Consider the following 122,506-nt stretch of genomic DNA (forward strand, 5'->3'; position numbering starts at 1 on the left):
AGACCGCTAAAAAAATCAAGAATCAATACATTCTGATGAATAGAAGCGGTAAAATTATAATTTTGTATCCATCTTTATTGATATTTCTGGTCCGAGACCACAATTATTTCGTAGTGCATTTCTGTTAGAACTTAAATGAAAATTAAAAAAATCCCACCTGCGCTTTCTCAATTAAAATTTTACAGTGTGTTGTACTACTTTTGGGACAAATTATATCAAAATTATAGAAAACTTCATCGGCTCTAGAATGTATGGTATTGATTCATTGGCGGATCCAGGGGGGGGGGGGAGGTCTGGGGGTTGGAACCCCCCTTTTTGTTTGGCCGATCAATACATTTGAATGGGGACATATAATTGGAACCCTCCCCCTTTTTAAAATGGCTGGATCTGCACAGGTTTGTGATTTCAAGACTCATGATATTATTTGAAGGTCTAATTTTCCTTAAGAAATTGTCTGCAAAGAGACCTCTCCTGACAGGGAGTTATAAACAAATAAACAATACTCAATAGCTTTATTTATATTCAGTAAAGTCACAAAGATCTAGACATAGAGCTTGAAACGAATACTTATAGTACATAAACACAAATACAACCACAGCATAAATGTACAATCATACAAGTAAAAATAGCCTAATATTTAATAAATTCTTAAAGTTTAAAAAAAAAAGTACTATAAAACATAAATGTTTCATTAAACTATGCTAATCCTGCTTATTTTTCTGTTATTTCAGTTATTTGACAGTAACTTTTGTTACAGAAACAATGGCCATAGCTAATGCAAAAATCAAGATTGGACAGAGGGTTTGTAATTATAAATTTTTAATTGGGTACCATCACACTAAATTGAGTAAGTGCTTTGAACTAACTCTCTCGTGAATTTAAAAATAAAAAGCAACCCAAAAAATAGTTTTAGAAAATGCAGAACTGAATTTGAATATGACATTTTTTTGAAGGTGCTTTTCTAAATAAAAAAAAATAATATTAAGTGAGAATAAACATGGCAAGCCTAATTTTAGGCCTTATTTTAACGGAAAAGCATCCACATACAGCATATTAAAGGGGCACTAGCTGTCAAATTCATGGTCACCGATTTGACTCAAATTCTCATACATGTATTTGATTTATAACAATGTAAAACATTTATCCAAACTATCAAAAGTCTAAAATAAACAGTTTACAGAGCATGGGGTAGATAATATATAGGTTCGTTTCGTGTGTATTTTAGTCCAGACGCCATCTAATTAACTATCGATTTGACCTCATATGACCATATAAGCGATGTAAACATAAATAAAGATATGAATAGATTAAACCAACACATGCAATTAGATTTTTATAGGTGTGTTTGATTTTATTTTATAGATTAAAAATAGATGTTTCTCATTGTTTTTAACCGTATAAGAATGATTTTATGTGCATCGAATTAGTAATCAAATGATTTACCATAGTTTCACTTTCATTGTTGACATTCTTTTTCTTTAAATAACCAGGGGTGTGTTTGGATATACGCCTGAGGCGGCCTATGGTTACCCATAGGTACCTATGGTTTGATATTTTGTGTATAAAATATCAAACCATAGGCCGCCTCAGTCATATATCCAAACACCCTCCAGTACACGTACAATGCATGCGTTGTCAATCTCTAGCTAGGGGTTAAATTGAAGTTCACATGAATACGGATTTAAAGAGGTTGACTCATTCACTTGCAAGTGAATGACTAATTATCAATGTTTCTTAGCGTAATTTGACAAAATTGAACCTTTTTTGGCGGCAAAAAGCGAATTGTTATTTCACTATTTCACTTTCATTATTGATTGAACAGAAAAAAAATCAAACTTTAGATTTTTTATGTATCTCGTAGCTAGTGCCCCTTTAATATGATGGTCTTTTATGTCTTATGATTTTGTTTGACACTGGAATCAGACTATAAATATACATGCAGACAGCATTTAACTGTTAATGTACTTTCATGAGAATTTCATAGTTATTTGTACTGAGATTTTTTTAATCTTTATATTCCACTTTAACAAAAGAACCACAAAAAACTTGAATCAAATTTTGCAAGATTATAAGATGATATTGATACTCTCAGGCACTTCAAGTGTGCTAGAAGAGAAAGAAATTAGGAAAATATATACGAGAAAACAAAAGCTTGCAATCATAATGTACATTTTAAATACAACTATGAAAGAGATAGATAATGACAAAAGATAAAAAAATAAAAACTATATATTTTTATGTTATTCAATAGATAGCAGTAAACATGGTCAATGAATCGTATGAAGATGAAACATCAGAGAAAGAACCACTGCTAGGAAATTCATCCACAGGTAAGAGAGAAAAAACACCACTAGCAAATTCCCCAGCAGGTAAGAGAGAAAAAAACACTTCTGGGAATTCACCTGTAGGTAAGAGAGAAAATAAACACTGCTAGAGAATTCTTCAGCAGGTAAGAAAGAGAAAAAGAATTTATCAGCAGGTAAGGGAGAAATAGCACCTGCTTAAGAATTCACCACAGGTAACAAGGACAAAGCCATTGAAAATAAAAAAATCTGTTGGTAAAAGAAAATCATGGCCTGGTAAAAGCTAAAAATAAATAACCTTGCATAAGACAGGATAATAATATAGTGAATTTTTTTGTGGAAAAAAATAAGTATGTATAGCGACAAACAAAAATGATTGGTCAATCAGCAGAAAACTCCTGACCTTCTGAATATTGAGGCATCCCAATATCGAATAGTAGTCAGGAACTAGTCTCCTTAATCGCAGAAGTAATAAATCCTAACACATTAGATATTAAAAAGCTAGATCTTCAATTTAAAGACCTTACAATATCTTTCAATAAGCAATATAAGAGTTGTTTTTTTTTTATCTTTATTCCAGAGTTCATGTGAGTTCAACTTATTGCACTTGCAGCAAATCTCAACAACATCTTATAAGAATCTATTACAGCTAGTCAAATTAAGTTTCTGTTTTTGATTTGTTTATTTTATCTTTTACAGAAATATTTAACAATTCAGTTAGTGATTTTGAGATTACAGAAAGAGTTGAACTGGTAAGAATTTTAATGATTTAGAATATATAAAAAATGGTGCTGGATAGATATACTGAGTTTAAAAAGAAAAAAAATGATAATCCAAGAATCATACTAAGATCTGCAAAGTAGATAACTCATGTGGTTAAAATATAAAATAAGGAGATGTGGTATGATTGCCAATGAGATAACTATCTAGCAGAGTTTAAATGAATTTAATGTAAGCAATAAAAGGCTACTGTTCAGCCTTCGCCAGTTAAAAAAAAATACTGTATAGTCCTCTGTGATTGGCCCGACATGACAAATGTAAAAAATGAACTAGAAAGTTAACAGCCTGATTTATGTTAAATAACATTAAAGGAAGAACAAATATAATATACAGCAACACATGACAACCACTACACCACAGGTCCTTGACCTGGTACAAGCACATACAGAGGTTGAGAATGTTTGGATGCCTAAGCCTATTATACATTGATGGGTTGCTGTCACTTTTAGAGTTCAACTCTTTATGGTAATAATTTATTTATTTTAGGGTCAAATGGCAGCTTTATTTTTCAACAGAGGTAAGTTTGAGTCTTATTTGCCATGTTTTTTTTGTGTTCTTTATTTACTAAGTTATTTCGAGTGGAGAAATCATGTACTGGGGGTTATAGTTGAATCACAAATTTAAATGTTCAACAAAGTACAAATTTTATATTAGCTAGTATATATGCACTCTTTGACAAAACCACCAAATCAAATCAATTAGAATGCATTTTTTCCCTTACCCACATATTGTTTTACCAACGAAATCTATATTTATTACAATATCTGAATTGTAAGAACAATTTTAGTGCATTCTAAATTTTATACATTTTGCTTGTTTTGATATCTACAAAATTTAAAAGGAAATAAAAAACTTGTCTTAAAAAGAAATGGACCAACTGAAAAACAACAGTACACAAGTCACAATAAAAAAAGTTAAAAAACTGAGCAACACAACCCCCACCAAGCACTGGGGATAATCTCAGGTGATTTGAAAGGTTTAGCAGATCCTGCTCCACATGTGGCTCCATTGTGTTTTTTGCGTATGCAAGTGCAAACCTAGTGGCTTACAGACTAAGGAAAGGTTCTGAAGATATGTGGCTGGGTTTAACACATTAATTGTATGGTGTGATGAGTTATTTTCTGTTTTCATAGCTAATAGTTTAAAGAAAGAAACGCTTTTTTTATTTGACATCCCTGTATACCATTGGTATCCACTAAAGGGAAGTCTACCAGCACGAAATGTGGGAAACATTGGTTCAGCAGTACTTTAATAAAAAGAAAAATAGTCAGATAAAAATATGAAGCAGATCAATAAATGCTATTATAATTCATAAAGCTATTGCATTCATTGTTTGATTTCAGACTGTATTTCAACAAGCAGTTTATGCTGTCTTTCTATGCACACATTTATTATGATATTATTACGTAAGCATTTCTGTATTGGCCTTGTTATTGGGCAGAGGCTTGCTGTATTGGCCTGGGGAGAAGCCGAAGGCCAATACAGCTGGCCAAGGACCAATAACAAGGCCAATACAGCTGGCCGAGGACCAATAACAAGGCCAATACAGAAATACATGTAATAGTATCTTTATTAATTAACCACAGTGTTACAATATGTTTTTAATTTCATTTCAAAAGAGATAAATATTTTTACCTTGAAGTGGAACTATCCAAATCTCAGTTTGTTTCTTTTTATTAGATGCAATACATAATGATCTGGTGCTGTTTCCAGGTGTCTTCTCATCTGATGAATTTTCTACCCTTTTCAGTCACTATAAAGTGATACAACTTAAATTTAGGCGCAACACATAAATAGTAATTGGAAAGGTACTGCAATTGTATGTGTTATGCAGAAGCTAATTGTAAAACGTGAAATTATGAGGTCGTCAAGAAATGAACTTTGTGATAATCTACTCGTTCTCCAAACCTGAAATAATTCCATCGTCTGCTTTCAAAATACTTTTCAAAAGAATGTGACCATCTTTAGCCTGAAATGAATGCCATACTGACATTTTCAGCATGTTTAAGATGACTAATGACACCTGCGTCTTCTAAACAACTGTTTACTTTCAGTTTGTGTTTATCGTGACTTTCGATGTAAAACTAGAGATGTTCCGAAATCCTGCATTTGTGTCAACTCGGCCAGTACAGAAAAAAAAACTATATTGGCCGAGATATTCTGTATTGGCCAAGTTTACACCTTATATTGCATAGGCAGTTTTCATCATATTAAGTCCAATAACAGTGTAGTTAATTAATAATATATATTTCAGTTGGTATATTTCTGTATTTATGTTAGGTGCTGTATTTATATGGAGATCTGGCTATTTTTCCTGTCTGTCTATGTATACATTTATTATTTATTTCAGTTGGTATATTTCTGTTTTATATATGTATGGTGCTGTATTTATATGGAGATCTGTGTTTGATATGTATACATTTATTATTTATTTCAGTTGGTATATTTCTTTTTTATCTATGTATGGTGCTGTATTTATATGGTGATCTGGCTATTTATGCTGCAGCAGTTCCTAAATCTCTCAGGGATGTTATATGGTAAGATTTGTACACAGAGTTTTAGCTAGTCAGTCATATGAGACACAATTAGAATTTCAGTAACCAACTTTAATTCTTTTTTGTAAAATCACTTGTTAGTTAAATCCCTACTCCAGCAAACAAGAAAATAAAGAATAAATTGACAATCTTTAGCAGACTTTTCATTTATAGGATATCAAAACAAATTCTATACATTAGGCAGTTAGGTATACATGCAAGATTATAACTTCCCCTCACCCATTTCTTTGGCCTCAGAAAATAAGTTTATTTGTCTCATATATTGTAGAATGAAAGTAATCTGTAATTAATTAATTATTTGGCCGTACCAGAATCTAAAGAATCGTGGGTTATTTCTTTGTTTTCGTACCCCAAAATGAAAATAATGTCACATCATTGGTTGAATTTCTATTGTTTATGACATTTTTAACCAATCACAAAGCTTTGGTGTACACTTTAGAAATATTACCCAGAATGCAATAGATTCTGAAACAGCAAATTGTTTGGTTAAAATTGGTATTCCAAATTCTGTAAAGTAAAACTAGAGTTATATATATTTTATGCCTCAGCATGCTCTGTAATTCATGATGTTTTTATAAAAGAAAACAATGCCTTAAAATCAGTGCTAGAATGAAAAAAAAAATCCATTTCAATAATCTTTTAGTACAGTCTTGGGCTCTTTTCACAAAAAATCTTACAACTAAAAATGATCATGATTAACAAATGTTTTTTTTGTAAGATATTTTGTGAAAAGAGTTACTGAATTTCAAAATTTTCTGACTTAAAAAAATGCATAAAATATTTTTAATCATGGATATAAAACAACCGACCATCAACCATTGTAGATGATTTATAATTTTTTCAGTACATACACGTTACCATCTAATGTATCCTGTAACCGTACATTAGGAGAACGTGATATATGTTGGAATAGTCATGGTACTTCACGACTACAAGCTTACAGAATTATGGTGGTAAGTTGAATACATTTTAAATGTTGCGTTTGCAGTGACAGAATGATTTTTATACCCCACCTACGATAGTAGAGGGGCATTATGTTTTCTCGTCTGTGCGTCTGTTCATCCATCCGTTCGTCTGTTCGTCCGTCTGCTGTTCATCCTGCTTCAGGTGAAAGTTTTTGGTCAACGTAGTTTGTGATGAAGTTGAAGTCCAATCAATTTTAAACTTAGTACACATGTTCCCCATGATATGATCTTTCCAATTTTAATGCCAAATTAAAGTTTTTACCCCAATTTCACGGTTCACTGAACATAGAAAATGATAGTGCGAAGTTCAGGTTAAATTTTTTTGTCAAGGTAGTTTTTGATGAAGTTGAAGTCCAATTAACCTGAAACTTAGTACACATTTTCCCTTTGATATGATCTTTCTAATTTTAATGCCAAATTAAAGTTTTGACACCAATTACACTGTCCACTGAACATAAGAGTTTTAAACAATATGATTAAAATCATAAGTAGATAACTTCTACAATTAACACTTAAAACAATAGCAATAAAGTCAGGAAGATAAATCATAATATATTTAACAATAAAACTAAAACAATATAAATAAAACCAAGAGAAGATAACTCTAAACAATATAAATAAAATCAGGAGGAGACAACTACTACATTTATCACTAAGGTGGCAGAAACCAGTTATTTTACAATAAATCTTTAGAATTTCATGGATTTATGATTTTATTTTCTTGAAAATTCATTCAAGCTTATATACAAATAAAATGTATGGTTTCAAGGAACTGAGATGTTTGCGTGCTTATGTAAATATATAGAAAACCTTAAAATTTGGGTGTCTGTCCAGCATGGAGATTTTAAAATTTATAAATGCATTGCAAATAAGGCAAAAAATGTGATACTCTGATACCAATATAATTCTCACACGCAGAATCCTTCTATTAAAAAGCTGACAAGAATTCCAGGCAAAATTCAAGAGACAAAGGATATTCAGTGAATTAGAGCCTTGTCCGAACCTATCCTTACCATCAAAATCTCAAGATATTTTTGTTTACATAAAAATGAATTTTTTCCCCACTTTGATTGGATGCCGTCAAGTGACGAGACCACAATTTTGACATCTGATTGTACCCATCTGTAATGGAAATCCCAAACCTGTGTATGCAACTACTTACTTGTGTAGTACAATAGCCTAGAATTTACATTTATTTATTTTTTCAGTCCACATGATGCAATTATATACCCCAATGCTTAACTATAACAAAATTTCTGGGTGGGACACATGTTCTGGTACACCAAAACTGGTACCTGCCACCTTAAACAATATATGTAATACCAAGAGGAGATAACTCTTAACAATATACGTTAAATCAGGAGGAGACAATTACTACATTTATCACTAAAACAATATACGTTAAATCAGGAGGAGACAATTACTACATTTATCACTAAAACAATATAAATAAAACCAAGAGGAGATAATTATAAACAATATAAATAAAATTAGGAGGAGACAACTTCTACATTTATCACTAAAACAATATAAGTAAAACCAAGAGGAGATAACTCTAAACAATATACATAAAATTAGGAGGAGATAATTCTTAACAATATATTAAACAATATAAACATATCAAATTTAATGTAAATTAAAAAAAAAAGGTACATTATATTATAAAAAGAAATAATTAATTACATGGAGGAAAAAATGTATGTTTTAATTTTTTATTTACAGGCTGTGTTTATAGTGTGCTTAGGACCATTTACATTCTTTAATGTACAGAAAACAAAATACTTACAGATATTTACTACCATTACTAGGTGGCTAGGTATGTATTTAGACAGATTTCATTTATCCTAAAAAGATGAATAATGAAAAACAGTTTGATGCATTATTTTACAGAATTGAGAATTCATCGATTTAATTAAACAGCTATTGTTTCTTCATTTACTTTGGAAGTCATTCATCTTATTAATCAGTGTGAACGGTGATCCTATTCTCTGGTGGTATTTAATCTCTTGAAAATATTATGGGAACACGCAAAACTCAGAGTGAAAAGAACAAAGCCATGGTATTTAATAAAAGCTGGTGAAAAACTAACAAGTCCAAAAAAACTCTTGGAAACTGATGAGAGATACACAAAACCCACCAAAGATTACCACAAGTACTCCAGAAGAATTTGCAGATCCTGCTCCCCAAGTAACACTGTCAGAAAGGTCCTCCTAAATTTTCTATTCTTTAAAAATTGAAAATGTCCTGTCATAAATTCGTAAAATAAAAATTAAAGGATGTGGTATGATTGACAATGAGACAACTCTCCACCAGAGACCAAATTATAGGTCACTGTACATCAACAATGAGCAAAACCAATAACCCATAGCAAGCTTTAAAAGGTCCATATATGACTAATGTGAAAACAATGCAAATGAGAAAACTAACAACCTGATTTATGGCTAAAATTGTTTTTGATGTAACAGAGTTAATGTTTTTGCCATGATATGATGTGCTCAGCATAGCTCATTATCTCGTTTTATATGAAGATATTAAAATTACCCAAAAAACCTACAAAATACCTACTTTGAAACACTACTATTGAGATGAAATTTTCTATTATACTGTAAATTGACAGAAATTTTTGCATTTTTTTCATTATAGCGAAAATTGCATTCAAATAGGTTTGACAAAAATAAAAATATAGAAGTTTGATATTATTAATTCATTGTCAACTTCAATAATAAATGCACAAAAAAATTTCATAATTTACAAATCTTGTTGTCTAATTCTTTTGAAAATATTTTTTGCTTGCCAATCAATAATTATTGAGCTATAAGTTTTTTCATATTTTTTTCAGCTTTTATACTTATGATTGTCTTAGCAGCCATCAGATTAGAGAAAGGCCAAGGCACAGGTCATCCAGTAGTTGCAGACTTTTCTGGAATACCAAATCTATTTGGTGTTTGTATTTATTCATTCATGTGTCACCACTCTCTTCCATCTTTAATTACACCAATCAGAAACAAGAAAGGATTATACGGGTTAATATTTAGCGATTTTACCCTCATATTAGGGTTTTATGCGCTTATATCATTTACAGGAATATATTCTTTCAGTCATTTAAAGGACCTATATACATTGAACTTTCTACCAGATGACTGTGATCCTTCAAGGTCAGTGACAAATGTCAAATTCTTTGAGTATTTTTTGGCATTATTTCCAGTTTTCACGCTAAGCACGAATTTTCCAATTATTTCCGTAACTTTAAGAAACAACCTAAAAACAATGTTTTACAATGAGGAGAGACCATATTCTTGGTTTGTGGACAAAATTGTTTTTCCAGTAGCTGCTATTACACCTCCAGTTATAGTTGCAATAATTACCAACGAGGTGGAGTTTTTAGTCGGCATAACAGGATCTTATGCTGGAGCAGGGATCCAGTATGTCATTCCTGCAATTCTTGTATACTGTGCGAGAAAAGAAGTGACAAATTTTTCTCCAGGACATGTTAATCCTCTAAAGTCACCCTTTAAACATGTTGCCTGGGTTATTTTTGTCCTTATATGGGCATGTATATGCATTATATTTGTAACAGTAAATCATATAATTAACAAAAAATGATCAATATTAGTGACTAGTGAATTTAATATATTCTTACACTTATATATATTATACTTTCTGTTCTAGTTTTTCACTCATTATCATTATTTTACATATAAGTTATTTATTACAGAGCATTTCATAGACATTAATTTTTACACATATAGACAATTTACATAAGTCTTTTCCAATAACGTTTTTTTTTTATATAATATTGCAAAATGTTAAGATCTCTTTCATTGGAAAATAAGTATCTAAATTCTGAATTTAGGTCATTTATGCTTTGGAAGGTAGAAAACAAATGTTTTCCTTGTCAAAATTTCACAAAATTGGAAATAAAAAAATTCAAAAGTTTTAAATCATATGTCCATTAAAAATACAGGTAGATTATTTGAAGCAACATGTTAAAAGACCTTTTTCAAAAAAAAAAAGCAGACGTCAACAATTCATTTCTACACTGCCATTTTGAAATTGAGGTAGGTTGGGGTCTTAAAGTAAAATCACTAAAATGTTCAGATGATTTGCCAAAATATAGTTCATATACTGTGGATTCATTATAATTCGTTGGATACCAATTTTCCTGGGTTTCGTGGGTACAAGTGTACCACGAATTCAAATGTTCAACGAATATCATATTTTCAATAGGCTTTGTATACAGAAATTGGCAAAACCACGAAATTAAATATCCACGAATATGCAAGTTTTCAGCAATCCACGAAAATTGATACCCACGAAAATAAATGAATCCACAGTATAATGCTTTTTTTTTCGAAAATAGAATTTAAAGCATGGATCATAGAACTTTTTCAGCTTTAGGTTGGGTAGTATTGTCAGATATTGTATAGATTACTCATGAAAACTAAAACAATTCTGTATGTTATATACATAAAGAAAACAAAAGGACAGATAGCTCTTATAATGTGCTTTCAGAAAAAAAAATATAGTCCCGAAGTGAACTTTAAAAACAGAGATTAAACAAAAAATAGTCTTCATTGAGATGAACTGCATTCTTCTCACAAAATTTGCATATTTCATTAAACATAGATTTCAAAATTTGCATATTTCATTAAACAAAGAACCAAATATGCATATTTCATTAAGCATAGAGAACAAAATTTGCATATTTCATTAAACATAGAGAACAAAATTTGCATGTTTAATTAAGCATGGAGAACAAAATTTGCATATTTCATTAAACAAAGAGAATTAATTTGCATATTTCACTAAGCATAGAGAACAAAATTTGCATATTTCATTAAGGGACGACATCAAAAGATCAATGTAAGATAAAAAACTTAATTCAAATAGTTTGGGGGTGGGGGGGGGGGGGGGGGGGGGGGGGGTTGAACGGCTGCAAGATTTGGTTATCAGACATTGATTTTTACATATATCCATATGGGTCAATCAATTTTTCCCAAATTAAGTTAAAAGGGGGGTGGGGGGGGGGTCAGTGAAAAAACTATGTGAATTAAGTTTTTTATCCTTCATTGAACTTTTGATGTCGTCCCTAAACATAGAGAACAATTGTGATCTGCTAATTTACATTCCAAAAATATTATAGATGCCCAATGTACCTTAATTTTAAACATGAGTGCAATACAGATTTTGCAGATGTGTAGACACAGAGGCATTAGTTTTATTTTATTTCTTGTTGAAATATAAAAAAAATATGGAGATATTTTAAGATTGATAATGAGACAAATATCCATCATAGTTCAATTGAGGTGGATGTTGTCATGCATATTTTTGTTATTTTTGTTATTATTGTCATAATGTTGTTAAGATAATGTAGTTCAAATAGATTATATGAAAACAATTGATGTATTGTGTTTGATTGAAATGAATAATGGAATTTAAATTCATTTTCAAGTTTGAAGGCGGATATTAGCTTATGCTATCTTTATCATCACCTAGCACATGTCATCAGTATAGACCTTCTGTACCCAGAGTTCAGACACGCTTGTATGAAACGTATTGTCCATAGTTATTTCTCATTCGTCTTAAATAATTAAATAGCAATACTGAATGGGCATATATGGGTCTCACAGGTGGCAACCTTACATAAACCTATGTGGAGAAGATAGACATTATTTGATTTTTCTGTAAGCTTCATTATATGTTTTATACTGAGATGCATGTGTTCCATAGCTTATAGTGTTTTTTTGTCTCCACTGCTATGATAGTCACAGTATGCTAGACATAGGTTTTATAACAACCTAGACTATTTGTTTAAACTTTAAAGCTTTACATCTTAGAATGTAGAAGACCTGGATGATTCTTACCTTTTGTGAAGATATCTTATGTTAAGAAATATTGGTCTGGGTTATCTCCATAGTCCTTGACCTTTTCATGGTTCATTGACTTCTTCAAATTTTTTGATTGATGATACAAATACTGATTTGAATTGTATGATAAGTGTTGATGCTATTTGAGTTGGACCCATAATAAGTTTACAATCATGTTAAATTTCTGTGATGCCATGCTTCTTGGAATTCATATACCAGGATTGGGTTAACAGAAAAGAAAGTAACGAGCCTTATGTGTGGAAAAATCAACTCTCTCTCTCAAAAAAAGAAGAGAAATGGGGTTAAATATAGAGAAGGCAGAGTAATCGGGTGCTAAGATAAACAGAATAGAGACGAATTGCCAAAACATAAAGAATAGATGCAATACATAATGATCTGGTGCTGTTTCCAGGTGTCTTCAGTATTTTCTCATCTGATGAATTTTCTACCCTTTTCAGTCACTATAAAGTGATACAACTTAAATTTAGGCGCAACACATAAATAGTAATTGGAAAGGTACTGCAATTGTATGTGTTATGCAGAAGCTAATTGTAAAACGTGAAATTATGAGGTCGTCAAGAAATGAACTTTGTGATAATCTACTCGTTCTCCAAACCTGAAATAATTCCATCGTCTGCTTTCAAAATACTTTTCAAAAGAATGTGACCATCTTTAGCCTGAAATGAATGCCATACTGACATTTTCAGCATGTTTAAGATGACTAATGACACCTGCGTCTTCTAAACAACTGTTTACATTCAGTTTGTGTTTATCGTGACTTTCGATGTAAAACTAGAGATGTTCCGAAATCCTGCATTTGTGTCAACTCGGCCAGTACAGAAAAAAAACCTATATTGGCCGAGATATTCTGTATTGGCCAAGTTTACACCTTATATTGCATAGGCAGTTTTCATCATATTAAGTCCAATAACAGTGTAGTTAATTAATAATATATATTTCAGTTGGTATATTTCTGTATTTATGTTAGGTGCTGTATTTATATGGAGATCTGGCTATTTTTCCTGTCTGTCTATGTATACATTTATTATTTATTTCAGTTGGTATATTTCTGTTTTATATATGTATGGTGCTGTATTTATATGGAGATCTGTGTTTGATATGTATACATTTATTATTTATTTCAGTTGGTATATTTCTTTTTTATCTATGTATGGTGCTGTATTTATATGGTGATCTGGCTATTTATGCTGCAGCAGTTCCTAAATCTCTCAGGGATGTTATATGGTAAGATTTGTACACAGAGTTTTAGCTAGTCAGTCATATGAGACACAATTAGAATTTCAGTAACCAACTTTAATTCTTTTTTGTAAAATCACTTGTTAGTTAAATCCCTACTCCAGCAAACAAGAAAATAAAGAATAAATTGACAATCTTTAGCAGACTTTTCATTTATAGGATATCAAAACAAATTCTATACATTAGGCAGTTAGGTATACATGCAAGATTATAACTTCCCCTCACCCATTTCTTTGGCCTCAGAAAATAAGTTTATTTGTCTCATATATTGTAGAATGAAAGTAATCTGTAATTAATTAATTATTTGGCCGTACCAGAATCTAAAGAATCATGGGTTATTTCTTTGTTTTCCTACACCAAAATGAAAATAATGTCACATCATTGGTTGAATTTCTATTGTTTATGACATTTTTAACCAATCACAAAGCTTTGGTGTACACTTTAGAAATATTACCCAGAATGCAATAGATTCTGAAACAGCAAATTGTTTGGTTAAAATTGGTATTCCAAATTCTGTAAAGTAAAACTAGAGTTATATATATTTTATGCCTCAGCATGCTCTGTAATTCATGATGTTTTTATAAAAGAAAACAATGCCTTAAAATCAGTGCTAGAATGAAAAAAAAAATCCATTTCAATAATCTTTTAGTACAGTCTTGGGCTCTTTTCACAAAAAATCTTACAACTAAAAATGATCATGATTAACAAATGTTTTTTTTGTAAGATATTTTGTGAAAAGAGTTACTGAATTTCAAAATTTTCTGACTTAAAAAAATGCATAAAATATTTTTAATCATGGATATAAAACAACCGACCATCAACCATTGTAGATGATTTATAATTTTTTCAGTACATACACGTTACCATCTAATGTATCCTGTAACCGTACATTAGGAGAACGTGATATATGTTGGAATAGTCATGGTACTTCACGACTACAAGCTTACAGAATTATGGTGGTAAGTTGAATACATTTTAAATGTTGCGTTTGCAGTGACAGAATGATTTTTATACCCCACCTACGATAGTAGAGGGGCATTATGTTTTCTCGTCTGTGCGTCTGTTCATCCATCCGTTCGTCTGTTCGTCCGTCTGCTGTTCATCCTGCTTCAGGTGAAAGTTTTTGGTCAACGTAGTTTGTGATGAAGTTGAAGTCCAATCAATTTTAAACTTAGTACACATGTTCCCCATGATATGATCTTTCCAATTTTAATGCCAAATTAAAGTTTTTACCCCAATTTCACGGTTCACTGAACATAGAAAATGATAGTGCGAAGTTCAGGTTAAATTTTTTTGTCAAGGTAGTTTTTAAAGAAGTTGAAGTCCAATTAACCTGAAACTTAGTACACATTTTCCCTTTGATATGATCTTTCTAATTTTAATGCCAAATTAAAGTTTTGACACCAATTACACTGTCCACTGAACATAAGAGTTTTAAACAATATGATTAAAATCATAAGTAGATAACTTCTACAATTAACACTTAAAACAATAGCAATAAAGTCAGGAAGATAAATCATAATATATTTAACAATAAAACTAAAACAATATAAATAAAACCAAGAGAAGATAACTCTAAACAATATAAATAAAATCAGGAGGAGACAACTACTACATTTATCACTAAGGTGGCAGAAACCAGTTATTTTACAATAAATCTTTAGAATTTCATGGATTTATGATTTTATTTTCTTGAAAATTCATTCAAGCTTATATACAAATAAAATGTATGGTTTCAAGGAACTGAGATGTTTGCGTGCTTATGTAAATATATAGAAAACCTTAAAATTTGGGTGTCTGTCCAGCATGGAGATTTTAAAATTTATAAATGCATTGCAAATAAGGCAAAAAATGTGATACTCTGATACCAATATAATTCTCACACGCAGAATCCTTCTATTAAAAAGCTGACAAGAATTCCAGGCAAAATTCAAGAGACAAAGGATATTCAGTGAATTAGAGCCTTGTCCGAACCTATCCTTACCATCAAAATCTCAAGATATTTTTGTTTACATAAAAATGAATTTTTTCCCCACTTTGATTGGATGCCGTCAAGTGACGAGACCACAATTTTGACATCTGATTGTACCCATCTGTAATGGAAATCCCAAACCTGTGTATGCAACTACTTACTTGTGTAGTACAATAGCCTAGAATTTACATTTATTTATTTTTTCAGTCCACATGATGCAATTATATACCCCAATGCTTAACTATAACAAAATTTCTGGGTGGGACACATGTTCTGGTACACCAAAACTGGTACCTGCCACCTTAAACAATATATGTAATACCAAGAGGAGATAACTCTTAACAATATACGTTAAATCAGGAGGAGACAATTACTACATTTATCACTAAAACAATATACGTTAAATCAGGAGGAGACAATTACTACATTTATCACTAAAACAATATAAATAAAACCAAGAGGAGATAATTATAAACAATATAAATAAAATCAGGAGGAGACAACTTCTACATTTATCACTAAAACAATATAAGTAAAACCAAGAGGAGATAACTCTAAACAATATACATAAAATTAGGAGGAGATAATTCTTAACAATATATTAAACAATATAAACATATCAAATTTAATGTAAATTAAAAAAAAAAGGTACATTATATTATAAAAAGAAATAATTAATTACATGGAGGAAAAAATGTATGTTTTAATTTTTTATTTACAGGCTGTGTTTATAGTGTGCTTAGGACCATTTACATTCTTTAATGTACAGAAAACAAAATACTTACAGATATTTACTACCATTACTAGGTGGCTAGGTATGTATTTAGACAGATTTCATTTATCCTAAAAAGATGAATAATGAAAAACAGTTTGATGCATTATTTTACAGAATTGAGAATTCATCGATTTAATTAAACAGCTATTGTTTCTTCATTTACTTTGGAAGTCATTCATCTTATTAATCAGTGTGAACGGTGATCCTATTCTCTGGTGGTATTTAATCTCTTGAAAATATTATGGGAACACGCAAAACTCAGAGTGAAAATGACAAAGCCATGGTATTTAATAAAAGCTGGTGAAAAACTAACAAGTCCAAAAAAACTCTTGGAAACTGATGAGAGATACACAAAACCCACCAAAGATTACCACAAGTACTCCAGAAGAATTTGCAGATCCTGCTCCCCAAGTAACACTGTCAGAAAGGTCCTCCTAAATTTTCTATTCTTTAAAAATTGAAAATGTCCTGTCATAAATTCGTAAAATAAAAATTAAAGGATGTGGTATGATTGACAATGAGACAACTCTCCACCAGAGACCAAATTATAGGTCACTGTACATCAACAATGAGCAAAACCAATAACCCATAGCAAGCTTTAAAAGGTCCATATATGACTAATGTGAAAACAATGCAAATGAGAAAACTAACAACCTGATTTATGGCTAAAATTGTTTTTGATGTAACAGAGTTAATGTTTTTGCCATGATATGATGTGCTCAGCATAGCTCATTATCTCGTTTTATATGAAGATATTAAAATTACCCAAAAAACCTACAAAATACCTACTTTGAAACACTACTATTGAGATGAAATTTTCTATTATACTGTAAATTGACAGAAATTTTTGCATTTTTTTCATTATAGCGAAAATTGCATTCAAATAGGTTTGACAAAAATAAAAATATAGAAGTTTGATATTATTAATTCATTGTCAACTTCAATAATAAATGCACACAAAAATTTCATAATTTACAAATCTTGTTGTCTAATTCTTTTGAAAATATTTTTTGCTTGCCAATCAATAATTATTGAGCTATAAGTTTTTTCATATTTTTTTCAGCTTTTATACTTATGATTGTCTTAGCAGCCATCAGATTAGAGAAAGGCCAAGGCACAGGTCATCCAGTAGTTGCAGACTTTTCTGGAATACCAAATCTATTTGGTGTTTGTATTTATTCATTCATGTGTCACCACTCTCTTCCATCTTTAATTACACCAATCAGAAACAAGAAAGGATTATACGGGTTAATATTTAGCGATTTTACCCTCATATTAGGGTTTTATGCGCTTATATCATTTACAGGAATATATTCTTTCAGTCATTTAAAGGACCTATATACATTGAACTTTCTACCAGATGACTGTGATCCTTCAAGGTCAGTGACAAATGTCAAATTCTTTGAGTATTTTTTGGCATTATTTCCAGTTTTCACGCTAAGCACGAATTTTCCAATTATTTCCGTAACTTTAAGAAACAACCTAAAAACAATGTTTTACAATGAGGAGAGACCATATTCTTGGTTTGTGGACAAAATTGTTTTTCCAGTAGCTGCTATTACACCTCCAGTTATAGTTGCAATAATTACCAACGAGGTGGAGTTTTTAGTCGGCATAACAGGATCTTATGCTGGAGCAGGGATCCAGTATGTCATTCCTGCAATTCTTGTATACTGTGCGAGAAAAGAAGTGACAAATTTTTCTCCAGGACATGTTAATCCTCTAAAGTCACCCTTTAAACATGTTGCCTGGGTTATTTTTGTCCTTATATGGGCATGTATATGCATTATATTTGTAACAGTAAATCATATAATTAACAAAAAATGATCAATATTAGTGACTAGTGAATTTAATATATTCTTACACTTATATATATTATACTTTCTGTTCTAGTTTTTCACTCATTATCATTATTTTACATATAAGTTATTTATTACAGAGCATTTCATAGACATTAATTTTTACACATATAGACAATTTACATAAGTCTTTTCCAATAACGTTTTTTTTTTATATAATATTGCAAAATGTTAAGATCTCTTTCATTGGAAAATAAGTATCTAAATTCTGAATTTAGGTCATTTATGCTTTGGAAGGTAGAAAACAAATGTTTTCCTTGTCAAAATTTCACAAAATTGGAAATAAAAAAATTCAAAAGTTTTAAATCATATGTCCATTAAAAATACAGGTAGATTATTTGAAGCAACATGTTAAAAGACCTTTTTCAAAAAAAAAAAGCAGACATCAACAATTCATTTCTACACTGCCATTTTGAAATTGAGGTAGGTTGGGGTCTTAAAGTAAAATCACTAAAATGTTCAGATGATTTGCCAAAATATAGTTCATATACTGTGGATTCATTATAATTCGTTGGATACCAATTTTCCTGGGTTTCGTGGGTACAAGTGTACCACGAATTCAAATGTTCAACGAATATCATATTTTCAATAGGCTTTGTATACAGAAATTGGCAAAACCACGAAATTAAATATCCACGAATATGCAAGTTTTCAGCAATCCACGAAAATTGATACCCACGAAAATAAATGAATCCACAGTATAATGCTTTTTTTTTCGAAAATAGAATTTAAAGCATGGATCATAGAACTTTTTCAGCTTTAGGTTGGGTAGTATTGTCAGATATTGTATAGATTACTCATGAAAACTAAAACAATTCTGTATGTTATATACATAAAGAAAACAAAAGGACAGATAGCTCTTATAATGTGCTTTCAGAAAAAAAAATATAGTCCCGAAGTGAACTTTAAAAACAGAGATTAAACAAAAAATAGTCTTCATTGAGATGAACTGCATTCTTCTCACAAAATTTGCATATTTCATTAAACATAGATTTCAAAATTTGCATATTTCATTAAACAAAGAACAAAATTTGCATATTTCATTAAGCATAGAGAACAAAATTTGCATATTTCATTAAACATAGAGAACAAAATTTGCATGTTTAATTAAGCATGGAGAACAAAATTTGCATATTTCATTAAACAAAGAGAATTAATTTGCATATTTCACTAAGCATAGAGAACAAAATTTGCATATTTCATTAAGGGACGACATCAAAAGATCAATGTAAGATAAAAAACTTAATTCAAATAGTTTGGGGGTGGGGGGTTGAACGGCTGCAAGATTTGGTTATCAGACATTGATTTTTACATATATCCATATGGGTCAATCAATTTTTCCCAAATTAAGTTAAAAGGGGGGTGGGGGGGGGGTCAGTGAAAAAACTATGTGAATTAAGTTTTTTATCCTTCATTGAACTTTTGATGTCGTCCCTAAACATAGAGAACAATTGTGATCTGCTAATTTACATTCCAAAAATATTATAGATGCCCAATGTACCTTAATTTTAAACATGAGTGCAATACAGATTTTGCAGATGTGTAGACACAGAGGCATTAGTTTTATTTTATTTCTTGTTGAAATATAAAAAAAATATGGAGATATTTTAAGATTGATAATGAGACAAATATCCATCATAGTTCAATTGAGGTGGATGTTGTCATGCATATTTTTGTTATTTTTGTTATTATTGTCATAATGTTGTTAAGATAATGTAGTTCAAATAGATTATATGAAAACAATTGATGTATTGTGTTTGATTGAAATGAATAATGGAATTTAAATTCATTTTCAAGTTTGAAGGCGGATATTAGCTTATGCTATCTTTATCATCACCTAGCACATGTCATCAGTATAGACCTTCTGTACCCAGAGTTCAGACACGCTTGTATGAAACGTATTGTCCATAGTTATTTCTCATTCGTCTTAAATAATTAAATAGCAATACTGAATGGGCATATATGGGTCTCACAGGTGGCAACCTTACATAAACCTATGTGGAGAAGATAGACATTATTTGATTTTTCTGTAAGCTTCATTATATGTTTTATACTGAGATGCATGTGTTCCATAGCTTATAGTGTTTTTTTGTCTCCACTGCTATGATAGTCACAGTATGCTAGACATAGGTTTTATAACAACCTAGACTATTTGTTTAAACTTTAAAGCTTTACATCTTAGAATGTAGAAGACCTGGATGATTCTTACCTTTTGTGAAGATATCTTATGTTAAGAAATATTGGTCTGGGTTATCTCCATAGTCCTTGACCTTTTCATGGTTCATTGACTTCTTCAAATTTTTTGATTGATGATACAAATACTGATTTGAATTGTATGATAAGTGTTGATGCTATTTGAGTTGGACCCATAATAAGTTTACAATCATGTTAAATTTCTGTGATGCCATGCTTCTTGGAATTCATATACCAGGATTGGGTTAACAGAAAAGAAAGTAACGAGCCTTATGTGTGGAAAAATCAACTCTCTCTCTCAAAAAAAGAAGAGAAATGGGGTTAAATATAGAGAAGGCAGAGTAATCGGGTGCTAAGATAAACAGAATAGAGACGAATTGCCAAAACATAAAGAATAGATGCAATACATAATGATCTGGTGCTGTTTCCAGGTGTCTTCAGTATTTTCTCATCTGATGAATTTTCTACCCTTTTCAGTCACTATAAAGTGATACAACTTAAATTTAGGCGCAACACATAAATAGTAATTGGAAAGGTACTGCAATTGTATGTGTTATGCAGAAGCTAATTGTAAAACGTGAAATTATGAGGTCGTCAAGAAATGAACTTTGTGATAATCTACTCGTTCTCCAAACCTGAAATAATTCCATCGTCTGCTTTCAAAATACTTTTCAAAAGAATGTGACCATCTTTAGCCTGAAATGAATGCCATACTGACATTTTCAGCATGTTTAAGATGACTAATGACACCTGCGTCTTCTAAACAACTGTTTACATTCAGTTTGTGTTTATCGTGACTTTCGATGTAAAACTAGAGATGTTCCGAAATCCTGCATTTGTGTCAACTCGGCCAGTACAGAAAAAAAACCTATATTGGCCGAGATATTCTGTATTGGCCAAGTTTACACCTTATATTGCATAGGCAGTTTTCATCATATTAAGTCCAATAACAGTGTAGTTAATTAATAATATATATTTCAGTTGGTATATTTCTGTATTTATGTTAGGTGCTGTATTTATATGGAGATCTGGCTATTTTTCCTGTCTGTCTATGTATACATTTATTATTTATTTCAGTTGGTATATTTCTGTTTTATATATGTATGGTGCTGTATTTATATGGAGATCTGTGTTTGATATGTATACATTTATTATTTATTTCAGTTGGTATATTTCTTTTTTATCTATGTATGGTGCTGTATTTATATGGTGATCTGGCTATTTATGCTGCAGCAGTTCCTAAATCTCTCAGGGATGTTATATGGTAAGATTTGTACACAGAGTTTTAGCTAGTCAGTCATATGAGACACAATTAGAATTTCAGTAACCAACTTTAATTCTTTTTTGTAAAATCACTTGTTAGTTAAATCCCTACTCCAGCAAACAAGAAAATAAAGAATAAATTGACAATCTTTAGCAGACTTTTCATTTATAGGATATCAAAACAAATTCTATACATTAGGCAGTTAGGTATACATGCAAGATTATAACTTCCCCTCACCCATTTCTTTGGCCTCAGAAAATAAGTTTATTTGTCTCATATATTGTAGAATGAAAGTAATCTGTAATTAATTAATTATTTGGCCGTACCAGAATCTAAAGAATCATGGGTTATTTCTTTGTTTTCCTACACCAAAATGAAAATAATGTCACATCATTGGTTGAATTTCTATTGTTTATGACATTTTTAACCAATCACAAAGCTTTGGTGTACACTTTAGAAATATTACCCAGAATGCAATAGATTCTGAAACAGCAAATTGTTTGGTTAAAATTGGTATTCCAAATTCTGTAAAGTAAAACTAGAGTTATATATATTTTATGCCTCAGCATGCTCTGTAATTCATGATGTTTTTATAAAAGAAAACAATGCCTTAAAATCAGTGCTAGAATGAAAAAAAAAATCCATTTCAATAATCTTTTAGTACAGTCTTGGGCTCTTTTCACAAAAAATCTTACAACTAAAAATGATCATGATTAACAAATGTTTTTTTTGTAAGATATTTTGTGAAAAGAGTTACTGAATTTCAAAATTTTCTGACTTAAAAAAATGCATAAAATATTTTTAATCATGGATATAAAACAACCGACCATCAACCATTGTAGATGATTTATAATTTTTTCAGTACATACACGTTACCATCTAATGTATCCTGTAACCGTACATTAGGAGAACGTGATATATGTTGGAATAGTCATGGTACTTCACGACTACAAGCTTACAGAATTATGGTGGTAAGTTGAATACATTTTAAATGTTGCGTTTGCAGTGACAGAATGATTTTTATACCCCACCTACGATAGTAGAGGGGCATTATGTTTTCTCGTCTGTGCGTCTGTTCATCCATCCGTTCGTCTGTTCGTCCGTCTGCTGTTCATCCTGCTTCAGGTGAAAGTTTTTGGTCAACGTAGTTTGTGATGAAGTTGAAGTCCAATCAATTTTAAACTTAGTACACATGTTCCCCATGATATGATCTTTCCAATTTTAATGCCAAATTAAAGTTTTTACCCCAATTTCACGGTTCACTGAACATAGAAAATGATAGTGCGAAGTTCAGGTTAAATTTTTTTGTCAAGGTAGTTTTTAAAGAAGTTGAAGTCCAATTAACCTGAAACTTAGTACACATTTTCCCTTTGATATGATCTTTCTAATTTTAATGCCAAATTAAAGTTTTGACACCAATTACACTGTCCACTGAACATAAGAGTTTTAAACAATATGATTAAAATCATAAGTAGATAACTTCTACAATTAACACTTAAAACAATAGCAATAAAGTCAGGAAGATAAATCATAATATATTTAACAATAAAACTAAAACAATATAAATAAAACCAAGAGAAGATAACTCTAAACAATATAAATAAAATCAGGAGGAGACAACTACTACATTTATCACTAAGGTGGCAGAAACCAGTTATTTTACAATAAATCTTTAGAATTTCATGGATTTATGATTTTATTTTCTTGAAAATTCATTCAAGCTTATATACAAATAAAATGTATGGTTTCAAGGAACTGAGATGTTTGCGTGCTTATGTAAATATATAGAAAACCTTAAAATTTGGGTGTCTGTCCAGCATGGAGATTTTAAAATTTATAAATGCATTGCAAATAAGGCAAAAAATGTGATACTCTGATACCAATATAATTCTCACACGCAGAATCCTTCTATTAAAAAGCTGACAAGAATTCCAGGCAAAATTCAAGAGACAAAGGATATTCAGTGAATTAGAGCCTTGTCCGAACCTATCCTTACCATCAAAATCTCAAGATATTTTTGTTTACATAAAAATGAATTTTTTCCCCACTTTGATTGGATGCCGTCAAGTGACGAGACCACAATTTTGACATCTGATTGTACCCATCTGTAATGGAAATCCCAAACCTGTGTATGCAACTACTTACTTGTGTAGTACAATAGCCTAGAATTTACATTTATTTATTTTTTCAGTCCACATGATGCAATTATATACCCCAATGCTTAACTATAACAAAATTTCTGGGTGGGACACATGTTCTGGTACACCAAAACTGGTACCTGCCACCTTAAACAATATATGTAATACCAAGAGGAGATAACTCTTAACAATATACGTTAAATCAGGAGGAGACAATTACTACATTTATCACTAAAACAATATACGTTAAATCAGGAGGAGACAATTACTACATTTATCACTAAAACAATATAAATAAAACCAAGAGGAGATAATTATAAACAATATAAATAAAATCAGGAGGAGACAACTTCTACATTTATCACTAAAACAATATAAGTAAAACCAAGAGGAGATAACTCTAAACAATATACATAAAATTAGGAGGAGATAATTCTTAACAATATATTAAACAATATAAACATATCAAATTTAATGTAAATTAAAAAAAAAAGGTACATTATATTATAAAAAGAAATAATTAATTACATGGAGGAAAAAATGTATGTTTTAATTTTTTATTTACAGGCTGTGTTTATAGTGTGCTTAGGACCATTTACATTCTTTAATGTACAGAAAACAAAATACTTACAGATATTTACTACCATTACTAGGTGGCTAGGTATGTATTTAGACAGATTTCATTTATCCTAAAAAGATGAATAATGAAAAACAGTTTGATGCATTATTTTACAGAATTGAGAATTCATCGATTTAATTAAACAGCTATTGTTTCTTCATTTACTTTGGAAGTCATTCATCTTATTAATCAGTGTGAACGGTGATCCTATTCTCTGGTGGTATTTAATCTCTTGAAAATATTATGGGAACACGCAAAACTCAGAGTGAAAATGACAAAGCCATGGTATTTAATAAAAGCTGGTGAAAAACTAACAAGTCCAAAAAAACTCTTGGAAACTGATGAGAGATACACAAAACCCACCAAAGATTACCACAAGTACTCCAGAAGAATTTGCAGATCCTGCTCCCCAAGTAACACTGTCAGAAAGGTCCTCCTAAATTTTCTATTCTTTAAAAATTGAAAATGTCCTGTCATAAATTCGTAAAATAAAAATTAAAGGATGTGGTATGATTGACAATGAGACAACTCTCCACCAGAGACCAAATTATAGGTCACTGTACATCAACAATGAGCAAAACCAATAACCCATAGCAAGCTTTAAAAGGTCCATATATGACTAATGTGAAAACAATGCAAATGAGAAAACTAACAACCTGATTTATGGCTAAAATTGTTTTTGATGTAACAGAGTTAATGTTTTTGCCATGATATGATGTGCTCAGCATAGCTCATTATCTCGTTTTATATGAAGATATTAAAATTACCCAAAAAACCTACAAAATACCTACTTTGAAACACTACTATTGAGATGAAATTTTCTATTATACTGTAAATTGACAGAAATTTTTGCATTTTTTTCATTATAGCGAAAATTGCATTCAAATAGGTTTGACAAAAATAAAAATATAGAAGTTTGATATTATTAATTCATTGTCAACTTCAATAATAAATGCACACAAAAATTTCATAATTTACAAATCTTGTTGTCTAATTCTTTTGAAAATATTTTTTGCTTGCCAATCAATAATTATTGAGCTATAAGTTTTTTCATATTTTTTTCAGCTTTTATACTTATGATTGTCTTAGCAGCCATCAGATTAGAGAAAGGCCAAGGCACAGGTCATCCAGTAGTTGCAGACTTTTCTGGAATACCAAATCTATTTGGTGTTTGTATTTATTCATTCATGTGTCACCACTCTCTTCCATCTTTAATTACACCAATCAGAAACAAGAAAGGATTATACGGGTTAATATTTAGCGATTTTACCCTCATATTAGGGTTTTATGCGCTTATATCATTTACAGGAATATATTCTTTCAGTCATTTAAAGGACCTATATACATTGAACTTTCTACCAGATGACTGTGATCCTTCAAGGTCAGTGACAAATGTCAAATTCTTTGAGTATTTTTTGGCATTATTTCCAGTTTTCACGCTAAGCACGAATTTTCCAATTATTTCCGTAACTTTAAGAAACAACCTAAAAACAATGTTTTACAATGAGGAGAGACCATATTCTTGGTTTGTGGACAAAATTGTTTTTCCAGTAGCTGCTATTACACCTCCAGTTATAGTTGCAATAATTACCAACGAGGTGGAGTTTTTAGTCGGCATAACAGGATCTTATGCTGGAGCAGGGATCCAGTATGTCATTCCTGCAATTCTTGTATACTGTGCGAGAAAAGAAGTGACAAATTTTTCTCCAGGACATGTTAATCCTCTAAAGTCACCCTTTAAACATGTTGCCTGGGTTATTTTTGTCCTTATATGGGCATGTATATGCATTATATTTGTAACAGTAAATCATATAATTAACAAAAAATGATCAATATTAGTGACTAGTGAATTTAATATATTCTTACACTTATATATATTATACTTTCTGTTCTAGTTTTTCACTCATTATCATTATTTTACATATAAGTTATTTATTACAGAGCATTTCATAGACATTAATTTTTACACATATAGACAATTTACATAAGTCTTTTCCAATAACGTTTTTTTTTTATATAATATTGCAAAATGTTAAGATCTCTTTCATTGGAAAATAAGTATCTAAATTCTGAATTTAGGTCATTTATGCTTTGGAAGGTAGAAAACAAATGTTTTCCTTGTCAAAATTTCACAAAATTGGAAATAAAAAAATTCAAAAGTTTTAAATCATATGTCCATTAAAAATACAGGTAGATTATTTGAAGCAACATGTTAAAAGACCTTTTTCAAAAAAAAAAAGCAGACATCAACAATTCATTTCTACACTGCCATTTTGAAATTGAGGTAGGTTGGGGTCTTAAAGTAAAATCACTAAAATGTTCAGATGATTTGCCAAAATATAGTTCATATACTGTGGATTCATTATAATTCGTTGGATACCAATTTTCCTGGGTTTCGTGGGTACAAGTGTACCACGAATTCAAATGTTCAACGAATATCATATTTTCAATAGGCTTTGTATACAGAAATTGGCAAAACCACGAAATTAAATATCCACGAATATGCAAGTTTTCAGCAATCCACGAAAATTGATACCCACGAAAATAAATGAATCCACAGTATAATGCTTTTTTTTTCGAAAATAGAATTTAAAGCATGGATCATAGAACTTTTTCAGCTTTAGGTTGGGTAGTATTGTCAGATATTGTATAGATTACTCATGAAAACTAAAACAATTCTGTATGTTATATACATAAAGAAAACAAAAGGACAGATAGCTCTTATAATGTGCTTTCAGAAAAAAAAATATAGTCCCGAAGTGAACTTTAAAAACAGAGATTAAACAAAAAATAGTCTTCATTGAGATGAACTGCATTCTTCTCACAAAATTTGCATATTTCATTAAACATAGATTTCAAAATTTGCATATTTCATTAAACAAAGAACAAAATTTGCATATTTCATTAAGCATAGAGAACAAAATTTGCATATTTCATTAAACATAGAGAACAAAATTTGCATGTTTAATTAAGCATGGAGAACAAAATTTGCATATTTCATTAAACAAAGAGAATTAATTTGCATATTTCACTAAGCATAGAGAACAAAATTTGCATATTTCATTAAGGGACGACATCAAAAGATCAATGTAAGATAAAAAACTTAATTCAAATAGTTTGGGGGTGGGGGGTTGAACGGCTGCAAGATTTGGTTATCAGACATTGATTTTTACATATATCCATATGGGTCAATCAATTTTTCCCAAATTAAGTTAAAAGGGGGGTGGGGTCAGTGAAAAAACTATGTGAATTAAGTTTTTTATCCTTCATTGAACTTTTGATGTCGTCCCTAAACATAGAGAACAATTGTGATCTGCTAATTTACATTCCAAAAATATTATAGATGCCCAATGTACCTTAATTTTAAACATGAGTGCAATACAGATTTTGCAGATGTGTAGACACAGAGGCATTAGTTTTATTTTATTTCTTGTTGAAATATAAAAAAAATATGGAGATATTTTAAGATTGATAATGAGACAAATATCCATCATAGTTCAATTGAGGTGGATGTTGTCATGCATATTTTTGTTATTTTTGTTATTATTGTCATAATGTTGTTAAGATAATGTAGTTCAAATAGATTATATGAAAACAATTGATGTATTGTGTTTGATTGAAATGAATAATGGAATTTAAATTCATTTTCAAGTTTGAAGGCGGATATTAGCTTATGCTATCTTTATCATCACCTAGCACATGTCATCAGTATAGACCTTCTGTACCCAGAGTTCAGACACGCTTGTATGAAACGTATTGTCCATAGTTATTTCTCATTCGTCTTAAATAATTAAATAGCAATACTGAATGGGCATATATGGGTCTCACAGGTGGCAACCTTACATAAACCTATGTGGAGAAGATAGACATTATTTGATTTTTCTGTAAGCTTCATTATATGTTTTATACTGAGATGCATGTGTTCCATAGCTTATAGTGTTTTTTTGTCTCCACTGCTATGATAGTCACAGTATGCTAGACATAGGTTTTATAACAACCTAGACTATTTGTTTAAACTTTAAAGCTTTACATCTTAGAATGTAGAAGACCTGGATGATTCTTACCTTTTGTGAAGATATCTTATGTTAAGAAATATTGGTCTGGGTTATCTCCATAGTCCTTGACCTTTTCATGGTTCATTGACTTCTTCAAATTTTTTGATTGATGATACAAATACTGATTTGAATTGTATGATAAGTGTTGATGCTATTTGAGTTGGACCCATAATAAGTTTACAATCATGTTAAATTTCTGTGATGCCATGCTTCTTGGAATTCATATACCAGGATTGGGTTAACAGAAAAGAAAGTAACGAGCCTTATGTGTGGAAAAATCAACTCTCTCTCTCAAAAAAAGAAGAGAAATGGGGTTAAATATAGAGAAGGCAGAGTAATCGGGTGCTAAGATAAACAGAATAGAGACGAATTGCCAAAACATAAAGAATAGATAAAAATAACCCAAGACAGGCCAAAGATACCAAGTCGATATTACAAAATCGAAAACTGACACCGCAATGGCAAATTAAATTTAAAAACTATGAAACAAAAAAGTCTATAAAACATTACATAGAAAACTTTAGACTGAGTAACACGGACCGCACCAAAATATTTGGGTTATCTCCGGTGATTATGAATGGTAAAAAGAGACTGCTCCATATTTTGCTGATGGTAAGTGCCCTCTCGGTGGTCATCCTTGACACCTACATTTGATAATGGTCAACCAACTCGTGGTGGTTTCTATACAATTTTCAAAGTTTGGAAGACCAGTTATGCCACGTAGTTTTAACCATTGTTTCAATAGCTTTCTTGTTAACAGCAACCATCTATAATGGAAATCCAATAAGGCAACACCAGCTCTGGCATATCGTATCAGCTTGGAGGTATATACACAATATACACATGATACAGGCCCTGCTCGAAAATATATCTCTCAGTTTGTATCATAATTCCCTTGACAGAGTGTTGCTGATTACTAGGACTAAATTCAAAGAGGTAAAGTTTAAGTCATCTCTTCGAAAGTTATCTGAAACGATCAAGACTTTGTTGACTGTTAATAGATATTGATGTCTGTGGGTTTGTTTTACTAGTATTTCACGCTTCCTTTTTCTCAATTGTGTCATCACCGAATGAGACCCCATAAAAACCTGGAGGTGATCTCCGGCGCCATGGAAGGTTAAGCAGATCCTGCTTCACTAAAGAAGCCATGAAGTTTCTTTTTGTAAATGCACTTTTGGTGATCATCATAGTCAGTTCTATATACCATAATGGTCAACTAACTACGATGGCGTTCGTAACACGTTCGAAGTGTGTATGACTTCATCATTACCATTTGTAACCCTTGTGTCAATAGCTTTCTTAAAAACAGCAATCATTTATAATAGAAATCAGGTTTATATATAGGCAACACAGTATAACGTTATATTCAGACCCTGCATGAAAGATATCTCTCAGATGATACGATATACCAGAAATTGTGTTTATACCGTCATTCCCTTGATTGAGGGTTGCTGATTACAAGGAGACTATTAAAACATAGGTTTCAAGTGTTGAATTATAACCCATCTCTTCGAAAGTTTTTTGGACGTGATTAAAAGTTGGTTGACTAATTGAATATCGATATCACAGATAACCACGGATTTGTTCCAATTCCCTTCATCTTTCCTCAATTGTTACATCATCGTACGAGACTCACACCAAATGTCAAGAGCTTCACGACGGTTGCCACTAGAACAGGATTTTCCTACCCTTAAGTATGTGAGACCACTTAATATGTGCATGGGTCCTGTTGCTCAAAGTTTAACTTAACTTTCCCATGCATTGTATTGTGAACTTATTTCTCTTTTCGTTATCTGTATCTTCTATTTTTGACGATCATCAAAGAAATTGTTGCCCATAATTGAAAAAAAGATAACGTTTTCCCATTGTTAAAAACTTTTTTATGAAAGACAAACAATGTACACAGATAAATTATCAGCAATGCAGCATCTTTGTAAATGTTGATTTCACTGAAGCAATCACTTGATTCCTTAGATATGAGTTATTGCCATTTATTGATGATTTTCATTTACCATTTTTGTCTGCTATCTGTGAAACATGTTACAGAGAATACGCGCGTCTAGTTTCATAATTATAAGCCAGGTATCTTTGGGGATTTTTTTTAACAACGACTGTGCGAAGCCGCTGATGGTAGAGGTTACATCAACTAAAGAATCACCAGTGGCGTAGCTAGGCTATTTTAATGTGTACACCCAAACCTCGGCGAGGGGTTTGATGGCCCCAATCGGGTCCAGGTTAAAACATCCACTGGTAGTGGGTTCGAGGGGGCAAAGCACCCTGAAGCTAACGAGTTATGGAGAATGAGATACCATTTCTGTCATTTAAAACTCATCAATAGCAACATACTTTAGAGTCTAATTTGTTTATCTCTTATGTTTAATTTATTCATTGTGTTGATTTGGAAACTAATGGTGATTGAATTGGTTTAAGAGAAAATGTCCAAACCAATTACTTTAAAATATGTATAAAAGGAGACGCACTCGATCAAAACCCCTTATTTGTGCAAATTTCGTTAATGGACATAAAGTAATTAATTTTCATAGATGTTCAGGTGTAGTATGGAAATTCGTAAAGCGTTCCGTGGAACCCTGGTTCTCGCCTGGGATTACTTCCCGCGAAAAGAAAATCCATTTATCAGTCCATTTCAGGTTTTAAAAAATCAAACATTTTCTTAAGACATTTTTTCTTGATCTGGAATATTACTTCTGCCTAACATACGCGTAGCTACGTTTACGTCAAAACGCCCGGGCGTACACTTCAATTTTGGTAAAATAATATTTTAATCTAAATAAATCAAAAAGAAGTGGTTAAAAGCACATCAGCCTTGTAAATCTTTCTTCAGTTGCTTTTATAATTGCGAATAAAAGTGACGACATTTACTTTTCAATCTACATGTACCGTGTTATATATTTGTTCATTTTCTGTCCAAGTGTGAATCTACTGTGAATTCTCCTTACTTTCCTTCTGTTTAAAGCATTTCATTATCTGATGAGATTCAATATTTGGTTGGCGTCGTCACCATTTAGGTTTAGTATGTGGTTAAAGATTTTTTTAAATATCATTAACTTTATCAAACCTTCATGAAATTTTACGAAAGTTGGACAGAAGCTTTTTGTTATCAAAAGACTTAGAGAATCTAGAGCATAATGATGAAATAATATTTTTAATTTGCCCGTATTTTACTGATAAAAGGAATTTCTATTTGAAGTTAACAAGTAAATACAGTCTGGGGTTAAAGTTTGTTACACATCAATTACTTTGTCAGACCTTCATCGAATTTTATGAATATTTGGCAGAAGCTTTTTTATGATTAAAGTAAAATTTTGAAAGTATTTTTTTTTTCATTTTTCAGTTGACAGACGGACTTATCTTTTCGCAATTAAAAGACGGTCTGGGATTAGTATTTTTTACATGATAAAATTGAAAACCTTCAGAGATTGTCATGAAACTTAGGCAGAAGTAATATTCCAGATCAAGAAAAAATGTCTTAAGAAAATGTTTGATTTTTTAAAACCTGAAATGGACTGATAAATGGATTTTCTTTTCGCGGGAAGTAATCCCAGGCGAGAACCAGGGTTCCACGGAACGCTTTACGAATTTTCATACTACACCTGAACATCTATGAAAATTAATTACTTTATGTCCATTAACGAAATTTGCACAAATAAGGGGTTTTGATCGAGTGCGGCTCCTTTTATACATATTTTAAAGTAATTGGTTTGGACATTTTCTCTTAAACCAATTCAATCACCATTAGTTTCCAAATCAACACAATGAATAAATTAAACATAAGAGATAAACAAATTAGACTCTAAAGTATGTTGCTATTGATGAGTTTTAAATGACAGAAATGGTATCTCATTCTCCATAACTCGTTAGCTTTAGGGTGCTTTGCCCCCTCGAACCCACTACCAGTGGATGTTTTAACCTGGACCCGATTGGGGCCATCAAACCCCTCGCCGAGGTTTGGGCGTACACATGAAAATAGCCTAGCTACGCCACTGATAAGGTCAAAAGCCGTACTGAAAGCTAAACCCACTGTACCAACTATTTCTCCATTATCTAAATAGTTTAACCATTCGTCAATTAGTTTATTTAACGCAGTTTGGCACGAATGACCTTGTCTGGATACTAGATGCCGTAGACGATTGAAAAGGTAGCGTCGTTCTCCGGATTTTCAACGAATATACTGGTGATGTTTTGATGCCGGCTATGTCTTATAGTCTTGACGATGAAGGTTTAGTATAACTGGATTAGCTATTATGATGCCTTTTTCCACGCTTTTCAGATGTAGCCTGTTTGAGAGCTACACCAACACCTTCATTCAAAATCAGGAGAATTAATTGACCTTGCTTGTGTGCTTGCTGATTATCTATGGCAGCTAGTTTCAAAATATTTTCGATGTATTGTATCAATCTATTCCTTCCATGACATATCTAAGTTGTTAAAGGCGTTTACTGTACAATTTAGCGCGATCGTCAAGCTTACAGATTGGCACAATACCTGTTCCAGACCGTGTGCCGTCGATGTATTCCGTCATTTCGACAAGCAGCACAATGCCATTGATCACAGATTCCTTACTTTCTTAGTTTAACATATTTATTTATAGTGGATTGGGAAACAAGTTTTGCAACTTATATTAATCCTTTTCCACTTTGCGGGTGCGAGTGCTGCTTTGTAGCGGCATTAGCCTACTCTTTTTCGAAATCTACAAGGGTGTCTTTAACGTGCAAGAGATATGGCTCTCTCTTAACACGGATGAGCCATTTATCGTCCCCTTCCGACGGACTATCATCGTTTCCTCAAGACCATACTCGCAGATGGTGTCACGGGAGAGCCGAAAATTGAGTTCCTGAAATTTTCATCCCAAACGGGAATCGAACCAGGAACCTTTGTGTTAGTAGTCCGTTGCACTAACCACTACACCACGGCTCTCTAAGTTTCTGTGCCTTTGAATTCTAGCTACTTACCATGTTGTCAAGTCTTATAAAAAACTAAGCATGATACTTGGCCTCCTGTGATATTACATCTCCAACACTTAAGGTAGCACAATACAAAGATTTTTCATCCCCAATCAGACACCTTTAAACTGATGTAATTCCACTCATCTTTCTTAAAATTTTATAAATGAGGACCAAAAGAAAGAAGAAGGATTAATCTTTCAAATTGTAATAATTTCATTATGACATAATTATTACATAATTAATTGTTATGTAATACGTTGTCATATTGTGATGTCCATACTTGAATGAATTTAGCTTCTTCGTTATTCCTTTCATCCCAAAATATTTTATGGGTTCTTGCACAACACAGTTTGACCTCCAAAACTGTGTCTCAGATTTTTCCTATTGCATTTCATTCTCTCATAAATCTTCAATGAAGTTTGCAACATCAATTCATAAGAGACCACTAAATTCAATTGGGTATAAAATTTGTTCTATTGATGTTTTTGGAAATCTGAGACACAGTTTTGGAGGTCAAGCTGTGTTGTACAAGAATCTATAAAATATTTTGGGATGCTATGAAGAAGAAAGACGCTAAATTCATTTAAGTGTGGACATCACAATATAGCAACTAATTACATAATAATTAATTATGTAATAATTATGTCATAATGAAATTATCACAATTTGAAAGATTAATCTTTCTTCTTTCTTTTGGTACCTCATTTATAAAATATAAAGAAGGATGAAATGAATTACATCAGTTTAAAGTTGTCTGATTGGGAGTGAAAAAATCTTTGTATTGTGCTACCTTAATAAGAACAGTGTCTTGTAGTACAAGTGCTTAGTCATGTTTTCTTTTGTCGATCATAAATGTTCATGCATTATTAAGATCGGCAGAAACTTCACCACAGAAAAAAAAAACATTGCAGTCATGTTGCTTGTTTATACAGCTCAACTTTAGTGTGACTGGTTATTGTACTGTTATTTTTTTCAATTTGGGATATGTAAATTTTCAACTTCAGATGGATGTTTTTGTTTTTCCCGAGGAAAAGTTCTAAGATCTGAAAATTTGTTTCGACAAGATTTGTCCTATTTTATCTTTTGATTCTGGAGTGTTTCTGAAGTTCCATAGCCTTTATTCAGCTGTTCCAAATTATGCGATGGGAAGAACCAGTTCAATGTGCAACATTTTTGTATGCATTAAAGGTTTACCAGCTCAAACTTGTACGTCTGTTCTCGTTGGTATCTGCTAGGAATTGTAAATCCTTTCGTGTCCTCTCTTTGCGTATCCTCTCGTATCCTCTCGTGTCCTGTCTTTGCATTTCACATATTCCTATTATTCAGCTCCAGTGTTTTTGATATCGACAATATTGAACCTTTTCAACAACGTGTGGTCATATTGTATATATAAATAATTTCTGTGATTAAAAGTTACTAAGTCAAACCTGTAAGTTAATGAAATTTTGAATCAGATACCTCTATTTTGTTAACATTAAGAGATTTGCCTGCCTTTTTAACTACTTAATGAATAATCTATCCAATATATAATAGGAACAGTCATATAACAATACATTTGCTAACCTATTTGTAAATGCATAAAAAAACATTAGTATAAATGCAAATAGCAAACTACTAAAAATAGTGAATAATGATAATGGGAATACTAGTTTTCACAATGGCCACCAGTACTTCAATATCTGAAGTCATCACGTGATATAGTCCTTGTCATTTGTCATGAATATATCATGTGTTATCAAAATGGGAAGAGCCAGTTATTTAAAACTTTCTTTATCAATTTCCTTGCGGCTATTAAACATGCCGCCAAAAGTAAACCGTTTTTGATTCTCTTAAACGTGTCCATATCTATAAATATTTGCCTTGGCCATTAACTAAAACTCTGTAAAGTTTGATGATATGCTAATACCACCATCTGAATAATTGTTTCATAAAATGACTTGACTATATGCAAACCCTTCTGGACATTGCTTCGGCAAGCATATGAATTCTGCGCTTAATCATAAAATATAAATGTAAAAATTAAAACGGTTGCATTGGACGATGCAGATGTGTAAAGGCAGTATTAAGTTGGTTGTACCATTATGTGTAAATGGGGAGGAAGTTGTGATATGATATCAGAGACATGCATCTATTGTGTGATTTGACAAAACACATATAACTCATACATTGTGTGATATTTTTAACGGCAATTCCGAGTATTTGATCATGTGATATCCTGATGACATTTTTTTTGTATGATAGTATACTCAATATGTCTGCCATGGAGGTTTTATGAAAGTTGTTTTCAAATAAACAATATCAACCGAATGGTTTATTTTCATCGATTTACGAATTTGGAGATCTACCTATTTTGGCTTAACTTTGAATAGCAAAATGTTCCAAGATGGCCGCCATTCAATGTTGGTAACATTTGAACGCATTTTGTTCAACAAGACAATTGGTATATGTACTGTTGTTCTTTTTACTAGGTTTCATGTCAATATCTTTACCAATATAATTTTCATGATTTTTTAAAGTACTTAATAGAGATCAAACGTCCGCCAGCTTAAAAAGGTCGCGTTTCCCGCCAGTTTCCGCTTTCAGAGTGGGTCCATAGCTGAAAATGTCTTCCGAAATCTATACTACTATTTGCCAAATTTTATGCTTTTACCACAATCTGAGCAATTTTGCTTAAAATCTGCACAAAATGGGGTTTAGAATGGGTGAGCTAAAAATGAATAAAAAATAAGTAAATAACAAGAAAGGTCGAGCAACATATATTCATCTTTATTATACCTTTCTGCAGAAGGTGATTTTTTACCTTCAATTATAAAAACATAATGAAACGAAGTTCCCATGCAGGGTTGATATTTTATAGTAAAAGTAACGTTTCCGTAAAATAAACTATTTTTATTCAAATAAAATATTTTCCAGTTTAACCTTTAAATTAACGGAGCAAACAAACATGAACATGAGATGAACAATCATTATAAGATTTCTATAAACGAAAATGGATTGAATGGATTAAGTAAAGAAAAGTAGATAACAACATGTACATTTAAATTTAACAAAGGACTTTTAGAAATTAAAAGTCGGTTACTTGATAAGTTGTATTATATAAATATGTTAAAATGAAATTTAATTGACATATTATGCTAGTTAGGATGAGCAAATAAGTTCGAAATACACCAGTACTTAAATTGTATATGGCAAGGGAAAGAAGGTATGTATTTTTTTGTTATTGTTTATACATTTTTGGTGTGACTGTTTTGCATACGAATACGGGTTAAAACCAGAATATGGCTTGCGTTTTGCAAATATTTACATAATTTATGCTTGAATACATTTTAAACGATCATAGTTTAAATGCTTGTTAAAATGTGGTCCTATAATGAAATATCACGTTAATTTTTATCGGGGTTAAACAACAAATTAGCTTAAAATCGTCATTTCAGGACAATACACACTCAAGGAGTCGCCCAATGGTTTCAATAATAAGATTTGTTTTGCCTTTCATTATTGCCATTTACAATATCAGTTATAGAGAAATATTATTTCAAAATTCTTTGCGTATAATAACCTCGACCATTCCTGCAGGGAGGGAAATGGTTTTGATTGATTGATTGTTACGTCCCGGTAGTGGCAAATATTGTATGCATGTTCAGTTACAACACTTTGTACGGTTGACAAATGTACAAATTAATTGTCGTCGGTCGTCGCATTATTTTGTTTTCATTAAAGATCTTCTTTTCTGACAGTACTGCACTAATTTCGACCAAACTTTTGGTGATGGTCCATATGGTATCTATATAGTAACAATTTTTTTATTATGTGTATGTTCAACTTGGCGTTTGTATTTGTTGCAGTTTAGTAGTGTTATCTGTAAATTGTTCCGTTGTTTACATATTGATGTGTTTCCCTCGGTTTTAGTTTGTAACCCAGTATTTGTTATCTCAAAATCGATTTATGACTTTTAAACAGCGGTATACATGTGTTCTATTTCTTATTTTGCAAATTCGGAATTTCAAAATATATCTATAACAATTTCAAAATATATCTATAACAAGATATATTTTGAAATTCCGAATTTGCAAAATAAGAAATATAACACATGTATCACTGTTGCCTTTAATTTGCAAATAAACCCTTGTGACATTTGTCAACCGTACTAAGTGTTAATGCGACTTTCGCCTTAAACATGCATGCAATATTTGCCACTGGACGTAAAGTAATACATGCAATTTTCTTGTCTGAAGAAATGAAGGAAAGGTCTAGGTTATTACACGCATTCAAAAAATGTCTTACAAAAATAAAACAAATGGTTGAAGCATACATGTATTTGTATTTTTATCCATCTGTTGAGTTAAGCCTTTTTTAACTGATTTGTATAGGTCGTTCTTTCGTTGTACTGTTACGCCATTGTCCAAGGTAAAGGGAGGGGGGGATTGGGATCCGGCGCTAACATGTTTAATCCCGCTTCGTTCTCTATGTATGTGCCTGTCCCAAGTCAGGATCCTGTAATTCAGTGGTTGTTGTTTGTTTATATGTGTTACATATTTGTTTTCGTTCATTTTTTATATAAATAATGCCGTTAGTTTTCTTGTTTGAATTGTTGAATTGTCCATTACAGTCCAAATGACAATGGATGTAAGCAGCTATAAGCCTCGAACTAACAAAATGTAACACAAATGAAAAAAGAAAACCACCGGTCTGATTGATTACAAAATGATGGACGAAAAACAAATATGACGACACCAAAATTTTAAGTCTCGTGTACCAGCTTCAGTGGTATTAGTTGGCATTATATTAACCCAATTTTTAACCCACTTAAAACCTGCCAAAATATATAAAATATATTTGCCGAAACAGGGCTTATTTCTATGATGTTAATGGTCATGAACGAATTAGTTATCCTCTTTTAACAAACCCCGTTATATAGGATAATTATCAAAATAATCTTACCTAAAAAAATTTACCATCAACGCAGAACTTTCATTTTCAGAAGGACCATATCGGTTTTGCTATTTATCATCAAACTCAACAGACTGCTAAAGAGTTGCTTAATAACTCAACAGACTGCTACAGAGTTGCTTAATAACTCAACAGACTGCTACAGAGTTTCCAAAAAACTCAGCAGACTGCTACAGAGTTGCCAAATAACTCAGCAGACTGCTACAGAGTTGCCAAATAACTCAGCAGACTGCTACAGAGTTGCTGAATAACTCAACAGACTGCTACAGAGTTTCCAAATAACTCAGCAGACTGCTACAGAGTTGCCAAATAACTCAGCAGACTGCTACAGAGTTGCTAAATAACTCAACAGACTGCTACAGAAATGCTGAATAACTCAACAGACTGCTACAGAGTTTCCAAATCACTCAGCAGACTGCTACAGAGTTGCCAAATAACTCAGCAGACTGCTACAGAGTTGTCAAATAACTCAACAGACTGCTACAGAGTTGCTAAATAACTCAACAGACTGCTACAGAGTTGCTAAATATCTCAACAGACTGCTACAGAGTTTCCAAATAACTCAGCAGACTGCTACAGAGTTGCCAAATAACTCAACAGACTGCTACAGAGTTACTAAATAACTCAGCAGACTGCTACAGAGTTGCTAAATAACTCAGCAGACTGCCACAGAGTTGCTTAATAACTCAATAGACTACTAAAGAGTTGCCAAATAACTCAACAGACTGCTACAGAGTTGCTAAATAACTCAACAGACTGCTACAGAGTTGCTAAATATCTCAACAGACTGCTACAGAGTTTCCAAATAACTCAGCAGACTGCTACAGAGTTGCCAAATAACTCAGAAGACTGCTATAGAGTTGCTAAATAACTCAACAGACTGCTACATAGTTTTCAAATAACTCAACAGACTGCTACAGAGTTGCTAAATAACTTAACAGACTGCTACATAGTTTCCAAATAACTCAACAGACTCCTAAACAGTTGCTAAAAAACTTAACAGACTGCTACATAGTTTCCAAATAACTCAGCAGACTGCTACATAGTTTCCAAATAACTCAGCAGACTGCTACATAGTTTCCAAATAACTCAGCAGACTGCTACAGAGTTTCCAAATAACTCAGCAGACTGCTACAGAGTTGCCAAATAACTCAGCAGACTGCTACAGAGTTGCCAAATAACTCAGCAGACTGCTACAGAGTTGCTGAATAACTCAACAGACTGCTACAGAGTTGCTGAATAGCTCAACAGACTGCCACAGAGTTGCTAAATATCTCAACAGACTGCTACAGAGTTGCCAAATATCTCAACAGACTGCTACAGAGTTGCTAAATAACTCAACAAACTGCTAAAGAGTTGCTAAATAACTCAATAGACTGCTAAAGAGTTCCCAAATAATTCAGGAGACTGCTACAGAGTTGCTAAATAACTCAGCAGACTGCTAAAGAGTTGCCAAATAACTCAACAGACTGCTACAGAGTTGCTAAACAACTCAATAGACTGCTAAAGAGTTGCTAAACAACTCAACAGACTGCGAAAGAGTTGCAAAATAACTCAGCAGACTGCGAAAGAGTTGCAAAATAACTCAGCAGACTGCTACAGAGTTGCTAAATAACTCAATAGACTGCTACAGAGTTGCCAAATAACTCAGCAGACTGCTACAGAGTTGTAAAATAACTCAACAGACTGCTACAGAGTTTCCAAATAACTCAGCAGACTGCTACAGAGTTTCCAAATAACTCAGTAGACTGCTAAAGAGTTGCTTAATAACTCAACAGACTGCTACAGAGTTGCTTAATAACTCAACAGACTGCTACAGAGTTTCCAAAAAACTCAGCAGACTGCTACAGAGTTGCCAAATAACTCAGCAGACTGCTACAGAGTTGCCAAATAACTCAGCAGACTGCTACAGAGTTGCTGAATAACTCAACAGACTGCTACAGAGTTTCCAAATAACTCAGCAGACTGCTACAGAGTTGCCAAATAACTCAGCAGACTGCTACAGAGTTGCTAAATAACTCAACAGACTGCTACAGAAATGCTGAATAACTCAACAGACTGCTACAGAGTTTCCAAATCACTCAGCAGACTGCTACAGAGTTGCCAAATAACTCAGCAGACTGCTACAGAGTTGTCAAATAACTCAACAGACTGCTACAGAGTTGCTAAATAACTCAACAGACTGCTACAGAGTTGCTAAATATCTCAACAGACTGCTACAGAGTTTCCAAATAACTCAGCAGACTGCTACAGAGTTGCCAAATAACTCAACAGACTGCTACAGAGTTACTAAATAACTCAGCAGACTGCTACAGAGTTGCTAAATAACTCAGCAGACTGCCACAGAGTTGCTTAATAACTCAATAGACTACTAAAGAGTTGCCAAATAACTCAACAGACTGCTACAGAGTTGCTAAATAACTCAACAGACTGCTACAGAGTTGCTAAATATCTCAACAGACTGCTACAGAGTTTCCAAATAACTCAGCAGACTGCTACAGAGTTGCCAAATAACTCAGAAGACTGCTATAGAGTTGCTAAATAACTCAACAGACTGCTACATAGTTTTCAAATAACTCAACAGACTGCTACAGAGTTGCTAAATAACTTAACAGACTGCTACATAGTTTCCAAATAACTCAACAGACTGCTAAACAGTTGCTAAAAAACTTAACAGACTGCTACATAGTTTCCAAATAACTCAGCAGACTGCTACATAGTTTCCAAATAACTCAGCAGACTGCTACATAGTTTCCAAATAACTCAGCAGACTGCTACAGAGTTTCCAAATAACTCAGCAGACTGCTACAGAGTTGCCAAATAACTCAGCAGACTGCTACAGAGTTGCCAAATAACTCAGCAGACTGCTACAGAGTTGCTGAATAACTCAACAGACTGCTACAGAGTTGCTGAATAGCTCAACAGACTGCCACAGAGTTGCTAAATATCTCAACAGACTGCTACAGAGTTGCCAAATATCTCAACAGACTGCTACAGAGTTGCTAAATAACTCAACAAACTGCTAAAGAGTTGCTAAATAACTCAATAGACTGCTAAAGAGTTCCCAAATAATTCAGGAGACTGCTACAGAGTTGCTAAATAACTCAGCAGACTGCTAAAGAGTTGCCAAATAACTCAACAGACTGCTACAGAGTTGCTAAACAACTCAATAGACTGCTAAAGAGTTGCTAAACAACTCAACAGACTGCGAAAGAGTTGCAAAATAACTCAGCAGACTGCGAAAGAGTTGCAAAATAACTCAGCAGACTGCTACAGAGTTGCTAAATAACTCAATAGACTGCTACAGAGTTGCCAAATAACTCAGCAGACTGCTACAGAGTTGTAAAATAACTCAACAGACTGCTACAGAGTTTCCAAATAACTCAGCAGACTGCTACAGAGTTTCCAAATAACTCAGTAGACTGCTAAAGAGTTGCCAAATAACTCAAGACTGCTTCAGAGTTGCTAAACAACTCAACAGACTGCTAAAGAGTTGCCAAATAACTCAGCAGACTGCGAAAGAGTTGCCAATTAACTCAACAGACTGCTACAGAGTTGCTAAATAACTCAGCAGACTGCGAAAGAGTTGCAAAATAACTCAGCAGACTGCTACAGAATTGCTAAATAACTCAATAGACTGCTACAGAGTTGCCAAATAACTCAGCAGACTGCTACAGAGTTGCTAAATAACTCAATAGACTGCTACAGAGTTGCCAAATAACTCAGCAGACTGCTACAGAGTTGTAAAATAACTCAACAGACTGCTACAGAGTTTCCAAATAACTCAGCAGACTGCTACAGAGTTTCCAAATAACTCGATAGACTGCTACAGAGTTGCCAAATAACTCAGCAGACTGCTACAGAGTTGCTAAATAACTCAACAGACTGTTACAGAAATGCTGAATAACTCATCAGACTGCTACAGAGTTGCCAAATAACTCAATAGACTGCTACAGAGTTGCCAAATAACTCAACAGACTGCTAAAGAATTGTCAAATAACTCAACAGACTGCTACACAAATGTTAAATATCTCAACAGACTGCTACAGAGTTGCAAAATAACTCAATAGACTGCTAAAGAGTTGCTAAATAACTCAGCAGACTGCTACAGAGTTGCTTAATAACTCAATAGACTGCTACAGAGTTGCCAAATAACTCAGCAGACTGCTACAGAGTTGCTTAATAACTCAAAAGACTGCTACAGAAGTGCCAAATACCTCAGCAGACTGCTACAGAGTTTCCAAATAACTCAGCAGACTGCTACAGAGTTGCTTAATAACTCAATAGACTGCTACAGAGTTTCCAAATAACTCAGCAGACTGCTACAGAGTTGCCAAATAACTCAGCAGACTGCTATAGAGTTGCTAAATAACTCAACAGACTGCTACATAGTTTCCAAATAACTTAACAGACTGCTACAGAGTTGCTAAATAACTTAACAGACTGCTACATAGTTTCCAAGTAACTCAACAGACTGCTAAAGAGTTGTTCAATAACTTAACAGACTGCTACAGAGTTGCTAAATAACTCAGAAGACTGCTACACAAATGCTAAATATCTCAACAGACTGCTACAGAGTTGCAAAATAACTCAACAGACTGCTAAAGAGTTGCTAAATAACTCAACAGACTGCTACAGAGTTGCTAAATAACTCAGCACACTGCTACAGAGTTGCTTAATAACTAAATAGACTGCTACAGAGTTGCCAAATAACTCAGCAGACTGCTACAGAGTTGCTTAATAACTCAATAGACTGCTACAGAGTTGCCAAATAACTCAGCAGACTGCTACAGAGTTGCTTAATAACTCAATAGACTGCTACAGAGTTGCCAAATAACTCAGCAGACTGCTACAGAGTTGCCAAATAACTCAGAAGACTGCCACAGAGTTGCTTATTAACTCAATAGACTGCTACAGAGTTTCCAAATAACTCAGCAGACTGCTACAGAGTTGCTTATTAACTCAATAGACTGCTACAGAGTTTCCAAATAACTCAGCAGACTGCTACATAGTTTCCAAATAACTCAGCAGACTGCTACAGAGTTGCTAAAAAACTTAACAGACTGCTACATAGTTTCCAAATAACTCAGCAGACTGCTACAGAGTTGCCAAATAACTCAGCAGACTACTACAGAGTTGCTTATTAACTCAATAGACTGCTACAGAGTTTCCAAATAACTCAGCAGACTGCTACATAGTTTCCAAATAACTCAGCAGACTGCTACAGAGTTTCCAAATAACTCAGCAGACTGCTACATAATTTCCAAATAACTCAGCAGACTGCTACAGAGTTGCCAAATAACTCAGCAGACTGCTACAGAGTTGCTGAATAACTCAACAGACTGCTACAGAGTTGCTGAATAACTCAACAGACTGCTACAGAGTTCCTGAATAACTCAACAGACTGCCACAGAGTTGCTAAATATCTCAACAGACTGCTACAGAGTTGCCAAATATCTCAACAGACTGCTACAGAGTTGCTAAATAACTCAACAAACTGCTAAAGAGTTGATAAATAACTCAATAGACTGCTAAAGAGTTGCCAAATAACTCAGGAGACTGCTACAGAGTTGCCATATAACTCAATAGACTGCTACAGAGTTGCTAAATAACTCAGCAGACTGCTAAAGAGTTGACAAATAACTCAACAGACTGCTACAGAGTTGCTAAACAACTCAATACACTGCTAAAGAGTTGCTAAACAACTCAACAGACTGCTAAAGAGTTGCCAAATAACTCAGCAGACTGCGAAAGAGTTGCCAATTAACTCAACAGACTGCTACAGAGTTGCTAAATAACTCAGCAGACTGCTACAGAGTTGCAACATAACTCAGCAGACTGCTACAGAGTTGCTAAATAACTAAATAGGCTGCTACAGAGTTGCCAAATAACTCAGCAGACTGCTACAGAGTTGTAAAATAACTCAACAGACTGCTACAGAGTTTCCAAATAACTCAGCAGACTGCTACAGAGTTTCCAAATGACTCGATAGACTGCTACAGAGTTGCCAAATAACTCAACAGACTGCAACACTTGCCAAATAACTCAACAGACTGCTACAGAGTTTCCAAATAACTCAACAGACTGCTACAGAGTTGCCAAATAAATCTGCAGAATGCTAAAGAGTTTCCAAATAACTCAGAAGACTGCTACAGAGTTGTCAAATAACTCAACAGACTGCTAAAGAGTTGTCAAATAACTCAACAGACTGCTACAGAGTTGCCAAATAACTCAAAAGACTGCAACAGAGTTGCCAAATAACTCAGCAGACTGCTACATAGTTTCCAAATAACTCAGCAGACTGTTAAATAGTTTCCAAATAACTCAACAGACTGCTAAAGAGTTGCTAAATAACTCAGCAGACTGCTAAAGAGTTGCTAAATAACTCAACAGACTGCTAAAGAGTTGCTAAATAACTCAACAGACTGCTACAGAGTTGCTGAATAACTCAACAGACTGCTACAGAGTTGCTAAATATCTCAACAGACTGCTACAGAGTTTCCAAATAACTCAGCAGACTGCTACAGAGTTGCCAAATAACTCGATAGACTGCTACAGAATTGCTGAATAACTCAACAGAATGCTACAGAGTTTCCAAATAACTCAACAGACTGCTACAGAGTTGCCAAATAACTCAACAGAGTGCTACAGAGTTTCCAAATAACTCAGCAGACTGCTACAGAGTTGCCAAATAACTCAGCAGACTGCCACAGAGTTGCTGAATAACTCAACAGACTGCTACAGAGTTGCTGAATAACTCAACAGACTGCTACAGAGTTCCTGAATAACTCAACAGACTGCCACAAAGTTGCTAAATATCTCAACAGACTGCTACAGAGTTGCCAAATATCTCAACAGACTGCTACAGAGTTGCTAAATAACTCAACAAACTGCTAAAGAGTTGCTAAATAACTCAATAGACTGCTAAAGAGTTGCCAAATAACTCAGGACACTGCTACAGAGTTGCTATATAACTCAATAGACTGCTACAGAGTTGCTAAATAACTCAGCAGACTGCTAAAGAGTTGACAAATAACTCAACAGACTGCTACAGAGTTGCTAAACAACTCAATAGACTGCTAAAGAGTTGCTAAACAACTCAACAGACTGCTAAAGAGTTGCCAAATAACTCAGCAGACTGCGAAAGAGTTGCCAATTAACTCAACAGACTGCTACAGAGTTGCTAAATAACTCAGCAGACTGCGAAAGAGTTGCAACATAACTCAGCAGACTGCTACAGAGTTGCTAAATAACTAAATAGGCTGCTACAGAGTTGCCAAATAACTCAGCAGACTGCTACAGAGTTGTAAAATAACTCAACAGACTGCTACAGAGTTTCCAAATAACTCAGCAGACTGCTACAGAGTTTCCAAATGACTCGATAGACTGCTATAGAGTTGCCAAATAACTCAACAGAGTGCTACAGAATTGCTGAATAACTCAACAGACTGCTACAGAGTTTCCAAATAACTCAGCAGACTGCTACAGAGTTGCCAAATAACTCAGCAGACTGCCACAGAGTTGCTGAATAACTCAACAGACGGCTACAGAGTTGCCAAATATCTCAACAGACTGCTACAGAGTTTCCAAATAACTCAGCAGACTGCTACAGAGTTTCCAAATAACTCAATAGACTGCTACAGAGAGTTGCCAAATAACTCAGCAGACTGCTACAGAGTTGCCAAATAACTCAACAGACTGCTAAAAAGTTTCCAAATAACTCAACAGACTGCTAAACGTTGCCAAATAACTCAATAGACTGCTACAGAGTTGCCAAATAACTCAGCAGACTGCTACAGAGTTGCTTAATAACTCAATAGACTGCTACAGAGTTGCCAAATAACTCAGCAGACTGCTACAGAGTTGCCAAATAACTCAGCAGACTGCCACAGAGTTGCTTATTAACTCAATAGACTGCTACAGAGTTTCCAAATAACTCAGCAGACTGCTACAGAGTTGCTTATTAACTCAATAGACTGCTACAGAGTTTCCAAATAACTCAGCAGACTGCTACATAGTTTCCAAATAACTCAGCAGACTGCTACAGAGTTGCTAAACAACTCAATAGACTGCTAAAGAGTTGCTAAACAACTCAACAGACTGCTAAAGAGTTGCCAAATAACTCAGCAGACTGCGAAAGAGTTGCCAATTAACTCAACAGACTGCTACAGAGTTGCTAAATAACTCAGCAGACTGCGAAAGAGTTGCAACATAACTCAGCAGACTGCTACAGAGTTGCTAAATAACTAAATAGGCTGCTACAGAGTTGCCAAATAACTCAGCAGACTGCTACAGAGTTGTAAAATAACTCAACAGACTGCTACAGAGTTTCCAAATAACTCATCAGACTGCTACAGAGTTTCCAAATAACTCGATAGACTGCTACAGAGTTGCCAAATAACTCAACAGACTGCAACAGTTGCCAAATAACTGAACAGACTGCTACAGAGTTTCCAAATAACTCAACAGACTGCTACAGAGTTGCCAAATAAATCAGCGGAATGCTAAAGAGTTTCCAAATAACTCAGAAGACTGCTACAGAGTTGTCAAATAACTCAACAGACTGCTAAAGAGTTGTCAAATAACTCAACAGACTGCTACAGAGTTGCCACATAACTCAAAAGACTGCAACAGAGTTGCCAAATAACTCAGCAGACTGCTACATAGTTTCCAAATAACTCAGCAGACTGCTAAATAGTTTCCAAATAACTCAACAGACTGCTAAAGAGTTGCTAAATAACTCAGCAGACTGCTAAAGAGTTGCTAAATAACTCAGCAGACTGCTAAAAAGTTTCCAAATAACTCAACAGACTGCTAAAAAGTTGCCAAATAACTCAATAGACTGCTACAGAGTTGCCAAATAACTCAGCAGACTGCTACAGAGTTGCTTAATAACTCAACAGACTGCTAAAGAGTTGTCAAATAACTCAACAGACTGCTACAGAGTTGCCAAATAACTCAAAAGACTGCAACAGAGTTGCCAAATAACTCAGCAGACTGCTAAATAGTTTCCAAATAACTCAATAGACTGCTACAGAGAGTTGCCAAATAACTCAGCAGACTGCTACAGAGTTGCCAAATAACTCAACAGACTGCTAAAAAGTTTCCAAATAACTCAACAGACTGCTAAAAAGTTGCCAAATAACTCAATAGACTGCTACAGAGTTGCCAAATAACTCAGCAGACTGCTACAGAGTTGCTTAATAACTCAATAGACTGCTACAGAGTTGCCAAATAACTCAGCAGACTGCTACAGAGTTGCCAAATAACTCAGCAGACTGCCACAGAGTTGCTTATTAACTCAATAGACTGCTACAGAGTTTCCAAATAACTCAGCAGACTGCTACAGAGTTGCTTATTAACTCAATAGACTGCTACAGAGTTTCCAAATAACTCAGCAGACTGCTACATAGTTTCCAAATAACTCAGCAGACTGCTACAGAGTTGCTAAAAAACTTAACAGACTGCAACATAGTTTCCAAATAACTCAGCAGACTGCTACAGAGTTGCCAAATAACTCAGCAGACTACTACAGAGTTGCTTATTAACTCAATAGACTGCTACAGAGTTTCCAAATAACTCAGCAGACTGCTACATAGTTTCCAAATAACTCAGCAGACTGCTACAGAGTTTCAAAATAACTCAGCAGACTGCTACATAATTTCCAAATAACTCAGCAGACTGCTACAGAGTTGCCAAATAACTCAGCAGACTGCTACAGAGTTGCTGAATAACTTAACAGACTGCTACAGAGTTGCTGAATAACTCAACAGACTGCTACAGAGTTGCTGAATAACTCAACAGACTGCTACAGAGTTCCTGAATAACTCAACAGACTGCCACAGAGTTGCTAAATATCTCAACAGACTGCTACAGAGTTGCCAAATATCTCAACAGACTGCTACAGAGTTGCTAAATAACTCAACAAACTGCTAAAGAGTTGCTAAATAACTCAATAGACTGCTAAAGAGTTGCCAAATAACTCAGGAGACTGCTACAGAGTTGCTATATAACTCAATAGACTGCTACAGAGTTGCTAAATAACTCAGCAGACTGCTAAAGAGTTGCCAAATAACTCAACAGACTGCTACAGAGTTGCTAAACAACTCAATAGACTGCTAAAGAGTTGCTAAACAACTCAACAGACTGCTAAAGAGTTGCCAAATAACTCAGCAGACTGCGAAAGAGTTGCCAATTAACTCAACAGACTGCTACAGAGTTGCGAAATAACTCAGCAGACTGCGAAAGAGTTGCAACATAACTCAGCAGACTGCTACAGAGTTGCTAAATAACTAAATAGGCTGCTACAGAGTTGCCAAATAACTCAGCAGACTGCTACAGAGTTGTAAAATAACTCAACAGACTGCTACAGAGTTTCCAAATAACTCATCAGACTGCTACAGAGTTTCCAAATAACTCGATAGACTGCTACAGAGTTGCCAAATAACTCAACAGACTGCAACAGTTGCCAAATAACTCAACAGACTGCTACAGAGTTTCCAAAAACCTCAACAGACTGCTACAGAGTTGCCAAATAAATCAGCAGAATGCTAAAGAGTTTCCAAATAACTCAGAAGACTGCTACAGAGTTGTCAAATAACTCAACAGACTGCTAAAGAGTTGTCAAATAACTCAACAGACTGCTACAGAGTTGCCACATAACTCAAAAGACTGCAACAGAGTTGCCAAATAACTCAGCAGACTGCTACATAGTTTCCAAATAACTCAGCAGACTGCTAAATAGTTTCCAAATAACTCAACAGACTGCTAAAGAGTTGCTAAATAACTCAGCAGACTGCTAAAGAGTTGCTAAATAACTCAGCAGACTGCTAAAGAGTTGCTAAATAACTCAACAGACTGCTACAGAGTTGCTGAATAACTCAACAGACTGCTACAGAGTTGCTAAATATCTCAACAGACTGCTACAGAGTTTCCAAATAACTCAGCAGACTGCTACAGAGTTGCCAAATAACTCGATAGACTGCTACAGAATTGCTGAATAACTCAACAGACTGCTACAGAGTTTCCAAATAACTCAGCAGACTGCTACAGAGTTGCCAAATAACTCAGCAGACTGCCACATAGTTGCTGAATAACTCAACAGACGGCTACAGAGTTGCCAAATATCTCAACAGACTGCTACAGAGTTTCCAAATAACTCAGCAGGCTGCTACAGAGTTTCCAAATAACTCAATAGACTGCTACAGAGAGTTGCCAAATAACTCAACAAACTGCTAAAAAGTTTCCAAATAACTCAACAGACTGCTAAAAAGTTGCCAAATATCTCAATAGACTGCTACAGAGTTGCCAAATAACTCAGCAGACTGCTACAGAGTTGCCAAACAACTCAACAGACTGCTAAAGAGTTGCCAAATAACTCAGCAGACTGCGAAAGAGTTGCCAATTAACTCAACAGACTGCTACAGAGTTGCTAAATAACTCAGCAGACTGCGAAAGAGTTGCAAAATAACTCAGCAGACTGCTACAGAGTTGCTAAATAACGCAATAGACTGCTACAGAGTTGCCAAATAACTCAGCAGACTGCTACAGAGTTGTAAAATAACTCAACAGACTGCTACAGAGTTTCCAAATAACTCAGCAGACTGCTACAGAGTTTCCAAATAACTCGATAGACTGCTACAAAGTTGCCAAATAACTCAGCAGACTGCTACAGAGTTGCTAAATAAATCAACAGACTGCTACAGAAATGCTGAATAACTCAACAGACTGCTACAGAGTTGCCAAATAACTCAATAGACTGCTACAGAGTTGCCAAATAACTCAACAGACTGCTAAAGAGTTGCCAAATAACTCAACAGACTGCTACACAAATGCTAAATATCTCAACAGACTGCTACAGAGTTGCAAAATAACTCAATAGACTGCTAAAGAGTTGCTAAATAACTCAGTAGACTGCTACAGAGTTGCTTAATAACTCAATAGACTGCTACAGAGTTGCCGAATAACTCAGCAGACTGCTACAGAGTTGCTTAATAACTCAAAAGACTGCTACAGAGTTTCCAAATAACTCAGCAGACTGCTACAGAGTTGCCAAATAACTCAGCAGACTGCTATAGAGTTGCTAAATAACTCAACAGACTGCTACGTAGTTTCCAAATAACTCAGCAGACTGCTACAGAGTTGCTAAATAACTTAACAGACTGCTACATAGTTTCCAAATAACTCAACAGACTGCTAAAGAGTTGCTAAAAAACTTAACAGACTGCTACATAGTTTCCAAATAACTCAGCAGACTGCTACATAGTTTCCAAATAACTCAGCAGACTGCTAAATAGTTTCCAAATAACTCAACAGACTGCTAAAGAGTTGCTAAATAACTCAGCAGACTGCTACATAGTTTCGAAATAATTCAGCAGACTGCTACAGAGTTTCCAAATAACTCAGCAGACTGCTACATAATTTCCAAATAACTCAGCAGACTGCTACAGAGTTGCCAAATAACTCAGCAGACTGCTACAGAGTTGCTGAATAACTCAACAGACTGCTACAGAGTTGCTGAATAACTCAACAGACTGCCACAGAGTTGTTAAATATCTCAACAGACTGCTACAGAGTTGTCAAATATCTCAACAGACTTCTACAGAGTTGCTAAATAACTCAACAAACTGCTAAAGAGTTGCTAAATAACTCAATAGACTGCTAAAGAGTTGCCAAATAACTCAGCAGACTGCTACAGAGTTGCTATATAACTCAGCAGACTGCTAAAGAGTTGCCAAATAACTCAACAGACTGCTACAGAGTTGCTAAATAACTCAATAGACTGCTACAGTGCTGCTAAATAACTCAGCAGACTGCTAAAGAGTTGCCAAATAACTCAACAGACTGCTACAGAGTTGATAAACAACTCAATAGACTGCTAAAGTGTTGCTAAACAACTCAACAGACTGCTAAAGAGTTGCCAAATAACTCAGCAGACTGCGAAAGAGTTGCCAATTAACTCAACAGACTGCTACAGAGTTGCTAAATAACTCAGCAGACTGTGAAAGAGTTGCAACATAACTCAGCAGACTGCTACAGAGTTGCTAAATAACTAAATAGACTGCTACAGAGTTGCCAAATAACTCAGCAGACTGCTACAGAGTTGTAAAATAACTCAACAGACTGCTACAGAGTTGCTAAATAACTCAGCAGACTGTGAAAGAGTTGCAACATAACTCAGCAGACTGCTACAGAGTTGCTAAATAACTAAATAGACTGCTACAGAGTTGCCAAATAACTCAGCAGACTGCTACAGAGTTGTAAAATAACTCAACAGACTGCTACAGAGTTTCCAAATAACTCAGCAGACTGCTACAGAATTTCCAAATAACTCGATAGACTGCTACAGAGTTGCCAAATAACTCAACAGACTGCAACAGTTGCCAAATAACTCAACAGACTGCTACAGAGTTTCCAAATAACTCAGCAGACTGCTACATAGTTTCCAAATAACTCAACAGACTGCTAAAGAGTTGCTAAATAACTCAGCAGACTGCTAAAGAGTTGCTAAATATCTCAACAGACTGCTACAGAGTTTCCAAATAACTCAGCAGACTGCTACAGAGTTGCCAAATAACTCAACAGACTGCTACAGAATTGCTGAATAACTCAACAGACTGCTACAGAGTTTCCAAATAACTCAGCAGACTGCTACAGAGTTGCCAAATAACTCAGCAGACTGCCACAGAGTTGCTGAATAACTCAACAGACGGCTACAGAGTTGCTAAATATCTCAACAGACTGCTACAGAGTTTCCAAATAACTCAGCAGACTGCTACAGAGTTTCCAAATAACTCAATAGACTGCTACAGAGAGTTGCCAAATAAGGGACGACATCAAAAGATCAATGTAAGATAAAAAACTTAATTCAAATAGTTTGGGGGTGGGGGGGGTTGAACGGCTGCAAGATTTGGTTATCAGACATTGATTTTTACATATATCCATATGGGTCAATCAATTTTTCCCAAATTAAGTTAAAAGGGGGGTGGGGGGGGGGGGGGGGGGGGGTCAGTGAAAAAACTATGTGAATTAAGTTTTTTATCCTTCATTGAACTTTTGATGTCGTCCCTAACTCAGCAGACTGCTACAGAGTTGCCAAATAACTCAACAGACTGCTAAAAAGTTGCCAAATAACTCAACAGACTGCTAAAAAGTTGCCAAATAACTCAATAGACTGCCACAGAGTTGCCAAATAACTCAACAGACTGCTACATAGTTGCAAAATAACTCAACAGACTGCTACAGAGTCTCCAAATAACTCAGCAGACTGCTACAGAGTTTCCAAATAACTCAGCAGACTGCGAAAGAGTTGCAAAATAACTCAGCAGACTGCTACAGAGTTGCTAAATAACTCAATAGACTGCTACAGTGCTGCTAAATAACTCAGCAGACTGCTAAAGAGTTGCCAAATAACTCAACAGACTGCTACAGAGTTGCTAAACAACTCAATAGACTGCTAAAGTGTTGCTAAACAACTCAACAGACTGCTAAAGAGTTGCCAAATAACTCAGCAGACTGCGAAAGAGTTGCCAATTAACTCAACAGACTGCTACAGAGTTGCTAAATAACTCAGCAGACTGTGAAAGAGTTGCAACATAACTCAGCAGACTGCTACAGAGTTGCTAAATAACTAATAGACTGCTACAGAGTTGCCAAATAACTCAGCAGACTGCTACAGAGTTGTAAAATAACTCAACAGACTGCTACAGAGTTTCCAAATAACTCAGCAGACTGCTACAGAGTTTCCAAATAACTCGATAGACTGCTACAGAGTTGCCAAATAACTCAACAGACTGCAACAGTTGCCAAATAACTCAACAGACTGCTACATAGTTTCCAAATAACTCAGCAGACTGCTACATAGTTTCCAAATAACTCAACAGACTGCTAAAGAGTTGCTAAATAACTCAACAGACTGCTAAAGAGTTGCTAAATATCTGAACAGACTGCTACAGAGTTTCCAAATAACTCAGCAGACTGCTACAGAGTTGCCAAATAACTCAACAGACTGCTACAGAATTGCTGAATAACTCAACAGACTGCTACAGAGTTTCCAAATAACTCAGTAGACTGCTACAGAGTTGCCAAATAACTCAGCAGACTGCCACAGAGTTGCTGAATAACTCAACAGACGGCTACAGAGTTGCTAAATATCTCAACAGACTGCTACAGAGTTTCCAAATAACTCAGCAGACTGCTACAGAGTATCCAAATAACTCAATAGACTGCTACAGAGAGTTGCCAAATAACTCAGCAGACTGCTACAGAGTTGCCAAATAACTCAACAGACTGCTAAAAAGTTGCCAAATAACTCAATAGACTGCTACAGAGTTGCCAAATAACTCAACAGACTGCTACATAGTTGCAAAATAACTCAACAGACTGCTACAGAGTCTCCAAATAACTCAGCAGACTGCTACAGTTTCCAAATAACTCAGCAGACTGCTACAGAGTTTGCAAATAACTCAATAGACTGCTACAGAGAGTTGCCAAATAACTCAGCAGACTGCTACAGAGTTGCCAAATAACTCAACAGACTGCTAAAAAGTTGCCAAATAACTCAATAGACTGCTAAAGAGTTGCTAAATAACTCAACAGACTGCTACAGAGTTGCCAAATAACTCAACAGACTGCTACATAGTTGCAAAATAACTCAACAGACTGCTACAGAGTCTCAAAATAACTCAGCAGACTGCTACAGTTTCCAAATAACTCGATAGACTGCTACAGAGTTGCAAAATAACTCAGCAGACTGCTACAGAGTTGCCAAATAACTCAAGACTGCTACAGAGTTGCCAAATAACTCAACAGACTGCTAAAGAGTTGCTAAATAACTCAACAGACTGCTACAGAGTTGACAAATAACTCAACAGACTGATACAGAGTTGCTGAATAACTCAGCAGACTGCTACAGAGTTTCCAAATTACTCAACAGACTGCTACAGAGTTGCCAAATAACTCAGCAGACTTCTACATAGTTTCCAAATAACTCAACAGACTGCTACAGAGTTTCCAAATAACTCAACAGACTGCTTCAGAGTTGCCAAATAACTCAGCAGACTGCTAAAGAGTTGCCAAATAACTTAACAGACTGCTACACAAATGCTAAATAACTCAGCAGACTGCTACAGAGTTGCTAAATAACTCAGCAGACTGCTACAGAGTTGCTTAATATCTCAACAGACTGCTACAGAGTTGCTTAATATCTCAACAGACTGCTACAGAGTTGCAAAATATCTCAACAGACTGCTACAGAGTTGCTGAATAACTCAATAGACTGCTACAGAGTTGCTAAATAACTCAACAGACTGCTACAGAGTTGCCAAATAACTCAACAGACTGCTACAGAGTTGCTTAATAACTCAACAGACTGCTACAGAGTTGCTTAATAACTCAACAGACTGCTACAGAGTTGCCAAATAACTCAGCAGACTGCTACAGAGTTGCCAAATAACTCAATAGACTGCTAAAGAGTTGCTAAATAACTCAACAGACTGCTACATAGTTGCTTAATAACTCAGCAGACTGCTACAGAGTTGCTAAATATCTCAACAGACTGCTACAGAGTTGCCAAATAACTCAACAGACTGCAACAGAGTTGCCAAATAACTCAGCAGACTGCTACAGAGTTTCCAAATAACTCAGCAGACTGCTACAGAGTTGCCAAATAACTCAGCAGACTGCTACAGAGTTTCTAAATAACTCAGCAGACTGCTACAGACAGACTTGGGGTCAATTACATTGGAATGTAATTAATTAAATTACACATTACATTGCAAAAATTGTAAATTACACTAATTACACATTACACAGTTTTTGAAATGTAATTAATTAAATTACAATTACTTTACTAAAGTAATTAATTAAATTACACATTACATTTCATCATGATATTTTTTAACAATAATTTACATATTTATATAATGCATGTGTAAAATTTTCATGTAAGCAGAGTTTAAGAGTTGCATTTGATAATCATTTAATATAGTTATTTTAATGTTTTGTCAATTATTCTGAATCTCTCTGGTCTGAAAACAGCAATTGTAAATAGTCTTTCGACAGGAGCTAATATGGTACAAGATATTGTTTGATCAGGACATGGAAGTTTTTTTATTAGAAGATCATTATATCGAATTTGAGAGGGAATTTGTTCCTATTGACTTGCCAATACATCAAGGGGTATTTTGACATCTCAGAAATGAACTCATTTGAATTAAACATAATATGAATAAGGAAATTATAAATGAATTTAAAATATTTTTTTATTTTACTTTAAAAATAGATAAAAGTGCTTGTCACAATATTGAAAATAATTTTTAGTACAAACAATGTATATAATGTCTCAATATTAGCAATATTTTGCTAATTAGATAAAATATCTGTAATAGTGGCGTTGCCCCTGGACATTTTAATCTGATTAATTGCTGTTTGTTTTTTTAGCTGTTAATTTTTATTTCTATAATCCTTTTGTGTATACTAATTTGACAAAATGATTGTATGCAGTGATTTTAAATTCTAAATGAACTGTCTCAGAAAGATGTTTCACAGTGACACATTTTATTGTTTGTGTTTATCAAGGTGTTTATTACTTATCAATCTATTTAGTTAAAGATCTTTCTTAAAAACTGAACAACCCTAATATATATGATTATCACATTTTTTAAATTATAAGACTATTTAAAAAAAAATCTGTAGGTCAAATAAAATATATAAAAAATTAAGAAAAAATTACAGACTTAATATATTAAAAAAAACATTGATATTAATATTTGAAAAATATATATAATTTTAAAATTTATATTATAAAACACAAATCCTTAACTGTAACACCATAAAAGTACATGTAATTGAAATGTAATTCAAAAGTAATTGAGCATTACATGCTTTTTTCAATGTAATTAAAAAAAATGCTCAATTACACATTACATTCAATTACATGGAAAATTGTAATGCATTACACTTAATTACCATTACATTTTTAATTACCCCATCCCTGGCTACAGAGTTGCAGAATAACTCAGCAGACTGCTAAAGAGTTGCCAAATAACTCAACAGACTGCTACATAGATGCAAAATAACTCAACAGACTGCTACAGAGTTGCTTAATAACTCAGCAGACTGCTAAAGAGTTGCTAAATATCTCAACAGACTGCTACATAGTTGCAAAATAACTCAACAGACTGCTACAGAGTTGCCAAATGACTCAGCAGACTGCTACAGAGTTGTAAAATAACTCAACAGACTGCTACAGAGTTGCTTAATAACTCAGCAGACTGCTACAGAGTTGCTGAATAACTCAACAGACTGCTACAGAGTTTCCAAATAACTCAGCAGACTGCTACAGAGTTTCCAAATAACTCAGCAGACTGCTACAGAGTTACCAAATAACTCAGCAGACTGCTTCAGAGTTGCCAAATAACTCAACAGACTGCTACAAAGTTGCCAAATAACTCAGCAGACTGCTACAGAGTTGCCAAATAACTCAACAGACTGCTACAGAGTTTCCAAATAACTCAGCAGACTGCTACAGAGTTGCTAAATAACTCAAGACTGCTACAGAGTTGCCAAATAACTCAGCAGACTGCTACAGAGTTGCCAAATAACTCAACAGACTGCTACAGAGTTGCCAAATAACTCAGCAGACTGCTACAGAGTTGCCAAATAACTCAACAGACTGCTACAGAGTTGCCAAATAACTCAACAGACTGCTACAGAGTTGCCAAATAACTCAGCAGACTGCTACAGAGTTTCCAAATAACTCAACAGACTGCTACAGAGTTGCCAAATAACTCAGCAGACTGCTACAGAGTTGCTAAATAACTCAGCAGACTGCTAAAGAGTTGCTAAATAACTTAATAGACTGCAACAGAGAGTTGCCAAATAACTCAACAGACTACTACAGAGTTGCTTGATGAATCAACAGACTGCTACAAAGTTGCTAAATAACTCAACAGACTGCTACAGAGTTGATAAATAACTCAACAGACTGCTACAGAGTTGATAAATAACTCAACAGACTACTACAGAGTTGCTAAATAACTCAATAGACTGCTACAGAGAGTTGCCAAATAACTCAATAGACTGCTACAGAGTTGCTAATTGACTCAACAGACTGCTACAGAGTTGCCAAATAACTCAACAGACTGCTACAAAGTTGCTAAATAACTCAGCAGACTGCTACAGTGCCGAATAACTCAACAGATCCACAAAAACTAAAAAGAGTAAGAAGGTTTTTAAAAAAGAGGAACGAAAGATACCAGAGAGACAATCAAACGCATAAATCGAAAACATACTCATAATTCCATTCCTATAAAAGAAAAAGTCATATGGCACCAGTCGTGTTGCTCATGTTAGTCCAAACCTGGTAACAAGTCTAATTCCGTAGGTCACATTTGGGAAAAAGAGGGGACAGGTAATCGACAACGATAACACACTACATTGCACACTAATTATTCGGTAATAATTGCAGGGCCGTAACTAGGGTTCCAATTCAGGGGATGCAGGGGTTTGGGGACCGCCGATTGAGACCCTAAGAGAGGGAGTTTGGGGGGCGCAGCCCCCCGCCGATTTTTTTCTCTCGGTAAAATTTGCTAAAAATGACCCGTTTTCCTTCGATTTCCTTTCATTAAGAAACATCAGTATTGCTTGAACCTGGAAGCAATTTTTATGCAAAAAGAAGCTGAGATTGCTGTTAGGGGTGAGCCAAGGCTCCGTCTTGAAGGCCGTACTTTGACCTATAATTATTAACATTAAATACATTGTGACCGCAGATTTTTTTCTCAATAAAATCAGTGGCTAAAAATGACCCGTTTTCTTTCGATTTCCTTATTTTAAGAAACATCAGTATTGCTGGATCCTGGAAGCAATTTTTATGCAAACAATTATCATCTGTATTTAAAGATATTTTTGTTAGAAATCAAACTGGTAAGTTAAAAAAAAACCCATATAAAGCGATATCATAGAACGCAAGATATCTTTTTTATCGAGGACCTTGAATTTCAATATTGTTGAAAGCTGAACAGACATGTATATAACTACAACCACGGACTTTCTATACTAGTATATACTTAGTATAGAAAGTCCCTGCTACAACGAATGGGAGTGTTTAACTACTAAGGCATTGATCAAAATGTTCTCGTACGATCGGGAGACGTTAAAAAAATGATCCAACAGCTGATTCAGCCGATTCACAATACAAAGGGAACTTCCTCTGCTTAATTGAGCCCCTAAACAAATGTGAATAGTTGATTTATTCAAAACTGTCGAAAGCAAAGTTTCATATATGTGTTCTCGTACGAATACTGAATAACAGACGGAAGGCCACACGAAAAAATAAAATAAAACAAATACTGAAACGGTTCACTATCGATCAAAAATCCGGAAAATGACATATATCACGTATCATGAGAACACTGTTAAAACTGTAAACTTAGGTTGTTTATAATATAAATTCAAGTTCTTCGTGTACATATTGTCAATATTTCATTTTATTACTTTAAAAAAAAATTTGGTGTAGAAAATTCAGGGGAGGCAACTGCCTCCCCTGCCTCATAGGTAGTTACGGCCCTGAATTGTAATCCATAGTACTGGATACTAAAAATTATTGGGGTTAAAATCGGTAAATATATTCACATAGTTAATCAAAGATCATTGGCGTTTTTGATGGCTGGCGTGTATGGGATATTTGACAATCAAGTAAGCTTTGTAATCGGATATTAAATGTTTTATTAACGTATAAAATACTTCTACTTCCATTTAAATAATGGGATTGTAATGGTTAATCTCCTCATTATTTTCACTTTCACTTATTAGCTCTGATATGAGTTTGAAAGATTCATGGTTTTGATGACGTGTTTTATAAGACTTTAGTCCTTTTTTTACTTTTTTGTATACTGATTTGGCTTCCTGGACTTTTGGTCTTGAGTATGCCTAGGTGTATATTAGGAATAAGGCATGTTGTATCCCTATCACTCATCTGCATCTCAGAATTCTGAGAATAATTTTTAAGCAATTGAGCAACTACAGAATTGAGAATGGAAACCAAATGTGCCAAAGAGACCACAACCCTACCAGATCTAGAAGAGCGGAAAACAGCCAAACACTGACAAGAAAATCCTACTCCCGGTGACAGGCTTCAACTGGCCTTTAACTATAATAGTTCTGCTGTTTGCCTTTATTTCATAAGTTGAGCCTATTGCTTAATAACTGTCATCGGCACAAAAGGCGAAAATACCTATATTAATACGTATATATAGTGATGCTGAGCAATAATTATAGGTTACCTAGAATCCTATCTTTTACGAAAATAGAAACTAGTAGACCTCATGCAAACTGTCTGACCGGATGGAGAATATTTTGGATTAGGGCTGATTTTTTATCCAATAAAGATTGTGTCATCAATAATGAATATCAGAAAAATAAATTGGATATATTTTTTTTTTAGTCTGTAGTGATTTTTTTTAACTCAACTCCTTAAATTAGCCGAATAGAAGACGTTATTGTGCAATTTTGAAAAAAAAAAAAACGAATTGGAATTTAAAAGGAAAAATGCTATTTTCCTTTTTTAAGATTTCATAACTTGCTGTTATAGACTCAAATGCCAAAAGTTCGTCGTAAAATACGAGAATGTGCAGTCAAATCAATTATGCTTTTTCTGTGAGTCGTGATTGGTGAACAATTATATGTCACCTCAAACACTGTGTCAAACCAGGAATGCCGCGATTTAAATAAGTTTTAATCTCACATCATATGCAACCTTTTAAGCCTACAGTCGTGCATTTATAATCCCGTATAGCCTTTGTTTGTTCTCAATAATAACAGCGCAGACTTGTTTATATTATATAGCATTGTACTTTAAGTCTTACATACATGCATTCTGTATTTTGACATTGTATATACTAGGTAATACTTGGATATGGTTTTGATGTGAACGATACAAAGGAGCAAAACTTTTAATGCTGTTCTTCGTCCTGACAGTTGCTGTCGGAAAAATATTCAAGGTAAGTTATTAAAAATATTTTTTTTTAAACCAAGATACAATAAGATTCAATATTTTATTATAGTCTCACCACATACAGACATAAAATGAGATTCACACAAATAGATTTAAAAAATTAAAACATTTGCATTGTATGCACCAATCTTGAATTCGAATCAAATGCGAATTGATTAAAAGTTAACGTCGTTCGGACAGTAAAGCGAATTTGACGCGCTTGACGAATTAGAATTTACGTTCGGACGTAAAGCGTTTCGAATGCGAACTAAACTAATTCGAAATGGTTAATCCGAATCGAATTCGAATTACGTGTGAACGCAGCATCAAGCTAGAAATTATGGTAACTATATGTTGATTTTGGTAGTTACCAGTATCTGGGATTTGCTTTGGAAATGTACGTGGTACTTTTTGATTTGAAAACAAAAATTGCGAAATATTCCGAAAGTTGCCTATAAAAGTCGCAGTATTTGACTGTACGCGTGCATCCAATCAAAACGTTGCAACAAAGCATTTGGAAAAGCGTTGAACGCTTCTTCCTTACAAAATGTGCGTTGACCAACTGACCAACTTGAATATTCCAGACCAGTGACCTACACTCCCCTCTCCCCAAAGTTAGGTAATACAAACCAACCTTCATCTATGAGACTTTGAAAGGATATGCAATGCACTTAATAAACTAGTATTACAAGGATTAGAAAACAATCGATCTACACGCAAAATATATTTTAAAACTTTAAATGCAGCCAAAAAAGATTTATCTGAAAAATTCGCTGACATTGATAATGTTATATTATACATGTATGACACGTTATACCTTTTCAAAGACTTTAAAAATGATTAAATCCAATTGGTTATACAAGAACCAATGAAAGGGTGCTATGTGTTATAATCGAAAGGTTTGCAACAAAGAGACTTAGAATTAAGATTATTTTAGTTTTTCTTGTCCATTTATCATTTGCGGAGGAGAGTTCATCGTAACCCTTGGCTATCAAAGATGGTCTATTCATATATTCTTCAGTAGAAATAAGAAAATGTGGTGCTGCCAATGAGACAACTCTCCGTCCAAGTCAAAATGTGTAAAAAGTAAACCATTATAGGCCAAAGTACGGCCTTCAACACAGAGCTTGGACTCACACCTAACAACAAGCTACAAAGGGCACCAACATGGCTAGTGTACAGAATTATCCAAACCTGAAAATCAACGGTCTAATCTATATGAAAAACAAGAAAAGAGAAACACTTATTTAACATAATTTATTAACAAACTACAACCAAGGACTGAACAACAGGTTTCTGACCTAGGACAGGTAAAAACAAATGTAGCGATTTTGAACGTTTTACCTGAAATAGTAACGTAAACAACTGCTTCGTTGCTTATATGTATATTGTTTGTATATTCAAGGTTATACAAGGATGTTAAAATGTTTACCTTGATGCACTGGTCATTGATGGACATATATAATTATAATACATTTGTACCTACAAATTGTGTATGTCCAAAGTTGTGCACCTATCAAGGTTATAGATCATACCTGCCAAGCAGACATAATTACCTTACAATAGTTCCATACGCCAAACATATTTGATCCATTGCATATAATAGACACACTGACTTAGTCAGTAAAATTTAACAATGACCATTAAACCATAAAAACGAGGTCAAGGTCATCCGGACGTGTAAACCTAACACTAATTCAATACACTACATATATGGCAAAATCTGATTTTCAGACACAAAAAAAAAAAATCGTAATATGTTCCATGAATAGATATTTTTTTTTATTTTATAACGCGTAAGGAGTTATCTTCATTTGTGATAATTCAGTTTGGGATATTTAAATAGCAAAACAGTACATTAATACGCATGTGAAGGCCAAAAAGTAAAGCTGAAACCAGAGGCGGATTTAGGGGGGGGGCATGGGGCCCGGGCCCCCCTTTTTGGGAAAACATTTGGTTGCTTATATAGGGAATCACTGAAGCGTGACTGGAGCGGGCCCCCTATTAGGTCAGTCAGTGGTCCCCCACTTATGAAAAATTCTGGATCCGCCACTGAAAACCAGAAAAAATATCTAAACAATGATTCACCAAAACGAACCCACACGAAATAAAGTTTATCAAAATCAGTAAAATCTACATCAAAACGCAATTATACATTGGAAATGTATATCTATGTCAATATTTATGTTCCAGATACAGACAAAAATCCCACTCCCGATATGATAAAAACAAATACAGTTCAAACAATGACGTACAACAACGTATCTAAATGAAATCAGTTTTGACTAAACTCTAAATAAAAAAAAAAAAAAAAAAAAAAAAAAAAAAAACAGCGGATCACAATAATAAAAAAAAAAAAAAAAAAAAACCCAGACATTTTGGGGAATTATTATCATCTTCTATGAAAATTTCAATTATTCTCAATAAGTATTTTTGAAGTATACATACAATTTGCTATCTTTTTCAAATCTACAAATTGACCGAAAGACGGATGCACTCATTTCAGTATCTATTGTTTTGAAAACAAGAGCTTAATAAATCATAATGAAAAATAATTAAAAGTGATAATCAAGACTGTACAAGCCATTTCTGGAGGGCTTCTCACGATTGAAAAGCGTTAACGTTAGTATTAAAATTACAAAAAAAAAAATGAATAAAGGATTGTGTTATCAAATGCCCAATAAAGATATGTCAATTGGCGAAAAATGACCACCTTATTCTTTCAATATACTAGTAGACATAACTTAATTACTTATACATTTAACTTTATGAATTAAAAGTATGATTATACACAGCAAAAAAAAAAAACACCGCAAAAATCCTGTAAAAAATGTAGCCCTGCATTTAAAATTACGATAGTGATAACAGTATTTAATAGAAAGCAGGACATTATATGCTTTTTTTTAAATTCGACATATAACATGCAGGAGTTTGTAAGCTATCCGTGTATGATTTAAAAGTATTTTGTAACTTAATCTACTTTTGAAGGGAAATATAAACAATTGAAGATAAAAACACTTTCTTTTTGGATTAACCCTAATAAGAAAGGATAAAACTCTCCTCACTGAATAATAGGGTATTCAAATATATATGAAATCTTTTAGGAAAGAAGGCCTCTAATCCCAACAATTAAACCTCCCAAAAAAACTATCAGAAATCAGCACTTGAATAAAACTACTAACTGTGAAAAGCTTTGTTGCACCTTAGGTTATTATATTCGAATATAATACAAACTACTTAAAACACATTAACATAGTTGACCACACATACTTTAATAGGTTAAACAGTCAAAATAATCACTATAGATTAATTCAAATTTTAGAACTTTAAATAAGCGATTGTTTATCAAACTATGTCTTAACATTGCTTCTTTTTATATAACGGTTATATATGTGTACAGAAAATTACATCTTGCTTACTAGGAAGAAGAGTGAATAATTTATTGGATTCATTGACTAATATCTATACACTGACCACCACTGACTTAACACGGAGTAATAAAATCAATTTCTTTCTGATGACTTAGGATTTTGTTTCTGTATTTTTCATATGGTAAGATTAGTTACTTTAAGATTGTTTTTTATTAAAAATTTGATATATAATAAAAGAATAGGGGCAGGAGGATTTGTTTTTGATCGGTTATTTATTTTTGTAAACTAAAAGAACAGATTATTCATTTTCTGCACTATTGAAGCAAGATTTTTCATTTTCATTAAAGCAAGGGACTGATTATTCATTTTCACAACTATATTTATGATATTCAAAAACATAAATTTGTTAATTGATTTGTTTATTATAAATAATACATATATAGTCAAGTCATTTTGTACCATTTAATCAGAATTAATCATCATCCTCTGCAGAAATGAATCTTTTATATTCCCAACTGCACATGTATGTATTGCATACACACATAGTATAAAAGTTTGATTGTAATTAACCTCTTTTAAAAGTATTGGCAAACATATTTTGCCGAACGGAGCGAGTCAAAAATTGTTTTGAAGGGTTTTGGAGCCACTGAAGGCACAAGAAGCTGTTGAATAAATGATGCAAAGTCATGCTTTCTGGGTGTTCCAAAGACCCTGTCATAATCTGAAAATGCAGTTTTTTTTAATAATTTTTTGACAATACTTTGGTCTCAAAGCAAAATGTATAAATGCAGTGTAAGACTTTTAAAAGTTTCTAGGGATAACATCAAAAGACCAATGTGCATGATAAAGTAAACATGGAATTCACATAGTTAAGTCTGTGGCTGGTGTTTTTTTTTTTTTTTTAATTTAAACTCATGATCAAGTTCATAACAAAATTACTAGATTACAAAAGGAATACAACACTAACAGAATACAGAAGGGCAATCAATGAACAAAAGACAAATAAATAAGAAACATTGATCCCGAAAAATCAGGGCTACGTCTGAGGGAAAACAGAACTTGCTTCTTGCAAGGCACTCGCCGTGAACACAATTTGATATGGAGACAAGCGTTTGTTTTTGAAATTTCCTACATGAGGCATTTGCCTCAATGTACTGAGTTACGGCCCTGTTCAAATAAAAGTGAGGTAAGGTTTCCTGAGACAATAATATACGTCAAGTCTAATGAAACCAATTTCAAGTATATTTAAATAATATTTATACTTTTATCATTAAAAAATTGTGTTTCACGATTTTTTTTGAGAAAAAAGATGAATTTATGAAGAATCTTGTGCCATCTCATACTTTGGGTTAGACCTGCTGAGTTATTTATTTTCAAAACATTGCAAGTTTTTATTATCAAACTACCACAGAACAAACCATTTATTTTTGTGATTATCAAGGCTGAGTTATTTATTTTCAAAATCCTCCTGCCCCTCCCCCTTCCCGAAAATCAAATGGTCGTCCCCTAAACTGTTTATCATCATGTATACGATATATAATATGTAATATTTGCTTATTGCATATTCTATGTGCGCAATGAATATACAACTGCAGATTTGTTTTGTTTCATTCTTTCGCAAGAATAATATAAACAACAAACAAACAATTGAAATTTGAAATTTGGCTGATTATTTGTCATGGCATTTATTCAACAATATAAACCAACAAACAACCAACATCAACAAACTGGCCAACAAGTTAAAACTTGATGACAATTGGTCACTGAAGGGAAACCAACAGTAAATGCATAACAATTTCTAGCTGCTGGGCAGATCAATAACAGCTTAATGAACGATATTTGAATAAATCACTACCAGTTGAATCATGTTGATGATGACATCCAACGCACTTTCCATATTGAACGGAATGCCATGACGATAGACACTCTTTTTTTTTTTTTTTATCATTCCTGCAAATTCCTTGAATATTCAGGTTTCATTGGATCTGCCGATGAATATTGAAACGTCTGACACTTTTAATGATACATGACAATGTAATTGGAACATTCAATACATTTGGATCTGTTCACCATGTCATCTGAAAAATAAACTAAAAGAAGCAGCAATTTTGTTTGTTAAAGGGAGGAAGGGTGGGTTGTGCAATCTTGTTGAAAAATACTCGTGGAATGAAAATTTAGCGGGAGCACGTGTTTATATATGACCAAAGTCCATGAGGCGCTTTAAGCATATTCTTTCGTAGGTCTAAATAATTACATTAGATGTATGTTTCATTATAATATTTTATTCTGATTGGCTAACTGCACATCACGTGCTATTCCGTAAGCAGTTGCATTGCTCAATACAACTTTTCATTCATGATAACACGTGGTCCAACAATAAAGTGCACAGGTGAATTAAATAAAAAAATATATAAAAACATGTGTTTTCATGATCATAGCTAAAAAATGTAATTATAAGTATTGAATGCTTCTTTTTGTAACTTTATAGGGTTGTAAAAGCGTTGACCGTGCGCACATTTTTAGAATGAAGCGCGAATGTACTTCGGTCAACGCTTTTACACCCCAATAAATTTACAAAAAGAAGCATTCAATTCTTAAATATATGGTTGTAATTATTTAAATGGCAAAAGGTAAATAATGGACTGACGTACATTTGAAACACATTACACAACTAAATGTATTTTTAATGCAATAAATCAATTTAATTATTAGATCATTTAATTTTATTATTGGATTTTACAGATTGTGTAAATTTTCAATTTATACGGAAATTTTAAAGCTGGTGGACATTTGGGTTAAATGCACCTTACGCGTGTTTCTTGAAGGGAAAACGGTACTATTTATTCTGCCATAGGCGACAATACTAACATTTTCTTTATAATAAAAACCTGGATAAAACAGTTATTTGTGATGTTAGTACTTTATTAATCTATTTTAAAAATTGAATCCAAATAGTATCATGACCAATTTCCAACGGAGCTTGTTTATGTTATCCATACCCAACGTCATTTTGCAACAAATTTATGAAATTTTGGAAGCCTTTTCGAATAATTCTCTAGAAAATATTTCAATAGGTTTTAAAATTTATATTGTAAATTTACACACTGCAGTTATTCATAGATGAATAAAAAAATATATTGTACCCTTACATCCAATCACAGCCCTCCTAAGTTGACTTCCTTCACCTGTACACAAAAGGCGAACCTAATGCTGGGAAAATATAATAGTACCGTTTTCCCTGAAGAACTTGCATCTTTTGATCTCGTCAATTCTGTTGTGAAGCAAAAAGTAAAATCAAAAAAATACTGACTCCGGGGAAAATTCAAAACGGAAAGTCCCTAATCAAAAGGCAAAATCAAAGAATAAAACACATCAAACGAATGGACAACAATTGTCATATTCATGACTTGGTACAGGCATTTTCAAATGTAGAAAATGGTGGATTGAACCTGGTTTTATAGCGCTAAACCTCTCTCTTTTATGACAGTCGCGTCAAACTTTGAACTGTCAAAATCATCTAGACCTCTTTAGAATTATCTTATTTATGATACATCATTTCAATCATAACCATTCAGAAGCAGTGCTATTGTGTGGTACCATTAGGTATTGATATTCCATTAGCGGTGATACTCATCTGAAGATGTAACACACTTTAGAGAGCTAAAAACATGTTATGGAGCCAGATACTGAAATCATTTGACATCTAAACATCAAAACGAAATAAAAGAACAGTCAAAATCATCTAGAATAATTTGTCTTTTTTTTTTGTAATGCATCATTTCAATTTTGACCATTCGGATTCAGTGTCTACTGTGTGGATGGTACTCTTTGGGTACTGACATTCCAATAGCGGTGATGATCATTGAAAGATGATACTAACTTTTGAGAGACAACAAAAAAAAAAACCAAATGATACTCGAAAAGAACAATCATATTCATGTATAGGGTTAAATTTTTCTCCGAGAATTGCAACCTTATTTTTTAGTAGATTTGTCTGTTTACATAAGAAGTATACAACATATGGAAGAAGTTCTAAGCAAGAGAAGTTAATAATATTTAACTTACTTACTTACGTACTGCCCTTGTATGCCATTTGCGCGTGTAGGGTAGTAACGAAGATTTTCCACTTTCGTCGGTCGTTGGTAGTTTTCTGTAGTGTGGCCCATGTCTGTTGATGTTTAATAGCGTCTGCCTCAACTGTTCTTCTCCGAGTCATTTTTTGCCTTCCTATAGCTATTTCTTTTACCTTCTGGGTTCAGTGGAGAGCTGTCTTTATGGTATCCTCCTGGTCTTTCTATAGGACATGTCCAATCCACCTCCAGCGTCTTCTCATTATAGTTGTGGCTATATCTTGTTTTTGACATGTGATGAGAAGGTTCCCGTTAGATTTTTTTTTGTCGCCAAAAGATTCACATAATCCTTCTCAGATTTTTGGTATGAAATAAAATTTAAGAACATAGATAACTGACCAATGTGAACACAGGCACTTGTTTCTGTCAATGTGGGGTTTACTATCCATACCAGTACAAAAAAAACACAAGGTAGCTAACGGAAATTTTCAATTTGTTCGCTTCAACCAATATTTTTTTAATTTCCCTTGATTTTTTCACAAATAAAAGTACACCAGTCTGTCGGTAATTGATTTATCTTTACAATGAAACAACTTTCACGTACCTTGAGAATACCCCTCAAACAGAATAACACACTTCAGATGAGAATTATTGACCTTTTTCCAGACCATTGAAGTTGTAAGGACTTAACTTCCGGTTAACTTAGGAAGTTAATATAACTGTGTAATCCCATTGGTCACATTATCTGGTTACTAGTAACTAGTATAAATAAACAGGTAACCAGATGAATTAAACCAATGGGATTGCACAGTTATATTAACTTCCTAAGTTTACCGGAAGTTAAGTCCTTACAAATTCAATGGTCTGGAAAAAGGTCAATAATTCTCATCTGAAGTGTGTTATTCTGTTTGAGGGGTATTCTCAAGGTACGTGAAAGTTGTTTCATTGTAAAGATAAATCAATTACCGACAGACTGGTGTACTTTTATTAGTGAAAAAATCAAGGGAAATTAAAAAAATATTGGTTGAAGCGAACACATTGAAAATTTCCGTTAGCTATCTTGTGTTTTTTTTGTACTGGTATGGATAGTAAACCCCGCATTGACAGAAACAAGTGCCTGTGAATGTGAACCTGATTTTCGAAACTCCATGGCTTGCTTCATATATAAAGCAATAGACAAAAATATCTTTATTGTGATCTAAAATAGTTTTAAGTTTAGATTGTGAGTAAAGCTGGTCAAAATTAGGATGAAGGGTTTTATTTAAAATTATTACCAGGCTCAAGCTAGCAGCCACTCGCTAGCAGCCACTACGCTAGCAGCCAGTTTTCGGATATGTCTATGAACCTAAAAATTGCATAAGATTCAAACGTACTCAAAATGCTTTTATTGATATATAACCAATATATTATCAGTGTTTAATATATAATGAAGCAATCGGAGAACTATTCGATGATTTATAAATATCTAGTCCTGTTCATTAATTTATAAGACAAAAATTATCGATGTCAATATACCAAACAGTGTGCTCCCCGCTTTTAATTTTAATAGTCAACAGTTTTGAGTGTACATAGAATCATAAATATGTATTAAAACTATTGAAATGCTTACAAAATTGCTTGTAACAGGGAATTGACATTGAAATCATCAATTAATTTTGTGATATTGTGTTAAATAGCTTTCCATATTCTCGGCATCCTGTCAAATAGTTCCTGAAAAGTTATTATTGTTCTGCATGACAAGAAAAAAAAGTTGCACTCGTGCATTAATATTTTTTTAATGTGACAAATCTGTTTAAACGAAACATTCTATTTCTGAAGCAATAGTTATCGCTTACTTTTGATTAGACGAAAGGTTTATTTTTTTGTACACAAAGTATGGTGGACAAGGAAATTATTTATAATTTTAATAATATATATTTAAAAAAAATCTAAGCCGAACAACACCCTGGATTTTTTCTCAAGTAGACCTTAGCTATTCAGCTTCAGAATGCACCTAGTGGCGAAAAAAGTATTGCCGTAAAACATTTTTTATTTACATTTCCGTAAGGGTGGGTAGGGTGTCCGACCCCAACTTTGGACCAAATTTAAAAAAATCTAAGCCGAACAACACCTGGATTTTTTCTCAAGTAGACCTTAGCTATTCAGCTTCACATTGCACCTAGTGGCGAAAAAAGTATTGACGTAGAACATTTTTTATTAACATTTCCGTAAGGGTGGGGTAGGGTGTCTGACCCCAACTTTGGACCAAATTTTAAAAAAATCTAAGCCGAACAACACCCTTTTTTTCAAGTAGACCTTAGCTATTCGGCTTCACAATGCACCCAGTGGCGAAAAAAGTTTTCTTATTTAAAGATAACACTCACTACAATAATTCACTAACAAAGCAGAGCTGTAATGCAGAGTTTACCGAATGGAGAGTATGCATGTACAAATCATTTATATGAAGATTACTTTGTCTTTTGACTGACGTAAATGCATTGAGTTCGGTAAAAACACTGGGACGAGGCACTTTATACTGAACAATTAGAAATGATGCCGGTAACGCATATGAAAGTACCACACTCTGTGCATGTAAAGACATTGCATTATGTTTGAATGTTCTGTAGAGGTCTTGCAATGTTTTTTCCCTCTCATTACATGCATCATTTTCTGTCCTCATCCCAGATGACTCACATTAAAGAACCTATTCCAATCATATATATTGTAAAATTGTTGTCGCTTTGAAATATTTGCCAATTGGGTGTTAAGCAAACATAAATCACTTATTTAGAGTTAACTCATTCATTTTGCTGTGTTTTAATTGCAGACGAGTCTAGATGTTCCGGGATAACTGTGAAAAGAACTCGGACCAACAGTGTTGACATCTTTCTATATATTTAATGATATGGATCTAATCCAGAACACCATTGCCGACCGTGCAAGGGTTGTATAGCCAGTTTAGGTCGTTGAAAACTTCCATCATCATCAGAACACCAAGGAATTCATGTTTTATTTTGTCTACTAGAATAACGTGTAAAGGAATTAAAGAAAAGGTAAGGCGAATGGCAGATAATTGCAACCAGCTTGTCTGGAATGTTCAGTAAAATTGACCAGACTCAAGTTGGCAGCCCTTTAAGCGGCCAATCAAGATAATAGCCACTTTTTTTTATTATCTAGCAGCCAGTTTTTATGGTATGTCTGAAAACCAAAAAAACTGTAAAGACTTAAACGTTCCAAAAATTTCAAAATCTGAGTTATTAAAATATGATTTAACAGCGGAATTCGACAACTTCACGGTTTGAAGTGATTCTCAAAGGATTTCAAATAATATCGACTAATTTGGATTAACTACATAACATTAACAACCATGTCGTCTATATTAGGATATTAAGTCTAAGCTGGCTTTCTGCAAAGTATATTTATATACTTAAAATACTTTATTTTAATTTAGGTCAGTGACTTAATTGCTTGACGAATCTTACTTACAGTTTTTGATAACTTTTAAAATATAGGCCTAGATGTCTTTGATAATGTTTAAAAAGTAAGTCATTTTAAGATTTTTCATTTCATCAGTAAAATTACCAACTCCTTAAAAGGACACAAGCCACGAGATATGATCAAAATTAGAAATATGATTTTGTTTGTTTGAATCATTAGTAAAAGTGAAATAATGAAATAATAATTCGCTTTTAACAGCCAATTTTGTTCAATTTTGTCAAAATAAGCAAAGAAACATCGGAAAAGAATTATTTCAAAAGAACTCACTTGCAAGTGAATATTTTGACCTCATTGAATCTGTATTCATGCGACTTTCAAATCAACCCAATAGCTAGAGATTGGGTTACATATGCATTAGTCGGGAAAAGAATGTCAATATTGAAAGTGAAACAAATGAGAACCATTTCGTTGACTGAGTTCGATGTAAAAAAAAGGTCCCGACAGTAAAAAATTACCCTTCCGGAGCACCTGAGATCACCCTTAGTTTTTTGGATGGGTTCGTGTTGTTTATTCTTTAGTTTTCTATGTTGTGTCATGTGTGCTGTTTGTTTGTCTTTTTCGTTTTTAGCCATGGCGTTGTCAGTTTGTTTTAAATTTATGAGTTTGAATGTCCCTTTGGTATCTTTCGTCTCTCTTTTACAATGATTGATATATTGATTTACTTTTCAAATTTGTTCATGTTTATCCAATTGGCCCGGTCAGGGTAAATTTGGACGGCACATACTATATATAGTACTATAAATCATTGTTTCTTTCTTTTCCAGCAGAACTATATATTGAAAGACTCTCTAATTATAAGTTCTACCATTTCTTTGTAGATAGCATCGAATGAATATAGAAAAGGAAAAAGGGGTACAGAATTCCAACCAATGACAAATGGAAGACAAATTCACTTCGTTAAAGGGTGGATTTATAAAGACACTAATGATGTTGTTGATAACAACAAAGGTCAAGGATTATTCAAATATGTCATACAAGATTTGAAATTTCCGTGATGATGGAAAATAACAGTAAGTAAGTTAGAGGAAAATACGACACATCAATTTTCGCATATATAGTTATTTGCTTTATTAATTAATAATAAGTACATAACACGTATGTATCATTATAATACGTTACTTTGATTGGCTAACAACAATCTCGCGTCAATCTAAAATTAACTTATGAAAATTGTATCATACATAATGATATGAGCTCCTACAATAAAGTGAACAGGGAAAACAAAAGAAAACTTGGTAGAAATCGTATTTAACATTACCAAATGTTTAATCATCTACAATATTAATGCCATCCGGCATACATACACAACAAATATGATATTTCGTATTGTTGCAATTTCTATTGCGGTCGTTCTGTTATAAAGCTCTTCAGTGTTTGTGTTATAGCCACCAAGGAAAGGGTAAGTCTGCCTGGAATTTATAAAGTACTATACAAATTATGTCACTTTTTAACAAGTCTTTCGTGAATTCTGAATTTGCCTTGTACTATTCCATTATTCAGGCCTTGTTCCCAGTTGTGTAGAGCATCAACTGGTAGTGTTTATCATGCCGGTTTCTTACAGGAATTTATTTGCATCAAATAATTGGACTGCATAGAAAATGAACTTCCTACAGTATTCCCTTAACAGGGTGGTCCCAACTTAGGAGGGTACGCCTGGTAAGAACCATTATTTGGTCCCATACAATACATTGAGGAAAATTGCTCTGCAATCCCTTCAAGAAATATGTATTATTGTATTGGTTTAAAACTAATAGGGTGGTTAAGGATGTACTTGGGTGAGGTTAGGTGAAAATTAATAAATTAAGAAGTTAAAATTGATACTATAAGCTGGTAGAGCATCAATTAAGGATAAAAATAAGCTAACAATATTGAAAGGTCATGGACCTCCTTTTCGAGATATTCGAGAATTAAAATATGGCGGGAAAAGGCTGACTCGGACTTTTACCTTATATTTGCATTGGTATTATTGGGTCTCAAAACAAAAGAAAAAAAAAATAAGAATCTTCTAAAATTTTGCTAAATGACCTTTCATGAGCTATTTCGTCATATTTCAAAAAAATAAATGGGTGTTATGGGGCAAAATATTTTACATTGTATTGTATGGAAAAACAACAAGGAGTCCGAACATTTGACACAAATTCCAAAACCTTACCTAAGTACATCCTTAAGTTGTTTTATTGTATATGCACCAGTAATACCATGTGTGAAGTCATTGTGAATCCGCAAATCGACTTGGGCAGTTTTTACTAAAATTAAATCCATTCCTGTTGCTCAGTATCTTTAGGGAAATGAAAATTCTCAGTCGAAATGCCTGATATGAATACTCAATATGATAATTAAAGTTCAAAGACACCGTCCTGTGTTGTAACGATACAAAGAATCATATCGGAAAAGTTTAAAATTTATTTGTGGTTAACCCAATGTCTTAAAATAAGTTCTCTGCACTTTGCGCCTCATCTTCGTTCGGTTGTTTACACCTACAAGTTCGCGCGACATATAAACAATCGAACGAAAATGAGGAGCAAGTGCGGAGAACTAATTTTAATTAGATTTGGGGCTAACATGTCAAAGTGCTCAAACTCTATGAAAGGTCAAAATTGGGAGTAATCACATTACTTGTTAAAAAGTACTGCATTATATTGTGCATGCATTTGGTATTGTACTGTAGTTTTATGTTATTATTAAATTAGTATTGTTGTGTATTATTGTATGATAAATCGAAGTTACATTTGTTATATATTAACTTATGTTAAATGGGCCTTAATAGTTGACTATGTGCAGGGTCTTTTTTCTTTGTTTTTTGTTGAAGGCCGTACGAAGACCTATAGTTGTTAATTTCTGTGTCGTTTTGTCATTTGTGAAGAGTTGTCTCATTGGCAATCATACCACATCTTCTTTTTTTTATATTTCAATTGATGTTTAATTTCACTATTGCACTTATATGCATTCCCATATCACATGCCTCTATTGTTTCATGACATTACTTGGTTTTATGATTGAGGGAATGCCCGCGCTTATAAGGATGAAGTGTTCTCATTGGGTGCTGTGCAGAGATGATCGTCATTGGTCTTTTCGTCCTTTCCTTTTTGGTCATTGTGTTGTCTGGTTTTTAGTTTTTTTTCTGGCTTCTGTAGTTGCTTATATCTACAATGTACGTCATTGTGCCTCTGGTGGATACATGCATTCATGCATACAGTTTTCTCATTGCATATCAAACAATGTATGAAATCTCCTCTCGAGCATTTCCTTCTTAATTTTAGATGGACAGTTTCAGAAATTTCACTTCTGTCCGCGCGAGTGAAGTCTCGGCGTACGGGAATAACGCTTGTTTAACAAAACACAGTGTTGATTCCTTTTAAAAAGCTACATCGTTTTTGAATTGATCTGTTATGTGGAACAAAAACCTTAAAACACACAAAAAGTAACGGGATCGAAATAATTGGCATTGAGTCAAACTGCACCAGTAAACTACCAACACGTCAGAAAGAGCAATGAGAACATATATAGTTATTATGTAGAACAACATTTGGGTAAACTAATATGCGACTAATCCACATGTACTGTACTGAGGTCAGAATCAATGCATTATGCAACACTTATGCTCTGATGACGTATGCAGCATCTTTTTAATTGATGATGTAGCTATGAGCTAGCTCTCATGACGTCCAAATTTCCTAACAGAGCATGTAATACGTATTCACATGTCTTATTAAAACATATGATTTGACCAATAATTCCATATTATATCGTAAAACATACTTAATTATTAATGTTCTATGTTTATAGGATGAACGAATCTTTTATTACCGTAGCAACCTTGCATACCTATGAATTATATATTAATCACTATTATTATTGTAGAAATACATTACTGATAATGTTTGCGGAATAATATATACGCTTCTAAAAAAATTAAAAACAACATTTAATAAATTTCATGCGTCCGGAGCGCTTTTCTGGATTTACCTTCTGACATCAGGAACGCTCAAAGCCAAACATTTGAAATCCGAGAATGTATAAGTACCGAAACCGTTGAAGAGCTATATGACAAAATTACCTAAAATTGATCGCTAAATTCATCTAAAGTCAATTTTGTCTAAATAAGCTATACACTTGCAGTATATAACGTACTATAAAATAAACTGAAAACAACATTGTCTAATAAGGTCCGTAGCCATAATGTCGCTGAATATATTAACTAGAGGGCATTTTTCATTCACACATCAATTTGGTTATCGACTTGAATAGTCTTAGGTGGTAATTTTTCAAAAATCTTCAGAATGAGGGGTGTCCGAAGTCCCTGGCTATGGATATTTGGAATATGTTTTGCTTGTTTATAGTCTTTCAAACAGTTAGCATTGACCTTTCCTGATGATAATTTTATAACACTAAACGCCATACTAATTATAATTTTAAATACTAGTATAAATTCAGAAATAATTGTGTGCATTTATTATTGCGAATTTTGAAGAACTGAAAAAAAAAAGAGATTGGTTATTGCAACTTCGGGAACACCTGCAAAAGATATATGAGTTGGATATCAGAATGCGAGTTCTTATTATAAGCACATAACCCAGTTGCATTATTCGCATTAATTAAAACTACGAAAGCGTATTAGGGACATAGAAAAAATAAAAGTGACAGTGAACTTTTTTTTCGAAGTCGAAATTTTGACATTTCAAATCTTAAAATTTCGACTTTAACTCGAAATTATTTTAACTTTTCTAATCTTGAAATTTTGACTTTCAAAATCTTGAAATTTTGACTTTTTGAAAAGTCGAACTTTTGACTTTTTTATTTTGACTTTATGAAAAGTCGAAATTTCGACTTTAAATTAAAAATTTTTATTTTTTTAAAACTCGAAATTTTGACTTTTTCTAAACTTAAAATTTCGACTCCTTTTAAATTCAAAATTTCGAACTTTTTAAAACTCAAAATTTCGACTTTTCCACAGTATTTAGAATCAAATTCAAAACAGTGTAGCTGTGGCCATTGATTGACACATTAAAATCATCCATTGACTGGGACAATTTACGTGAACGTTTGTCTGTAACGACCACTGTTCACGACGTACCTACGATAGAGATTTAAACTGTGGGGTCACCAAAGGTTTCTTAACGCCTTTAATTATAAAATAATTCGAAAAATTAATCAGGAATAACCTTTGTGTTTTGATTTATATAATTGATATAAATCAAAATATCGTGTTATTTCTGATTAATTTTTCGAATTACTTTATTTAGGTGTTGAGAACCTTTGGTGACCCCATAGTTTAAGTGTCTTTAAAAAGTACATAGTGAGCATTGGTCGTTACATACAAACGTTCACCTAAATTGTCCCATTCAATGGATGATTTTAATGTGTCAATCAATGGCCACAGCTACACTGTTTTGAATTTCATTCTATAGTGCGTTTTGCGTTTATCACATTTACAGTCATTTATATCAGCAAGCGGAGAGCCATATACATAATAAACTTGGTAAGCTTATTTTAATAAACTATACCATTTTCAAGAGGTTATTTTAGATAGAAAATCTTGTTTTTGTCGAAGAATAAATAAAATATGTTTCACGTTCAAATATACTAGAACACACCCGCGAAATCGCGGGCATTCAGAGCGGAGTTAAAAGTATGTAAAGTGTTGTTAGAAGTTTTATACCTCCTCCTTCATTTCCAAAATTCCCAATTTTTGGTTTTCTATCAATTTCAATATGAACATACATTTAGTATGTTATGAACATTTAAGTAAGGAGCCTGTAGTTCAGTGGTTGTCGTTTGTTTGTGTGTTACATATTTGTTTTTCGTTCCTTTTTTTTTGTACATAAATAAGGCCGCTAGTTTTCTCGTTTGAATTTTTTTACATCGTCATTTCGGGGCCTTTTAAAGCTGAGTATGCGGTATGGGCTTTGCTCGTTGTTGAAGGCCGTACGGTGACCTATAGTCGTAAATTTCTGTGTCATTTTGGTCTCTTGTGGAGAGTTGTCTCAACATGGCAATCATACCACATCTTTTTTTTTTATCAATGAATTTTGTAAAATATTTAATGAATGGAGAATTTCAGAAAAGGTATCAAAAGTTCACATGAATAATTTTAGCGCTTATCTGTATATTACTATAGAAATAAAGTGTATTAACGTTCAATTCTTAGTTTAGTAATCGATCCATGGTGGTCAATTGACATAGTATACAGACCCTCTCCATTTAATAAACTCTGAACAGAATTAAAATACACTTTATTCGTACTATTTGTTTGTTCAAAGTATACAGAAAAACGCAAACCGGAAGTATAATCTGACTTAAAATTTCGTCCAATGACGGGACAATATCCGGATGCCTTTTTTCTCGTTTTTCTCCCAAAATAACTCAATCTGAATAATCATATGAATGGATTACAAATGCGACTATGCACTGTACATATAGGACACAGAGTCGTGTTGATTAATTTATTGTGGAAAGAAGAGAAGCGACACCAAAAATGAGGTCTTCTCGTTTAATAGTATAGATATTTCAAGTCTGAACTTCAGATATGTGTATCAAGACAACCCCGTTATTCCGACACACCTATATTACGCCATTCAGTCTAATATATAAAGACAAGGGTAATTATTAGTTTTGTCATTAGAATGGCAACTTATACAGTTTAATCAATGTTCCAGAAAAAAAGAACCATTATTTCAAAATTCCAAAACTTGAAAACCGATCCTGAATATGCATGGCATTTTTGGCTACTTGACAGGCGCGTAGCAACCCGTACGCAAAAACGCAGTTGCGTACACATCGAAAATTTGTCAAAAATAAAAATATGGTAAATCTAGTTAGAATAAAACTTAAGTAATAGAATTAATTATAAAGTGTTATAAAAATATGTTAATAGTCACTTTGTAACTATATTCCGTTCCGGAAACTAGTTTTCTCTTTACATTTTCGGGACCAGCATCGTGATTGTGCTGCTGATGCAAACAATTAAAACAGCTGAGTCCTCGGGGTTTCAGAATACAATAAGTGCGTCTACTATGCCTACTTACCCTGACATCTTTTCTGAAGATTTCAAAATGACTGATGAAATAAAACGTGATGTTCTATTAATATAAGGGTAATACTTTTGCAACCTATTCGCCGTTTTTTTTTTTTTTTTACGATCAACGTGTTTTTTGCTTTGTTATTTTATGTTCGGTCGTGCAAGATGGGTGCCTCGTTCATTTAAAATTATAGAAGTTTTTTTTTCTCTATTTTTTTGTTTTTTTTTTCAAATTTAATTATTTTCAAAAGTTGACTTGTTACTCATGAAAATAAGATTTCTGTGAGGTCATTTTCAGTTCCAGGAAATCGCGAGAATGCAGGATTTTGCACCATTTACGTACTCTAGAGCTTCTGTGGGACTTGAGCGGCCCCCAAACCCCTCGCCGTATGGCTTCTTTCCCCGGCATTGCGTACACATCATTTTGGCCTAGCTACGCCCCTGCTTGATTTACCATTGTTTAAACAAGGCAAAGTCAGTGACTTGCTATTGGGAAACCAAACAGGCCTTTGAAACTGCGATGCTAAATGTTCTCAGATCTGACGATCCTATGACAGTGTCGTGGGAACTAAAACATGGAATATGGGAAAACATTTTTTTTCTGTCAACATGCATGTTCTTTCCGAATTCAATATTAAATGTTAATCCATATCTTAATTTAAGAACAAATAAAATTTAGAATGGAAATGGGGAATGTGCCAAAGAGACAACAACCCGACCATAAAGCAGACAACAGCAGAAGGTCACCAAACAGGTCTTCAATGCAACGAGAAATTCCCACACCCGGAACTCGAGGCGTCCTTCTGAATATAAATTGCCAAAATGTGTGGATGACGCTTTAATAATTTGCGTCCGTGTCTACTCCTTCTAAAATTGTAATAACTGTGTTTGAATACTAACATCAAAGTTTTAAAAGTACTTAGAAAAAGTCAAACTTTCGAAATTTCAACAGTCGAAATTTTGAGATCAAAGTCGAAATTTCGATTTAAAAAAAAAAGTCGAAATTTCGAGTTTGCAAAAAGTCGAAATTTCGAGTTTGCAAAAAGTCGAAATTTTGAGTTTAAAATAAGTTGAAATTTCGAGTTTAAAATAAGTCGAAATTTCGAGTTTTAAAAAAGTAGAATTTTGAGTTTAAAATAAGTTGAAATTTCGAGTTTAAAATAAGTCGAAATTTCGAATTTTAAAACAGTTTGAAATTTCGAGTTTTAAAAAAGTGGAAATTTTGAGTTTAAAATAAGTTGAAATTTCGAGTTTAAAATAAGTCGAAATTTCGAATTTTAAAACAGTTTGAAATTTCGAGTTTTAAAAAAGTGGAAATTTTGAGTTTCAAATAAGTCAAAATTTCAACTTTTCAAAAAGTCGAAATCAAGATTTTAGAAAGTCAAAATTTCAAGTTTAAGTCAAAATTTCGGGATTTGAAAAGTCAAAATTTCAAGTTAAAGTCAAAATTTCGAATTTGAAAAAAAAAAGTTCACTGCCAATTTTATTTTTTCCTTCCCTAATACGCTTCCGAATAAAACCTCTGCGGCAATAATTTCAGAATTTAGTAAAATAATAAACCTGTCGTATATATGGAGCGTTGTCTGATTGCCACTCATACCAAATCTTCTTATATCTACATAATGAAATTTAAATTGTAAATTCACGCGTATAAACCTTTTTCATATATTCTTTATGTTCATATTCTTTTCATTCTAGGTAACGGGAAAAAGATTAAGTGGTCATTTAAAATCATGTGATTCTTTGAAATGCAAGCAGAACTTAAAAACGAATCGCTCTAAAAACAATTCTTTCAAATCAATGGATTTAAAAAGAACCAAACAAGACTCGACTAGTTCTTTCAAATCACGTGATTCACAGAAAAGTAAACACGATTCCATAAAAAGACGCGTTGAAAAATTCAATGATGAAAAAAAGAAATATGCAGGTGAAAAAGATGAAGAATATGCCGGACGACGAAAAAGGAAAAAAGAGAGAAAAGAACAAATTGCGAGAGACAGAAGATTAAGACGATATAAATGTTTATACTGGCCGTCAGGGTTAATAATGCTTTGTGGTTGTGTGTTCATTCTAGGTGCTACTATTCAAAGTATAAGTGAGGGTTCTCTATTATGGAAGCAAAGACAAGTATTCCGGATAATTGGACCAGTTTTTATTGTTTTTGGTCTTGTATTATTTTTCATTACTGTTGCTTTTGTCAATAATCATACTGTAAAAATAACAAAACTTAAAGTAGAGGAAGAAATAATACGAAAGAAAGAGCGGAGAGAGCGGGTCTTAAATAAATACAAGAAACAAAAGGAAATAAACTCCAGTAGAAAACCTTTAGCAAGATCTATTTCTGCAACATCGTCTGCTACATGTCATACGCTTGACGAATTTGAATCTTCTGCTCAATTCATAACTGGATCACTGTTAAACGGATGCTTACATCCTAATTGGAAACCATTTCCAAATAAAGATTCAGTCGAAGGCGATACTTCAAAGACTCTTCAAATCTGTTACCTCGAGTCGTCACCTGTGAACAAAAAACTTTTAACAAGAACTATCCCAGGACCACCATCTTCGACATGCAAGACGACTGCCCATTTAACAAATGGTACTAATTTGAAAATGACAAATGGATCTTTACGGCCTTATAAGAAACTGTTAAATAAGAAAGACTCTTATGAGTTCAGTGAATCATTGAAGTGTCTCGAAAATAATAATTCACCGTCATCATCATTAGCATATATGACGTCACTTCCGTCCTCTCACCGCATTACATCATCTGCAACTACATGTCTACTTTCTGAAATACCTTATATCGATGAAACAGAAGAATTATTGATGTAGTCTTTTTTTTCTACTGCAATGAGAATAACTGTAAACAATCGTGAGGAAAAGACAAATATGTGAATAAACTATATACATGTATATGGTAATCTAAAAGGTATAAGTCACTGTGTTTACGTATAATAAATGTGTACTGTGTACACGGATCATGTATAAAGGATATATTCATTCATCAAAACTACAATCAACTATACATTTGACTAGTATACATTTGATAGGATTAAATATCAATTCCACCTGTGTTTGCTTCACTCAGGAAAGTTGAAAAAAAAACTATTTAAGTATATGAATATTTGTGAGTCTAAGTAAGCAACTTACAAGATTTTCTAACTCTTGTATACATATACAGAAAATAAAAATAGTAAGTGCTATATACATTGCTGTTTAAGGAGACAAGGGGAAATGTTTTTGGGGGATACTGTTTCATTGCCGTATATTTTTCAAGTCTGCTTTCATTCATAATGTAATTCAATATACACATTTTTTTATGTTTTGTTTATACTTTGAAGTGAAAGAATTGGTATCTTGAAAACAATCCAATCATTTTTCCCAGTGGAATTTTAATTGCGGTAGAAAGGCTAGATCTCGGATAGATGGCTAGCTGTGTAACGTTCAGTGGCAAATTAAATAACAGGACGAGATCATGGCGATATAAATTTTAACTTAGATTAGTACTGGACGGACAAACTGAGCTGGATTTTTACTCGCTAGTCAGTCGCAAGTGATGATCGCCTCACCCGAGAACATTCTTCTGAGCTCGAACTTTATAATAACCTTTATGAATTAGTGCTAATTATAACCAGATGCTCCACAGGGCGCAACTTTATACGACCGCAGAGGTCGAACCCTGAACAGTTGGGGCAAGTATGGACACAACATTTAAGCTTGATACAGCTCTGAATTTGGATTGTGATTAAATAGTTGACACAACATAGGTTTCTGACACAGAATGAATGTGGTCTAAGAACTTAAAAACTTAAAAATTTTAAATTGGACATTTACCTATTATGGTCCAATATCCAAAATCTAAATACATGGTTAGATTCAGCATATCATAGAACCCCAAGAATTAAATTTTTGATGAAATCAAATAATGTTTAATTTTAGACCCTTTAGACCTCAATGTGGACCAATTTGATAACCGGGCCCAAATATTAAAAATCTAAATACATGGTTAAATTCAGCATATTGAAGAACCCCATATATTCAATTTTTGTTGAAATCAAACAAAGTTTAATTTTGGACCCCGATTTGGACCAACTTGAAAACTGGGCCCATAATCAAAATATAAGTACATGTTTAGATTCAACATATCAAAGAACCCCAAGAATCCAATTTTTTTTAAATCATACTAAGTTTAATTTTGGACCCTTTGGACCTTAATGTAGACCAATTTGAAAACAGGACCAGAAATTAAGAATCTAAATACACGGTTAGATTTGGCATATCAAAGAACTCCAATAATTCATTTTTTGATGAAATCAAACAAAGTTTAATTTTGGACCCTTTTGGCCCCTAATTTCTAAACTGTTGGGATCAAAACTCCCAAAATCAATCCCAACCTTCCTTTTGTGGTCATAAACCTTGCGATAAAATTTCATAGATTTCTATTTACTTATACTAAAGTTATTGTGCAAAAACCAAGAAAGATACTTATTTGGGACCTTTTGTGGCCCCTAATTCCTAAACTGTTGAGACCAAAACTCCCAAAATCAAGCCCAACCTTCCTTTTATGGTCATAAACCTTATGTTAAAATTTCATAGATTTCTGTTTATTTATACTAAAGTTATTGTGCGAAAACCAAGAAAAATGCTTATTTGGGCCCTTTTTGGCTCCTAATTCCTAAACTGTTGGGACCGAAACTCCAAAAATCAATCCCAACCTTCCTTTTATGGTCATAAACCTTGTGTTTAAATTTCATAGATTTCTATTTACTTTTATTAAAGTTATAGTGCGAAAACCAAATGTCTTCGGACGACGACGACGCCAACGTCATACCAATATACGACCAACAAATTTAAATCTCTATCGTAGGTACGTCGTGAACAGTGGTCGTTACAGACAAACGTTCACGTAAATTGTCCCAGTCAATGGATGATTTTAATGTGTCAATCAATGGCCACAGCTACACTGTTTTGAATTTCATTCTATAGTGCGTTTTGCGTTTATCACATTTACAGTCATTTATATCAGCAAGCGGAGAGCCATATACATAATAAACTTGGTAAGCTTATTTTAATAAACTATACCATTTTCAAGAGGTTATTTTAGATAGAAAATCTTGTTTTTGTCGAAGAATAAATAAAATATGTTTCACGTTCAAATATATATTTCAAGTCTGAACTTCAGATATGTGTATCAAGACAACCCCGTTATTCCGACACACCTATATTACGCCATTCAGTCTAATATATAAAGACAAGGGTAATTATTAGTTTTGTCATTAGAATGGCAACTTATACAGTTTAATCAATGTTCCAGAAAAAAAGAACCATTATTTCAAAATTCCAAAACTTGAAAACCGATCCTGAATATGCATGGCATTTTTGGCTACTTGATTTACCATTGTTTAAACAAGGCAAAGTCAGTGACTTGCTATTGGGAAACCAAACAGGCCTTTGAAACTGCGATGCTAAATGTTCTCAGATCTGACGATCCTATGACAGTGTCGTGGGAACTAAAACATGGAATATGGGAAAACATTTTTTTTCTGTCAACATGCATGTTCTTTCCGAATTCAATATTAAATGTTAATCCATATCTTAATTTAAGAACAAATAAAATTTAGAATGGAAATGGGGAATGTGCCAAAGAGACAACAACCCGACCATAAAGCAGACAACAGCAGAAGGTCACCAAACAGGTCTTCAATGCAACGAGAAATTCCCACACCCGGAACTCGAGGCGTCCTTCTGAATATAAATTGCCAAAATGTGTGGATGACGCTTTAATAATTTGCGTCCGTGTCTACTCCTTCTAAAATTGTAATAACTGTGTTTGAATACTAACATCAAAGTTTTAAAAGTACTTAGAAAAAGTCAAACTTTCGAAATTTCAACAGTCGAAATTTTGAGATCAAAGTCGAAATTTCGATTTAAAAAAAAAGTCGAAATTTCGAGTTTGCAAAAAGTCGAAATTTCGAGTTTGCAAAAAGTCGAAATTTTGAGTTTAAAATAAGTTGAAATTTCGAGTTTAAAATAAGTCGAAATTTCGAGTTTTAAAAAAGTCGAATTTTGAGTTTAAAATAAGTTGAAATTTCGAGTTTAAAATAAGTCGAAATTTCGAATTTTAAAACAGTTTGAAATTTCGAGTTTTAAAAAAGTGGAAATTTTGAGTTTAAAATAAGTTGAAATTTCGAGTTTAAAATAAGTCGAAATTTCGAATTTTAAAACAGTTTGAAATTTCGAGTTTTAAAAAAGTGGAAATTTTGAGTTTCAAATAAGTCAAAATTTCAACTTTTCAAAAAGTCGAAATCAAGATTTTAGAAAGTCAAAATTTCAAGTTTAAGTCAAAATTTCGGGATTTGAAAAGTCAAAATTTCAAGTTAAAGTCAAAATTTCGAATTTGAAAAAAAAAAGTTCACTGCCAATTTTATTTTTTCCTTCCCTAATACGCTTCCGAATAAAACCTCTGCGGCAATAATTTCAGAATTTAGTAAAATAATAAACCTGTCGTATATATGGAGCGTTGTCTGATTGCCACTCATACCAAATCTTCTTATATCTACATAATGAAATTTAAATTGTAAATTCACGCGTATAAACCTTTTTCATATATTCTTTATGTTCATATTCTTTTCATTCTAGGTAACGGGAAAAAGATTAAGTGGTCATTTAAAATCATGTGATTCTTTGAAATGCAAGCAGAACTTAAAAACGAATCGCTCTAAAAACAATTCTTTCAAATCAATGGATTTAAAAAGAACCAAACAAGACTCGACTAGTTCTTTCAAATCACGTGATTCACAGAAAAGTAAACACGATTCCATAAAAAGACGCGTTGAAAAATTCAATGATGAAAAAAAGAAATATGCAGGTGAAAAAGATGAAGAATATGCCGGACGACGAAAAAGGAAAAAAGAGAGAAAAGAACAAATTGCGAGAGACAGAAGATTAAGACGATATAAATGTTTATACTGGCCGTCAGGGTTAATAATGCTTTGTGGTTGTGTGTTCATTCTAGGTGCTACTATTCAAAGTATAAGTGAGGGTTCTCTATTATGGAAGCAAAGACAAGTATTCCGGATAATTGGACCAGTTTTTATTGTTTTTGGTCTTGTATTATTTTTCATTACTGTTGCTTTTGTCAATAATCATACTGTAAAAATAACAAAACTTAAAGTAGAGGAAGAAATAATACGAAAGAAAGAGCGGAGAGAGCGGGTCTTAAATAAATACAAGAAACAAAAGGAAATAAACTCCAGTAGAAAACCTTTAGCAAGATCTATTTCTGCAACATCGTCTGCTACATGTCATACGCTTGACGAATTTGAATCTTCTGCTCAATTCATAACTGGATCACTGTTAAACGGATGCTTACATCCTAATTGGAAACCATTTCCAAATAAAGATTCAGTCGAAGGCGATACTTCAAAGACTCTTCAAATCTGTTACCTCGAGTCGTCACCTGTGAACAAAAAACTTTTAACAAGATCTATCCCAGGACCACCATCTTCGACATGCAAAACGACTGCCCATTTAACAAATGGTACTAATTTGAAAATGACAAATGGATCTTTACGGCCTTATAAGAAACTGTTAAATAAGAAAGACTCTTATGAGTTCAGTGAATCATTGAAGTGTCTCGAAAATAATAATTCACCGTCATCATCATTAGCATATATGACGTCACTTCCGTCCTCTCACCGCATTACATCATCTGCAACTACATGTCTACTTTCTGAAATACCTTATATCGATGAAACAGAAGAATTATTGATGTAGTCTTTTTTTTTCTACTGCAATGAGAATAACTGTAAACAATCGTGAGGAAAAGACAAATATGTGAATAAACTATATACATGTATATGGTAATCTAAAAGGTATAAGTCACTGTGTTTACGTATACTAAATGTGTACTGTGTACACGGATCATGTATAAAGGATATATTCATTCATCAAAACTACATTCAACTATACATTTGACTAGTATACATTTGATAGGATTAAATATCAATTCCACCTGTGTTTGCTTCACTCAGGAAAGTTGAAAAAAAACTATTTAAGTATATGAATATTTGTGAGTCTAAGTAAGCAACTTACAAGATTTTCAACTCTTGTATACATATACAGAAAATAAAAATAGTAAGTGCTATATACATTGCTGTTTAAGGAGTCAAGGGGAAATGTTTTTGGGGGATACTGTTTCATTGCCGTATATTTTTCAAGTAGTCTGCTTTCATTCATAATGTAATTCAATATACACATTTTTTTATGTTTTGTTTATACTTTGAAGTGAAAGAATTGGTATCTTGAAAACAATCCAATCATTTTTCCCAGTGGAATTTTAATTGCGGTAGAAAGGCTAGATCTCGGATAGATGGCTAGCTGTGTAACGTTCAGTGGCAAATTAAATAACAGGACAAAATCATGGCGATATAAATTTTAACTTAGATTAGTACTGGACGGACAAACTGAGCTGGATTTTTACTCGCTAGTCAGTCGCAAGTAATGGTCGCCTCACCCGGGAACATTCTTCTGAGCTCGAACTTTATAATAACCTTTATGAATTAGTGCTAATTATAACCAGATGCTCCACAGGGCGCAGCTTTATACGACCGCAGAGGTCGAACCCTGAACAGTTGGGGCAAGTATGGACACATCATTTAAGCTTGATACAGCTCTGAATTTGGATTGTGATTAAATAGTTGACACAACATAGGTTTCTGACACAGAATGAATGTGGTCTAAGAACTTAAACTTAAAAACTTAAAAATTTTAAATTGGACATTTACCCATTATGGTCCAATATCCAAAATCTAAATACATGGTTAGATTCAGCATATCATAGAACCCCAAGAATTAAATTTTTGATGAAATCAAATAATGTTTAATTTTAGACCCTTTAGACCTCAATGTGGACCAATTTGATAACCGGGCCCAAATATTAAAAATCTAAATACATGGTTAAATTCAGCATATTGAAGAACCCCATATATTCAAAGTTTAATTTTGGACCCCGATTTGGACCAACTTGAAAACTGGGCCCATAATCAAAATCTAAGTACATGTTTAGATTCAACATATCAAAGAACCCCAAGAATCCAATTTTTTTTAAAATCATACTAAGTTTAATTTTGGACCCTTTGGACCTTAATGTAGACCAATTTGAAAACAGGACCAAAAATTAAGAATCTAAATACACGGTTAGATTTGGCATATCAAAGAACCCCAATAATTCATTTTTTTATGAAATCAAACAAAGTTTAATTTTGGACCCTTTTGGCCCCTAATTCCTAAACTGTTGGGATCAAAACTCCCAAAATCAATCCCAACCTTCCTTTTGTGGTCATAAACCTTATGTTAAAATTTCATAGATTTCTGTTTATTTATACTAAAGTTATTGTGCGAAAACCAAGAAAAATGCTTATTTGGGCCCTTTTTGGCCCCTAATTCCTAAACTGTTGGGACCGAAACTCCAAAAATCAATCCCAACCTTCCTTTTATGGTCATAAACCTTGTGTTTAAATTTCATAGATTTCTATTTACTTTTATTAAAGTTATAGTGCGAAAACCAAATGTCTTCGGACGACGACGACGACGCCAACGTCATACCAATATACGACCAACAAATTTCCAATTTTTGCGGTCGTATAAAAATAAGAAGATGTGGTGTGACTGCAAATGAGACAAATCTCCACAAAAGACTAAATGAGACAACATGCACAACTATAGGTCCAGGGGCGGATCCAGCCATTTTAAAAAGGGGGGGTTCCCAACCCAGAGTAAAGGGGGGGGGGTTCCAACTATATGCTCCCATTCAAATGCATTGATCGTCCGAAAAAAGGGGTGTTCCAACCCCCGGAACCCCCCCCCCCCCCCCCCCGGATCCGCCAATGAGGTCACCGTACGGCTTTCGATAATGAGCAAAACCCATACGGCATAGTCAGCTATAAAAGTTCCCAAAATGACAAATGTAAAACAATTCAAACGAGAAAACGAAAGGCCTGATTTATATACAAAACTAGAACACACCCACGAAATCGCGGGCATATACAGCTTATGAACTGTTGTAGGATGATTTTTTGTAAAAGATATTATGTATGGAGAATTTCATAAAAGGTATCAAAAGCTCTCTCCCTTTTTCCAAAGTCCGATATTTTTTTCCTTTCTGTTAAATTCAATTATTTTCGTGTGTCTGGCCTCAGACCACAATTATTCTTCTCCTTTGCTACAATGCTTCTTTTGGTAAAAGTAAAATCAAATTAAAAATTTGCACCTTTTCAAACACGAAATAAATGTAACTGCTTATATATAGACCAGTATTAGTCTAATAAAATATGCTTCTAGGACAATCCATCAGTGCTTTTTCTTTTGAGAGCCTTATTAACATGCCAATGGTAGGATATGAATCATGTATAAATGACCAAGACCGACTAAGGCTAATTTGAGGGGTGGTCAGAGGGGTCCTGATCCCGAAATCCCGGGCTTAAAATCATGAAATCCCGAGATGCAGAATTTAAAGAAATTCATATCCCGAAATCCCGAAATCGAAAAATATATCCCCGGATCCCGTAAGGATCAATCCCCAAATCCCGAGCTTAAAAACACCCGATCCCGAAACCCCGAAATAGTTCCTGCCTCCATCTAATCTCTACCTTACTTTCATTTTTGCCAAATCACTATTTTCCCTTTCAACAATAAATTTTTATGCCCCATTTATGGGCATTATGTTTTCTAGTCTGTGCATCCGTGCGTGCGTTCGTTCGTTTGTTCGTTCGTTCGTTCGTTCGTCCGTCTGTCCCGCTTCAGGTTAAATTTTTTGGTCGAGGTAGTTTTAGATGAAGTTGAGCATGTTTTACTTATTTTAATACATATGCAAGTGGTATGACCCCTTAAATAGAAAACATTTCAAAGAAAACAGTAGACAGAATCAGGGACTTTCTATACTAACATAGAAAGTCCATGACAGAATACAGAGAGTCTCTATATCGTCGCTGGGCTTCTAAAATGTAAATTACAAATTTTTCAAGAAAAAAATATCTCATAAACAGGCTTTGAAAATTTTGGCAAAATGCATGCTTCCAAAATGTCGTATGTGAACTTGAACATTTTTGTAAATAGCAGTGAAATAAAAACTTTGACATTTCTGGATTATCCAAGAACTTAAATTATTTTCACAGAAATAAAGAAATGTACAATTATTTTTCCCCAAAGCCATTCTACAACGATTTTCAAGTTTTCATACAACATTTTGGAAGCAAACTTTACAAACAACTGACATTGGCAATTTTGTAATATGTCTTATTTCACACATTTTGATTGGTCTAACTGTATGCTATTTTGTAATACCAAAGATTTCCTCCCGCCCAGACCATTGGTGTCAAAAAGTATTTTTAGCCAAAAAAGTCATATACGACATTTTAGAAGCCCAGCGACGATATATTAAAGTAGTATAATCGTAGTTTACATGTAGATAAACGCGAAAAATAATTGATTGATTTATTGTGGAAGGAAGAGAAGCGACACACAAAACGAGGTCTTCTCGTTTAATAGTATAGATAATAGTATAGATAATGAACGAAAAAAATAAGACCTACAACCACAAGCGACAACCAGTAACTGACAGACACATACAGAATGTGACGGGGTTCAACTTGTTTGAAGGCGCCCCCTCCCCTTACCCGGGTCAATGGTGTAACAGTACAACATCGCATGTTTTTTTTTAGCATATACATAAAAAGGATAACATGACTACTATAAGCATTGAAAAGAACAACAGCACGGCATAACTGCTATTCAACGCTGTGCATTGCTGTTGAAGACGTATTTTTTAATATGATTGTTGCATCGAAGGGATGCCTTAAAATCGGTCTGGATTAACTTTTACCTTTAAGACTTAACGACAAGGTGTATTAAAAGCGATTGAATTGTGGTTTTTGTTAAGAAATATACCCTATTTTTTTTAATTTTTTTTTTTTGGAAAGCTATGTACATTGAAGTTGTAAGTCATCTTTTCAAAAGCTTTTATATTTTGATAACAGTTTCAGAAGTAGTGCATTGCGCATATGAAATATTCTAATTGTACACTAGTGAAGTTATAAATACGCAGACCCCGTTAACATATTGGCGTTAGTAAAAACCTGAAGGACTTTTAAAAATAGGCCTGGGGATAAAAACAAATCCGGGAAAAGCAGCAATACGTCTTCGCTTGATATATCGTAGTAAATAGGACAACTTGCTTTGTTTTGTTTTGTCAACTGGTTTATACGAGATCCTTTTGGACGTGTACACACTGATAGATATGGAAACATAATTTCAATGTTTGATTTGTTTACTACTTTTCTGTAAAAGAAAGATGACATTTATGTTCTAAGTACAGATATCCTCAGTTAAGTCTTAGTATAGTTGCTTTTATCGACCCCCCCCCCCCCCCCCCCAATTTCTACTAAGTTACAACAATGGTCAAGCTGCAACGAGAGAAGGATGACTACTTACAAAACTGTTCACGCCTCCCCCATTTCTACTAAGCTACTATAATGGTCAAGCTGCAACGAGAGAAGGATGACTGCTTACAAAACTGTTCACGCCTCTTCATATCGTAGTTGCATGTTCAAAGAAAAAAGTTGAAAGTCTTGTTTTCAATTTTCCCATATACAGTTTATTGTGGGCATTTTCAATTGCGTAACTTGTCAATAGTTTCCAGTGGGGTAAACAATCTGAAGCATGGAAATGGATGGTTCAAGTACGAAACTGGCGTAGCAAGAGAGTTTTCAGCATTTATGAATGCAAGAAGTTGAATTCTATATTGACTTGATTGTGCTCAAGTTAACGACGAATGAAAAATAGTTCATGCATTATCAGGACTAAATCATATTAACAATAATCCACTAAATAGGTTCTGGAAACGGGATCGAACAGGAAAAAAAGAAGAAATTTCGACTATTACTTCAAATAAAAGTCCTATGAGACATGCATTCATTTTGTCTGAAAGACATGTTTCAATGGTTCCCTAACGTGCACATATTATGGTGCTCTCCTAGTAGGATATTGCGTACTCATTCCGACTGGACGTGGTTACGTATTTATACATCCATAAATGAAGTGATATGATGTATATCCAGTTGCTAGTACTAAATTATCAACTTGATCATCATTCACCTTATATAGGGTTCCCTGACTATATAACCTTTTCCATAATTAAATGACACAAGGCTATTTGCCAACAAAGTCTATATCTAAATTATTTGATCAAAAATTGGTTCAATAGGTCACAAATATACTATGCTGCTTGTTTAAGAATCAATGAAAATTTATGGCAAGCCGTTCTCGTCAAAACTATGTTTAAACCATTTTTCAAAAATTTTACACATTGAGAATTACAACAAAGTACACTGAGATTTAAAAACTTCAAAACACACACTGAGAATTAAAACTTACACACTGAGAATTGAAAATTACACACTGAGATTTCATAAAGACGCACTGAGATTACAAAAATGAAAAACACACACTGAGAATAGAAAATTACACACTGAGAATTGAAAATGACACACTGAAAATTGAAAATTACACACTGGGAATTGAAAATTACACACTGAGATTTCAAAAAGACACAATGAGAATAAATAAACTGAAAACACACACTGAGAATTTGAAATTACACACTGAGAATTTAAAATTACACACTGAGATTTGTGCGCACTTTTTATGCGCACATATCTAATTAGCATACTTAATCTGAATCTATTACAAGCTTAAAGGGGACAGAACTCGTTAGTCCTTCGATTTGGTTCCAAATTATTTATAAAAAAAACTTTAGAAATACAAGAACAAGAAAAATACCCACTTACTCTTATTACAAAATATAAAAAAACTTAATTAAAATTATAAGAAAGCATTGGAACAATCTGCAAAAAAACAAAGAATGCAGTGAAATTTTTACTCAAGTGTCTATTATAGCATATAAACGCAACAAAAATATAAAAGATTACATTGCGAAATCAGGGTAACAGTTGGGAGACGTTTGAAAAGGGACCCATGCTTAAACGGTTTTAAGTTAAAAAAAAAATCCCGATACACTGGTAGTAATAATCTGAATTATAGGCAACAAACTTATGAATATGAGCGATGTTAAGTCTTGAAATTTATTACGAATGTTGGTTGAAGGAATCGCATTTCATTATAAAGAGTTCTTGAGATCAAGATATTAATCTGTTGAATTATTCATCTCATGAATATTCATTAGTAATTTGCATATTAATCTCAGTGTGTATTTTTGAAATCTCAGTGTGTAATTAACAATTCTCAGTGTGTGTTTTTCAATTTATTTCATCTCAGTGTGTCTTTTTAAAATCTCAGTGTGTAATTTTGAATTCTCAGTGTGTGTTTTTTATTTTTTTAAATCTCAGTGTGTAATTTCGATTTCTCAGTGTGTTATTTTAGGTTTTAAATCTCAGTGTGTATTTTTTTTTTTTTTCGAAAAAAGGGTTTAAACATAGTTTTGACGAGAACGGCTTGCCATAAAAATTCATTTAGAACGGCTCGTAATTTTTACCGCGTACACTTACACCTGTATTTCCTTTTCCAACTAATCACGACAGTTAATAGCATTTAAACTTAAAAAAATTCCAAAGCCAATTTATTAAAGGATCTAAACATTCATATAGCTAACTGTGCACTACTTATTGCGGACCTGTTTTTGTATAGTTATGAGTTACAATTTATGACTAAAATTAGCAAAGACCCATCGAAACAACATTTGATACAAAAATTTAACAATACTTTTAGATATTTGGATGATATATTGGCTCTCAATAATGACGACTTCAGTATGTATACTGAAGAAATTTATCCTGTTGAAGTTACTTTAAATAAAGCTAATACTAACAATGACCACTGCCCTTTCCTCGATCTTGATATCTATATCATTAACGGGAAGCTTAATACAAAAATTTATGATAAAAGAGATGATTTTTCATTTCCTATCGTTAATTATCCATTTTTAGATGGTGACGTTCCCTTGTCACCATCTTATGGTGTTTATATATCTCAACTTGTACGATTCGCTCGTGTATGTAACAACGTATTAGATTTTAGCGAGAGAAATTTATGTATTAATGAAAAATTATAACACCAGGGTTTTCGATATCACAAACTAGTCAAAACATTTACTAAATTTTATCATCGGTATAAGGAAATAATTCGTAAATATAACTCAACATGCAGACATCTTATACGTTCAGGTATTTCACATCCAATCTTTTATGGTAATATTCTTTACAAAGCACAAAAATGTCAATATTCACCTGAAAAGCTTACAAAACCTTTAAACAGACTTATTAAGAAGGGATGTAGTTACGATACTGTTGTCAGGTCATTAAAGATTGCATATTTTGACTTTAATATTGATTCACTTATAGGGTCTTTGCATCGGAACGAAACACATTTATTAAAAAAAAAAAAAAAAAACAGTTGTTGGCATGACACGGGTTATGTTCTTCTCATTTATATACCTATATAGAGTTATTTTCTTTCAGAACGACAGGTCATTCTTTTTCAGAATCAACCCGGACGATACCATGTTTCAATGAAATATGCTCCAAGGCATAAAATAATGACCTGTGTGAGGTCATTATTTTCCTTGATAAAAATGCAATCTATAATTTACTTCAAAATTTTATTCGTCTGATAGTTTTTTGTTGCCGATTTGGAAATTTATTTTTTAAAGTTCAATCGATGATAGGTGTAAAAGAAACCGTCATTGCCCGCATTTTAATTTTAGAAACAAATAACGTGAAGTTTTGTTAATTTATCGCTACAATAAAGAAACATTATCATTTATGTGAGATGAATTTTAATGTAGACTTTCATAAAAGAAAGCCAGATTTAACATATTCGTGTGTAAGATTTTGAAAATCTTATTGAGTCACACTGAATAGGTTGATTGATTTTTGGTTGCTTGCTTAACGTCTAGTGGCAAATATTTCATGCATGTTCAGGGCGATACACACTGAATAGGAATTCATACTTTGACCTACATGTATTTATATTTGTCTTCGTGTCAGTTCTTAACTTTTTTAAATTTATGTATACCTTTTACTCTATCAAATGTTCAACTAATAAGATAATCTTATTTTCTATTGAATAACATAAACGTAACTCACAAAAAGGTCGGGTGCGGAGGGTATATCATTATATCCTGATTATCTATTAATAAAAATGTATTGCTATTCAAAAGACAATCTTTCTGAATTTTTCATTCGATTCAATTAAAATTGTTAAAAAAAAAAAAACACTTTTCCGCGATAGAAATGACATTACAAATAGAAAAAAAAACATAAAAAACATACGCCCTCCCCCTTTTTCCATAATCTAAGTGATACAATAAATTACTTACAATGTGTCTTGTATTTGTCATACACCGTTATCGGATGGTAACAATACATTTGTGTCTTACTTCATGCAGTTACAGTAATATTTTTATTGTGTATGGATAATAAATTTTAAAAGGTTTATATCTAGATTAATTAGTTGCATTCTACATCCTACATCCTACGGTCGGTCTTTCATTTGATCAATCCTGTCACCCCTCGGTGTGTTCTACGTCAAGAAAAACCTTAAAATATGCATTATCTATAACATGTTTTATTGATAGTATGATACTAAACCCCTAGCGGGAGGGATTGTGCCTGATATTCATATGACGAAGACATAATCTTTCAATCAGTTTAATTGAGGTCTGGAGCTGGCATGTCAGTTAACTGCTAGTAGTCTGTTGTTATTTATGTATTATTGTCATTTTATTTATTTTCTTTTGTTACATCTTCTGACATCGGACTCGGACTTCTCTTGAACTGAATTTTAATGTGCGTATTGTTATGCGTTTACTTTTCTACATTGGCTAGAGGTATAGGGGGGGGGGGGGGGGTTGAGATCTCATAAACATGTTTAACCCCGCCGCAATTTTGCGCCTGTCCCAAGTCAGGAGCCTCTGGCCTTTGTTAGTCTTGTATGATTTTTAATTTTAGTTTCTTGTTTATAATTCGGAGTTTAGTATGACGTCCATTATCACTGTACTAGTATACATATTTTTTAAGGGGCCAGCTGAAGGACGCCTACGAGTGCGGGAGTTTCTCGCTACATTGAAGACCCATTGGTGGCCTTCGGCTGTTGTCTGCTCTATGGTCGGGTTGTTGTCGCTTTGACACATTCCCCATTTCCTTTCTCAATTTTATATAGCTGTAATGAACATAGCATTTAGTAAATCATACTAAGCGGTAACCAGCATTTAGTTAAACATTTTAAGCGTTAACCATTTTTTTGTTCACAAGATTTCAAAACTTATAGATGCACGTACTTGTGTGTATTCATAACATTTGTGCAATATATACGCGGGAACTGTGACAACAGTCCATAAGATTCGAAACTTTTATTTCGAAAAGGTATCTGCATGTTAGTTTATCATAAATATATAAAATGTACAGCCAAATTAATTATATTATATCTGGTGTTGAATAGCATTATTATATATTTAAACCAACATACGTCAGTCCAAAAAGACAATACGGTGTCTCCTCATGAATGATTCTTTTTAAAACAAAAAGGTTTAAAGGAGCACGTTATTACAAACATAATTAAACAACATAACTTGATTAAAATGTGTCTATAAACAATATGGCAGCGTTTAATGTAAATATCGGAAATAAAATGGTGATGCAGAGTGCCCTTCAAAGTAGTACTCCAGGAAGGTAGGCAATATATTCAGGCAACATGTGTTGTTCTTGTACTTAAAATGCAATTTGTTATTTAGTAACGCTCACCATGGTAAACGAGAAACTGTTGTTACTGTGTCATTACTTCAGCATTACTAATGTGATGCATAGTAAGTGTTCAGGTGTTTAGGTTGCGGAAAAACTTAGATGCTGCAATCTATACCGTGACTGTAATTAAAATAAAATTGAGAATAGAAATGGGGAATGTGTCAAATAGACAACAACCCTTCCCAAGAGCAGAAAACAGCCCGAGGCCACCAATGGGTCTTAAATTTGTTTACATATGCGTCATTTGGTCTGGCTGTCTCAATGGTAATCATACCATTTTCTTATTTTCACACAGTTTATAATTCCTTTTCCCTCTGTTCCCTTCAATTATGTGTTTTGGAGATAATATATGCGAGGGGGTTTGAGGTTTGAAATTTACAAAGGAATTTTGGCCAATTTCCATTGCATATAATTACTTCCAATTAAATTTGAGTTTGGGTGAATAATGTCCTTATTCATTTTATTTGTCCTTATTCTTAATTTGTAATAATAAATTATAGCGACATTATAGTTTTTTGCCATCTTTAGGCAATTGCACACAAACTATATTAGATGCATTTTAAAATTCTGAAATTCAATATTTGTTTTTACTTCACATATCCTAAAGCAGCATTTACACTTTATTCATATCTATTAAAAAGACAAAGATATACTTCATTCAACCAAAAGATAACTGTGACAATCACATTTATTTATACCACACCACGTTTAGTAAGCACTAAGGTACGGTTTCCTCAATGTTTAAAGCCGCACGGGGATATATAATAACTGGTACCTTCTACATAGTCTAACTTTGTCTCTGATGTATAGTAGTCTCAGTCGCATAACATCTTCTTATTTTATATTCAATCATCAGTGGCGGATCCAGAAATTTTCATAAGAGGGGGCCCACTGACTGACTAAGAGAGGGCCCGCTTCAGTGATTCTCTATATAAGCAACCAAATTTTTCTCACAAAAGGGGGGCCCGCCCCCCCTAAAAAAAACCTCTAAATCCGCCTCTGATCATACTAACTGCTTCTGAATGTAAACACTACGATACTATTTTACAAGATAAGTTTTAATTAAATTGGATTCCCATGTAACATTTTGCGTTGAACTCCAACCAAAAAGATCATTGTGCAAGGGGTATTTTTTACTCTGAAAAGTGCCTGTTTGAATCCGGCGTTTCAATGTCAACACTCTGCCCTGGTCAGAAATATTTCTATCAATTCAACATTGCTTGGGTTAGACATATTTCTATTAGGTCAACATTGCCTCGGTCAGAAATATCTCTATTAGGTCAACATTGCATGGGTCAGAAATATCTGCATTAGGTCAGAACTGCTTGGATCAGAAATATTTCTACATGTATAAAATCAACATTGCCTGAATAAAAAAATCTCTATAAGGTCAAAGCTGTCTTGGTCAGAACGACACGTGTCCATGTCAATGTGACAACGTTATATCTAATACGACTGCAAATTATTGAAGTCCTAAAAGTTTAGTCAGCTTTGTTTAAGTATAAATACACTGTAGATAGTTATTAAATGCTTATAAGTACACGGCCGACACTCGGCTAACCGAGAGATTGGTCGGTTAATCTATATTGAGTAAGCGGCTATATCGGCGGTTGGTCTGTTAATCGGGTTGGCTAAAGTCTGTTAATCAGGTGTTATCGAGAAAATCATTGAAAGTTCAGCATGTTTCATTGTATAACTTTCTAAATATATTTAATCATAAAAAGTATTCATGTCTAACAAAACAATTCAATGTACTGAATTCAGTGGTGTCATTATTATTTTTCTAGCTTCGATGTACGATCTATAAAATGAAAAGGCGGGTTACTCATCAATAAATTTATACACATTTTACACACATAAAATATACACAAAATGACACATTGGTTAAATGTACTTGCATTCAATATTTTGAACATCGAAAAAAGAAAGGCATTATGTTTGTTAACCATATTGATATCATTGTGGGAAAAATCTACACGAAAATCTGTATTTTGGTGACATAAATCAATCTATATTTAAAACCTGGTCTGTTAATGGGTCGGATGTATAAAACCCGGTCTGTTAATTGGTCTGTTAAGAGTTATGAATGGCATATTAAAAGTTAATGAAAGTATAATTTTATTGCTATATGGGGTGTTATCGGATCAAATGGGTAGGCTCAAGACAAGCGGCTAAAATATACGAAAACAACACATGAGCAACGAAACATAACATATACGGAAACAACACATGAAATTGAAAATTGATAAAAATGGTTTCAAAAAGTGTAATATTAAAGTACTATTAATTTCATCCAAGAATGATCGCATATATCATGTTGATTCTGTTTAATTGTCATGAATGACACAAATTTGTAACCTACATTGGTAACCAGTATATAAATCAGAGATAAACGTCGTAATGTAACTAAACATAAGTAAAATATATTGGGATGACAAAATATGTGAAATAAAGAAAGAATAATGAGTAAGATAAATAAAATGTAGAAAAACATGACATAGCAATTTAAAGAATACAGAAATAAACAATATCCCCAATCCGGACCCTCTTGGTATACACGAGAATCTGGATGGAAACGCAGAATATAGAATAATAGATAAGGACAGTAGAGAGTGATACATTGCTAAAAACGAGAGAATAATAATACTTGTTTAAGAATACACACATTAAACACCGATTGCTGTTGATACAGTAACGGATTGCGATGTACTTATATTAGTGACAAATTCTAGAAGCTTACATGCGGACAACTATGGTGGCACGTTAATGCCATTTTGCGTTATCGCCTTTCATATTCTATATGGCGAAAACGCGAAATTGCAAAGTGGAAAACGCGAAACCGATTTCGCCTTTTTGCGATTTCGCATTTTCGCGTTTTCGCCTTTTCCACTTCGCGATGTCGTGGTTTTGTGTTTTCGCCCTATAAAATATGAAAAGTGAAAACGGAAAAACGCGAAAACGCAAATGGAATTCACCGGCCACCATAGACAACTGTAGTTCTCCTCTGCACTTATGAAAAAAGGAACTAAACGTAATAAAATGAATTGAAACTTAAAATAATCAAATGTAGCTGCATTCGCTCCTTTCCGTTTACTTCTTTAGAATGATTTGTAAACAACATATGGTTAAGTAATAGAAGAAAAGAACCAATTGGATGATACTGACGTATTAGGGTTTAACGTCTAGTGACAAATATCTTGTTCATATGAGAACGAGAACACGTTATATGTACCCTGTGTTGTATTAGAAAGACACGTTCAGTCGGAATTGAGAACGTGCTACTTCGAACAGACACAAAAATTAAGGCTGATTGAAAACGTCAACAAAAAATTCATGCATATTCCAGAGGCCAATCCATATCACGCTGTATTGAAGTGACACACCCTTCAATAAAATGCAAAGAAAATCAAAATAAAAATGCTCTTCATGGATACTGTGGCACCGTATTAATTGTCATTTTTGTTTACTCAGGAACATCTCATTCTTAAATTTTTCAAGGGGAAAATATAAAGGTAGCAAAATTATTGTCGTGGCTAAATAACTCTTAACTGACACAATTTTAATTGTCCAACCCATTAACAGACTTTATTCCCATAATTTTCACTAAAACGTGGTATTATTCACGTTATTTTACAATTAAGAAATATTTACTAATGTCAATTTATTTATTAGAACCACAGTACTATTTTTTGTCCTTTAAATGTTATCTAAATTTGTTTGTTTCGCCTTTTATTAAAAAAATTGCTATGCGTATAAGCATAAATACTACATACTTGTGCGACGACTTTTAGTTTTACTGAAAACTGCGTAGACTAAGAAATGTTTTTACAAGTGCAAAATGTTCTTTGATGGATATAATTTTGTCAGACACTTTTCTTTTTTTGATTTGGTTCTTATAACATGCCAAAAATCTGTATATTTAATAGAGTTTAACATTAAATTAAGCGTTTTACTCTTAACAGACGTATAACCAACCCGATTAACAGACCAATCGCCCATATAGCCGCATACTCAATATAGATTAACCGACCAATCCCTCGGTTAGCCGAGTGTCGGCCGTGAAGTATGATATGGATTAAATTTATTCCTAACTTTAAAGAAATTTAAACTTCACCGACCAAATAATTCAAAGGTTCATTTTTATTAATGATCTTAATATCATTTAAATGACTGATACTCAATCTGATAGAAATCTAAATATGTATTGTGTTTACAACACACGCATTCCAAAGAAATATGCTAGAAATTAAATAACCTTTAATCCTTTTTTGAGTTTTTATAACTAGTTTTTTTACCATGTTTCAATAATTTAATTTTGGATGTAACGCGTCTTCTGATTGTCTGACGTTGTTTAGTTTATCAGCTCATAAACATAATATTGTCATGTGACCGTGACGTCATCAACTTTTTTCACGGTTTGCTCCGGTTTAAAATGGAATTTAGAATAAAATTATAAGAAATGACTGTAATATTTTTTTCTGTCTATTCGAAATAACATTAAAATGTGGTTCACACTTTAAAATAACCCGCTACATGGGTTATTCAGTGTGCACCCGATTTTTTAGCTCACCTGGCCCGAAGGGCCAAGTGAGCTTTTCTCATCACTTGGCGTCCGTCGTCGTCGTCGTTAACTTTTTACATTTTGAACTTCTTCTAGAGAACCACTGAATGGAATGAAACCAAATATGGCATGAATGTTCCTTATGAGGTGCTGACCAAGTGTTGTTACTTTGTAGCCGATACAATCTCCAAGATGGCCGCCAGCGGGGGACTTAGTTTAACATAGGACCCTATGGGAAATTCATACAAATGACTTCTTCTAGAGAACCACTGAATGGAATGAAACCAAACATGGCATGAATGTTCCTTATGAGGTGCTGACCAAGTATTGTTACTTTGTAGCCGATACAATCATCCAAGATGGCCGCCAGCGGGGGACTTAGTTTAACATAGGACCCTAAGGGAAATGCATACAAATGACTTCTTCTAGTGAACCACTGAATGGAATGAAACCAAACATGGCATGAATGTTCCTTATGAGGTGCTGACCAAGTGTTGTTACTTTGAAGCCGATTCATCATCCAAGATGGCCGCCAGCGGGGGACTTAGTTTAACATAGGACCCTATGGGAAATGCATACAAATGACTTCTTCTAGAGAACCACTGAATTGAATGAAATCAAACATGACATGAATGTTCCTTATGAGGTGCTGACCAAGTTTTGTTACCTTGTAGCCGATCCATCATCCAAGATGGCCGCCAGCGGGGGACTTAGTTTAACATAGGACCCTATGGGAAATTCATACAAATGACTTCTTTAGAGAACCACTGAATGGAATGAAACCAAACATAACATGAATGTTCCTTATGAGATGTTGACCAAGTGTTGTTACTTTGTCTCCGATCCATAATCCAAGATGGCTGCCACCGGGGGCTTAGTTTACGTAGGACCCTATGGGAAAGGCATACAAAAGTCTTCTTCTAGAGAACCAATGAATTGAATGAAATCAAACATAGCATGAATAGTCTTTTCCTTATGAGGTGCTGGCCGAGTGTTGTTACTTTGTAGTCAAATTTTATCTGTTTTTATTTGATTTCAAAAACCCATGTAGAGTCAGGTGTGCGATACAGGCTCTCGAGAGCCTCTAGTTTTATGTTATTGCTTCATAGACAGAAAAAATATTACAGTCATTCCTTAAATAAAATCTGAAGCAATTCTAATTCATCTCTTGTGTATTTTTCTATTTTTATGATATATATACAAAATAACCTTAATGCTCTTAGTAATGTAAAAGTACCATACTGTGCTTCCATGTGACATAAGCTATTTGATATGCATCCTTGAATTTATGTCATTTCTGATATATATTTTTTTTCATCAGAGTGTAGGCAGCTTGTATTCAACTTATGGGTTTTGATTGTTCATAGAAGTCGTACACATATTTGATCAAACTCGTGTTATTTTCAATTCATATTTATATTACTTGTAAAAACACTAACAATAACGAATTTCACTTTCAAAATCATAATTTTATAAAGATCTATCGTTATTTACAGAAGGAACAGCCACTTTCACGAATTAGCTGATGAATCATGTGGCTGTCTTGGGAAATCTAAGAACTCTAAGAAAAAATCATCAGAAAGGCAGCGAATTAAGCAATTTAGTATTTGGTTTGAAGAGAAAGATGCTGCCAGACAAAAGACTTATGCACAGAGAAGATTTGACAGAGAAGCTAAAAGAGAGAAAAGGAAAGAAAGAGTCCGATGTTTACGAAAATTGTTAATTCCTACAGCTTTTTGTTGGTTGGTTGGTTTTGTTTTAATCATGGGGAGCACCGTTCAAAGTCTCGGCGAAGGAACGATATTTTGGAATTTGCGAGATAAATTTCACATTATCGGCCCCGTTGTTTTGGGTACAGGCTTGGTCCTTTTATTGATAACAGAAGGCTGCATTAGTAATCACCAGATGAAAATAAGAAAGCTTGAATCGATTATTATGACACCGGAAGTGAATATTGTGGTTAACGGCAATGAAAATACAGCCGTGAACAATGTTAAAAATCCTGGGCAAAAAACTTTGAATTCTATTTCCGGTAAACTGCCTAAACTTCAGAAAGTGAAGAGGGCCGATAAATCCACAGAAACTACACCCTTCTTATTAGAAGACGAAGAACAAGCGGTTATACCTAAAACATACGCATTCTCACAAAACATAGAATCAACTAGGCAAACGGTGCACATACCAGTACTGAAACATCCCAGTGAAATAAACAATGAAGATTATAAGTTGCCATTAGCAACAACAGCACACCTACTAGAGAGTGAGAAATCAGGCTTACACACTGTTCACGAAGAACATACCGTTACTGAATATGAACAATTACTAAACGCAACAAAAGAAGGCAACGAACATTATTTAATTGGTGCCACTACATAGATACTGAAGAAATAAATATCATTACTAAATATGGTTTAATGCAACATAAGAGGACAAAACACATGCAATGACACTATATATTGACAATGGATATCAATAAAATATAGTAATTCTGATAATTTTTTGACAATAATTATGCTAAGTAAGAATAAGAACGTTCTTCATTGTATTTATATATATATATATATATATATCTTTTTAAAAATCATATAGCAAGAGTTCAGTCTGCTCATCTTGTCAAAATCACATTCGTGTTCTGTTGGTTATACCAGAGACATATATATCAGAGACATATATGTCTCTGGTTATATGTCTCTGGTTATACTAATATCATGTTAAATGACAATTATTTTGTAACGCGTCTTCTAATTGGCTGAAGTCGTTTTGTTTATCAGCTCATAGACATAATTTAGTCATGTGACCTTGACGTCACCAACGTTTTTTCATGGTTTACTCCGGTTTAAAATGGAATTTAGAATAAAATTATAAGGAATAACTGTAATGTTTTGTCAGTCTATTCGAAATAACATAAAAACTGTTGTGCACACTGTTAAATAACCCGCTACGCGCGTAATTCAGTGTGCACAACATTTCTTATGTTATTTCTTTATAGACAGAAAAAATATTACAGTCATTCCTTAAATAGACTACATTTCTAATGTGGGTGATATCTAAAAAACAAAATCGCAAGATAAGAAGAAATTCAAAAAATCAATATTCGCTCCCGATAAAACTAGGAAGTCCGTTTAAAAAGTTTATTTTTTTTCTTGTAGAAACTAATCACATGTATTCTTCAAATTAAAACCATCTTTGAATTTTTGCATCGATGTTATGTATATTATTCCACTCATCTTTCAGTGTTACGTTTAGTTTAGATCAAAATTATGAACCATTTATATTATTTTTATTCTTAATGATCATCCACAAACAGGTGGACAGCAAATCCTACAAATGCGTCGATTTTAAGTTATCCTGCAACAGTTAAAAGTTTTAATCTTCTTTATTCTTATGGTTTTCATGACAGTTCTAATAAAAAGTTGACTGGCTAAAGGGTCAGAGAAAGATGTCAAGGGAAAAGAAAAAGTCACGGCCGTGTCTTATAATATTCAGATGAAGATAGCGTGTATGTCTCGAGTCTCGGCATTGTAGGTGATGATTTCGGTATACCACAAAGACTTGACTTCTCAAAATGACAAAGCAATTAACCATCATCTTTTGCACGAAGCAATCATACTTTGCAGAGGCGATTACCGCTAAAAAAATATTGTTCATTGTTAATATAAAATAAACCACAGCATGCAAGTATTATATTAACACAGTTGGAAAAAAAACCCAAACAATACGTTGCTCCCAAAAGTTAACTCCTAAGAAAGTTCGCTGCTCAGGCTTGTATAGGGTATATTGGGATACGGGACATTTGCCATTTTAATTTTAGGGATATGGGATATTTGTCCTAAAAGTAAATGGGATATGGGATATTGATGAATTTATAAGGATATTGAGTTTTTAACATGAAAAAAAAAATAAGTGGAATTTAAAAGTTAAGTACAGAAATATTTACATCTCACTTGATAAAATTGCCCCAAAAAGTTTAATATTAAAGGTCATTTTAGTGCGTTGTTGATTTTAATTGAGTTTATGGTCGTTTTATTTAAAGGTCATCCAAACCCAAGCGAAAAGTATTGATCTATTTTCGATATTTATATGCTCATATGTACTGATAATTTTAAAAGTATTTGTTTTGCTTTCCATACTTCGTTCCTTATTGTTAATTTTCCTTTTTTGGATGGTGGTGTTCCTTTGGCACTATCTTTATACGGTATCAACACCTCCGCTATGCCCGTGTCTGTTGTAACGTTTTGGATTTTAATGAACGAAATCAATGTATTACTGGTTAATTGTTTCGTTACCACAAAGCACTTAAAATCTTTACTAAATTCTAGATTTGGTTTTGAAGTTTGGTTCTATCTGTAGAAAACTTATTTCAAACGGGATAGCACATCATAAATATTACGGAGATGTTGTTTACCGTGCCATTGGATGCTGGATGTGTAACGATTGATAATTTAGTCTCAGATGCATTACTTTTTATTAGTTGTAATTGGCTTTTAACTAGCTGTCAGTAACTGCGAGTACTGTCAGATCTGTACTTAGTGTCTTTTTGTTGATGGGATGTACAAGTACTCGGTCACGTCCACTCTCTGTTTTTGTTAAATGTATTTTTATTTGTATCCATCTGATGAGTTAAGCCTTTTTCAACTGATTTTTATAGTTCGTTCTTATGTTGTACTGTTACACCACTGTCCCAGGTTAAGGGGAGGGTTGGGATCCCGCTAACATGTTTAACCTCGCCATATTCTGTATGTATGTGCCTGTTCAAAGTCAGGAGTCTCTAATTCAGTGGTTGTCGTTTGTTGCTGTGTTACATATTTGTTTTTTGTTCATTTTTTTATACATAAATTATGCCGTTAGTTTTCTCGTTTGAATTGTTCTACATTTGTCATTTCAGGACCTTTTATAGCTAACTATGCGGTATGAGCTTTGCTCATTGTTGAAGGTCGTACGGTGACCTATAGTTGTTAATTTTGTGTCACATGGTCTCTTGTGAAGAGTTGTCTCATTGGCAATCATACCACATCTTTTTTATATTATATTCTCATATGCATTGATAATTTTCTTGAAATAATCATAAATTTTTGTTAGATGTATCCATCTGATGAGTTAAGCCTTATTGTTGTCAACGTTTTTATTTGTTTTGATGCTTTATATGATTACAGGATATTTTCTAGTGTTTTGCCTCTTATTTTTAAAATGGCGAGGATTTTCAGAGGTCTCCACGTTTCAAAGATTGCTCTGATGTGCAACGGCTGTTTTGTCAGATAGGCAGGGGCCGAGGCGTCCATCAGAGCACGTCCCATATCAAAAAGTAGATATTTCGCCGTATAAACTATGTTAATAACGAATAATTACTAAATACATGTAATCAATGTAAATTCATATATTTTCTTTCTATTACTGGTGTTGTGGGGAAGGAAATTTAAAAAAAGTAACAAAAATATTGGGATTTATGTAATTCATAAAGTTCAAGATCACAGAGTCAAACGTTGTGTTCTTTCTTTGCAAAGCAAGGGCTGTGTAAAATTTCCTGCTGTAAAAATATTACAACAGTTAAGTGTAATGTAGGTACATTAGCAGAAAGCTTTCTTGTGTTAAATTTTGAGTTATTGAACTTACATGCTAAATATCCACTTTTTGATATAGACGTGCTCTGACGTCCCACAGTCTCAGCTTGTCTGGTAAAACAGCCGTTGGATGTTAGAGCAATCCCGGACAAGAAACAAGGTTGAGTCCTTCTGTTCTTTCCAACATGCATAGGTTAACGTGTAGGATGAAGTTTCTTATCAATGAAAGAAGAATGCTATCAAAATGAAATTTTACAGTCATATGCATCACGGTTTGAACAATTAAAACACAATCTGAAATTAGACCCCTTACACTAAATTTATCGTTTAAGATCACATAAAAAGAGTTTGTTATACAAGGCTCTAAGATGGAACACTTCGTCTTTTGTACACATATATTCTTATTTAACACTGGAAGTATGCACTGTAAATTTCCTTTAACACAGTTTGTTTTCCCAGTCAAAATGGTTGACGTTGTGATGATGAGGAAAAAAATGGGCTTGGGAATGAATTTATAATGATTTTTTGGGATATTTCAAAATAGTTTTAGGGATATGGGATATTTGTAAAAAAATATGTATTGGGATATTATGGGTAAACATTGGATACGGGATATTGGGATAAAAACTTAATTGGATATGGGATATTGATACCCCCCTAAACAAGCCTCGCTTGTTATCCAGATGTTAGATATTAGAATTTCGACAGGAAAATGTTCTCTCTTGATTTTTCATAGCTTTATCATTGACCAGTTAAAGTTCTCAAAAACTATTAAGAATAAATAAGATTGTATAAGACTTTTACAGATGATTTATAATTATATACATGTAAAAGATTTATAAAAAGAAAAATGGGGGTCAATGTGCAAATTTTATTAAGGCATTCAAATGGATAACACCAGAGGATTTCAAAAATCTGACAAAAAATCAAAAACATGACAAGCAAACATCCTTGAATAACCTAAAAGTATACATATTCTATTCTCTGGGACGAACATTTTCGTTATAAACTTAACTAACAAAACAGCGCTTTTAGTTAGCATATGCTAGCTATAGGAGGAGAGAGTAAAAACTGTCGGAGTGTCCGAAAGAGCAAAGAATTTCTTAATGGCGGCTTTCTTTCTTTAGTGGAAGAAAACAAAATTAAATTCTTAATTAAATATGGAAGCTAAGAATCAAAAATACAAATTAAAAAGAAAAAAAAAATTAAAAAAACAAAAAAAAAAACAACTCAATATTTTTTAGAAAAGTATTTATGGCTCTTAAAGTTCAGTAGTCTGCTATAATTTATAAACATAAATCTAATTATGCATATATATATATATATATATATATATATATATATATATATATATATATATAAGGATTTCCGACCTCTCTTGGAGAAAATACTGACCATAAAATTAGTATGCTTTCTCTTTATATTGTTGTTCTATAGAACGTCGAACGTTCTTTTTTATAACGTCAAGTGGCAACTGCATGTACATGCATATCAGGTCGAGAAACTTTTTCTCGTAGGGACGACATCAAAAGTTCAAAACTTAATTCACATATTTTATCACTGACCCCCCCCCCCCCCCCCCCTTCTTAACTTAATTTTGGAAAAAAATGATTGACCCACATAGATATATGTAAAAATCAATGTCGGATAACTACTTCTTGCAGCAGTTCAACCCCCCCCTTTTTCCCCTTTTACCCCCAAACTATTTGAATTAATTTTTTTTTTTTTTTTTTTTTTTTTTTTTTTATCTTACATTGATCTTTTGATGTCGTCCCTTATATCAAGGAGGTTATATTAGAGCCTCCTTGCTTATATTGACATCATATGCATGTCTATACCAGTAATTGTGATATTATTCTCCATCTAACCATATTCTTTTTAAACACCAAATAAAAAACGCCAAGTTGATAATTCCAAAAATAAACTATCAATACACCAATTATAAGATTACTGGAGTTTTGAATATGTGTTAAATCAAATAGGTGTGATATTATAAAATTAGGACAAAAATAGCTTACTGGGTTTCAACTTGTCCCAAGTAATTAACGCACTATTTAAGTGTCAATAATATCTTTCAACCATGTAGTCTTACAGCATCCAATCGTTCAACTTTTAATATATAAAAAAGAAGCATATAATACCTACGCTTTGTTTTAATCCAGAGGAATTTTCTTCAATGATGACCATCAGAGTACCGTTACAAAATAATATCCAGTCCGGATCTGCAGTTGCAAACACATCGAGGTTGATGAGTATACATTTTTATTTTTACACACCCAGAAGGGTGCAACCATTTAACTTGAGGGGGGCATGTTTTTTTCTGATTAAGAATTGTTTTATTTAATTTTACAACGTAATCAATCGGTTTTTGTTTTTTTTAATCTAGACTCAGAAAAATTGTTTTGGTCATTAGCTTGACCACATATTTTTCTTGTCATCAGTCAAATTGGGATTATATTTTTTTTTTAGGAAACATATCCTAACCTGCTCCCTCTTGGAAGTTAAATAGTCGTTCCTTAACGGTTTTGTAAATAGTTTATGTCGACACTATGCTGTAAAAGACGTTCAAAGCGACAGCTCTTTATGATTTTTGAATACATAATTATGCACTTTCCAATTAACATAACTATTATTGTCAATGGTATTTCGAATAAAAGTCATATCTCTCAATAATATAGGGTTATTGCATGAGAATGTAGGACAGAAAGTCACAGGACAAAAAGTCACAGACAAAAAGTCACGGACAAAAAGTCACAGGACAAAAAGTCACAATTCATTTTTTCTGATTATTTTCTTTGAATAAAAAATGCTTATTTTTACAAAAATATTTTTGTGTTTTTCTTGATGTATTGTATATTAACCAACTTTGTAAGCAAAATTTATCAAAAAAATATCAAAGATGATCAAATAATTGTTAAGAAAACAAAATGTCAAAGTAGATTGGCACTCAAATGGCTTCATGGTGCCAAGAAATATGTCCTTTGCATGATTAAAATAAAATAAATCTTCATTTTTCAAGTAGAATGATAAATTCCATTAACTTTAATATGAATATATGTATTAAAAAGTAAATATTTTCAAGATATTTCTCTTATATATTCCAACAATTGTCAAAAAATTATTTGTGACTTTTTGTCCTGTGACTTTTTGTCCTGTCAAATTTGTGACTTTATGTCCTGTGACTTTTTGTCCTGTGACTTTCTGTCCGTTTACCATTGCATGAATATTCCCAAATATTCATGCAATAACCCTTTTATTGTATAGCAATATAATATTTAAAAGTAAAAATTCGTTTAAACTAAGATTTTGTCGTTGAAGACGGCATGAATTTTGAAGATTTATTGCACTAGTGCAATATTAGAATTTATTGCACGCTAACTTTTGGTTACTTTCTGTGGGAAATATTATATTGCTATACAATAAAATATAATAAAACATTACATTTAATCCAAAATAGAGATGCAAAATGATTCTAGCCATTCTGCATGCACGGAATGATAAAAAGGCGGGTTTACTGGCAGACATGACTATGCACAGGACGACAGACAGAAAGTGATATGTTCTTTAACGTACTTAAAAATGTGTCTTTATTCATTTCAAAGTTAACTAAAATATTATAATATAATTTAAAGTAATTTTCTATATATTTCATTTCTAAGTTGTTTTATTTATTTATTTAATTGTATATGATTGTATTTTGTAATTTACCTCTTATTTCACATGTCAATGTGACGGAGTATTTGTAAAATAAAGCATATTGTATATTCTATTGTTTCCGACAAATGTAGGTACTTGTGGACAATACAATTCTTTTTAGACCTCACCATGTTTTCTAAAATCCTTTTTTTTTTTTTTTATTTCAGTCTATCATTTTCAACTATTTTTACGTTTTTCTGTATCAAATGAACATAAGTATACAAAAAACATGTTGTATTTGATATTTCCTATCATTTTCAAGTTTACTATCCACAGCAGTCACTGATGTATAACATAATAGCTCTCTATATAATATTTAAAAAAATAGAAAACTTATAAAATAACATTTTTTTGGAAAAACCGAAAGACTGAAAATCTTGTCCTGTCCAAAAGTCCCTTCTGATAGTTGTTTAATTGCTAATCATATCACATCACCTGAATGTTTGTATAGAACTATGGGTCCAATTTCAAGTGTTTGGATGTAAATAAGTGTCAGAAAATTTACAATTTACTAAAACGTGTAAGCATGTTAGATGTATCAGCCTGAGTCAGTCAATATACTAAACAATAGCATTTAGAAAAGAGCCAGCATCTAAAAAAAAAAAGAATTAACTTTTATTTTTTAAAAATTGGATATTCAGTTGAAGGCTGTTTAGAGCATTTAGTCCGTATCGAATTCAATAGTTTGTGCTCAGTAGCGGACCGAGACATTCGCCAATATTAGTATTCACAAATCTTTTTTTTTTTTAAATGTATTTATCAATAACACAACAGTTCTTTTCTCGCTTGCAGAACAGAAGAAAAACGAAATCCAATCACCTCACGTCTTTGGAAATCGAAAAGATTAAATAGAAGAAATACTGTGGTGAGACTAAATCAATTCCGTCTTTGGACCAAAGAGAAAGATGACGCACAGCAACAGAAATTTTCAAAACTAAGAACTGAACGAGGAAGGATAAGGACACAAAGGAGAAAACAAACCAAAAGGTTTCGATGGTTGTATCTTCCAACGGCTATTTGCTGGCTGATGGGTTTCTACATAACAGTTACAAGCACTGTTCAAAGTATTGGTGGAGGTACGTTGTTTTGGACCATGCGAGAAACATGTCGTGTTATTGGTCCTATTATTTTGTGTATTGGACTAATTCTTCTCTTGATTACGGAAGGTCTGATAAGCAGTCAAGAATTCGAAACAAATAGGACGAAATCTTACTTTACGGAAACAGTAGTAAATATTGATATGAACAACGATGAAAAAATACAATTACTGTAATTGAAGACAATCTCTTCGTGTTATACGCATATACCCGATTCGAAGATTAATGCCCCTTTAGTGCGATGAAAGTGTCATTCGTCACAACTCGGCCGATTCCGTACCTCATCTAGAAGGAGAACAACGGAGTCATCCGAGGATTGCCGATTGATGAAAGTGTATGATTGCTCATAAACCATGCCATTTGTTATGGGAAATAAGTTAGTTCTTACTTACGGAAAGAGCATATTTATAACAACAAAAAGGAGAACCTGCAAAGAAAAAGATTCTGAAGACTTCGATATATATAAAGGAAATAAATTACAACCATGATTATTTTAGTGTTTGCTTCGCCGGAAATTTGTTTTCGTTAACGCATGTTGAAATGTATTGCTAAATCATTGGACTAGCAAATATTCTGATATATAGCTGTAATGTGCTATACTTCTAGCTGTGAATACATTCATATTTATTGTTGTAAACATATCGCTTATTGTCTGTATTAAAATCTTAGTTTTAATCATGAATGAATTTAGAAAAAAATTAAAAACCAATTGTTCAGAGAACAATTGAAGGTCTTTCAATATCAATTTTATATATCATTGTTGAGAAGCTACTTTCGGTTTACTCAGAAACTTTTGGAGTACAAGCATAGGTTTCCTCAATTTTATTGATTCAATAAATAAATGTTTTTGCCTAAAATAAGGATGATAGTTGTCAACTTCCGGTTTAAAATATGTCACTTCCGGTCTCTCATGATGATGGGTACGTTCGCTCGGTTGGCGAGTTCCAGACGATCGGAATACACGGAATCAACCGGAAGTATAATAAAACAAGACTGAACTGTGATCTGAACGCGTTCCTAGTGTGCCGAAAAAATATTAGGTGCTGACAGAATTCAAAATGGCGGAGAAGGGAACTGAAAGATAAAGATACAATAATCTTTAGCTTTCATTGAAATAAAAACTGTAAATTGATAATCTGTTCAATCAAGGATTTGTATAGTACGACTATCGACTATACAAATCTAGTACGACTATACAAATCATTGGTTCAATGTATTTCAACGTACTTGATCATATAAGCATTATTTTTAGGGAAATATGCAAAAAAACTCTCTTTTTCTGTAAGATAAACACTTTATAGTGGCCGTCTGATGTCTTTTTCTTATAATAATAATCGTGACAACTTTGGACACTAAAAAATGTAATGTTTTGTTCGGAAAGGCCAAAAGATTCAGCCTACGGAAAAGTGAAGCCAGTTGCAATTATATCTTGCCACTCGAAAATTAAAAGTATTTATTTTCATTTCTTAATTTTTTTTAATATTGTTATAAATTAAGTAAAATAAAATAAACAAAAAATAAGAAACGCAATCTACAATGCCGACTTATAAAAAAGAAGATGCGGTATGATTGCAAATGAGACAACTGTCCACAAGAGACCAAAATGACGCAGACATTCGGCCTTCAACAATGAGCAAAGCCCATACCGCATAGTCAGCTATAAAAGGCCCCGATAAGACAAACTAAAACAATTTAATTTATATATATATATATATAAATTTTTATAAATACTAGCAGGCCGAGTTTATTATGATCCGAGTTTTCGATATGCCGAATTTGTTCCTAGATTGACGTCTGGATTCAGAACAGGCGGGCCGGACCTGTTCAGATCACGCCAACCGAGCGCACCTATTTATTTATACTGATTCCAAAAATATTAGTCCAAATAATTATGACATCTTGAAAGGCTATTATATTTTTTTTCTTTATAAAATAGCCTTCCAAGACGTCATAATTATTTGCCCTACAAAAATACATGGTTCCTATATACTATTGCCTGTAATGAATGAGATATAAGTTACTTCCGGTTTAGTGAAATTTACTTCCGGTCTGAAATGATAGGTTTATGTAGGCCCAAGACCACAATTTATGACGAATATATTTCCTTTTAATTAGAGTGTATTTTTCCTTAATTTTTTTTCTTTCCCTTCCTCACTCATTTCTTAGATTTTTTTGGTTGGAAATGAAAGAAGAGAGGTGAAATAAATTTTTGAATGTTGTATTTAAACTGATTTTGATATGGAATGAGTGATTAGGCCAAGTGCAAAAAGGTAATATTTACAGTTTTCGGAACATCTCTTGACTTGTCAATAATTAACCCATGCACCATAGCATAAGAAGTAAAATTGCTTGTCACATGATTGTTTCAATTAGTTAACAATTCATCAGCGATGTTTCATTTTTTTTATTAGTTTGATAAAACTGAACCAATCTGGCTGCAAAAAGTGAATTATTATTTTACTATTTGACTTTTATTAATTATGGAACATAAAGTAAAACATGTTTTAACTTTTCGTTTTATCTCGTATCTAATTTCCCTTTAAAATTGACAGTCTCAAACATTAACGTTCACAGATTTCGTGTCTGGTTTTGAAAAAAATAAATCTTTAAGTCTAAATAGTGTTAGAACTAATAATTTCATCTATTAATAAAAATTAAAATAAAGTAATCATTATGATTTTTATTAATGATTGAAATATTTTTCTGAAAATAACCAATGTGCGAAATACATTAAGCGGAAATCAACGACCTACCAGATAAAATCACAAACATGACAACTGTGAATTCATTTATTTTCGTGGATATTTAATTATAGTTAATGTGTGGAACATCAATTTGTGGTTCACATGAAACCACGAAATCAACGAAAGTTGGTATGCAACGAATAATGCTGAATTAAAAGGCTATCAATATAGACATTACAAGAAGAAAGAATACAAACAAGTGCAGTAGATTACAACAATAAAAAACTGTAAACCAAGAGATGATTGAAGCATCACAAATAGGATGAACAAATCAACCAAAGATAATAGGGAACAACAGGGGCTGATATCATTCAACAGAGTTTTTGAGAGTCGGATAAAAAAAAATTATATAACATCTTTTAATTCGTTAGTAAATCCTTATAATATAAATAAAAATTTAAGATATCATGTCAGTTGATATTTCTATAGTTTAGTGATTACTATGATAACAAGTGAACAGATTTTGAAAATACATTATGCAATCTGTTTATTAACGTATATCTGTTACGTTATATATTAACAATGACTCTAGGATTGTCACAGTTAGCGACCTTAATTCCATCTCATCTTATATTTTTTGTGCATACAAAATGTAAGGAATTTTATAGCTAACTGAACATAAAAAGGGCCAAGAATATTAAAAAAAAGTGTTATGCAAATGAAAACAAAAAAGTTGGTTCTTCATACAGGTATATATTGCAAATTTTAAAATGGTATAAGACCAGTGAAGTATGATATTTTCATTACAATAAAAAGCATAGATTTTCTGAAACAGTGATGTACTCATACCTAATGAAGGTTAACTGAAGGGACGAGTACCAACCTCTCCCAGAAAATGGTAGACATTGGTGTCCTCCCCGATGGACTGTGGATACCACAGCCCTGAAGGAGTAGAACTCTATACTGTCTAAGTTATTTTGAATGTCTGTCATATTGATAATTCTCATGTGGATGGGAAACAGTCGTATACAGAGCATTCACTTGGAAAGGACATGGGTATCATGTAAAGGAGTAAGGGTTAAATGCGAAGGGTGGAGAGGGTTAAGGGTATGATGGTAAAGCTGGTTAAGGGTGAAGACATTTAAGATAGATAGGTGTTAGGGTAGGGGTAAAGTTAAGGGTTGGACAGGCTTGGGCTAAAGGACAGGGTTGGGCGACAGGGTTGGGCTACAGGACAGGGTTGGGTTAAAGGTCAGGGTTGGGTTAAAGGACAGGGTTGGGCTAAAGGACAGGGTTGGGCTAAAGGATAGGATTGGGCTAAAGGATAGGATTGGACAGGGTTGGGCTAAAGGATAGGATTGGACAGGGTTGGGCTAAAGGACAGGGTTGGGCTAAAGGACAGGGATGGGATAAAGGTTGGGCTAAAGGACAGGTTGGACAGGGTTGGGCGAAAGGACACGGTTGGGTTAAAGAACACGGTCGGGCTAAAGGACGTGTGTGAGTGTGACTGTGAGAGACGAGTGAGTGTGTGAGAGCTGTGTGAGAGCCGAGTGAGTGTGTGAGGGCTGAGTGAGTGTGTGAGAGCTGAGTGAGTGTGTGAGAGCCGAGAGAGTGTGATACCTGTGAGAGTGAGAGGAGAGAGAGTGTGAGAGAGATAGAGTGTGAGAGAGACAGAGTGTGAGTGGGACAGAGTGTGAGTGGGACCTTGAGAGGAGAGAGAGACAGTGAGAGAAGACAACAGTGTGAGAGGAGAGAGTGACAGTGTGAGAGACGAGAGAGGAGAGGAAGAGTGTGTGGAAAAAGTAATGTGTTAGAGAGAGAGAGCAGAGTATGTGAGAGAAGTCAACGAGAGAGTGAGAAGAATGCCAGAGAGAACAGAGTGTGTGAGTGGAGGAGAGTGAGAATGAGAGGATTGAAAAGTTTGTTGGTGTGTGTTGTGTGAGACAGGAGAAAGTGTGTGTGTGAGATAGAGAGTACCGAGTGAGTGTGTGTGAGCGAGAACATGGAGGGGTTTGAGAGGAGTGAGTGTATCGAGAGCGATAAGATGTTGTTTGTTTAACATAATAAAAATAGCACATGTAAAGCATGCACTATGCGAATCATTAAAGTAAAAAGATGTGCCAACATCGGTCTGATAATAATTATTCGTTTTGTTTAATACTAGTGAATTCGTTTTCTCAACAACTTTATCCATGAAAGGATAACGGAATTAGGTACTGCAATGCCATAAAAGTGAAATGATAACATCAAAGGTCACGGCCGTCACTCGGCCAACCGAGAGATTGGTCGGTTAATCTATATTGAGTATGCGGATATATGGGCGGTTGGTCTGTTAATCGGGTTGGCTTACGTCTGTTAATCAGGTGTTATCAAGAGGATCATTGCAAGGTCAGTATGTTTCATTGGTAGGGGGAGTGTTGGGTGGGTTGTCGAACAAAAAAGGAGGGGTTTCAACTCCAGAAAAATCCCATTTGAAACCGCCACTGGTCTTTACAACTCAACTTTTTAAAGCTTTTTACCAAATATCCAATCATTCTTATAAATTCAAGTTGTGACAGTTTAGTGCGAATTGCAAAGAAATGAAAAGCAAGAAGACGAAATGATGCAGGAGACAAGACGATTCAATGTGATCACTAGGGATAGTTTGTACTTGACTGTACTGACTACACTGGCTATAATGAGAATATGTGTATACTAAATGAAAGATGATTGCAATGCTTGACATAATTCATATTTTACCTAATTATTTATATCATACAACTAACCTTTGTGAAACATTGTGCAATTATTCTATATAATAGTCTTGTCTGTATACCATTTGTGTATATTTTCTATATAATATACTCAATTGCCAAGTTGATTGATACCGAATATTAAATAAGCAAATTGTTGAAATAACAATACGAATATACGCCAAATGTTGGGAAAGGAATTAAATGTATAGGTGACCGTACTGCCTTAAACGTGGATCACAACTTTTCATTTGTTTTTTTTTTCTTTTTCTCACATTAATCTGTCATATTCCTGACTTGGTAAAGGCATTTTCTTATGTCGAAAATGGGGATTAAACCTGGTTTTGGCCAACATTTACAGCTGAACTGAATCTTTTTAAATTGTAAAAACTAAGTATATTTAATGAATGACAGATGCTAAATCAATACCAAAGACATGAAATATATCTAAAGTTAAACAAATTTTATTTAAATTAAGTATTGAATAAGTACTCAAAATAATATTCAGTGCTGATAACAATAAGAGAATATCTCGCTGACTTGGAATACTTCTTGAGGCTTGTTTAGGGGGTATCAATATCCCATATCCCATTAAGTTTTTATCCCAATATCCCATATCCTTATAATGTTTACCCCTAATATCCCAATAAATATTTTTTACCAATATTCCATATCCCTAAAACTATTTTGAAATATCCCAAAAAATCATTATAAATTCATTCACAAGCCCATTTTTTACCTCATCATCACATCGTCATCAATTTTGACTGGGAAAACAAACTGTGTTACGGGAAATTTACAGTGCATACTTCCAGTGTTAAATAAGAATATATGTGTCCAAAAGATGAAGTGTTCCATCTTAGAGCCTTGTATAACAATCTCTTTTTATGTGATCTTAAACGATACATTTAGTGTAAGGGGTCTAATTTCAGACTTTTTTTTTAATTGTTCAAACCGTGATGCATATGACTGTAAAATTTCATTTTGATAGCATTCTTCTTTTATTGATAAGAAACTTCATCCTACACGTTAACCTATGTTGGAAAGAACAGAAGGACTCAACCCTGTCTCTTGTCCGAGATTTCTCTGACATCAAACGCCAAGCTGAGACTGTGGGACGTCAGAGCACGTCCATATCAAAAAGTTGATATTTAGCATGCAACTTCAAAACTCAAAATTTAACACAAGAAAGCTTTCTGCTAATGTACCTACATTACACTTAACTGTTGCAATATTTTTACAGCAGGCACAATTTGCACAGCCCTTGTTTTGCAAAGAAACAACACAACATTTGACTCTGTGATCTTGAACTTTATGAATTACATAGATCCCAATATTTTTGTTACTTTTTTTTTATTTCCTTCCTCACAACACCAGTTATAGAAAGAAAATATATTAATTTACATTGATTATTTGGTAATTATTCGTTATTAACATAGTTTATACGGCGAAATATCTACTTTTTGATATGAGACGTGCTCTGACGTCCCTCGGCCCCAGCTTGTCTGACAAAACAGCCGTTGCACATCAGAGCAATCTGTGAAACGTGGAGACCTCTGAAGATCCTTGCCAAGTAAAAAATAAGAGGCAAAACACTAGAAAATATCCTGTAATCATATAAAGCATCAAAACAAATAAAAACATTGATAACAATAAGGCTTAACTCATCAGATGGATACATCTAACAAAAATGTATGATTATTTAAAGAAAATTATCAATGCATATGAGCATATAATATAAAAAAAGATGTGGCATGATTGCCAATGAGACAAGTCTTCACAAGAGACCATGTGACACAGAAATTAATAACTATAGGTCACCGTACGACCTTAAACAATGAGCAAAGCTCATACCGCATAGTTAGCTATAAAAGGTCCTGAAATGACAAATGTAGAACAATTCAAACGAGAAAACTAACGGCCTAATTTATGTATAAAAAAATGAACAAAAAACATATATATGTAACACAGCAACAAACGACAACCACTGAATTAAAGACTCCTGACTTTGGACAGGCACATACATACAGAATGTGGCGAGGTTAAACCAGTTAGCGGGATCCCAACCCTCTCCTTAACCTGGGACAGTGGTGTAACAGTACAACATAAGAACGAACTATACAAATCAGTTGAAAAAGGCTTAACTCATCAGATGGATACAAATAGAAATACATCTAGCAAAAAAAAAAAAGAGAGTGGACGTGACCGTGTACTTGTACATCCCATCAACAAAAAGACACTAAGTACATATCTGAGAGTACTCGCAGTTACTGACAGCTAGTTCAAAGCCAATTACAACTAATAAAAAGTAATGCATCTGAGACTAAATTATCAATCATTACACATCCAGCATCCAATGGCACGGTAAACAACATCGTAAAAATGAGGATGTGCTATCCCGTTTGAAATAAGTTTTCTACAGGTAGAACCAAACTTCAAAACCAAATCTAGAATTTAGTAAAGATTTTAAGTGATTTGTGGTAAAGAAATCCCTAACTAAATAATTTACCAGTAATACATAGATTTCGTTCATTAAAATCCAAAACGTTATAATAGACACGGGCATAGCGTAGGAGTTGTGATATACAAACACCGTAAGATAGTGCCAAAGGAACATCACCATCCAAAAAAGGAAAATTAACAATAAGGAACGAAGTTTGGAAAGCAAAACAAATACTTTTAAAATTATCAGTACATATGAGCATATAAATATCGAACATAGATCAATACTTTTCGCTTGGGTTTGGATGACTTTAAAATAAAACGACCATAAACTCAATTAAAATCAACAAAGCACTAAAATGACCTTTCATATTAAACTTTTTTGGGCAATTTTATCAAGTGAGATGAAAATATTTCTGTACTTAACTTTTAAATTCCACTTATTTTTTTTTCATGTTAAAAATTCAATATCCTTATAAATGCATCAATATCCCATATCCCAATTACTTTTAGGACAAATATCCCATATCCCTAAAATTAAAATGGCAAATATCCCGTATCCCAATATACCCTATACAAGCCTCCTTCTTGGTGATAATTTCTATAACTCCATAGATTTGAGGTACCCTTTTGAAAGATTTTCATGAATATATCTTGGAATAGTCTTAAAAGTGTATATGCATAGACCAAAATGCAAGCCAACTAGCACAACCGAGTGTGGAACAACAAACTTGATAAATTAAATTATTAACACCGCTACAGTTATACAGATTTGATTAATCTCCCACAGAAAACAAGCTCAGCATGAAATAAGCAACATTTGATAATCTGGTTTGACCAATTTGTAATTTTCCCATTTCTGACCCGGCATGAATGTTTTTACTATAAGAGATATGCTAATCAGTATACTAGTATCATGATTGAAACAGAGCACCTCCTGTTAAATAAATGCAAACTTGTCCTGCACATCGGGCTTCAGTATGGAATAGCAAACTAAGCCAAACAATTTAACAGTATGGCAGGTATTTACAACTTGTTAGTAAATCTTTGGTTACCATGAAGTCATTAGGTAAGGTAAACTACCTTCCTTTAAGAGTTGACAGATAACTAATCTATTTGTCTGTAGGACTAGGCTACTTCAAAAGAAGGGTAGTATACCTTACCTAATGACTTCACGGTTCAGCAAGCAAGTAACTAACCAAATATATTACCTTTACCTACACCAGGGGCGGATCCAGCCATTTTAAAGGGGGGGTCCTAACCCAGGAAACTAGAGGCTCTTAAGAGCCTGTGTCGCCCACCCTGGTCTATGTGCATATTTAACAAAAGACACACAGATGGATAAATGACAAAATTGTTTTTTGGTAATGGTGATGTGTTTGTTGATCTTACTTTACTGATTCTTGCTTCTTACAATTATCTCCGTCTATAATGAGCTTGGCCCATTTAGTTACAGATGAAAATATTTTGTTAAAATTTACAAAAACTTAAAAATTTATGAAAGTTGTTTTAAATTGACTGTAAAGGGCAATAACTCCTTAAGGGATCAACTGACCATTTTGGTCATGTAATTTATTTGTAGATCTGACTTTGCTGAACATTATTACTGTTTACGGTTTATCTCTATCGATAATGATATTCAAGATAATAACCAAAAACGGCAAAATTTCCTTAAAAATTACCAATTCACTGGCAGCAACCCAACAACCGGTCGTCCGATTTATCTGAAAATTTCAGGGCAGATAGATTTTGACTTGATAAACAATTAAACCGCATGTCTGGTTGCTCTAAATGCTTTAATTTCAGAGTTATAAGCTAAAATCTACATTTTACCCCTATGTTCTATTTTTAGCCATGGCGGCCATCTTGGTTGGTTGAAGGGGTCACCGCAGACATTTTTAAAACTAGATATCCTTATGATGATTGTGGCCATGTTTGGTAAAATTTGGCCCAGTAGTTTCAGAGGAGAAGATTTTTGTAAAGTTAACATTGACCGACACCGGACGCCAAGTGATGAGAAAAGCTCACTTGGCCTTTTAAAAAAAAGTCAAGGTCGCATTGTCAGTTGGAAATTAAAACCCAACATGATGCCATAAAATTGAGAATGGTAACAGTGCATGCATCAAATAGACAACATGAACAGAGCAGAAAACAGAAAATGACCACCAAAGGGTCTTGAACACAATAAGAAAATACTGCAACTAAAGGCTAGCCTTCAGTTGGCCCCTAAACAATAATATATATTTGTCCAGTTCCATAAAACATATATGGTTGACCTATTATTTACTGTATATGTCCTAGGCAAGCAAATTTGAATGCTGTAGATTGACAGCTCCTAATGTCATGCAGAACAAAAATGTGTCCATAATACGGATGCCCACTCATACTATCATTATCTATGTTCGGTGGACCATGAATTTTGGGTCAAAACTCTAATTTTGCATTAAAATTTGAAAGATCATATCATAGGGAACATGAGTACTAAGTTTCAAGTTGATCTAACTTCAACTTTATCAATAATGAGCTGCCCTATAAGCTCATGATACGCCCTTTGCCATTTTAGTTTGTCTTTATGCTTTAAATGATTTTTTTTTGGTACATTAATTAGGCTTTTTTAAGTATGAAATTTCATAACTGAAAAATGTAAAATCTGAAATTTATAAAAATTGAAAGAGAGCATACGTCATTACATATAAACAATTCACTAAAGTTTCATTAAAGTTGATGGAAGCATTTTTGAGTTATTGTCCGAAAACTGCAAAATCCTCCTTTTTTTAAGGATAAAACTTCATAACAAGGAAAAGTAAAATCTGAAATTAATAAAACTCGAGAGCGAGCATACGTAAATAGATATAAACAATTCACCAAAGTTTCATTAAAGTTGATGGAAGCATTTTTGAGTTATTGTACGGAAACTAGAAAATCTCGCTTGTTTTAAGGATAAAACTTCATAACATGGAAACGAAAAATTTGAAATTTATATAAATCGAAAGGGAGCTTACGTCAATAGATATAAACAATTCAACAAAGTTTCATAAAAGTTGATGGAAGCAATTTTTAGGAATTGTCCAAAGTGTGGACAACGGACAGAAAGATGGAAGGACGGACAATGGTATACCATAATACATCCCGTCTTAGACGGGCGTATAAAAACTACCTTGACCAAAAACTTTAACCTAAAGCATGACGGATGGAAGAACTGACGAAGTGACTGACAAACGAATGAACGCAACGATGGAAAAACATAATGCCCTTAGGTGGGGCAGTTTGTTATGAAGTATACAGATGCCAAGTTTTACACTAGCAGGGTATCTTTGATAAGATTTTACATGAGAAACATGCTGGATGTGGTTTTCAACATCCTGTTTCCGCAGCGCATGGCAAAGCAAACAAAGCCAACATTGTAAACAGTGTACCAGTTGCCTTGTCATGCTTTATTTGTTCTTTAGAACCTGGTAAGGTGTAAATTTACAGTTA

General features: G+C 33.4%; 4 protein-coding genes across 12 annotated transcripts in view; all 4 read left to right on the forward strand.

Moving 5' to 3' along the window:
• The window catches only part of LOC143044935 (transmembrane protein 104-like), a 13,049-nt gene extending 2,433 nt beyond the window's left edge, over window positions 1–10,616 (forward strand). Inside the window, exons 3-10 of one of the 2 annotated variants that reach the window (XM_076217196.1) lie at window positions 732–801; window positions 2,252–2,330; window positions 3,003–3,055; window positions 3,570–3,600; window positions 5,521–5,620; window positions 6,483–6,591; window positions 8,326–8,419; window positions 9,443–10,616. In XM_076217196.1, the coding sequence (XP_076073311.1) occupies window positions 732–801; window positions 2,252–2,330; window positions 3,003–3,055; window positions 3,570–3,600; window positions 5,521–5,620; window positions 6,483–6,591; window positions 8,326–8,419; window positions 9,443–10,206 (1,300 nt within the window). In that variant the 3' untranslated portion in view covers window positions 10,207–10,616. Of the gene's footprint in view, window positions 1–731; window positions 848–2,251; window positions 2,331–3,002; window positions 3,056–3,569; window positions 3,601–5,520; window positions 5,621–6,482; window positions 6,592–8,325; window positions 8,420–9,442 lie in introns of those variants that run through there. The other variant, XM_076217197.1, reaches the window with a different exon arrangement.
• A 2,923-nt stretch (window positions 10,617–13,539) lies between these two features.
• On the forward strand, window positions 13,540–19,021 carry LOC143044936 (transmembrane protein 104-like). The gene is made up of 4 exons (XM_076217199.1): window positions 13,540–13,715; window positions 14,578–14,686; window positions 16,421–16,514; window positions 17,538–19,021. The coding sequence occupies exons 1-4, from the start codon at window positions 13,555–13,557 to the stop codon at window positions 18,299–18,301; spliced, it is 1,128 nt and encodes a 375-aa protein (XP_076073314.1). The 5' UTR covers window positions 13,540–13,554; the 3' UTR covers window positions 18,302–19,021.
• Window positions 19,022–21,614: 2,593 nt separating this feature from the next.
• Window positions 21,615–28,145, forward strand: LOC143044937 (transmembrane protein 104-like). The gene is made up of 4 exons (XM_076217200.1): window positions 21,615–21,790; window positions 22,653–22,761; window positions 24,496–24,589; window positions 25,613–28,145. Exons 1-4 carry the CDS (start codon window positions 21,630–21,632, stop codon window positions 26,374–26,376), a joined length of 1,128 nt encoding a protein of 375 aa, XP_076073315.1. The 5' UTR covers window positions 21,615–21,629; the 3' UTR covers window positions 26,377–28,145.
• An 8,519-nt stretch (window positions 28,146–36,664) lies between these two features.
• On the forward strand, window positions 36,665–105,985 carry LOC143044938 (uncharacterized). Of its 8 annotated transcripts, XR_012968810.1 has the most exons (7): window positions 36,665–36,768; window positions 60,417–60,514; window positions 63,930–64,059; window positions 70,755–70,980; window positions 72,244–72,435; window positions 72,811–72,824; window positions 80,142–81,759. XR_012968810.1 is itself a non-coding variant. In XM_076217201.1 (2 exons), the coding sequence occupies exons 1-2, from the start codon at window positions 96,114–96,116 to the stop codon at window positions 103,194–103,196; spliced, it is 954 nt and encodes a 317-aa protein (XP_076073316.1). In that variant the 5' UTR covers window positions 96,082–96,113; the 3' UTR covers window positions 103,197–105,985. The 8 variants fall into 8 exon arrangements, 1 of the variants encoding a protein (XP_076073316.1); XR_012968811.1 differs by lacking the exons at window positions 72,811–72,824; window positions 80,142–81,759 and adding an exon at window positions 102,317–102,405; XR_012968812.1 differs by lacking the exons at window positions 72,811–72,824; window positions 80,142–81,759 and adding an exon at window positions 76,861–76,885.
• The last annotated feature ends 16,521 nt before the right edge of the window (window positions 105,986–122,506 follow it).

The sequence above is a fragment of the Mytilus galloprovincialis genome, chromosome 9 (assembly GCF_965363235.1).
Source record: "Mytilus galloprovincialis chromosome 9, xbMytGall1.hap1.1, whole genome shotgun sequence".
Classification (NCBI taxonomy): Eukaryota; Metazoa; Mollusca; class Bivalvia; order Mytilida; family Mytilidae; genus Mytilus; species Mytilus galloprovincialis.

Excerpts from the sequence above, each read along its gene's own strand:
- LOC143044937 (XM_076217200.1), top strand. The coding sequence starts at position 21,630 with ATGGTGCTGTATTTATATGGAGATCTGTGTTTGATATGTATACATTTA. Across the intron at positions 21,791-22,652 it reads TCTCTCAGGGATGTTATATG|TACATACACGTTACCATCTA; the intron begins GTAAGATTTGTA and ends TAATTTTTTCAG. Across the intron at positions 22,762-24,495 it reads AAGCTTACAGAATTATGGTG|GCTGTGTTTATAGTGTGCTT; the intron begins GTAAGTTGAATA and ends TTTTATTTACAG.
- LOC143044938 (XM_076217201.1), top strand. The coding sequence starts at position 96,114 with ATGGCAGCGTTTAATGTAAATATCGGAAATAAAATGGTGATGCAGAGT. Across the intron at positions 96,188-102,316 it reads CAAAGTAGTACTCCAGGAAG|AAGGAACAGCCACTTTCACG; the intron begins GTAGGCAATATA and ends CGTTATTTACAG.
- LOC143044936 (XM_076217199.1), top strand. The coding sequence starts at position 13,555 with ATGGTGCTGTATTTATATGGAGATCTGTGTTTGATATGTATACATTTA. Across the intron at positions 14,687-16,420 it reads AAGCTTACAGAATTATGGTG|GCTGTGTTTATAGTGTGCTT; the intron begins GTAAGTTGAATA and ends TTTTATTTACAG. Across the intron at positions 16,515-17,537 it reads TACCATTACTAGGTGGCTAG|CTTTTATACTTATGATTGTC; the intron begins GTATGTATTTAG and ends TATTTTTTTCAG.